This window comes from Terrapene carolina, unplaced genomic scaffold (genome assembly GCF_002925995.2).
Source record: "Terrapene carolina triunguis isolate 2854851 unplaced genomic scaffold, T_m_triunguis-2.0 Scaffold242, whole genome shotgun sequence".
NCBI lineage: Eukaryota > Metazoa > Chordata > Testudines > Emydidae > Terrapene > Terrapene triunguis.
Window position 1 is genome coordinate 8903950 of NW_020664593.1, and position 105844 is coordinate 9009793.

Sequence of the window (105844 nt, forward strand, 5' to 3'; positions counted from 1 at the left end):
ACAGAAAAATCTATCTAGAACTATACCACAGCTAACGTAAGGAATATCTAGTACTAAGGTGTTAGATCTATGACCTCAAGAGGAGAAAGCAAACAAAGATGGAAAGGAGGCAAAAAAATGAAGTGCACAATGAGAAAAGGTAAGGAATAAAGAAAATAAAAACACTCAGGAAAGAGAGACTGGAGTGAATGAAATTTTAATGGTGGAAGAGAAATGCTGTTAGAAAACTATCCTCATTTCAAACCAACACCACTTTGCATCTACAATATCTTGAGATCCTAGGATGAAAAGTGCTCTGTAAGCATTAATGAGTTCATTAATCCTCTTATTATCCACATTTTATGGACCAGGAAACTGAAGCACGTTGTGGTGCAAATTCCATCTCCATGCAGCTTTGGGGTCACAGCTTAAGAATAGGAAGGTGGTCCACTTTGTAGCAGCAAAATCCTTTTCACCCCCGACACACAGAGAAGTGAAGTGCCTTATCCAAAAGAAGACAGAGAATCAGAAGGACAGCCAGGAAAAGAACCCAGGAGTCCTGACTCCCAATCCACTACTCTGACCATTACACAGCACTTCCTATGCATCTAGTAATACAAAGATGAGAAACTCAGAGTACAGAAGGTGGATTTTTCCAAGTTTGTAGAATAGGTGATCCCACCTATTGGCTGCAGTCTCTCACCTGTGAGCATCATTCTTTAGTACAATAGTGAATCTGTTGTGTTTCATCTAATAGTGCAGTGACCAACCATTCCCAGGGAAGACTGAATAATCCACTCCAATATCAAAAATCATGTAAAATAGCTATTTCCAGGGTCCATGTTTGCCAAGACACATCCGAAGCCTGCTGCCATCCATCTCATAATTTATGGTACGACAAAGGTGGTTGAAGGTTTTACATTTACAAGTCATTTGCTATCCCAAGGCACTTTGTGTGAAGGTTGCCTATCAAAATTTTTACAATCTGGCCTGGACCCTGCCCAAGAAATGAACTCTGGACCCTAATGTCCTTGTCAAATGTCATTCAGCCTATAGCCATCCCTTTCTGAGAAAGATTGAGATGGTGCTAGCAGGCCAACCATAGCATCATCTTATAGCTTCAAAGTCTTGGAGCCCAACCAGTCAGGTTTCTTGGCACAAAAACACCCATTCATCACAGTGATTGATGATTTGCTGAGGGAAGTGAGTGAAGCCCAATCCCCTTTATGGCTACTGCTACCACAGACCTTTCAAAAAAAATCTTTGATACCATTGATCATGAGCTGCTGTTGACATGAGTGGATGCAAATTCCATCTCCACAGGGGTGGATGGAATCGTCTGACATCTCAGAGGAGTGGGGTGGGCAACTGCTTGTCCCCCTAGTGGCCTCTCTGTTGTGGAGTCCTACAGCAGCTAGTCCTTTCTTTCCTTACATCTCTGTAAAGCCAATGCAGAACACGGGCTACAACATCAGAAGGCTAATGACACCCAGCACCTTTTCTTCAGACCTAGAAGGTAGCCATCACCAGTGTCTGGCAGAGTTTGAAATCTGGATGGAAACCAGATGGCGGAAGCCACATTTAAATAAGAGAGACAATGCTAATTGACAACGAGAAGCACAATAAAGTAGACAGTCAAGTCAACAATAGCTTTCAACTAAGGGTGCATGTTTTCCCCTACTATCAAAGTGACTCTCAACCTCATGTTTTTATGTGGTTCATCATTGCTCCTGGACTCCTAGGCAGGGCCGGCTCCAGGTTTTTTGCCGCCGCCGAAGCAAAAAAACAAAAAAACAAAAAAAACGGAGTGCCGCCCCTTGAAAAGTGCTGCCCCAAGCACATGCTTGGAACGCTGGTGCCTAGAGCCGGCCCTGCTCCTAGGTATGGCATCAGTGCCCAGATACAACTTTTAAAATCTGCAGATGGCCATATTTGGTTTTGTATATTTTTAAAAGGGGCTCAGTGGAATGAAGACTATAATCCTATTATTCAAGATCTGTTTAAGACATTCACATTTTAATTTTTTTCATTTATCATTTCTACCTTTTTTGAGTCTCCATGGCTGTCAATCCAATACCTTTCACTGGCAATATTTGCAACAGTGCTGGAACAGCTAAACATAACGTTGGTCTTGTGGATAAAGCACAGGACTAGCAGTCAAGAAATCTGAAGTCAATAGGAGTTTTGCCAGGATTTCACCCATGGGCTCTATTCCCAGCAATGTCACTGACTCGTGATCTCAGAAGCCTGTCGCCTCATCTGTCTGTGTCTCAGGTTCACCATCTGTGAAATCGAGTTAAAACCCACTTAATTCACAAGGGTGGTTGTGAGGATTAATTTAGTTAATAGTTATAAAATGCTTTGAGATCCTCAGATGAAAGGCACTAGGAAGGTCACATAAGTATCCCACTAGAATATGAGAACCAGAAAGGCAAACGGGCAAGTTCTAGTTTCGTTAACAAAGTTAAGTGGAATAGAAGAAGAAAAGAAAGATCAAAAATAGCAAAAAGCAAATTACGTCTATAAAAAATTTTCAGTTGTAATAATCTACATCAAATTCTGATCTCAGCTACCCCTGGACAAATATTAAGTAATTCCACTGACTTCAATGGAGTTACTCCACATTTAGAAGTGCTGATTGGGGCAAATGAGAACAGATTTCAACCCATCATTTTGATCTGACAAACATCCCTTTTCTATATGCTAAGACTCAGTATGTAGTCAGTCTAGTCTGAATGTGTAACCCTGAGAGGTTTCACTTCAGAGCATTTTCTGCCAAGATTTTCTTCAGTTTCACTTCCAGTGGTTCATATTCCCAGAGTTTCCTGTGCTAATGAGCCCAGAACTTTGGAAGCTACCACATTTGACATACATGAGCTGTGTCATCTGCACCTGGCTTTGATGCAAACCCCCGACTCCAACTTCTGGTGAAAGGTTCTTGAACCTCCACAGACCTTATTACTAGGGTTACCATCCGTCCGTATTTCCCCGGACATGTCCGGCTTTTGCGTCACTAAATAGCCGTCTGGGAGGAATTGGTAACAAGGTTAAAATGTCCAGGGGGGTTTTCTCCCTCGCCTGCCTGCCTCCCTCCCTCCCTTCCATGCAGAGTGCAGCTGCTGATTGGGCGGCTGGGCCGATTGAACCGCTCCCATTGGCCTCCAGCAGCCAGAGCCCTCCCCTGCTCCCCCCTCCCTCTGTCTGCAGCCCTGTGTAACACACAAACCAACCCACCGGGCAGCGTGTTTTGCAAACACGTGGAGCCAGAATGGTAAGGGGAGTCGGGGGGGGGGCAGTCAGGGAGCGGGGGAGTGTTGGATGGGTCCCTGGCCTCCACCTGCCACCCCCCCTCCGCGCATCCCCCCCCTTGACCCCCCCCCGCCTGCTTGTACTGCCAGAGCCAGCAGTAACTGCTGTCTGCTGCCCCCGGGTCCTAGCGTCCCCCATCCACTAATGGGAAGACAGGCTGCCCTTACCCTGCCCTTCCACCCTAGCCCTGAGCCTCTCCAACGCCCCAAACCCCTCAGCCCCAGCCCTCATCCCACCACACCCTAATCCTCTGCTCCATCCCTGAGCCCCCTCCTGCATCATGAACCCCTCATCCTCAGACCCACAGCCCTCACCCCTGCATCCCCTCCTATCCCCAAACTCCCTCCCCCCTCCCCACACACCCCCTCCTGCCCTCAAACTCCCTCCCAAAGCCTGCACCCCCTCCCTTTGCACCACTTCCCACCCCCAAACTCCATCCCAGAGCCTGCACCCTTCACCCCCTCCTGCACACCCACCCCCTGCCCCAGCCCAGAGCCTGCACCCAGCACCCAAACTCTATCCCAGAACCTGCACCCCTCCTGCACCCTAATCCCCAGCCCAGGACCTGCACCCCAGAATTCCTCCCCCCTCCCAGAGCCTTAGGCAGGTGGGGGGGGGGGTTCTGGGCACCACCAAAATTTCTACAACCCTGCCACCCATGTGAGTGGATAAGGGTTGGGGCAGTCAGGGGACAGGTAGGGTTCTAGGGGGGCAGTTAGGATAGGGGGTTCTCAGCAGGGGGCAGTCAGGGGACAAGAAGCAGGGGGGGTTGGGGTTCTGAGGGGGGCAGTCAGGGGGTGGGAAGTGGGAGGGAGTGGATGGGGTGGGGCAGGGCTCCCCCCCCCCCCAGTGTCCTCTTTTTTGATTGTGGAAATATGGTAACCCTACTTATGACAAACTTGTAATGAGTTTTGTGTTTGCATCAAACTATGAAGCTAAATGCCCTTTTTGTGATTCTTTTGCAAAAGTTTTCTGTATTGTCAACTTCACACATTCAAAAAATCATGACTTTGGTCTCAAAATATCATGACATGGGCTTACAAATTTAGATTTATAAAAATAACTTGTAGGGTCTTTGTTTTCTAGTTTCATAGCCTTTATGGTTCAGGGTTTCAAGCTTTTCTCCACAGCCATGAGGGCTAGAAACCTAGCTTTCATTAAAACAAAAAACAAAACAAAAAAAAGTTAGATTCTCACCTAATCATGAGTACTTGTGGCACCTTAGAGACTAACAAATTGTGTCTCCAGGAGATACATGATTAGGTGAGAATCTTAGCTTTCAAGAAAAACACCAGATAGCACAATACATCACCACATTTTGCACAGCTCTGCTTCTAACCTGCTTACACATCTCTGGGAATGCTGGCATGAAACAAACAGTAACTAATGAATAACAACGAGTATTTCAGATACTGGGCAGTAGGACCATAAAGGGGAGCTGAACAGATGCTGAATGCTTCATTCACTCAAGCACATAGTTTTTGGTAATTAAAAACATTAGTAAGCAGCAGAGTGGTCTCATTTCAGAGAATTGCCTCCTCGTTTGCTTTCTGCACTTTCCACACTGCCTGTTGCCTTAGAAGCTGAGATTAATAACAGTGCCACTTACTGACTGACCTTGCATGAGTGTTCCTGAGGTGAGGAATTGTACACCTTTGATTGCCCATGGTGTGGTAGGAAGCTGCTTTCATGACACCCTCATCCTCTGCTCCAGATGTCATGCACCACTTTCTGTAGGCCCAGGAAGGCTGGATGCAGACTGGGGATAAGAGGGGGAGCACATCATTCCACACTTACCCCACAGGAAATGAGGAGGAAAATTATTACACTCAGATACTGCATTAGTTTTCCTGCAGAGCCTCTCTGCTGTGATGCATCCTCTTACAGGGAAGCAGCTGTCTATTGAGGAGTCCTTGAAGCCACACTCTCAGGAAGCTGGGGTAGGTTGGTAAGGAGCCAATGCAAATGCCTGGCTGATATCCAGGAGCCACTTGGATTCCAGGAAATCTGCAGAGTTTGGAAGCTGAACCCCCAGTTCCTCTGCAAAAGGAGGGCAAATCCAACCTCCTGAAATCAGAATTTGGATTCCTCCTTACTCCTCCCCACAGGTTTTCCCTCTGGAGGATAAAATCAGGCCCTGGCAGTAGCTCACTCTGCACCTTTGATTATACTTAGTTGATGGAAGGGATGCTTCTTTCTGGTTTCTCTCCTCCTACAAAGATCACTATGGCAGCAGGAGCTGGGAGCAAGACCTCATGCCATCCCAATAGCTGGGAAACAGAGGTGTTTGTTACAGACATAACATGCTCCTAGAGGTAACATTTTCATTTCAAAAAATGAATTTGGTTTTATTTTTTGAAAGTTCCCCTCCCTTTGCCAGCATGGAAAGAGGCATGTGTGTTAAGAAGCACGCTGTGGACAGCCTTACCTAATGGTCAGGACAGGAGGCTGGCCTAATGGCTGAACAGGGGTGATCAGGCCTAGGGGCCAGAACCCAAATGAGGAGTCAAGTTACCAAGTCCAGGGAACAAGCCAGAGCCAGGAAGCAGGGGGCAAGAGTCAGAACCAGAGTAGCAGCAAGGGCAGGAGCAGGAACCAACTACAAAGAGCAAGGAGTAGGCAAGATCAAGACCAGAAACACAGCTGCCAGCATGGAACTGTACTGAGCAGCCAGAGACCCCAGCCTGGTTCAGGTGTTAAGAAAGTGCCTGCTGGAGTTCAACCAATCAGGAGACCAGATTCATTGGCAGACTTGGGGGAGGAGGGGAGAGTGAGTAAGTGTGTGTGTGTGTGACTGAGTGAGTGAGTGAGTGAGAGAGAGAGAGATCCTGCCCCTCTGAGCCTGATATCCAGAACAGGGAGGCTAGTGCTAGGGGACTGGTACTAGCTAGGGTTGCCAGGCGTCCGGTTTTTGACTGGAACGCCCTGTCAACAAGGGACCCTGGTGGCTCCGGTCGACACCGCCAACCGGGCCATTAAAATTCCGTTCAGCAGCACAGTGGGGGCCTGGGGCTAAGGCAGGCTCCCTGCCTACCCTAGCTCCACGCGACTCCCAGAAGCAGACACTAGGTCCCTGAAGCCCCTAGACACATGGGCGGCCAGGGATGCTACATGCACTGCCCCCACCCCTACTGCCAGCTCCCATTGACCGGGAACTGTGACCAATGGGAGATGCAGGGGTGGCGCCTGAGGGTGCGAGGGCAGCGCGTGGAACTGCCCTGGCCGCCCTGAGCCTAGGGGCTTCAGGCACCTGGCAGCTGCTTCCGGGAGCTGCGGTAAGCACTGCTGGGACCCCACATCCTGAACCCTCTCCCGCATCCCAACCCCCTGCCCCAGCCCGGAGTCCCTTCCCGCACCCAAACTGGGAGCCAGCACCCCACACACCCCCAACACCCTACCTCAGCCCTGAGCCCCTTCCTGCACTCCAAACCCCTCGTCCCCAGCCCCACCCCAGAGCCCACACCTCCAGCCACAGCCCTCACACCCCCCACCCCAACCTCCTGCCCCAGCCTGGAGCCCTCTCCCACACACCAAACCCTTCACCCCCCCTCCTGCACCCCAACCCATTGCCCCAGCCGGGTGAATGTGAGTGAGGGTGGGGGAGAGTGAGCAACGGAGGGAGAGGGGATGGAGTAAGTGGGGGCTGGGCCTAGGGAAGGGGCAGGGCAGAGGTGTTCAGTTTTGTGCAATTAGAAAGTTGGCAACCCTAGTACTAGCCTCAGAGACTTTAAGTGCCAGGTTGCTGGTTTAAATGACAAATAGATAACTACTACAATGATGGGCACATCAGAAAAGCCATTAATAGATCAATAGTGTCCAAAAGACTTTAAAAATCCAATTTATATTCAGTATGCTTTTTAGTGGACAGGTGTCCACATCACAGTAACCCCTCCTTGCTGGCAGTTTCAGCACACAGGCCAAGGACTGAATGGAGACTGAACAACTTTTCAGCCCTAGAGTTTGCACCTCCAGAGTCAAAACTCATTTGTTTTCCAGTCATCTAAAAATGGTGTCGGTACAAAAATATAACCACGTCCAGATCTAACACCCTCCTGATCACACCCAGACTTAGAGTCTCCATCACCCACTCAGCTCTGCACCCTAGAAAAAGCCTGGAAGAATGGATGGGCTTTGCACTATGACCTGAAAGTCAACAATTTCAGGCTCCTGTAGAACAACACAGAAAATTACTTCTGGAGTCAAACAGTCCCCCACCCCCACCAGCCCCCTTCCTTATCAATGAGGGGACAGTAAGTCTGAGCACCTCTGCTGATCACAGCTGCCGTGGTATCACCCAGGGAGGGAGGCAGCTGCTGCAATAACCAGCACCCATCCCCTTTAGGGATTAATTGCTTAAATCTGACACATCAAACTGCCCCCAGAAATAAACTGGGAGCCAGTACAGATCACAGAGCACATGGGTAATATGGTCTCTACGAGAAGCCCCAATTCAACAAGCTGGCGGCCACATTCTGCACTTAACTGACGTACCCGAATGGTTTTCAGGTGTAGAGCACGTTGCAATGATCCCGTCTGGAGGGAACAAAGGCAGGGATCACTGTGGTGAGACCCACATCTGAAAGGAAAGGTCGCAACAGCCTGACCAAGTGCTCTTGGTCATTGCTGCTGTCACTGCATTGAGGCAGGTGAGGAGCCTATCGAAACCATGAACTGTGATCCTGAGTAAAAAAGTAGGGCAAATTCCCTCATTCGAAGCAGCTTTTTCTTCCACTATTTCTGTGGGGTGGAAAGGTTGGGGCAGCATTCCTTTCTGCTGCCCTTGATTTTCTGTGGATTAAAAACAAGCATTCTGTCTCCGTGGCTGTCACTCAAATACTTTTCACCAGCACTAGCAACAAATTTATTAGAGGTCCTGTAATGAACAGTTCATCGAGTGCTCTGAACAGCTTAATGATCCTTGGTGCTTTACAACCTAGCCAGTGGAATTCGAGCCTGGCATCAGTGTCAGAGGTGAGTCAGCAACATGAGTCTTCATTAGAAATCTAGGGGAAATGAACGGTCCAAGGAGCTATGGCCTGTTCTTCAGTAACTAATAATCTAGGAGGTGTTCACATCTGACCTTGGTGTGTTCAGAATTCCCAAAGCATCTCCTGTAGATTCAACTTCCCAACACTAGCACTTAAAGAGGACATTACAATCCTGCAACTGGGCCTCCGCACTGGTGCTTAGCTAGGCAAAACAGGCATTTACATGCCAAAGTGTTGAACTGAGCGTATGCAGAATTTGAAAGTCCTCACTAAAATCTGACAGTTGGGCTGAGCATGTGATTTATCCGTCACTAGCCACCTCCATGACATTATTCCATATATTTTACATTATATTTTAAATGTAAATGAAAGGAAACTAGAAATGGGCGCAAACCAAACCCCCAAATTTCACGACCCTGTGAATTTTGGGAAAGTTTGGATCCAGATGTAATATTCACAGTTGGCAGCTCAGGCCCTCCTTTAGAACAAGTGAAATAAGATTTCAGACAAGATTCTGGAGAAGGATCTGTGTGTCATGTGAATATGCAAAATCCCTGGGCAACAGAGTCACTTTCCCAGTTCATTGGCTCTGGAATAATTCCAGAAGCCAAGCTGGGAAACATTCTTAGCCACTCATTTTTTGTTTGTTTTGTCTGTGATTTTCCTTAAACAGAGGAACTGTGTATTACATTAGTTGTAATTCAATTTCTGTGGCAGTCTTCATGCTAAAACGTTGGGGTAGGGGCTGTTTTCTCCTAATTTTCTCACCTTCATCCCCTTGCAGCACACACAAAGCAGTGGAATGGGAATCAGGACTCCTGGGTTCTATTCTTGACCTACTACTGAGAGACTTTGGGCAAATTGCTTAAACACTACATGCCTCAGTTTCCCCCTCTGTAAAAAGGGTATAATAATGCAATATTAATGTTCATACAGTCCTTTTGATATCGTCAGATGGAAGGACCAATAGAAGTGCAATGCATTGGTATCCAGTATGAAGCAAGGCTAATATTTTGAAATTGATGCTCAGGTGACTGGAGGAGTCTGGAATTTCAGCCGTGTCTGCTGCGACATCTTTGTCACTATGGACGTGATGATGTGCACAGCCAGCATTTTAAACCTCTGTGCTATCAGCATTGACAGGTAGGAGCCAAGGAGATTAGCATGAAGCTAGGAGTAGGTCTCGGGACTGGGGATGGAAGGGATAGCAGGCTGGGCCTGCTTGCACAATGGTTGGGTACAAATACCTTGTCTAAATGCCAAAGGTAAAGCAGATATCTGTGAGAACCCAGTCTTTCTTGAAAGTCTCCAGCCACCATCATCATTGTGACTAGTATTGTTGTTGCTACAGTCGTGCCTCCCATGTGCTAGGTGCTGTACAAACACGGAAGATGGCACAGTCCCTGATGGAAAGAGCTTATGCTATAAAAAGGCAGGGAAACAGAGGGTGGGGAAAAGAAGCACATCATACAAGGAAAGTGTTCATGGGATGGTTTTCCATGCCTCGATAATAGAGGGGAAGATTTTCAAAAGTACAAAAGTGAATTAGGCATCTAACTCCCACTGATTTTCAATGGGAGTGGGCACTTAAGTGCCCTTTGCCTTTGCAAGTCTCACCTGTGAGGTTTTAATAAACACAGCTTAAAAGAGAGAGAAAAACTATCTGGATGTGCTCTCCAGCCTTGCCATAGTTTTAACGCACCCTGAAGTGGAGCAGATGACTGGTAACATTGTGGGACTGAAGGGATTAGTGTTTAAATCAATTTGCAGTGAATGTCTGTGGGTGGTGGTGATAGGGATGGTCACAAAACTCGGCACAGACCTCAGGAGGTGCAGCTTTAGGGGGCTGAATTCCCTAGGGTTTGGGAAACTGGGGGAGAAACATATCCTGCCATTCGCCTTCTGCCATGATTCAGAGGAAAGTGTGCAAAGCAAGCCTCGCAGAGGGCCTGGCCCAAAGCCCACTGAAGTTAGTGGGAGCCTTTCCACTGATTTCAATGACAGTATCAATGAGTTGGCTCATACTCTGAGTTTCCAGCCGTATCTGTCATCTTCCCCAGACCTCACGGCATCCAGAGCTGGTAGCCTCCATTCTAGCCTTCTGCCTCATCACTGGGGCAATATCAGCTGTTCATCAAAATCTTAACCTTAGGGATGATAAGTGACCATCTACTTCTCTGTTGTTCCTCTTGCTCCCTTTCCCACCCTGCTTACCACCATTGCAAATCCTTGCTCTGATTATTCAATCTCCTGGGTCTCTCCCTCTCTCTTATATCCACTACTTTCACTACCATATTCCCTGTCTCCCATTCTCTCGCTGCCTTCGCTCCTCCCTGTCAAACCTGGGCCCTTTCTCTCTCTCTCTCACTCTCTCTTTTGTTTTGATCATTGTCTCCTTTCCACGCCTTTCTTCCTCCTCCCCCTCTCTTTGGAGCTGGTTCCTTTCGCAGGTACACGGCAGTGGTGATGCCAGTTCAGTATCAGTACGGCACAGGGAAGAGCTCCTGCAGGAGGGTTTCCATTATGATCGTGATGGTCTGGATGTTGGCATTTGCTGTGTCCTGCCCCCTCCTATTTGGCTTCAATACCACAGGTAACAGCAATTTCCAGAGCAGGAGTGTCTGAGCAGGATTAGAAATGGGGGTCCCCAAAGTTGGCCCAAAGGCCAAACGTGGCCTACAAAGTCTGACAGTCAGAGGCAGCTGCTAAGAACTACAAATCCTGCATCTAAAGAGGAAAAGGGGTTCAATTCACAAGGAGGCCCTATATTTTAGGGCACTCTCCAGTCTGACATTGGACTGTGGCACCTGCTGCTGTTCTAGTGCATTGGTCTGTGCTTGATTAGCTCAGCCTAGACTTTACCCAGAAAGTGGAGGCACTCACATATACAGACAGACAGACAGATAGATAGGCCGAGATGTAACTTGGCATGCTGACCTATATCTCCAGAGCTGCACTTCTGTGACATAGTCCCTAGGCTGCATTAAACACCTTGATGTGCACCAAAACAGCCTTGTAGTTCCTGAAGTCCATAGCAGCCTAACCACTCCCCGCTCTCTTTCTCTCTCTCTCTCTCTCTCTCCAGGGGATCCTAGTGTCTGTTCTATATCGAACCCTGATTTTGTCATCTATTCCTCGGTGGTATCCTTCTACCTTCCCTTCGTGGTCACCTTGCTGTTTTATGTCCGGATTTATTTCGTGCTGAGGCAGAGACAGAGGAAACGAAGCCTCTCCAGGCAGGCCAGCCATAGCATCAGCATCAAAGCCTGTTACACACAGAAAGTAAGACCCAAGTGAACGCAGTCTGAACTGATCAGATGTCAGAGCATTCTCTGCCTCCACCCCCATCCTTTAACCTGAGCCTGGGGAGCCTATTGCTTAGCGCTTTCCATCACTACATAGGAAACCCGGGTTTGACTCTTGCTGCCCAATCTGGGAGGGGTTGGGAGTCAAGGCATTCAGTGCTAGGCGTGAAGGAAGAAAAATACCTCCTGTTGCTCAGCAGAAACACCCCTGGAATAGGGGCTCCAACTAAAGCCTTGCCCAGTCTCAAACAAGGGGATACTGTTCTGGAGCTTGTATCCATATCTCCACTCTCTAAGACCATCACAGCAGAGAAGGGCAAGGCCTAAATCAGTGTTTCTTCAGAGCTGTGACAGAATGACCCTGCAGCATTCTGGCTTTTTTTTTTCTTTTAATTTTTATGGTTATTTTAATGATCAGAGCCTCAGGGATTGCAACCTGTTAAAGCTCTCCGCACCTAGCAGACTCAAAGGGTCAAACAGCTACAGAATTCTGCTTGCTCTGCTCCATATGTGGCTCCACAATATTGCATTAACGTGTGAGGTTTCCTCACAATAATGCTACACTGGAAAATATGCATAAGGGGAGGCAGGGAATACCACTAAGCACAAATATACTCCGAAGTCGGGTGGCTGGGAAGTGGAGGGTTCATATCCAGGGCGCTTGTTCATCCAATTAAAGATAGAGCTAGGGCACAGGCCCTAATTTAGGCTCCTAAGTTCCACTGATATTAGTACAAGTTAGGAGCCTGATCACCTTTAAGGATCTGGGCCTCGGTGCAAAGTAGAGATGCAGGGTTCTAGGTCATCCCACTGTGAGATAGGGGTCAGGTGCAAAGTTCAGCTCCAGCTCCAAGAATGGATCTGGAACCTCCCCAAAGTTTGGGTGAATTTGCATCCTGGGTGTTGATTCAGGCCTACTCCTTGCTGCCAAAAGGGAACAAGAGCTCCCCTGAGTCCCGCTTTACACGTGACCTGGCAAACTGCATTGTTCACCCATAGTTCCTGACATTTCTGTGGATTCCTCCATTTCAGGAGCACAAAGAGAGGAAAACTTTGCACCATGGGCACCAAGATCCCCTCTCATCTCATCTGCAGCTAAAATCCCCAACCCAAGAGCTTTCCCCTGAAAAGAAGTTGCTGACCCCCTCTGACCTGCAGCAGTACTGCAGCTTCTGCCACCAAGCTTCCTTCCCCAGGGCCGGGACCAATGGAAATGAGCTAAAAGAGGAGAGGAGAAGCAGGGAACAGGGCTTGGAGGTGCATAAACTCAGCAATGGCAAAATCTTGACCTCTTTGAAGCTAGTGCACCAGCAGCCCCGGACAGTACAGCTGAGAGAGAGGAAGGCCACACAGATGCTGGCTATCGTTCTGGGTGAGTGAGAAGCATTCTGCTTAACCATCTCATGGGGCGGGTTTCTGTGAGGCTAAGTGTTTGGAAAGTGCTTTGAGATCTCCACATGGAAGATGCTATCGAAATGCAAAATACCAGCATAAAGTAACATAAGGGACTTTTGTAACTGAGGGCCCCAGCTGGTGTGAATTGTTGCAGTGCCACTGAATTCAGAAAGATCTCTTCTTCCGCAGAAGGAAACATTAAGGGACAAGGAAGAGAGACTTAAAAGTTCTGATAATCATCTCAACTTTTGGGTGCCTCTCTAGATAGTGAATTTTTTGATCTATCACTTATTTTAGACCACCACCACCCCAGGTGTAGGTCAATAAGAAAAGTCCCTAAGGGCTTGTCTTCACTCCGGGGTAAGTCGACCTAAGTTACACTACTCCAGCTATGTGAATAACGTAGCTGAAGTTGACGTAGCTTAGGTCAACTTACTGCGGTGTCTACACCGTGCTGAGCTGACAGAAGACACTCTCTGGTTGACGTCCCTTACTCTTCTCAGAGAGCTGGAGTACTGGGTAGGGTTGCCAACAGTCTAATCGCACAAACCCAAACACCCTTTCCCCGCCCCTGCCCCGCCCCTTTCCCGAGGCCACAGCCTTGCCCCTTCTTCCAGGCCCTGCCCCCCGCTCACTCCAATCCCCCACCCCGTAACTTGTTCTCCCCCACCCTCACTCACTTTCACCAGGCTGGGGCAGGGGGGTTGGGTGCAGGAGGGGGTGCAGGGATGCAGGAGGAGGTGCTCTGGGAGGGAGTTTGGGTGCGGGAGAGGGCTCAGGGCTGGGGAGGGGGATCGGGGTGCAGGCTCCGGCCAGGCGGCGCTTATCTTGGGTGGCTTCTGAAAGCGACTGGCACATCCCTCTGGCAGTGGTTACAAGGCAGGGAGGCCAGAGGGTCTCCGCGCGCTGCCCCCGCCTGCAGGCACCACCCCCGCAGCTCCCATTGGCTGCAGTTCCCGGCCAATGGGAGCTGTGGAGCTGGCGCTTGGGTGGGGGCAGCACACGGAGACCCCAGGGGCCGCAGGGAGATGCCGGCTGCTTCCAGGAGTGGCGCGGAGCCAGGGCAGGCAGGGAGCCTCCTTAGCCCTGCTGCGCCGCCGGAGTTTTAGCGCCTAAAATCTCCCGGTTTGGCTGCAGTAGCCTCTGGGAGATCAAGCCTGATTCTGGGAGAGTCCCGGCAAAACCGCAAGGGTTGGCAACCCTAGAACCAGGGTTGATTGCAGAGCACTCTGCCATTGATTTAGCAGGTCTTCACTAGATGCACTAAATCAATCCCTGCTGCCTCGACTGCAACAGTGTCGATCTCCCAGTAGTGGAGACTAGGATGATGCCTCTCTCTCTGTAAATAAGACCACACCTCTCTATTGGTTTCTGTAGTTTAGTGAGTTACATGTGTCTTAAAGAGCAGGAACCAGCCTGAGTTGGTGAACATGTGCATGCAGGGAACATGACTGTGGTGGGTGTTATGAACCTCACTTTACAAAAGGGGAAAATGAGGCATGGAGAGGTGAAGTGACTTGCCCAGTCACACATCTGGCAGAAGAACCCAGTCTGGCATTGGTATAAGTGGGGGCAGAGTTTAGCCCTGAGCAACAGCATTAATCCAAAATCAATATGTTCTCTCATCTCTCCTTTAAACCCTAGGGACATTCGTAGTCTGCTGGCTGCCATTCTTCATGACCCACATCCTGAACACCCACTGCCAGGCTTGTCACATCACCCGGGAGCTCTACAGTGCCACCACTTGGCTTGGTTATGTAAACAGCGCTCTCAACCCCATCATTTACACGACCTTTAACACTGAGTTCCGCAAAGCTTTCCTCAAGATCTTGTGCTGCTGACAGCGGGGGTGGAAGGACAAAGGCTTGATTTAATAGTAAACCCAGGAGGGTGTGGCAGGCAGGAGCTTACTGAGGTAGTTCCATAGTGAGAGGCCACATGGATAGACGCTCTCAGCCATCAACGGGGAGAAAGCTCAGGATCTTCTGTCCCACAAGTCCCAAACGCTTCAGCTAAAGAAGAATCTCCACTGGCTGTTGCTGTATCGGGGTTTCTATCCCCTGCAAGCTGTAGCCACTAGAGAGCAGCCTGATCCCACACACTTCAGCAGGTCAGGCGCTCTGGTCTCTGGAGTGCAGAGCACATACACTGCCCAGTGCAAAACAAATGGGAGCGGGCCAAGTTTGGCTGGCTTCATTCACTGAATCACAAAGCTCCCACTTGGATTCCCTTAAATGCTTAAGGTTTCCTCAAAAGCACAGCTAAAGGTTTTGGGGAGGTGGAGAGCCAAAGAAGCAGCACACACCTCAGTGGCTCTCTAATTCAAACACGAGCACACACTGGAACATTAATCGCAGCAGTGTATCCTCATTAAGAGTTCTCAGGCATCTCTAGCCTTTAGGAATATAGCAGCCACATGGGAGTCTTAGGATCTGTCTACACTGTGATGGGAGGTGTGATTCCAGCACATGTAAACGTACCCAACTAGCTTTAATCTAGGGCTTATCTACACACACATTTCATTTGCGGCAAGCTGGGGTGCGACTCTATCCCACACAAGCCTGCCATGGGTTAACTATACATGGGGACCCTGCTGATGAGCCGGGACTAGATCAAAGCATATTAATGAACTATTAATGCATGTCAGCAGGATCCACACAATCGGTTTGTCCATGGCAGCCTAGCGCAAGGTAGATTCACAGCCCAGCTTGCCACAAACAAAATGTTTGTGTAGATGAGCCCCTAGCTAACATGAGTACCAACAGCAGTGAAGTTGTGGCAATATGAACCTAAGTGTGCACTGGCTGCACAAGTAAATACCCAGGGTGGGCTTGTACAACCTGCACTGAAGCTGGTGTTACTGTGGCTAGTATGATGCAAGTTAGATTAAAGCTCATCTGGGTCTGTCTACATGTGCTGCACTCACACCTCTGACTGCAGTGTAGCCATATCCTTAGTCTCCGTGCATATGCTTTAAGAACTTACTCATCCTTTCGTTGCTGGTTTCTCTCACCGTGGAAAGCACATTGCTAACAGCGGGTGGTGTTTGTACTGTCTTCTTGATGAGATGTCAGGAATGTGCCCACTGGGGTGTATAAGAACAAGAGAGAAATTGCTCCCCACAAATCTACCGATGAGACTAAGTAAGTGAGATAGTAAATAATGTACAGAGGAACCAGTGTCCCCATGTTGTCTCCATCGAGGGGTTGACCTCTACAATCAGTTCAGTTTCAGTAGTTAAAAGACCACAATCCAAGCACTCAGATATTACAGAGCAGTGTAGTATGAAAACCTAGACAGAGTGGATAGAATAAGCCATTAAACCAGATCAGGGGCCAGATCCTCTGCTGGTGTAAATCAGCATAGCTCCACTGAAGTCACTAGCACTATGCCCATCTACATCAGCTGAGGATCTGGTCCTAAGATCTGCCTGTAGGTTTCAAAGCTTAGGTTGTTCTTTCACTCCTAGCAGTGATATCATTCACTTCACACAGCCTCTTTGCTGCTGGTACCTTTTTGTTGTTTGTTATATATAAACGCATGTGACTGTGCCTAAAATTACTTAATTTTAGAATCAGTTTTGATGATGCCACCATAGTCTAGCTTGCATAAGAGTCTGCTGTGTTGATACTTCAAGCAGGAGGGGTTATTGTTCCCTTGGTGAGATTTGTATTAGTAAATTAGATTGTGTCAGCAGAAGCTCACCAGGTTGCCATATGTATAATGTTGCCTTTCCTCCTAACCCAAGGATCAGCAATAAATTGGCAACTAATGATCTACTGTATATGCTGTCATCTCTTAGGACCATTAAACAAGCGATATTGATTCGGACTCCACTATAATATGGGTGACAGCCACATATTTCTGTCTTCTGCCAAGAGTGGTCTTCTTGCTGCCTAGCTGCTATACAGGAACCAATAGCTAGAAAGAGACATAGGTGGAGGGAGGTGACCACTGTTGAAGGGTTTATCCTACTAGTCCCTGACCCATTTGACTGCTCTATTCACATTGCTGTCCCTCACAAGAACACAGCTTGAGTAAGGGCTTAGCTTTGTTTTTACTGATGTTATAATATTCAAGTACACACAGCTATGGCAATTGCCCCATAGTGTCCCTCGTGGTAGGGAAGAGCGGTGACTCAATTGTAAAGACTAGAATAGAAGGATTCTTTACTGAGGCTGCTGGATGCACGCAGACCCTGTGATTCTCTCTGATTCTCTTGCTCCCAGACTGACACAGCCTGTGTTGCCTTGTGTCACCACACAGGGTCTCCCCAAGTCCTGGCCTGGAGTAAGCAATCATGGAATGAATTGTTAACTACTGTCCCTTTATGATCCCATCCCTTGTTGGCGGATATTCATCCCTCATAATTCCTGAATGCAATTGTTGCTCTGAAGCACAGTATAGGTTGATCACATCAGTCCTATGCGGCATGGGCCCCATCTCAAGAGCCAAGGCATCTAAAGCTTGTCTCCTTTCACAAGAAGCCCTTCCCCGGCTGATCTCACGACATTTCTTTTGGATTCTCTCATTGTACAATATTAAGCCTGATACATCAGTGGCTCCAGCTCAGTCTCTTGTCTTGCTCCTGAGCTCAGACTTCGATGTGTTGTTACCCACACACTTGTCGTCTGAAGCTGTCGATCTATTCACGCCCTTGCCTATGCCACAGCTCCTTTGGGAAGTGCTTCCTTTCTCTTTAGCACAAAGGCTAAACAGTCTCCTTAGCTTCTGGGCTCTATAGCTGAGATTTATTAATATCCTTTTGGATGCTAGCAATTGGCGTCCTTGGGACTGTTTGCTTGGGAAGGTGCCCTGGAAATTGTATCAATCAAATAGAATGATGCAAAGCAAGTTTGCAGCTGCTGGTTGTGGCTTGGTATAGTATTGGCACTTCTATAACACACTTCATCTGCCTTACCCAAAATGCTTTACAAACATTAAGTGATGACTGGCCTCCCAACACTCTGTGAGATTGGCATCATTACCCCCTTTTTACAAAGTGGGAACACGAGGCACAGAGAAGAAAAGATTTGCCCAGTGTCCTACAGTATATCAGTGACATAGCTGGAAATCAGTCTGTGCTCTAAACACTAGTAACATCATATAGTAATATTTGTACTTTGAAAAATGTGGCAGATGTGTTTCTGATCTGTGCTAAGACAAGCCCATGGTGTCATCCTTTCACCTGGCTCGCGTCTCAGGGCAACACAAACGGTCATACACAGTGTGTTCAATAAGTGGAACATTAGGGGGGTGGGGCAGGAATTTAGCCTCTAGCTCAGAGGTGGACAAACTACGGCCCGGGAGCCACATCTGGCCCTCCAGATGTTTTAATCCGGCCCTTGACCTGCCGCCGGGAAGTGGGGTCTGCAGCTTGCCTGCTCTGGCGCTCCAGCCAGGGAGCGGGGTCGGGGTCTTGCTCCAGTCCGCACAGCTCCCAGAAGCAGCAGCATGTTCTCTCTCTGGCATATAGGGGCAGCCAGGGGGCTCCGCATGCTGCCCCCACCCCAAGCGTTGCTCCCACAGCTCCCATTGGCCGGGAACCGCAACCAATGGGAGCTGCGGGGGCAGCGCCTGCAGACAGGGCAGCACACAGAACCGCCTGGCTGTGTCTCCACGTAGGAGCCAGAGGGGGGACATGCCACTTGGGAGCTGCTTGAGGTAAGTGCCACGTGGAGCCTGCCACCCTGACTCCCTCCTGTGCCCCAAACCCCTGCCCCAGGCCTGATCCCCCTCCTGCCCTCTGAACCCCTCTGTCCCAGCCCGGAGCACCCTCCTGCATCTCCAACCCCTCATCCCTAGCCTCACCCCAGAGCCCACACCCCCAGCCTGAGCCCTCCCGCACCCCAACCCCCAATTTTGTGAGCATTCATGGCCCACCATACAATTTTCATAGCCAGATATGGCCCTCGGGCCAAAAAGTTTGCCCACCCCTGCTCTAGCTTGTCTTGCTGCTAATGCTCTGAGCCAAGAAGTTTGCTGCCCCTCTGAAACCTATTAATATATAGAGATATACCTATCTCATAGAACTGGAAGGGACCCCAAAAGGTCATCAAGTCCAGCCCCCTGCCTTCACTAGCAGGACCAAGTACTGATTTTTGCCTCCGATCCCTAAGTGGCCCCCTTAAGGATTGAACTCACAACCCTGGGTTTAGCAAGCCAATGCTCAAACCACTGAACTATCCCTCCCCCTCTATTTATCATTTGCATTATGATAGTGCCTAGAGGCACCAACCTCAATTGTTCTGTGTTCGTATAGCACTTAGCACAATGGGGTCCTGGTTCATGACGGGCTCCTAAACTGCGATACAAATAACAACAACTATATCTCCAGAAAGTGGGAACACAGTCCCTCAGATGGCGTGTGCAGCATTGGTTCAAGATGGAACTGTTCTCTAACCTCTAAGGTCATTTCAGAATTGAGAGAGGCATGCGGAGGGCAGTGATAAAAGCCCAAGCTGTAATCAGAATGATGTGATTTTAAGGTCAGATTTCTTGGGAACCACCAGGGGTAGGACAGATCTGCTGTGTGCGGTTGCTAGCTTTCCACTGGTGTACTGTTTAGTATTAGTTTATGTCCCTGGTTGTTAATGAGCTAGGAGATATCAGATCTTAAAACAATCATTGATCTCTCCAAATACAAGCTACCTACCTGACAAGTAAAGATTTCTTTAGGCATTCCAATCACCCTGGTCCAGTCCGTCACACAGGCAGAGTTTGGCGCCAACTAATGCTTTGCATCTCTACGGTTAGTGCCTTTCCAGCAGAGTATTTCAGACAGCTCACTTTACAAGCAAATATCCTTTTGACCAGCTCTGCCAGTGTGCATCGTTGGGTGAGTCACTTCACTGGTCTGTGCCCTTGTTTTACAATGGGGATGGTAATGCTACAGTTCCTCAAAGGAATGTTGGGGAAACTGAGACACAGAAAAGCGATTTCCAAGGTCACTCAGCACATCAGTGGTCAAGCTGGGGTGAGAACCCAGGAGTCTTGCTTCATGATCCTCTGCTCTGACTAGTGGACTGTATTCCTTCCCTTGTTTCTTAATTGAAACGTTTTCTCTTAACTTCCAGTTCCTATTATTTTTGTCCTTGCTGTTTGTTTTTTCTAACATCAAATAACAGGAGGGGAGAGATGAGCAATGACTTTGTATTCTCTTCTCAGGGACACCAACCAGCCTGAGTTGTCTCGTTTTGCAGCTTGGCTGTTTTATTGATTTTCAGTAAGATACGGATAATCACATTAGGGGAGATAGAGTATACAAATACACTCATGGAGGCCAGGAGGGAGGGGGGTCAGCCTCCGGGTGCTGTGATGCAGCTCCCAGTGCCAGGGATGAGGAAGAACCTATGTTGCCATTGTGGCCGGACAAGTGGCAGGAAACAGGGAAGGTTTATGTAGCATGTGCCTGGGTTGTAATAGTACTTTCCCCTTCACCCCTTACCTGCCAGGCAGCAAGAGAGCCTTAGCTAGGCTGGGTACTGTGCATAAACAGCTGCACCGAGCACCAGCAGATGGCTCCTCTATGGCTGTTGAGAGATACCAGTCTATTTGATAACTGGGATGGTGGGTGGAGCCCACCAAAATCAGGAAAAGGCCGTCCCCCCCCCCCCCTTAGGTGTGTGTTGTGGCGGGAGATGCACCATGCACCATTTTGACAGTCCTGGAGACTGACATCCTCTCTCCATCTGCCTGAGCTGCATAAATCAGATGCAAGCACAGTGTATCTCACCCCTGACTTGGAAGGACAGTCTCTAGGGATGAGAGAGAAGTTCAGTCTCAACGCTCAGACCCATTCAGTCTTTGGCCTCTGCCAACAAGGGGGCCCTGTAGTGGCAATCGTCTTTGCTGCGGACATATTGTCTGCAGATCAGACACAGAAGGGAACCTATAACACACGCTCACAGCTGGGGGTTACGCTTGCAGGAAGGAACCACATCGTCTAGGCTGTGGTGTCTCTTTAGGTGGAAGAGAATTAAACCTAACTGTGAAGAAGCTAAAACAAGCTTTAGGAAGGGGAAGCTGCCCGCAGCCAGGGTACCGAAATAGAGCAGGAGACATGTTTCTTCAACAAGTCTGGGCCCTGTCATTCTGCTGCTGAATCTGTTTGACTGATTGACTCAATTACATCTTTGGTTTGAAGTGATTATGCACCTCTGTGTATTTACCAAACCCTGTTGCATCCAGACTTAAAATGAAGCAACTTGCTGAAATACGGAGCAGGAGCAGAAAAAAAGACACAAAACAAAGATACCATACCAGGCAGTCAATTCCCTCCTCAAAAATCCTTATGGTTTGGATCAGTTGGTCTAACAGACTGAGTTCAGTAGAATGCTGTTATAAGACCCAGTGTGTGCAATGCCCCTTCAGACAATTGCACCTAGACAATCACTACATACAGCTCCACAAGAACATACAACCTACCTGGGACAGACTCAGGGAAGAACAGTTGCCATCTTGCCTAGTGGAACTCATTCTCTGCTTGCAATTTAGTGTGGACGCAGGCCCGTGGGGTTATCAGCTCCAATCAGCTCTTCCAGTTGGAACCAGCCTTAAACACAAATCAGAGTATTTATTGACCATTAGCTGAGCAAAGTGAGGCCCAACACTCAATTATCTGTTTGTATCTAATGTGATGTGATAACTTTGGAACACGACATCTGATCACTTCCAAAACTTCAGGGAATGTTCTATGCATCAATGAGCAGAACCCAATTGATGTTGGTGAAAACCAGAAGGAGAAAGGGAGCGACGCATGAAGTCCCTGGCATCTGGTTAGCAGACCAAGTGGCTTCAACCACCTCTATAATTGTTTATAGGGCAAAGAATCCCTTGATAGCAACCATTAACACGCTAGCATAACAACACCCCCCAGCTCAGTGCTGCCCTTTCCCCCAGGGGAGCTGCAAACGCTGACACTGTGAGTAACTTTATCTCTCAGGGTATGTCTTCACTACCCGCCGGATCGGCGGGTAGTAATCGATCTAGCGGGGATCGATATATCGTGTCTCGTTAAGACGCGATATATCGATCCCCGAACACGCTCCCCGTCGACTCCGGAACTCCACCAGAGCGAGCGGCGGTAGCGCAGTCGACGGGGGAGCCGCGGCCGTCGATCCTGCGCCATGTGGACCCCAGGTAATTCGATCTAAGATACTTCGACTTCAGCTACGCTATTCACGTAGCTGAAGTTGCGTATCGATCTAAGACCCCCCAGTGTAGACCAGCCCTCAGACAAAACTGTCATGTCAGTTTTATATTACACATCATCCAGGCACTCAGTCTAGATAAATACACTGCCCTCTGGGTGAACATTTTAACTGAGCATTTTACTTCTCAAGAGTAACAGTGAATAAGTTTGGGAGCAGTTAGCCATTCTTTGATTGCTTCCCATCTGATCTTTCGCCTTAGTACCAAAGAAAGATAAAATACCATTGTTTCAAATGACTGCAAGTAGTTGGGGTTCGACACTTACCAACAGCTCGTTCTGATACTCCCATAGAGTTACTGCATGTCTCTGTGTCATCGTGCCTCAGTGAGTCACAGGTGAGGATGCCAAATTCAGGACAAACTGCTGAGAAATTGGGCAGATTCATCCCAAACTGGTGGTTATTCTCTCATTAGCTTATACCAAACCAGTAACAAAAGTAAGTTTCTGTCTCACCACACTGGTTAACAGGAAGTCAAAAATGCAGTTTCCTTAGGCATTCCAGCCCTAGTCTCACCACCCAGACACTGGACTCTATGATGAGTGATTACTGAAAAGCAATGTCATCAAACATAGGGTTCTTCTAATCCCAAGAAATCAGCCACTTAGCCAAGTCAATATATAGCTCAGATCTTACCCAATAATCACACTGATGCCAATCCTTTAGTAACTAAAAGCTAAAGGTTTAATAATAGAAGAAGAGAGTTAATAATGGTTACTAGATCATATACATACAAACAACTGCAAGTCCTTATGTCAGGTTTGTAGCAGTGATGTTACAGACTGCTAGCTTGTAAAGTCTCTGGTAATTTCCAAGAGGTTGGTAGGTCCTCAGTCCATAGTTCAAAATGCTCCTTTTAGTTGTAAAGCCACAGTCCAGAGAATCAGGGCAGGAAAGAGGCAAAATAGAGATATCTCAGGGGACTTTTATATCCTCTGCCATCTGCCTGGAAATTTACTGTCTCACAACAAAGCTCACAGCTCAGTTTGTGGAAAGTTACTGGCCCAAGATGGAGTCCAGGGTCACATGAGCATATCACATGTCCTTACATGCTTTGATACTCACAGGAACAGCCATTGCCCATATTCTTACTGAGGGATCCACAGGAAGGCTTACTGGGTGGGATGAGTTTCTTCTGTGGCCCATTGTTAGAATGAAGAGTCCTTAGTGGGCCATCAACACATAGCTATATGGCCTTGATGTAAATTTTACCTGGTGAGTGTTACCCAGGAATACAGCACATGTGTAAGCTACCAGTGCATAGTCAATATTCATAACTTCAGATACAAAGGTAATATACGCATATAAACAGGATAATCATACTTAGCAAATCATAACTTTTCCATTGACACCTTAAATGACATACTTTGTTCAAGATTTGTTCCAACTGTATAAAGTGGTAATATCAATTAAATAAATGGTCGTATTCAAACATACAGAATCACACGCTGGCAGGCTGAGGTTGGACAAATCCTAAGCATGGTATCATCTAGCTTTTGTTCAATGAGTCCTTGCACGGTCAGATGTTACTGACTCAGTCCAGCTCTGTTACTCCCAAACTAGCCATTCTCAGCCCCCTGCAGGGCAAAAGCCCTTCCAGCACTGCTTCCCTGGCCATCATCCATATCAGCCCTTCCTTGGCCCAGCACCTCTCCGACTGCCACAAATAGAACTTACAATTTCTGACTCCTAGTTCCACTCCCTGCTTTAACCACATGACAGTGCTGGGGGCAAGTGAGGAAGGCCCATGAAAGACTGTCTCATGAATTTGATCACACATGGGTGTCTTCTTGCTGCCAAGCACCAGGCAGAAACTGTATCTCTCACCTTCCTGACCCCCCAGGAATATGAGGCAGGGAAAAAACCTCACAACCAACAAGAGAATTAATGTAATTAAAAATTAATATCAGTATAATTACTTAAATATTTTTAAGAGGCAAAACCAGGCTGCTGTCTGATCAGCAACGTGGGACTGACCTTTCTGGCTCCCTGCCCCAGGGATCATTGTCAGTTTTAATAAGCTTTATCCCATAGTCACAAATGAGACTAATTGAACAGTACAGCAAAGGCTGTTTCTAATCAGGCAGGAACAGCTCACCATTTCACCCTGCCGCTTTCTCAGCAACTCCTCGCTGCCTGTGTTAGCAAGAAGGAGCCTGGATGTGACGAGGAAGTGGATACAGGTGACCCAGCACATTGTATCAGCTGTTGCATGACAGCCTTTCTATCCAGCTGCGGTGTGTGAACCGGCTGGGTAAATGCGGGTGGCTGATTGTCTTGTAGATGTCCGTGGGTTGGGAGGGGATGGCATAATGGGTCTGAGTATCAGGTGTGAAGCAAGAGCATCCAGCTTCTCTGGAAGCACAGGCTTGAAGCTCATCAGTTCCATTTCAGCCCTTTGTCCTTCTAGTCAGACATGCAGCATTGGTTTAGAATAGGGCTGTTGATTAATTGCTGTTAACTCACATGATTAACTCAAAAAAATTAATCTCAATTAAAAAAATTAATTGCTATTAATCACACTGCTAAACAATAGAATTCCAATTGAAATTTATTAAATATTTTGGGATGTTTTTCTACATTTTCAAATATATCTATTTCAATTACAACACAGAATACAAAGTGTACAGTGCTCACTTTATATTATTTTTTATTACAAATATTTGCACTGTAAAAATGATCAACAAAAGAAATAGTATTTTTCAATTCATTTCATACAAGTACTGTAGTGCAATCTCTTTATCCTGAAAGTGCAACTTACAAATGTAGTTATTTTGTTACATAACTGCACTCAAAAACAAAACAAAGTAAAACTTCAGAGCCTACAAGTCCTCTCAGTCCTACTTCTTGTTCAGCCAATCGCTAAGAGAAACAAGTTTGTTTATATTTATATGAGATAACCCTGCCCACTTAATTACAATGTCACCTGAAAGTGAGAACAGGCATTTGCATGGCACTTTCGTAGCTGGCGTCGCAAGATATTTACATGCTAGATGTGCTAAAGATTCATATGCCTCTTCATGCTTTGGCCATTGTTCCAGAGAACATGCTTCCACGCTGATGATGCTCGTTAAAAAAATAATGTGTTAATTAAATTTGTGACTGAACTCCTTGGGGGAGAATTGTATGTCTCCTGCTCTGTTTTACCTGCCTTCTTTCATATATTTCATGTTATAGCAGTCTCGGATGATGACCCAGCACATGTTCGTTTTAAGAACACTTTCACTGCAAATTTGACAAAATGCAAAGAAGGTACCAAAGTGAAATTTCTAAAGATAGCTACAGCATTCGACCCAGTGTTTAAGAATCTGAAGTGCCTTCCAAAATCTGCGAGCGATGAGGTGTGGAGCATGCTTTCAGAAGTCTTAAAAGAGCAACATTCTGATGCAGAAACTACAGAACACAAACCACCAAAAAAGAAAATCAACCTTCTGCTGGTGGTATCTGACTCAGACGATGAAAACGAACATGCGTCAGTCCACACTGCTTTGAATTGTTATCAAGCTGAACCTGTCATCAGCATGGACGCCTGGCCTCTGGAATGGTGGTTGAAGCATCAACAGACATATGACTCTTTAACGCATCTGGCATGTAAATATCTTGCTACAACAGTGCCATGCAAACACCTCTTCTCACCTTCAGGTGACATTGTAAACAAGAAGCAGGCAGCATTAACTTCTGCAAATGTAAACAAACTTGTTTGTCTGAGTGACTGGCTGAACACGAAGTAGGACTGAATGGCTTGAAGGCTCTAAACTTTTACATTATTCTATTTTTGAATGCAGGGTTGTTGTTTTTACATAATTCTACATTTGTAAATTCAACTTTCATGATAAAGAGATTGCACTACAATACTTGTATTAGGTGAATTGAAAAATACTCTCTCTGTTTTTTACAGTACAAATATTTGTAATAAAAATAAATATAAAGTGAGCACTGTAGACTTTATATTCTGTGTTGTAATTGAAATCAATATATTTGAAAATGTAGAAAACATCCAAAAATATTTAAATAAATGGTATTTATTATTGTTGAACAGCGCAATTGCAATTAATTTTTTTAATCGCTTGACAGTCCTAGTTTAGAACTTTCTCAACACCAAAAGAGTTCCTCCCCACTATTTAAAAAAAAGAGAAACTGACAAAAGAAATTAGAAACTTAGTTCCCAGTAACACCTTTACGCCAGTCTTGGCGATGCCTGTTGTGGGCACTCGGAACAGCTCCCACTCTATTCTGTGCAGGCCTTGCCAAGTCCAAACCATCTCAACCTCTGCTCCATCCCCCCAGACACCTCATCTCCATTCCCTCATCCGCTCCGTGAAAGCCATCTGTAACTCTTTCATGACACCTACTCCATCCCAATCCCTGTTCTGTTCCAACCCACCTGCTCCTCCTCTATTTTAGCATCTAACTTGGGGGGATAGCTCAGTGGTTTGAGCATTGGCCTGCTAAACCCAGGGTTGTGAGCTCAATCTTTGAGGGGGCCACTTAGGGATCTAGGGCAAAATCAGTACTTGGTCCTGCTAGTGAAGGCAGGGGGCTGGACTCAGTGACCTTTCAAGGTCCCATCCACTTCTAGGAGATAGGAAATTAAATTAAATGGAGATATCCTAAGACATAAAGAAGACACCCCTTTTACATACAGCACACAAAAGTGTTCTTACACATTGCAAAATGTCAAGTACAGTACTGTGCAGTACAACTAGAAAGGGCAATATTAAGGCACATGGTTAGGAATCAAGAATTCCTATACCCAGCTCTGCCACTGACTTGCTGTGAGACCTCAGAGAAGTCGCTTCACTTTTCCGTGCCTCAGTTTCCCCGTTTGTAAAATAGGGATAAGTCTGAGCTATATCCTGTGGGGGTACTGCAAGTCCACATAAGTACAAAGTATTATTACACAGCATCCTTCAGTCCAAGGGAGTGCTTCACAACACACAGCCCTACTGAAATGCAGCCATCACTGAGTTGGAAGGTAGCAGTCAGCGGGTGCACAGCAGAACAGAGGTAGCAGGGAAAAGTCTGGCCAAGGATCTAGGAACAAACCCCTCCCACATGAAACGTCAGTGGGATCTAATGTCTAAGCACAGCAGATCGGACCTTGGGATTTAAGTTTTTTTCTAAAGGACCCACGTGATGAAAACTGCTGTGTATCTACCTCGGAAGGATGAAGGGCTAAGATAAAACCGATGACCTTCACATCTGAGGTTCGATTAGAGCGTTTGGATGCTTCAAACTTGATACTTAGACCCCTATGCCATCCCTTTGGCTAGAATGTGTTATACATGGTGGAAAATATTAAGGCTGAGATGTTCAAAGCTGTCTAATGGATCTAGATGCTCAATTCCCATTAATTTCAATGTGAACTGACTGAGCATCCAAGTCATTTAGAAGCAGCTTTCAAAATCTCAGCCTTGAAGTTTAAATAAGCCAGGTCAACAACACAGCGAGCCCCCTCCATAGAAACTACAATCACAAAGTGCTCTGTGGAGTATTCATACGCATACAGGCATAAAAAAACTGCAGGGGTGGGGGCCTGAGCAAGGAAGAGGGGAGGGGTTTTTCTGCTGCACTTTTAATGAGATAGAGGTAGTGAGACAGAGACCTATTGAAACTGTCAGAAGCCTTAGATAATGTCAGTCTGTCTCTTGTCTCACAGCTCTCATTCCTTATCTGTTTAATTAGACTGAATGGATGTAGAAATAACAGGGCTGACAGCTTTCATCTCTCACCTCACAGCACAGAAGCCACTGCATCTCCCATCTGATATGCCCTAATGGGAAGATGGAGGTAGATGATCTTGTACCCTCTGCCCTTCATACAGTGGCAACTCCAAAGCAGAAAGAGCAGAAGCCTTTTGCTATGGTAGGATGTTAACTCTTCTTTATCCCCTTTCATGCCAGAGCCAGGTCTGTCTATAACCAAGTTATCAGAGGGTTTTAACTCCACTCCCTCTTTGTCTGATTGCTGTTACCATGCCTACGGCAGGTACAGACTGGATGGCAGCATGCGCTCTAAAGCCTTCTCCAATGTGTGCAGAGGCTAGCTGCGTTACTGATGAGAGATTAATCTACTAGTGAATTATGCGGGTCACCTCAAAGCAGCACCGATTAATCCTTTGGACTGCTCTGCACTATCATCAATTCTATGCATCCTGTCCATGTCTTAGGCTGTCTACACTGGCAATTGAACAACAAAACTTTTGTCTTTCAGAGTTGTTACCTCCCCCCCCCCCCCCCAGAGACAAAAGTTTTGCCGTGACAAGTGCCAGTGTGAAGAGCGTGTTGTCAGCAGGAGCGCTCCTGCCGACAACACAAATGCCGCTCGTTGGGGGTGGAAGTTTTTTGTTGACAGGCGAGCCGACAAACAGCAGCTACACTGCATGACTTTCAGCTGCATGGCTGTGGCAACACAGCCATGTCGCTAAAAGCTGTGTAGTGTAGACAAAACCATAGAAAAACTATTTCAGACACAACTTAGAAGGGGGTTTCATTTTTTATTGGAGATGGTTTTTATAGCCCTCTGCCTGCAAGGCCAGGTCATGACTGAAAATGAGCAGGACTCATTAAAAAAAAAAAAAAGAAAGAAAGAAAATAGCTACTATTTAAAGCACCTCTAGAATTTACCAAAAACATTGATTTTCTATCCACGAGTGTCATGATTTTAAAGCTCTCTGGACCAACCAGGTTTAGAAGGAAATTGTCCATTCAGTTGGAAAGCTGGAAACCCCCCATTTCTAGTGGGGTACAACTTCTGTTAACCTGCAGGGTCACATGATATCTGCCCTTAAACCTGCCATTGGTGCAGGAATGAATATGGCCTGTAATGGGTAGTAGGACTGGATAATTTATGGGAGGGGAGATAGAAATCACACATCTGGGGGAAAGGAGGAAAAAATTTTTGTGACAGACTGATCTGAATTTATAAAACAAGCAGATCTTTGAAACTGCTGAGAGGATGGAATGCTAAAGCTGCCCTGGGAGCAATGAAATAGTGAGCAGCGTGCAGGCAGAGTGGTCAGAGAAGCGTGGTAAATATGATTTATCACAGGGCCCTGTGAACTATCGCCACCACATGTGGTACATAGAACAACATTTTACAGCTGCTGCTCAGGGCTAAACAGGGCAGCTGAGATAATGATATTGCAGAACATTACACTTCTGTGCCTTACCCGCTCACTTCCACCCCTTGCCTCCAGTAGTTTTGCGGAGTGAGCCACCCAAGAAAGCTTCCAGAGATGGCGTTATGTACAGGGTAGCACTCCACTCCCATCCCTTCTAGTTTTTGCATCTCAGTAACAAAACAGATAGGGAGGGGAAATTGCCTTATATTGAGAAGGGTATTATAGGCCACAAATGAAACTAGGTATCTGGTTGGAAGCAGATCTGAGAAGTTGGTAGGTTATCAAGAAAAGAGCTGCTTACTCTTTTCAGAGTCACTGAACACCCTCAACTAACGCCATGTATAGCACAACCTGGTCTAGGGTCTGGGTTTTCTCAGAGGCATTTGAGATTGGCCATTGTTACAGGATGTAAGCTAGACCATTGCTCTGTTCCAGTATGATAATTCATACCAAATCAAGACATCTAAAGCCAGGTATTGGGGATGGGTGTGGAGGTACTCCACAGCAGAAGAGGTTCCCACAGGCATTCTGCATAGGGAATTTTCAGGCAGAAGAAGGCCTTTGATAGGTGGGGGTGGTGCAATTCTCACACGTTTTTTGAGATGCTGCATGCACACCCCTTTTCTGGGAGCACCAGGGGTATGAAGAGTCAGTGCTGTAACCCCCTGCCCCACACAACCCCCTTTGGGGTTTGTTTTGACCTGCACATTGTACTCAAGGAGCACAACCACCGAAATTCTGGCTCACAAGGTGTGTAGCATGTGACCTCTCTTCCACTTTGCATAGCCATGCAGAGGCATTCATAATCTAGCCCTAAACTGGCGTATGTAAACATTCATGTTAGCTTTGGTTTTGATCCTAGTTCCCAATTGGTGAAAAAGAAAAATAATCAATGAATCCATCTCTACTGCCAAATCAAAAAACTGCAACTAAACAACAATCACTATGATGGCATGTGCCAACAGCTCAAAAGAGTCAGGAAAGGAAATTAAAGACTGGCACATAACATGGTGTATAAAAGAATGTAAATCCATAATGCCCTAATAAAGTCAGGACATGGGAAGGTAGTAGTATTTGTGGGGCTGACAGAAGACAGACTTGAAAACTTCCCTGTGATACTGAGCAGCTTTTCTTAAAGAGAAACAGGTGCAGCTCCCATGTAGGTTTGAAGGCCGTAAGAATGAAGCAGGAATTAATACAGGGAAACCGTATGGCCTGTGGTCCGTTGGTCAGACTAGGAAGCAATTCAGAGAGTGTGAAAAATAGTTTTATTGATGTTTTCATAAAATGAGATAAATACATCAATGATTCCAGTATAAGGGACATAAAAAACCTAGTAAGAGGATTATAACAGAGAAAAATATTAAAAAAGGAATCATATGGTTTTAAAACAATGCCTTGTCCTGTGGGGTCTCGATCATTTATGCGGCTTCATCTCACATCAGCGTTTGTGTAATCCACTAGGATCTCAGCAGCCAAATATAGCCAACGTGACTGTAGCATGTTCAGTGCCATCCACATGCCAGTCTGGGAGTGAGATTCTAGCTCATAAAGGCAGAATGGCAGAGTCAAAAAACCCTGTAGCAGAATATATAGCCAGAAAGACTATAGATCAAATGCCCAAAGAGCCACGGATGGGGACCAGCCCTGTGGCTGATGCTCTGCAGTACCATGCAAGGCCAGACCTAGGTTGGAGGGTCCCAAGGGGGATTGGTGTGCTGGCTTATTGGCAAGTGCTCTGAATTGCGACATGGGAGATAGCTATAAGCTATATACTATCCCTCTCTCCCTGGACAGGAACTGTGAGGCAGCATGGAGGAGAGGAGGAAGAGGGGCTGGCATGGAACAGCTTCGAAAGCCTCCCATGCAGTCAACATCAGTAGGAGGAATGTTGGCTGTGGCCTTGAGAAGAGAGGTGTTAGGATGAGGCTGAACCTCATTCCAAGCAAATTCGTGAAGACTATCCCTTCCCTTGTCCCCCACAAGGATTTCTTTGAAGAGATACAAATCCTAATTAGACTGACATTCATCTGTTTCATTCACTGAGGTTGAAGCAACAGCCCAAAATGGCAGCTGTGAGTCTCCCCTAATGCATCCGTCTCCTTTTCTCCCCACCCCAAGCCTGAGAGTTCTGTTGCCCCCAGAAATGCTGTTTGATCACTGAATACAAAGGTAGTTGCACTGGTCCTGCAAGCCTCTAGAGGGTCTTTTCCAGCTAGTCTCCCTTCCAATTCCTCCACTTAACTGGTGCAAGGGGAAAAATCCTCCTTTCCTGTCATCTAGCCTCACAAATCCAGAATACACTGCAGGCACTCCAGATAATATGATCCCCTTGGGAAGTGACAAAACTTGGAGCCTTCCCCACTTCACTAGTTCTCTCTCACCTCTTCTCCCCTACACTCACTGGCCTGGCTATGCATTTCCTGGGGCTCAGAGTGCCTGCCTGAAGATGAGCTCCTTCAGCTGATCCAGCCTGTCATCTCTCAGTGCATCTCGGATGGAGTGGAAGAAGCTGAAGTAGTGCTGAAAGTTATGCATCATGAGCAGGACACCAGCCAACAGCTCATTGGTCACCAGGAGGTGATGGATGTAGGCTCGACTATGGTTCTGACAGCAGTAACAGGTACATCCATGCACCAAGGGACCAAAATCATCCTGGTACCTAAGAAGGTAGAGGGGGTAAAAAGGCAATGGGAAAAAAAATTAATCGCAAGTAGTAGGGAGCACCCATAGTTACCACGTAGCAGCTGTTTGGTGGCCTGAGTCAAAAGGTTTGTGGGTTTTAGTCCAGCTCTTTGGGGTGTGGAGTCTGATGTGGTCCCCTCTGACACTAACTGCATTGTAAAGAGCACTACATGCAGGTTCATGAACTGAGTGCAGTAAAGCATTGTTTTAATGCCAGTTGACAGGCTATGTGAGCGGTGATATTATAGCCACACATGAAATAAGTCATAACAGCTTTGCCTGCATTACTGTATGGTATTATTAAATCAACAAATTACTGCTTTTAAAGTCACACCCCACTGCATCACAACACACTAAAATGAACTGACAGACCAGGGGAACAAGGGAAATAAACACAGTTTCATTCATGGATATAATGTGAGAGCAAACATTAAGGGCCTGACCCAAAGCCCACTGACATCAGTGAGAGTCTTTCCATTGACTTCAATGGCTTTTGATTCAGGCCCTAGTCCAGTGGCTCTCAAACTTTTGTACTGGTGACTCCTTTCACATAACAAGCCTCTGAGTACAACCACCCTTATAAATTAAAAACACTTGTTTATATATTTAACACCATTATAAATGCTGGCGGCAAAGCGGGGTTTGGGGTGGAGGCTGACAGCTTGCGACCCCCGCCACCAATGTAATAACCTCATGACCCCCTGAGAGGTCCCGACCCCCAGTTTGAGAACCCCTGCACTAGCTGAGCAGAATAGTGGATGCAACTGAGTGTGTTCTGAGGGTGACACACCGGTGATATTTTAATCATTTTCCATGGGGGACCTTTATATCCACCTCTGAAACGCAGGATTCTCTGGGATGGTAGATTAGATCATCGCTACGTTCACCATTTCTGTAGTGGTAACATAGCTGATATTATGGCGGGTGGAGGGAAGGAGAGAAGGAATATAGGCCAATATGTTCAGAAGTATGGGTGCCTCCATTTTTGGTGCCCAACCTGAGACACAAAAAAGGTCCTGATTTTCAATGGGTGGGGGCTCAGCCACTAGCTGAAAATCAGCACCCTCCAATGAGTCTCAAGTTGGCCACAACATACTGTGAAAATTACCATAGGATTTTTAGTAACTAAATGGTCAGAACCTTGGTTGTAAGTCATTTGAAAGATGACACATTCAGCAGTGCATTGCCCCCCAGTATCAATCTGGGGCATTTGTCCAATACCAACTCAGAGGGAAGAGGGCCACCCATTTAGTGACCAACATTTCCTGCAACACCCTAACCATTCAGTGGATATTCCATCCAGTGACTGTCCAGGTGTGACCCTGCATGGAGGATGAAATCACAGCTCCAAGTGTGAAGGCTACAGACACTATTTAAAAGCCATCACACACAAACCCACTTACCTTTTCTCCTTCAAAAATATCTCGAACGAAGTTATTTCTGGGTCAGCTTTTGAGGTTTCATTTATGTCTTTTTCAGTGCCATTTTTTCCTGCATCCTGGATCCCATTTTGTTTAATGACTGTAACAAAACAATATCACTTCATCAATAGGCAGAAGCAGACAAGTAAAGGTGAAAAATATTCTGACAAGAGGCATCTCAGCTGCCCCTTGTTACAGACCGAACTTCCATCTCCATTATCTTCCTTTAATTATCATACAACAGTTAAGCCAAATAAATTGTAAGTGATCAAACTCAGATCTAGAAGAGTGAGGTGGGAGGGACTCAGCTAATCTGATAAAAATTCTGAACTGAAATAGCTGCACAGTTTTTTGCTGATCTGAGTTTAATTCCTTTTATTAAAGTCATTAAAAATCCTTGCAGTCTAAATTGCATTTTGTACAGTGTGTGATCACCTGGATTATTGATCTATTTAACTTAACGTAAGAACATAAGAACGGCCATACCGGGTGAGACCAATGGCCCATCTACCCCAGTATCCTGTCTTCCAACAGTGGCCGGTGCTAAATGCTTCAGAGGGAATGAACAGAACAGGGCAATTTATTGAGTGATTCCTCCCCTGTTGTCCAGTCCCTGCTTTTGGCAGTCAGAGGTTTAGAGAACATGAGGTTGTGTCCCTGAACATCTTGGCTAATACTCATTGATGGACCCGTCCGCCAGGTAATTATCTAATTCTTTTTTGAACCCAGTTATGCTTTCGGCCCTCACAACATCCCATGGTGATTAGTTCCACAGATTGACTGTGTGTAGTGTCAAGAAGTACTTCCTTTTTCTTGTTTTAAACCTGATGCCTATTAATTTCATTGGGTGACTCTTGGTTATTGTGTTATGTAAAGTGGCAAATAACACTTCCTTATTCACTTTCTCCACACCATTTATGACTTGATAGACCTCTATCATAACCCCCTCAGTTGTCTCTCTTCTAAGCTGAACAGTACCAGGCTTTTTAATTTCTCCTCATATGGAAGCTGTTACATACCCCTCATCAATTTTGTTGCCCTTCTCTGTGCTTTCTATAATTCTAATATCTTTTTTCAGATGGGATGACCAGAACTCAACACAGTATTCAAGGTGTGGGTGTACACTGGATTTATTTAGCAGCATTATGATCTTTTCTGTCCCTTTCCTAATGTTTCCTAAAATTTGGTTAGCTTTTTGGACTGCCGCTGCACACTGAATTGATATTTTCAGAGAACTATCCACAATGACTCCAAGATCTCTTCCTTGAATTGAAACAGCTAATTTAGACCCCATAATTTTGTATGTATAGTTGGGACTATGTTTTCCAACACGCATTACTTTGCACTTATCAACAATTAATTTCACCTGCCATTTTGCTGCCCAGTCACCCAGTTTTGTGAGATCACTTTGTAACTCTTTGCAGTCCACTTTTGACTTACCTATCTTGAGTAATTTTGTATCGTCTGCAAAATTTACCCCCTTTTCCAGATAATTTACTAATATGTTGAACAGCACTGGTCCCAGTACAGGTTCTTGGGGGACCCTGCTATTTATCTCTCTCCATTGTGAAAGTTGCCCATTTATTCCTGCCCTTTGTTTCCTGTTTTTTGTTCCAAGAGACACCTTCCTTCTTATCCCATGACAGCTTACTTTGCTTAGGAAATTTTGGGGAGGAACCTTGTGAAAGGCTTTCAGAATGTCCAAGTATACTATATAACTAGATCACCTTTGTCCATGTGTGTTGACCCCCTCAAAGAATTCTAATATTGGTGAGGCATGATTTCCCTTTACAAATGCAGTGTTGATTCTTCCCCAACATCTCAGACACACAGATGAGCACGATAACTCTGTTCTTTACCATAGTCTACTATAGTTTCAATCAATTTGCCTGGAACTGAAGTTAGGCTTAATTGCCAAGATCACCTCTGGAGCCTTTTTTAAAAATCAGCATTACATTAGCTATCCACCAGTCTTCTGGTACAGAGGCTGATTTAAACATTTACATACCACAGTTTAGATTTAGATTCTGCTGGAGTTGACAAGGGATTCACGCGCATCCAATCCACTTTTTTGCAGTTGCTGAGTTTGATTATTTTTTTTTTGGCTGAACAATTTAAGTCAGAAAGTCTTGACTGTTGTGGCAGCGATAATGCAGTTATGGGTGAAGGTTCCACACCTGGATTTTCAGCAGCACATAACTTTGACAAATCATTACCTTGGCATCTGAAATTTCTCAGGCTTGCTCTCAAGTCAGAGGAGATGTTTCTGGGAAATTATTACTATGATGTATTATTTGTACTGGGATCGTGCCAACGAGGCCATGTCATGGACCAGTACCCCATTGTGCTAGGCACTGAACAAACACAGAAAAAAAGAGGTTGTCCCTGCGCCCAAAGAACTTACAACCTAAGTATAAGACACGAGACACAAGGATGCAGATGGGTGGAGGAGGGAGCACAAGGAAACAATGAGACAACAAATGTGCTGAAAGTCTATTCAGCTGGTTTGAATTACCCAGGCATGAAAAACAAAACTAGATTCCAGCCATTAAGAGAACTGTTAGATACTTCTTTGTATTAAAACACTTATGTATAGGAAGGATGACAGTCTCTCTGCATTGCTCAGACATTTGGTGGGACCATGTGTAATACCAAGCCTTTACTTACTCATTTAAGCAGATACCTTGTGTTATGGGGATTTGACTAACCTGCATTATTTTGGCAGCATTTATATTAATCAAGGGAGCAAACTGGGTGAAGGCAAGGAAAAAGAACTGCCCAAGAAGACTGGCTTCCCCAACACTGCCCAGCTGGAGAGGGAGAGAAGAGCTACATTACACACTGAATTTGACACTGCCAGATGCCTTCAAATCCCATTGAAATGTATAGGCCCAAGCCTGTCCTGCTGAAAGTAAGGGCAATTCTGCCATAGACTCCAGTGGGCGCAGGCCCAAAGGGAGAACCAGGGACTCAGCACATGACAGAATCAGGCATACAAAGGCTTCTGTTCAATGAACCTCAGAGGATGTATAACCATGTTTTGGTTAACTGGATTTGGATAACCCAGGTCCTAAATTAAGGTCTCAAGTTCTCTTTGCTTAACTTCATCCCAAGTAATTTCTCCCCTGGAACGAGCAGGACTCAGCTGCTTTTCTCTGACTTCAGTGGTTACAATACTTTTTCCCGTGACAAATGAGGTACATGGAAGATGACTGTGGAGCATGAACTATGTTGGGCATGATACCACTGTTACATCATCTTACGATCACAATGGCAAGGCTATCATGAAAATTTACCTGCAGCTTCAGGGTCAGGATTGTAATTGTAGCTGAAGGATAGGGCACAGCCCCGCTCTGTCACCTGGTAGGGAAAAAAGCTCTCAAACACGTCCACTCCTCTTTCGATGCACTCGAGTACCTCGTCTGGCTTGCCAATACCATGAATGAGTCTAAGAGAGAGATAAAACAATATAGGTCTAAAGTGTACTGAATGGAACTTACTGGGTCATTGCAGTCTCTCTCCAAGGAGAGGACACAGGTACATAGGAATTGCCTTAATGGATTAGACCTGAGAGTCAACCAGTCCAGCATCCTGCCTCTCACGGTGACCAGCACCAGATGCTTCAGGAAAGGTATAAGAAACCCCAAGAGTGGAATATACTGGAATGTGTTTCAGCCAGTGACAACAGTAACATGTGAGCCCTACAGTTATTAAACAGGGTGAAAGTTGACACATGGTCTATCACCAATCATGAGACCATGCTTCTCCCACATCCCATCTGTCTGGTATACAGCAGCACATTTGAATTCCCCTTACCTCCCAGTGCCCACTGTTCTGCCTTTGTTTAGAAGGTTACACCAGCCACACATTAACTCAAGAATAACGTCAAAACATTATAAATTGTGCTTAAAGTGATTTGGCTCCATCAACACCCATGTACAATGATTCTATCTCACGATCCATCTCACGCCTTACGTTCTGGGTCAGATACTTTGTTGCACATTCTATGCCCTGGGTAGCAAATGATTACCAGGTATGGGGATTTATTTACTACATGGGACTCCTAACTAGCAAAGCACCATTCCATGTGTTGGAGGATCCTTTTGAAATCCAGCAACAAAGTCACAAATCCACCCCAAGGATAGTGGGTGGAGTTGGATTCCCAAAACCGGAACCCACAAACACATAGGTAACGTGAGTGACTTTACTTGTGTGTAGTCCTCCTTAAGTCAGTGGGACTATTCATGCAAGTAATGTTACTTGTGTTTACAGAATTGGGTCCTCAGAGCAAAGAAAGGAATTCATACTTATTTCACCCTACTGTTCCATCACGGTGCATGGGAGATAATCGACAGCTGATCCTCAGTAGAAGGTATTTGGAAGGCTATGGGAGTAGATTCCAACAGGTGCAAAGGGTATTAGCAGATGATACATCTCAGCGGGGAGGGGGGAAGGGGGTGAGGAGCACATATTTACTTTATAAAGTGTTTGGGATCTGTCTGCATGAAGAGGCACTAATGTGAAAAGTCACTGTGGGAGGGCTCAGTTTTCCTCCCCTTTCCTCCCCTCCCCATGTCCAGCTCAAATGTGCCCAGTTCACACAACGGGATTTCCTTTTAGCTGATTTTCCTAAGAGGCAATTTCCCCCCAACAGCCAGCACTATCAACTCCCCCGGGACTTGACAATCCAGCTGGGCTCTTCCTGCCTCTTACGCCATCAGTGGTAACACAGATACTGCTCCTGTCCTAATTTAGCTGGCAGCTTTGTGGAGGATGGGTGAGGCAGAAGAGAATATAATAGTCGTGCTTTCCCCCAGGTGCACTGGCTGTGCTGACAACAGTAAAAGCTAATGTACGGCCATGAACAGATCACTAGGAAAATACACAGAGATTGAGAAGTGCAGTAATAAGGTGCCATTTTTAGTCTTTTTTCTGACCATAATTATATAAGATCTGTATGAGCACAGAACCTGGATGGGAAAAGCTTACAAGATGATTTTGTTACATTCCCTGCTCCAGATAGGAAGAAAAAGCAATTTAATAGTTAAACAACGAGTACTTATTATACATGTGATCAACTCCCTGACTGCAATGTTTCTTACAGAGGGCAAGGGTATACAACCTTTCTTGCAGATGCTGAGATTTCTAAGAATGCTTTGGTTACAATGAGAAGACAAAACCTTCTAAGCAATAGGTTTAGGCAGCATCTTTCATCCTAAAAGATCCCAAAGGGCTTTAGAGACTATGTACATAGGCTATACTCCTTCACCATAGAAAAGCAGCCATCTTTGGAGTGGGACACAACACCTGTTCTTCACCAACTACACAACACATTTTTAATAGGGGCATGCGTGCATGTGTGTGTGTAAAAAATAGCTTCTACAACTAAATGAAAGAAAGTGGGATGTAAGTACCAAGTGAAATTCAAACAGGACCCCCAGGGCTAACACCTTTACTCTTATAAAGAGCGGTCATGATCACTTGTCTGAAACAGAGAAGTAAACTATTTGATAGATGAGGTGGATGTACTTGTACAGTCACTCAGGTTAGCTGGACTGATAAGACTCTACAGCTCATTGGGGAACCTATTTAAGGTAGCTTGGATGGCAGCAACATGAGCTATGAGAGCTCCAAACTCCAGGTACCTCTGAGCAAGAGATAACTGCAAGGCTAGAACCATGCTCCTGCATTTCCCTTCCCTTTGATCACCATAAACTGAGGGTTCAAGTCTTAGAAGGTGGCCAGGACAAGGGGGGTCCTGAGAGGGAAGCTCAGCTACATGAGGTAGCAGAGCGTGAATCATTCTCCTCATGAAACGTTGGAAAAGACAGCATTCATTGAGTTGATACATGAGCTCCATAAGAGCCACAGAAGAGTATAAACGAGGCATCTGTGTTTACCCCTTCCTCCCAAAAGACTCCAACTGCACCATCTTGGCACTCTTAACATGCACTGGATTGTGTTTTCTGGAGCCTCTGGCATGTTTATAAACATTTTTGGGAATCTTGAATGGGTGTCTATCATTTATAAGATTCATGGTTTTGTTGGTAATGGCTAGAGCCAGGCATAGTTCATGCAGGCAATGTACAAGTGTTCCCCATCCTCATCCACCAATGCTTCTCACTCCTGATCTGCAGCCCCCCTGATATTCCAGTCTTCTGAGAGGAGACAGCTACAGCAAACCGGGTTGGAGTTTTGGCTAGGTGGATAAACATTCACTGCAGATTGCAATGACTGAAAACTGGTTTTAGCTATGTTCCAAGTTAGTCATGATCCACGGAGGCCAAAGGTGAAGGGCTCCCACCCATGATTCTGTCTAGAAATAGGTTTGAACCCAAACTCTGAATCCTCCCCAAAGGAAGAGATCACATCCATACTGTGGGCTGTTCCATATTTCTTGCCCTGTGCCAACTATTCCTTAAAAGTAAAATTGGGGCCATCAAAGTCAGTATTTAAATAGCAAAGGACTCAGCATTTGGCTCACTCAAGAACCTTCAAGAGTATAAATGGATTATTGTGGTAATTACCTGCAGTAGAACACATGAGTTTTGATCTATCCCCCTGTAGCGGGGTGGTAACCCCGCTCCGGTCCAGAGGGGGCTGTGGCTGGAGAAAGCAGCTTTTAGGCTGAGCTGATTGGGGGAAGTGGCTGCAGCTGGGGCCATGCCCCAAACAGACTCAGCTGGCCCTATAAAGGCCAGGGCAGCCAGAAGCTCAGCAGTCTCTCTCTGAGTGCAGAGAGAGAAGGGCCTGGCTGCAGCAAGCTAGAGACCGCGTAGCTGAGTGGAGCAGGGCTGGGGAGTTCCAGCCTGGAAAGCCCCAGGCTGCGGCCTAGGAGAAGGCCAAGGAGTACTGGGGATTGCAGAGGGCAGCCCAGGGCTAGTTCAAGGCAGCAGGTCCAAACCCCCCTTGCCAGTGATGAGTGGCCTATACTGCAGTCTGCCCCAGGGAGCAGGGGCTAGTTGGTGACTGGCAGTGGCCTAGGGCTGAGGCAAGGTGAGGATAGTGGGTGGGGGTTCCCCAGGGAGGGGAGACCCAGACCTGTGGGGTACTGGCAGGGAGCAGCATCCCAGTAATAGGGGCACCGGGTCCTGGGAGGGACACGAGTGCCAGAAGGGGACAGGTGGATCACTGGCCTGCAGAGGGCACTCAAGAGGCTGGTGAGCTAGTTCCCTGGACGACCAGCAGGAGGCGCTGCAGGGGTGAGTCCGAACCTCTACACTCCCCTTAAATCTGACCTTGGTTTATCCTCTGGCAGCTCCACTGTGACAGCAGCCATCAGTTTCAGCTTGGTCTCCTTGGCCATGGCTTGTCCCTGAAAACCATCCAGCAGGAAACCACCCACAGGTCGCTTGGCAGTCTCTTTAGCCGACCTGAGTCTCTCCTCCAACACATCCCCGCCTTCGATCACTCCAACCATCACACTGCCCTGCAGCTCCTGGCCCAGGTGAAAGTTGCAAATGTAAAAGAAGTGCACTTCACCAAACAAAGCTGTTCCAGGAAAGCCCACCACCCCCCAGGAGTTGGTGCGTTGGCACAGAGTCTGGCCACTTGGCACTCTACATTTGCTTCCTGGGCACCGTTGGGTTCAGTGGTAGTTGAACCTTCCTCGGATGTATCAATTAGGACCAAGTAGGACGTAGTGTAGTCTAGGGTTTAGAACAGGGGAATATGAAGGTTCTGTTTCTGATGCTGCCAGCAACTCATTTCATCTCTGGGTCTCATTATCCCCATCTCCCATAAAGAGATAAGACTGACCCACCTTAGCAACCTGCCTTGTGTTTCTTAGGCAAAAGCACTAAAGAAATGCCAAGTATCAATGCAGAACACATTAGGGAGACCCTGCCCCAATGCCTTGCTGCTACCATGGCTGTCACCCACCACTATGCATGTCTCATGGCGTTTCAAGGGATTTCTAGCGTCAGTTCCTGGCAACCTCAGGCTAGGTCTCCTTGCTAGTCCAGGTCCAGCCATGCCCCCCAACACTAGGAACAGGGGAAGTCTCGCAAACCCACTGGAAAAATGTGGGTCCGGCTGGAGACTCTTGCCTGTATGCTCGGGGTTCTACTGATCGCCATATTTGGGGTCGGGAAGGAATTTTCCTCCAGGGTAGATTGGCAGAGGCCCTGGAGGTTTTTTGCCTTCCTCCGCAGCATAGGGCAGGGGTCGCAAGCTGGAGGATTCTCTGCGACTTGAAGTCTTTAAATCACGATCTGGAGACTTCAACAGCTGAGATAAGGGAAATTGGGTGGGTCAGCTTTTGTGGCCTGCATCATGCGGGAGGTCAGACTAGATGACCATAATGGTCCCTTCTGACCTTAAAGTCTAAGAGTCTATGGAAGGGCTAAGAAATAGTACTGACGAGTCCTATTCAGTTCCCCTCAGCTAGGCGGACTGTGGTTGCAACACAGGGCTAAAGCTGGAAAAAATAAAATGGAAAGGCAGGGTAGGTGGGATCTCTGATTTCTGAACAAGGAGAAAATCCTATGCCCTGCTCTACCCAGGAATACAATGTGACTCTAAAGGATAGGAGACCACTGTTCTGTGAAAACAGAAGGAATTAAAAGCCATGGAGGCTGAACTCCTCCTCACTCCTAGAGGTTAGTCCGTCTGGGTCAAGGGTGAGGCACAAGGACAAGGGCAGCATGAGGGAAGTTTGCTAGGCTGCTGCCCATGTTATACCTGATCTGTGGATAGCCTAAAGACTTCCATCTCCACTCCAACCCTAAAATCACGCAGGTCTAACCCCACTGTGCGCACTAGGTGTTCTTTTGCTCACACACTGGGACCTTCACAAGCCTCAGCACACACAGAAAAGCAGCTGCAGTGCTGTTGCCCCTGATACATTTGGACCTTACCGGTGATTTCTCCTGCAGCTGAAGGCACTCATCCAGGAAGGAAAGCGACCGGTCCACAGACTTCTTGGCCCGTTTTCTGGAGGTTTCACCAGAAATAGTGTCTCCGTCAGAGAGGCACTGAAGCCAATCTGGCTGGAGAGCACGCTGCATGCTCATGAACTTGGAAGCTGTCATTTCCATTCGCCCTCCGTATCCCCATACGGACACTGTCTGTCAAACGCAAGCAAAGGGAACACAGGGATGGATGTTAATTGAAAAGGTTAAGAGACCTTTCAGGGGGACAATTGGTCCTGGTAAAATGCCTGCCACTGCAATAACATTCCCTGGACAAACTCTCAAAGGGACACAGCTCAGAAAACCAACCGCCTCTAGCATAAGGCATGAAGGTCCAGTGGTTTGAGCAGGGGACTGGGAATGAGGAGTACTGGGTTCTCTTCCTGATTCTGACACTAACTCCCTGTGAGACCTTTGGCAAGTCACGTCATCTAATGCCTCAGTTTCCCCATCTTTACAATGGGGATGGCAACACTAATCTACCTCCCAGAGATGTTGGGAAACAGGCTTGAGAGCTGAAGTGACTTCCCCAGGGCCATCCAACAAATCAGTAGCACAGCAAGAAAACACCTAGATCTCCTGACTCCCAGCCTGTGCTCTACCCCATGAATAGTTGCCAACTATGGCAAAAGGAATTGCAAGTCATTTTGCAGTGCCTACACAACAGTGAACTTATACATACACACACTCCTGAGGGTAATTCCATCATTTCCCAAGTGGTCAGATGTGAGGCCTTAAATTAAGTTCTCTCACATGTTTTCCCATTCTTCCTAGTATGTCTGTGTGTGTTGGCTTTCATCTTCCATTTTCATTATTCTCATATTATCCCATATAGGCTTTTTATATTAGGAAGATAAAGCACTGGCCCAACACTGTCATTCTTGCATGCAAGCTTCTGAGCAAACAAAGGCGTTTCTCTTCAAGTGCCAGCCTTCTTCAGCGTCACGCATGGGCCTGAACGAGAGTTCAGGAAGGGTTATTGAAGCCATCACCACCATGGGCATAATGTGTTTCATCTCTATCTGTGGATAATGTAATTACACTGTCTGGGCTGCCTGGCAATTGCTCCAGCTGAGTTGTTATTGTTCTTGCTACACTTGTGATCTTAGGTTTTTAATGGACACCCAAGTAATTTAGGGCTTTACATTTAAAAAAAGAGGATTTTACAAAATCTAACATGAATACACGTGTTTTCATGATTTTGTATTACTTTTTTGGTTCACTGAACAGCTTTTCTGTATTTAAATATAAAATTCACTCTTCTGCTGCACTGGAAACCCATAATAATCAGCATTGTGTTAGTGCACAAGACCCACAAAGTGAAACTAATCAGATTTGTTTCACTTCTCAAGCTGATGTGGAAAATGTAAACACAGTTTTGGTTTTTTACCAGAATAGCTATTTTATTTAATAAAACTAAACCATGGGGAAAGAGATGGCCCAGATGACTGGTGAAGGACTACAGAGCCTCACACCAGAGGTTCAAATCCAACCCGGGACATTGATTCTGCAAAGCAGATCTTTATGACTAAAGTCGCAGTAACTTTAAAGAGACTTCATACCAGGGTGGGCATCTGCCAGTGCAGATCCAGTTACAGTATTGGGCCCTAACAGCCTGATCTTATTCCCTTTGAAGTTAAAACTTCCACTGACTTCAATCACAGCAGGATCAAGCCTTAAGTGAGTAGCGACAAGAAGTTGTTGCCATTTGATAACATTGTAGCTTGTGTGAAATGAGTAGGGTGGGATTCAGCCCAGTTCCCAGGCGTCCTCTTCACAAAAATCACCACCACAAAAAGAAAAAATAATTATCCCCTTTTGTTGACACCTTCACCAGATACTTCCAAGACTGAACAGTTCATGAAAAATAAACTCCCTCCCACAGCCCCTCAGAGGTGGCTTCCCTATGGTTGAGGCACGACAGTAAGCAGTAAGGGCAGAGCAAAGTGTGTACAAGGAGCCTGAACTACTGCTGTACATAATCTGTGAATATACACAAAACTTCCTACTCTTGGGCACTCATGTCAGCACCTTCCACTAGCACTAAGTTTCCCTTCATGTGGTCCTCCTGAATGTGTGGCTGTACAAGTGAGACTCAAAATATGATGTGGTCTCCTAGGGCTCCATGTTTATTGCCAATAAAACTGGAGAAAATTTGCTCAATTTACAAGCCACGACTTTTTTAACTGACATATAATCAACTGCACATGAATGAATCCAGTCTGCTCATCCATATTTGTGTGGCCCTACAAAGTCAGCAGACAGGACAAGACACCCAGGAGCAGGTCTGGTGCATAAAAAAGTGCCTCTATCTGACCATACCTCCACTTTAAACCCCAACGGAAGATGGTGGGGAAAATCTGGACATTGTATCCTAACATACACTGGTTCACTTTCCTATAACCTCAAAGAGGGCATTCTGTAGCTGCTAAGCAGGGCACACACGATGGCATCTAGGAGACATAAGTTTTGTGAGGTTTAAGCTGGACTCTCATAAGCTTTTAAACTCACTGTACCTTGTTGTTGTTGTAGCCAGGTGGGCAGGGGGTACCGGGGTCATGGAGAGAGCAGTACAGCACTGACTCTGGCATATCTGGAGGCACAACAGAAAAATAAATGTCAGCTGTAATCTTGTAGACCACTACGGCTATGTTGGCAACTTGCTAAGAGATGGCTATGAATTTACAAAAAGGGTAACCCAGGAATAAATGCACACACCTGACATCTTCGTCAGAGACAGACATGGCTTGTTTGATCTCCATAGCAACAACACATTCAGTTGGACAGCTCTGTCCACATTCTACTAGTTACAGGGAGGGGCGAAGAAAACCACAAGAGTAGCATTATATAACGCCACAAACTATATGTAGCCTTTGGACTGTTTACTTGATTAATGCTACTGCTGCCAAAAGTAAACCAGACGCAATGACAGCTGACTCACTTGTCCGCTGAATGAATGCTCTGGGGACATCTGACACTTGACATCGTCTAGGCTGGGTGACATAAACAGTCTCAGACCTGGAGTTTAAAGGAAGGGCAATATATACACCAAGATAGTAGAATGAGCTGTAGCAATGAGAGATTTATGAACATTTCACAAGACACAGAACAAGCTAGATGCAATGAATGCAATAAAGGTCTCTGTTTTATAGATACTGATAGAGATTTTTCAAAGCCATCTAAGGCAGTAGTTCTCAACCAGGGGTCCGGGGCCCCCTGGGGGGGCACAAGCAGGTTTCAGGTGGTCCTCCAAGCATGGTCAGGGTTAGACTTGCTGGGGCCCAGAAAGCCAAAAGCCCCACTGCATGGGGGTGAAGCCCAGGGCCCTGAGCCCCGTTGCCTGGGGCTGAAGCCAAAGCCTGAGCAATGTAGCCTCGTGGGGGGCCCTGTGGCATGGGGCCCCAGGCAATTGCCCTGCTTGCTACCCCTACCTGCCCTGGCTTTTATATGCAGAAAACCAGTTATTGTGGCGCAGATGGGCCATGGAGTTTTTATAGCATGTTGTGGGGGCCTCAGAAAGAAAAAGGTTGAGAACCCCTGATCTAGGGGATTTGATGCAAAGGCTGGGACTTCCAAAGGAGCCCAAGGAGTTAGGTACCCAAATGCCACTGAAATTCACTGGGAAGTGAATTTCACCTAATGTCCTTAGACTCCTTTGAAAATTCCAACCATAACTTCCACTACAATTAATGAAAATTGTCTAAATCCTCTAACTGGGCATTCTCTGCACTCAGAACTCCCTCCAGTAGGCGTTTTGGGTGCATAAAGAATGCAGAGTCAGGTCTTTACTCACATAAATATATTCCTAATCAACACAGGGGACATGACAAATTGGTGTATATACCATAAAAAAAACTACATCAGGAGAACTCAAAGGTTGCAGTGTTAAGAATTCTAGAACCAGGAAATGCCACAATTAAGGTTTCATGTGCAAACAACTCCTTTAAGGAGTCCTGGGGACCACAGAGGATGACACTGGTTCAGTGCTGCTAGATGACTGTGATGCAGTGGGGAAAGAGGAAGACAGGATGTGTCTGTTTGTCTAAGGTAGATAGGTGGTGCCTTGGTGAAAGGCCCTGGAGCCCTTACTTCTCTTTCCCTGGCTACCTGGGGGGTGAAGGGCACAACTGGTCTGAACTCCTGTGTGTGTTTCTTCCTGAAACAAAAGGAGCATTCCTGTAGCCAGCCAGCCACCCACCATGGAGCAAAGCAAAAAAAGACGGAGAACAAAGGGAGCAAAATAAGGAGAAGTTTGGTGGGATAGGTAAATGTGAGCTCCCCACTGGTCCGAAAGGATGGCAAGATTAGTTTGTCCACATCCTTAAGCTTGCCCTTCAGGGATTTCTGCAGGCTTGTAACATGGTTCCTTCCCCAGACAGCCACCCAAAACAGTTCCTTCAGTTAACAGAACAGATCTGCTCTAGGGGTAGGAATACCCGTCAAGAGATCCTACCACTTTTCTAAGTGAGACTGACTGTTCTGTGCTGCTCTGCACTGCCGAGGCTGAATGAGGGCTTTGTATCAAACTAAACTGATTTTGTTTTGTGGGTGAAATAACCTAGCCCAGATCAGCAGGGACCTGAAAGCTGTTACCTTCTGGGGACTGCGTGAAGAAAGTTGTTCTTTGTATTGTTTCTGGTGGGAGAGGTGTTAAAAAAAAAATCGCCAAAAAAATCATCACAAATGGCACTTATTAACACTCACAGCACAGAGGTCAAGGACTGAAAGGTCCAGGGATACTCAACTCCCTTCTTAACCCAGAGTTGGGTCCCTCCAAGTGAGTGCTGAAGTCCATTGCTGGAGCGTTGTGGGGGAAGCTGTAACTGTGAATAACTTCAGTTTCTATTGTAGTGAGTGTAATAGTTCACAACTGCATTAAATCCACTTTGAATAGAAAAAAAGAGAGCTTCTCACACAACTCACTTGCGATCCACAACAGATTTGCACTCAAGTTTCTAGGGATGGACAGTTTGTAGCAAGCAACATGGAAGTGTAGAGGATGCATTAGATGGGATCAGACTACATCTAAACACACAGACAGAATTTTACCTATAAATTTCCCAATTCCTTCTTTATATTCCTCCAAGACCTCGTGAAGTTCTACCCTGTGTCCAAACATAAAAGAATACACATTAGAAAAAAAAATAATGAGAATGAGCCTGCAGAGAGGACTGTGGATGAGCTAATTCCTCAGTATGTTAGAAGACACACTCCAATCTTTGCAAAAAGAGCCTTGAAGTTTCAGCCACAGAATGGAGTCAGAATGGAGATGGAGGAATGACATAGTCACTACACCAAATCTCACAAGATCTTGTTGCCCCTGTACCTGCAAGATGGAGCTGTCATATAGATAAGATTCAGGCTTCTTCACTAAAGTGTTGTCCAAATTTGGATTAGACTAGATAATGGAAAAGAAACCTAAACCCTGTCTACACTACAACTTCCACCATTAGTACCACAGTGGATCTGCACAAGTGAGGAGTTACAGGTCCCGTTTTTGTCAAGGTACATGCAGCCTAAGAATACAACTTTTAGAATTAGATTAGGGTGATGAGAGGTTTCTCATTAGAGAGTTTTACAAAAAGTCATAAAGAAACAGGAAAAGGCCATTTACACCATCCTGTTTACTTTTCAAAAAAGGATTCCCCTTACATACATCTGCTCTTAGCTCTCACCTACAATAAATGCGCAGCAGCCCATCCATCCTCAAGAAATCCAACCATAAGGTAAAGAGTGTGATGGTCAACATCTTGGCCAACACACCAGGGACTGAATCAGGGACTTCCACTGGTAAAAATCATGAGCGGCTACATCTTGAGCTAAAATGCCAATACTCTCTATCTGGGGCTGTAACAGTCTCACATCATGTGGTCTGAGGTGGAATAGCTGTTTCTCTATAATCTCATTGTCCCGATGAACTTTAATGAGATAAGTCTCAAACCCTTCTGGTGAAGCAAGGAAGTATTGTTTCTTGTTTCCAATGGGGAAACTGAGAACACAAAAGCGGTGTCCCAGCTAGGCTTGATACTCACAGAGTTGAAAGCGTGAGCTGTACAACAGCAGGAACCCCTTTAATTGCCTGCAGTGTATCATGGGCAAGGTGCGGTGGGGATCCTGTTTTGGTATACAGTAGGCAGCCTGGAAGCTCCATGGTTTGAACCCCATTCTTGCCAAGGTTTGTCAGTATCCCAAGACGACACCCACTGACCACTTTGGAGAGACTCAGCTTCATCCTGGTTAACTGTTAGGCAGCGTCCAGGTCCTTTAAAGAAAGAGATTATTTAGGTAGGTCTTGCTCCATCAAGATTTTGGGTTAATATTTGTATCTGTAAAAGCTTAGTAATTGACGGAAATGGAAAAGTAAATTGTTTGTTTCTAAGGCTACTGGGGATTCTAATACACCTGCAATGGATCCATTAGTAGCAGTGGGGGAAGAGGTAGCTCACAAGAGAGGTATTATGGTATGAACTTTCACTCAGGAGACAAGGGTGGATAAAAATCTATGATTTTTTTTTATCGGATTTTTTTTGATAGGTTTTTTCCTCAAAAATAATTTTATCTAAAGATAAAGATATATTATAACTCAAAGATACCTCATCATGTAATAGGGATTATGAATTCTAATTCTATAGCATGAGACAATATATTCATGTAATGTTTAAGAAAAGTGTTGTAAATGAGTTCCAATAGTTCATGGATTAGGGACCCAATCTTACAGGGTTCCAGGGGCTTCTGTATAGATTATTTAGGTTAATATTTCTACCTACCCAATGGGACTCAGTGCTAAGTCTAGAAGACACCATCAGAGATGCTTAGTTTTGCAATTCTCAAACTGTGGGTGTGTGTGTCAAGATAACATGCTTGTTAACAGCAAAAATGTTTTTAAATAAATAAATATAGAGAGGTGAGAAATAACAGACCTCAACCCTATTTGTCCCTCTGCAAATCTGCGTACACAGAGGCAATCCCTTATCTCTCTCTAAAAGGTGCAAAGTTTCAAAAAGTTCAATGAATAGAAGATTGTTGGAGGCAGAATAGATCTGGACAAGGAGAAGTCTGAAGATAAATGTGAGAAGGGAGGGACAGGGAGGAGAAACAAAAGTGAAAATGTTTGAGCAGCATATTCCAGAAGTCTTGAGTTCTTTCTGAGTGTAGCCTTCATTCATTTGAGATCTACCATACCATTCTCTCACTAGAAGGGAAAACCAATAATGGCAGCAGACCATAAAAGAGACCCAGTTTGGGTCTCATCTATCTCTGAGTTGTGAAGAATATGTATTAAGGTTATAACAACCAACAAGAATGCACTTTTATGTAGAAATCCATAATTAAATTGAGTCTTCCTGACTAGTGATTTAAACCATGATTTAAATCAAATCCACCCTGCAGGAGACCTTGATCTGTTCCTAGTTCTGTCGCTGTGTGACCTTGGGTAAGTCACTTCATTTCCCAGTGGTGCCATCTCCTCTCCCACCCTTTGCCTGTCTTGTCTATATAGATGGTAAACTCTTCTGGACAAGAACTGTCCCTCACTGTATTTGTACAGCAGTTAGTGCAATGAGACCCATGTCTTTACTGGGGCCTCTGGGTGCCAATACAAATTACTATTATTAATACTTAGATTAGTCAAGACTAAGGAAGATGATGAGGAACTTAAACCAAGATAGTACAATGGCAGATAAAATTCTGTGTCCATAAATGCAAGGTAATATACATTGGGAATAATAATCTGAACTATTCACAAACATGGTGGTGGGGAGGGGAAGATTCTAAATTAACTGTAAACACCCAGGAAAAAAAATCTGGGCAGTTCAAGGAAAACCTCTGTTCAATACATAGCTGTGGTTTAAAAAGGCAAATAAACTGACTGATAAAGGAATAGGATAACTTGGGCAGAGTTGCTGACTCGCGATTTTTAGGTATCACAATTTGACGTAAAAAGAACAGGAGTACTTGTGGCACCTTAGAGACTAACAAATTTATTTGAGCATAAGCTTTCGTGGGCTACAGCCCACTTCATCGGATGCATAGAATGGAACATATAAGAAGAGTATATATATACATACAGAGAAGATGCCATACCAGCTCTAAGAGGCTAATTAATTAAGATGACCTGTTATCAGCAGGAAAAAAACTTCTGTAGTGATAATCAAGATGGTCAATTACAGACAGTTGACAAGAGGTGTAAGGATAGTTATCATATGGAAAAAGATTCAAGTAGTGTAATGACTCAGTCATTCCCAGTCTCTATTCAAGCCAGAGTTAATGGTATCTAATTTGCAAATCAATTCAAGCTCAGCAGTTTCTCCTTGGAGTCTGTTTTTGAAGTCTTTCTGTTGCAAAATTGCCACTTTCAGGTCTGTTACTGAGTGGCCAGAGAGGCTGAAGTGTTCTTCTACTGGTTTTTGAGTGTTATGATTCCTCATGTCAGATTTGTGTCCGTTTATTCTTTTGCATAGAGACTGTCCAGTTTGGCCAATGTACATGGCAGAGGGGCATTGCTGGCACATGATGGCATATATCACATTAGTAGATGTGCAGGTGGATGAGCCCCTGATGGCATGGCTGATGTGATTAGGTCCAGTGATGTTGTCACTTGAATAGATACGTGGACATAATTGGCATTGGGATTTGCTGCAAGGATAGGTTCCTGGGTTAGTGTTTTTGTTGTGTGGTTGCTGGTGAGTATTTGCTTCAGGTTAGGGGGCTGTCTGTAAGCGAGGACTGGTCTGTCTCCCAAGATCTGTGAGAGTGAGGGATCGTCTTTCAGGATAGGTTGTAAATCTTTGATGATGTGCAATTAATTAGCCTCTTAGAGCTGGTATGGCATCTTCTCTGTATGTATATATATATATATACTCTTCTTATATGTTCCATTCTATGCATCCGATGAAGTGGGCTGTAGCCCACGAAAGCTTATGCTCAAATAAATTTGTTAGTCTCTAAGGTGCCACGAGTACTCCTGTTCTTTTTATGGATACAGACTAACACGGCTGCTACTCTGAAACAATTTGATGTGTACCCCAATATTGATAATAAAAAAACCCTGGAATTATGCAAATCCCTTAGAATCTCAACTTTCATAGAATCATAGAATATCAAGGTTGGAAGGGACCTGAGGAGGTCATCTAGTCCAACCCCCTGCTCAAAGCAAGACCAATCCCCCAGACAGATTTTTACCCCCGTTCCCTAAATGGCCCCCTTAAGGATTGAACTCACAACCCTGGGTTTAGCAGGCCAATGCTCAAACCACTGACCTATCCCTCCCTCTTTAAAACTTTCATTTTAAGAAGTCTGTTTCTAGCCGTCCAGAAAAGAGTTTGAAAATGGGAACCCTGAAGGTTCACAACTCGGAAGGCAGATGGGAACAGAACTCCAGATACATTTAGTGCTCGTGACTTTGAAGCCAGTCTCCTGATGGGGCGGGGGGGGAGACGCAGGAATGGACATTTGAACGCGTGGGGATGACAACGCTGCAGGTGGAGCAGCCCGAGTTTCCGCCAGGCCTTGCCACGCTCTTTCGCTCGCCAGGATCCGAGTCCCCCGCGGCCTTTCGCTACTTTCCTGCTATTTCATTTCACCCCCGGGGGGCGCCGGGCGGGTCTCGGGCCCTGTGCTGGAGGGGAGGGGGGAGTTGCGGAGCGAGCCCGTCCCGCGCTCACCCCACAGCGGCGGCTGCTGTTGCGCGGGCCGGGCCGGGCCCGGCTCCCTGCTTGGGGGCTGGGACCTGGCGGGGACGGGGGGGTCGCAGCCCCGCTCGGGTTAACTGGCCTCGACGGCCCCGTCGTGGTGACCGAGGGCGGCCGGGCCCAATGCGAGTGAGCGGCACCGAGACGGCGGAAGAACAGACCCAGCGCCCGAAGGGGCCGCTCCCTCCCCCCTTTACCTGGCTCGGGCCAGCCGCCTCCGTCGCATAAGCGTCTCTTCCCGGGTCCAATCCGCATCCGAAACGTCATCACTGAGGGACGTAGGAGATCCTTATCGCGAGGACTGGAGTAAAGGTGGCTGCGCCGTTGCCATAGAGAAGCGACCCTCCCGGCGCGGTGCATTCTGGGCCTTGTAGTTCGTGCTGATCCAGGTTTCCGTGCGCCCCGTCCAATGGAGAACTCCGTTTCCCACAAGGCTCCTCTCCTCCCGTGTGGCTGAGGCGGGGTGGGGGTGGGAATGCTGCTTCTGTCCGAGCCTTGGCAATGGCCTTCCCAGCGCCAAGGTCCCAGCTCTATCGCTGGCAGCGTCTCACCACCGCGGCCAGGCCCAAGGTAACGGAGGGGGCGGTGTCACCCCCCCCCCCGTGTCCCCAGCGCCCAATCCCGGAGCCTGCCCGGGGGCTCACGCGGGGGTCACCAGCAAACCCATGGGGCGCCCCCGGTCACCAGCGCCCAATCGTGTTCCACCCTGGGGTCACCAGCGCCCAATCAGGGGGCTCCCTGGGTCACTGTCAGCCCCATGCGGGGCACCCTGGCCAGCGCTGGCCAATCAGGGGGCTCCTCCCCCTGCCACCGGGGTCAGTGCTGCTCAGCAAAGGAATCTCGGGGTCAGGCAACTGGGGCCCCTTGGGGTCCCTGCCCCCGGCCTTCCTGTGGCGGGTCACGCCCCAGGGTCAGTGGAGGCCAAAGGCGGCAGGTGCCCCCTGGGCTCAGCTTTACCCAACTAGGGCATATGGTCAAGCCCAGGCCTTCAGAAATCACGAGACTGGCTTAAAAATCATGAGATTTATTTTAACAGTAACAAATGTGCGTTTATTTTTCTTTGCCGTCGGGTTTCTGAGTGTTTGGGTTCACTGCAGTCATGTTTTCAAGCTTTTCTTGGCCACCATTAGGACTGGAATCCCTCATGTTTTTGAAATGAGAGCAGAGATTCCTGTATAATCACTTGACTCCAGGAGCTGGGGCTTTAAGAAAAACATGAAATATAGTGAGGCATGTGATAACATCTCAGGAGTTGGCAACACTGTCAGCCCCAAACCAATGACATGGTGGATTTTAAAAAACAAGAAGGGCAATTTTTAACTGGCAGTATTATTACTGTTATTGATATTTGAATTATAGAGGCCCTTTCCAACCAAGATCAAAGTCTCATTGTCCTAGATGTTGCGCAGTCCCTGCTGCAAAGTGTTAACAGTGTAAATAGACAATACAGACAAAGGGTGGGATAAAAAGAAATATCTCCATTTTACAGATGGGAAACTGAGGCAAAAATTTACAAATATACTTAATTTTAAGCATGTGAGTAGTGCCAGTGAAGTCCATAGGAAATCTGTGGCAGAGCCTGGATTTGAATCCAGATCTTAAGTCCTCATCCAGTGCTTTAACCACAAGACCGTTTGATTCAGAAATGAATGAGAAACATGGGGAGTTGTTTGAGGATAGGAGTAATATTTCTGGAGAAAGAGCACAGGCTTTTTCATTGTACTCAAGTGACTAGCTCTAGGCCTGGAAACATTAAAATGAGAATTAAAAGTGAGCAAAAAAGCATTTTGAAGTTAACTTTTTGCATCTTATTTCCAGCCAAATTTTGACTCTGATAATGTGGAGCACTGGATCAAGGTAAGGTCATTTGCAAATGAACTTGTGAAACAGAAAAGTAATTGAGTCAGGGAACATGCAGGCTCAGTGGGATGGAAGTGGGACAGAAAGCCTTTCAGTCTTATGTTTACATCCAGTTCAGGTTGACTGTGACAAAAAGTTGGTACCATCTGATAATTGCTTGATGGATTCGAGGGAGTAAATTGATGGGTGTCTGGTTTCCCTATGTCTACAACATGCATCTGCCACCACAGCTGGGATCATCAACATACCAATGACTATAACTTAATTATGTATGAATCAAGTATCTTCAGACATGTCAAATGTAATAAGTCCATGAGGAATGTGAAGTTTCAAAAGAAAGCAAATTTTTGTGGCAGTCCATATTCCCTTTTGTTGTGATCCTGTTAGTACTTGGTTGAACCAGTGAGTACTTGGATAAGATGCATCCAGGAAAAATTAGCTAACTGCAGGATGTGGTTTTCATGATTCAGTAGATGGTACTGTTCATTTAGAGCCCATACTATGCCAATGCCTGGCAAGATGCACAAGGTCTTTATGCTACTGGTGGTGCCTTCTTTTGTGTGAAATGTAAATTTGAGGTCCAGACTACTAGTGATTGTTAAAAAATCCTGTGAAACCGTTTGCAAGACTGGGTGTTAAACTCAAGTATCCTGGCCAAATTCCAGTTTGGTAATTACATTCTGCTTCCCTGCATTTTCCCAGCAGTTAGGCCTGCTTACAGTATTCTGTACATCCTATCTTGCACTGTTATGAAGTGTCGCTGTGGGTTGTCAAACAGCTGCCACATTCCAGGTGACAGCAGTTGCATGCAGGTGACAGCACTTGCATGATAAGAGCTCCCCTTAACATTTTGGCATGGGCTTATAAAACACGGATCTGTCTGCCCCAGCCCTACTTATAACACATCTCTGTTCCCTGTTATCACCCTGCTATGCTAAAAGTCAGCCTGAGAATTTGGGGGAGGGATTTCATGATTGCTTAGGACATGCTTTGTTATAAAAAGCATGTGTGAGTGTGTTTAGGTCCTTCTGCTATAGAAATGACACCCCATTGTGCTTGTTTCCTCAATCCTATTGATTGATTTATGTTTTCAATGCTATCTTCACGAGGTCTAGAAATGCATTATTTTAAAAAACAAAAGCTGAAATTTTCTGCTACCGTTTTAGCTCCTCTAACACAGAAGGGCCTGCAGCCTGGGGTCAGTGGGGGCCTTTGGCCAGCTCAAACCCCAGAGAGTGAAATGTTCCTTAGATACAATCTGTAAAGCCCTTTGTCCTTTTTCAGGGTGAAAGGTGCTATACTGATTCAAGACTAACTATTCATTTTCAGTGATCTGAGCATCAGAAGATTTTATGTAATCCTTCTCCTCCCCCCCATTATTTATCTTAAAAACAACCAAATGGGATGTGCCTAAATCTATCTCTGTCCCAAACAAATCCACCACAGCCTCTGGCCTGAAAACAAACCTCAGAAATTTCCACCCAATGGGGTAACATTTTTGGAAAGTTATAAGCACCTAAGGACAGGATCTGATCACGTAAGCGCTATCTCAGCCTTATCAATAGCATCATGCCCATGAGACTGTAGTAATGCTTTGGGCTCCAGTCCTCTCTCTCTCTATATATATATATATATGGATGAATCTTATTTCATGCAGCTCCCTCTGAAGTCAGTGGTGCTCTGCACACATGCAGGGGTCCACTCCTCCAGAGTATCTTACAGGATCAGGACCTGGAATCTGTAGCGTTTGAAACTGAGTATGCGCAAGTTATAAGAAATGTTTTTCTTCCCTTATTTATTTTAAAGCGAGTGGAACAAGCCTCCGAGTTTGCAGTTTCTGAAGCTTTTTCCCTTAAAAAGTCAGCTTATCCTCAAAGACCACGTGGTCCTGTGGTGGATCTGGAAACAGTAGAGCAGCTGCAGGATCATGATGAGGCTTATGCAGAAGGTGAGTTTGAATAGCACTAGCCCAGAGCTGCTTAAAGGAACCCTATGAAATCCAACTGGGCCAATGGGTAGATTTGTGTATCACCAGTCTTTTTCAAAACCTGAGACCAAATAGAAATATTTCATAATATGGGTTAGAACTTGAGCTTGTTAATCTAGAGCAGAAAGGCCTAATGAAAATCAATGGCTGGAAGCTGAAGTCAGACAATTTCAAATTAGAAATACACATTTTTGACAGTGAGGCTGATTAACCATTGAAACAAACTACCAAGGGAAGTGGTGGATTCTCCCTGAAGTCTTCAAATCAAGACCAGATGCCTTTTTGGAAGATATGCTTTAGTCAAACACATGCTATTGAGATCCATACATGAGTAACGGGCTGAAATTTTGTGTTATACAGGAGGTGGGACTAGATGACTTAAATGGTCTCTTAAAATCTATGAATAATTTTATTTGATCTTTTTCATTCCCATTCTTTTTTTTCTCCAAATAAATAAATGTTCCTTGTGCAATGTTGCATCCCAAACCCTGCAGAACTACAAATCTGAAACTTAAATGTCTATAAGCAAAAGGGAAACTGTCTTCAATTATTTCTGCTGTCCAAAGTGAAGGAAATGCAAAAGCTAAACTGACAGTAAAAAGAGTTGGAAGCAAATTGGATTTTTATAAATATTTATTATTTTGCAGCACCTAAAAATGTGCTAGGCACAGTACTGAACAAATAGAAAGATAAGGTCTCTGAGAGTTCTCATTCTAATAAATTCAGAGTCAGTTCTTTCACTTGCAATAATATGAGGCACTATTAATAGCACAGATGAATAAATCTGTGTACACTCTGATTTCTGTATATAATGTCAAATGTCTCTCACAGATGGAGCAAACTTTCTGCAAGTGTCTAAAATATGAAAGATGCCTTCTTTTTTTCTTCCCCTGCCTTTGTGTGTTTCTTCTTTTTACATATAGTAATCTATTTATGAGTGTTCCAGAACTGCCTGTAAGCCTTTTATCTATGCACCACAATTATAATACATAAGAATATTGATTATCTGCAGTCACCCCACCATGTTAAGAAACATACTGATAAGCAAAGTGTTAAAGCTCATTTACTCCAAATATGAGGAGTCTGCACTCTCTTGTCCAAGAATGACACAGCCTCAATAAGATAAACTGACTTCTGTTTTTCTTATTGAATAAACTTTGTTGTTGTTAAACTGGCCTAATTATAGACTGAAAGTTGGGATAAAAGGACTTGAAAGGGATTAAAAAGCCTGAGTACTTGTGTCTTTTTTGTTTTTTGAACTTTTATAGAGTGTTTAAAGAAGCCTAAAAGAGGAAATTTTTGGTGGTGGTGGTCTTTGTTTTTTTAAAAGGTTGCTTATATTTTTTCTTAGAAATATGTGGAATGCTAAGTTATATCCTCCATCGTTTTTATTGTATAACTTAGTTGCAGTACCAGAGAGACTTGGAGTAAGTGCTTTCTTAGTTCTTAATTAAAGGAGTAGGGTTTTGTATTTTTTTTTAAAAAAGCTTTTCTTCCAACTGTTTGTCAGGCATTTGAGTTAACTAAGTATTAGCAAAAAAAACATGGCCTCATTCCTACTACCAGACTTACATATGGTTTTAGTTTTATGCCCATATGTAGTCCTGTTGAGGCTACATGTACATATTTGCAGGATCAGGGCCTGAGTGAAAAACTAAACGTTTTAAGGAGTCAGTTAAAAAAAAACAAAAAAACACTTGATCTATCAATCAGGTTTCACCTTATTGGTATCCATGATGTCATGATCTTAATAGTTCTCTTGTTGTCCAGAGAGTCTTGCAGGAAAAACAGACTAGACAATTTCTAATGCATATAACACAAAGAGAAATAAAAAAACCTTCCACCTTTCAAGCCTACTCACATATCAAGAATGGGAGAGGTGGGAAAGCACCCACCCAATGAGTTTTTCCTTTACAGATCACCCTTCAGTCATTTTAAACAGACTGCATAGCACATTGCATAACGATCCTAAGAGGACAGAGTTTTGCCGTCCTACACTTACTATGATATTTCTAATCCTAGTAAAACCCTTGATCCCTTTCTCACCGTAGCCCAGGAGCTGCTCAATGATTGGATGAATTCCAAACTGAGACTGGAGCTAGAAAGTGACCAAGAAGAGAATGTTGGAGATGCTGCTGCTGACTCTACCCCTGCTGAAGAGGCCCCTGCTGGCTTTCTGAAGTACGAGAGGTTTGATGGTGAGAGCACAACAAAACATTTCTTAACTTATTTTTAAAGACTGTTTGGGGATAACAGTGGTTAGTTCATAGGCTTGAAAGCCAGGAGTCATGTACATACCAAGGTAATAGTCTCCTTAGGAACAACCAGAGTCAGTAGAACCCTTGGTTTTTCCCAGCTCTGACATTAACTTGCTGTGAGACATTACAGAAATAAGCCTAAAACTCTTTGTGCTTCATTTTCTCCTTATGTAAAATGGAGATATTTCCCTAATTCAAAAGGGCTATAAGGCTTGTAAGATTTGTGCAACAGTTTGAGATCCTAAGATGCAGGGCAGTAAAGATTGGGAAAGTATTATCATCATCATCATCATCTAAACATAGTGAATTTGAGACTGCTTTAGATTCTTGAGACTAAATGGAGTGCAAGCAATATGGCTTCTTTCATCAGGATTACATTCACAAACTGGGCAGTTTTCTGTTTAATCGGTTTATGCTTGATGGCGTTAGGCTCTGGGGTTTGTTAATTACAAACTAGTGTGAGGTGATCTGGATTCTTTGTTATAGATTTGTGTGGTTATCTGGAACAAGAAATGGAAAGTACCACTGTTCAGGATTTTCTGCAGCATCTTCTGCAAAATGAAGTGGTAGATTGTGGGATATTGGAAGACCTCAGGATTGAAGAAATCAAGGAAAAGAAAAAAACAAGGGACCCACGAATTACCATGGAGCTAAGACACAAGCAGGTGAGGAAAAGGCAGTACATTGAAACTGATATGAGGAAACACTCTTTTTAATGTAACATATTAACCTGTGGAACTCATTGCCACATGATATAATTGATGCAAACAGATTAGGACAGTTCTCAAAAGATTTAGGCATTTCTGTGAATGGGGATGGCATTTGCACTAGCTCAGGGCTGTAATATCCATTTCCAACATGGATCTGTGCACTCCAGGAATTAGGGTGACCAGACAGCAAATGTGAAAAATCGGGACGGGGGTGGGGGGTAATAGGAGCCTATATAAGAAAAAGACCCCAAAATCGGGACTGTCCCTATAAAATCAGGACATCTGGTCACCCTACCAGGAATGGACAGCAAGTGACTGTTCTTTGCTAGCCTCCCTGCTCAAGTCAGGAGTAAGCAGGGTGCTAATTGCATCTCCCTATTCAGTAACCAACCTCTTAAGCATTAAGGTCTAATCCTTCTGTTAGTACTCATCTCACATACCTGGGCAAATGGGTGGGGGGAAGAAATCCTTCGCCCAGGCTGCAAAGTGGCTATGTAGCTGTTCTACTGGGCAATTTTAGCCTATTTGCTGAAGTGTCCCTCTATGCTGCCATTTACCTGGCCCTTTTATGCCAATGCACCCAGAGGACCGCACAGCGTGGGGCTCTGTTCTACATATGGGATGCTGCTTTCACATCACCCTACCTCTAATCCAGCCCTCCATTTGAACTGTGGAGCACTGATGTAGGGTCCGGGCCCTAGAAATCATATGCAACTTATACAGTTGTCCTGTAGGCTTAGTACAAGAGATTCACAGATAGCTACAGTGTCCATCATACTCTGATTTCAGTCATTTTGGGGAGGGGGGGGAATGTTCAGTCATTTCTGATGCTGTCTCAAAACCAGATGATTTTTAATGCTTCACCTTGCAATGGCATCAAAGGGAGTCTGTCCTACAGTTTTAAACCTCCTGTGCTCTGGGGCTGTGTGCCCCAGTTACTGGTCTGGTGGCCTTTGTTGTGCTTCTGCCACCATCTATTTCAAATTGTGCTTGCTCTGAAAGGCCCTCTACATTCTGCTTATGCTTTAAAAAAAAATTAAAAAATGAGAAGGTAGCACTGGTGGAAGCTACAAGACTGATAGCCCAAAATGCTGATGTCTTCATAAATCCACAGAAGAGTGTACACCACAGGCAGCAGGGCAAGCTTTCCCCACCAAAATACCTCAGCCCTGCCCTAGGAGTTCCTTAGAAGTGTTCGGCTCTCAATTTCTGGACTTAGAATCCAGAAGGAACCATTGTGATCATCTAGTCTGATCTCCTGTCTAACACAGGTCATAGGACTTCTCTGAATGAATTCCTGCTTCAAGTTCAATAGCTGTGCTTAAACTAGAGCACATCTTTTAGAAAAACATCCAGTCGTGATTTAAAAGTTTCCTGTCGTGGAGAGTTCAACACACCTCTGGAAACATGTTCCAGTGGTTAATTACCCTGACTATTAAAAATGTGTGCCTTATTTCTAGTCTGAGTTTGTGTAGCTTCAACTCAGATCGCATTAGCCCTTTGGGCCACAGCATCACCCTGAGAGCTCATGTTCCCACCATGACCCCCAAGTTATAGCAGCATCTGCGAATAAAGCTTTCTACCGTCTCTGCTGGATTAGCAAGCTCCGTTCCATGCTGGTGGATGAAGACCTGGTCTGTTATTCATGCCTCTGTCACTTCACAGCTGGATGACACTAATGCAGTATAGCTGGGCTTGAAGCCTCAGCCCTTAGGAAACTCCAACTAGTACAGAACGCTGCAGCACATCTCCTTAGCACTCAGGCTACTGCGAGCAAATCAAGCCTGTCTCCCTCCTTTCTCTACACTGACTTCCCATAGACTCTTGAATCAAGTGCAAGGACTCAGTCCTCATCTTCAAAGCACTCCATGGCCGGGGCCCAGGATATCTAAAAAATCGTCTAACACTTTGGGACGATGACCATGGTCAACAACTACACTCCTCTGGCACAATGGAACTCTCAAGACCAAAAGTAAAGTTTGTCGGCGTGGGAGACAGAACTTTCTCTGGGTCTGAGACTGTTGAATGGACTCACCCAGGAACTAAGAACTATCGCAAACTTCACCACTTTCTGCTCCAAGTGCAAGGTGTAGTTCTTTGACCTTGCCTTCTCTAATATAAACACATAGCAATGGGTACATTTAATTTAAAAAAAACATTATACCAGAACAAGACACTTCACTGCACACGGATTTTCCCCCAGGGGAGAGGATGACAGAAGTGAAGTCATGTTGCTTAATGCACAACTGGAAGGTGCTCAGATGTTATGGCAATGAATGCGGTATAAAAACCTATATAGACTAGAATAAAAGTCTTTTTCTGAGTACCTACTTACCGGGATAGAATCCCCACATCCTACAAATATGACCTCCGCTCTGTTTCTTGGTATATGACCTTACATTTGGATATATTAAAACATGTTTGCTTGTGCCCAGCTATCCAAATTGCTCTATAGCTGTGGCCCATCCTCTTCATTATTTACCATTCTCCCAGTTTGTGTATTAATCTGCAAATTTATCAGTAATGATTTTATGTTTTCTTTGAGGTCATTGATAAGAGTGTTAAATAGTGTAGGGTGAAGACCCAATTGATGCAGGACTCCACTAGAAACACCTGCTCAATGATGAACCCTGCTTACAGTTACCTTTTGAGACTTACCATTTAGGCACATTTTAATTCATTTAATGGGTGCCATATTGATTTTGCATTTTTCTATTTTCTTAATTAAAATGTCATATGGTACCAAGTAAAAAGCCTTACAGAAGTCGAAGTATATTACACTAGGGGGCTCACACTCTGTCTGTAGGTCGACCTTATTGCACATCACTGGCTCCCCTTGCATGCCTCCATTCTGTCCCACAAGCTCCCTGAGTGCCACCTTCCCATCCCCCCTCTATTTCAGGGACTCCCTGACACCCTCTACCCTTCCTTGCCCCTTTTTTGGGGCAGACAATTCCCAAAGCGGGTGGATATTCCAATACTTAGATTTACCAAACCAGCACAAAACAGCTTCTATAATACCTTACTGGTTACCCAGAAACAAACAACTCAGTTCCCTTAAAGCAACCCAGCCTCAGGCGTCCATCGAGACACCCAAGTGAAATATGATGAGGATTACTGAAAATCTTATTCATCATATAAGAAAGTTCTACCAATCCCAAAATATAGGACACGTTACCTCCCAGGTTAATTAATATTCCAGATTTTACCCAAATACACGCTTACAGCCAATTCTTATTAACTAAACTAAAATTTATTAAAAAAGAAGAGAGTATTGGTTAAAAGATCAATATACATACAGACATGAGTAAAATTCTGAGATCAGTTTCATAGTAGAGATGGTGAGCTTTGTAGTTGCAAAGAGTTCTTTCAGAATTAGTCCATAGATTATAGTCCAATGTTCATATTCAGGGTGAACCAGATTAGGACTGGAGATCTCAGCTTTTTGGCTTAAGCATCCCCTGCATGAAGCATCAAGCAGATCTGAGATAAAAAGGATCAGGACCCAAGGGATTTTTATACAGTTCCAGGCCTTCTCTTGACAGGTCGGAGTCCTTAGGCGAACAATAGGCAATCATGGAGACTTTGAAACCCATTTCCTAAGCATTGCCGGTAATTAGCTGCATGGATTAACATAAGGCAATTACTTGTTTTCCACCATTCGCAGGTGATTTGCTATACATTTCAAAGAGAGATGAATACAGCGATACCCTATGTTTTCAGTTCATTTAAATGTTAAGATTTCCTTTTGATCTCTGAATTAACAGAATACATCATAGACAGGGACTGTTTGATCACATTGTTAACCTCCAACAATATATATGTAAACACACAAAAACACAAACATTATCTACCAATATGTTCCTAAAGGTTGAACCTGGGTCAAATAGCCTGCAAGCTGCTTAACCTTTCTGGCCATGCGTCACACTTTGTATAAGATTTGTTGCAATTATATAACAGTGGTAGCAACAATGATTTGAATGGTCATGCTCTAATCAGATAACATCACAGTGTATATATACAGACATATACACACACTACTGGTTGGGATTTTACTCTGTGAACACAAGTGTAATCAAGTCATGATCACTTGCACCTAAGCAATAACTAATTTTCACTAGATCTGTTCAGAATTTGACTCCTTTGACAAGACTACCAACAAGGGAGATCGTGACACTGATTCAGATATTTGATTACATCAGTTTTATACTGGTATAACTCCACTAACTTCAGAAGCATTAATCCTGAGCCCCCGTGACAGAGGTGCCATCCCTGTAACCCTCTTATGACATGATATGGTGCTGCAGCCGCTCTGCTTCAGTTTCCCCAACAGAGTTTAGCACTCTTCAGTTAAGGATGTGGCTTAGCCCTACAACCAAGTCACTGAGGGAGTTTTAACACTTTCCAGGGTGGCAGAGTCCTCAAGTCAAAGTCCAACATAAATACAAACCAAATAAACCTTCAGCCCATTGGGCTCAGCATACAGCCCCATTGCTTTCAGGCTGACCCCAGCTGCAGCAGCTTGCCTTAATGCCCAAAGAGGATGGATCTACACTGTTCTCAGTGGTAGCAGATGACAGAATAAGGAGTAATAGTCCCAAGTTGCAGTGGGGGAGGTTTACGTTGGATATTAGGAAAAACTTTTTCACTAGCAGGGTGGTGAAGCACTGGAATGGGTTACCTAGGGAGGTGGTGGAATCTCCTTCCTTAGAGGTTTTTAAGGTCAGGCTTGATGATGATTTAGTTGGGGATTGGTCCTGCTTTGAGCAGGGGGTTGGACTAGATGACCTCTGGAGGTCCCTTCCAACCCTGATATTCTATGATTCTATGTTTAAATCACAGTCAGGATCAGGCCTATCCTCCTACAGGGAGGCTCTAGCAGACCATAGCCTCCAATCAGCTCCTGGCTACAACCAGGCTTCTCACACAATACAGAAGCTGCCATTCTGTTTCCCTCTTTTTAACTCCTCTTTCCAGGCCTGACTCAAGAACAAGTATAGCAGGGCGGGGTTCATTGTAGACACTGCAGCTTGTTAACCCCTTCCTGGCCAGTATGGGGTTCACATACCCCATCCCACTCCCCCAGTGGTGTGCCTAAGAACACAATCATATCCAGTTAATGCCAAATATAGAGATGATAGCTTCTTTATTATTACTGTATTATCATCATCACACCCCAGAAGCCCCAGCCAGGGACCAGGACCCCACTGCGCTAGGTACTGTACAAACACTGAACAAACAGACAGTCCGTGCCCCACAGAACTTACAGTCTAAGTGTAGGACAAGAGATAGGTGGAAATGGACCAATCAATGGGGGAGTACAAAGAAAGAATGAGATTTTGTGTGGTGTGGCCATCTGTGTATTGGCAACCTGACTGAGACCCACCCTCTCAGTTCAAAGAGACTCCCAGAAGCCTTTCTTCAGATGATATAACTCTTGTCACTACCGCTGCCTTGACTCATTGCTGTGCTCTTGATTCCCAGGTTAAAGAAAACTGTTTAAGGCGTCAGAAGGAGCTAGAGCTCCAGAGACGAGAAAAGACCCTGAAAAAATTAGCCCTGGCTGAGGCCAAGCAGCGAGTGCAGGAGGAGAACAAAAGGCAGGCTCTGAAGGCCAGGAAGGAGGAGGAGGAGATCCAGCGGGAGATGGTGAAGCTGCGGAAGGAGATGGCAGAGAAGAGGCACATCATGGGAGAAGCACGAAGAATGTAAGATGGGGTGGGGAGGGAGAGTGGAACTCAAGCTCCATCTAGTCATTTGGGCTACAGGGCCTATGAACCCCAAATGATAGGGAATTTCTTCAGTCATCAGCTTCTGGCTGCAGTGAGCGCTCTAAAAGTAGAAGACAGGGTAGTCTCAAAGGAAAACTGCCTCCTGGGGCCCTGACCTCTCATAACGTATATATTTTTAAATGACTAATCCTGGAGGCAGCGTCATTACTGTCTCTAGTTACATTACTGTCTCTAGTTACATCACAGAAGCTGACAGACTGAAAGAAGGAATCAAATGCCGACATCTATCAGCTTGTATACGTCAAAACTCTGGCATTTAAAATTGGAGACATCCTCTCTTTAGAGAGGGGAAAGAACGTGCCTGTCCGATGGAGCTCAAAGCTCTGCAGAGGCAGAGTCTTTGCTTCTGCTGAGCTTAGGAGCTCCATAGGGCTCATACCTTTCACAGTGCTACAGCCCCCAGGGGGCACTGCGATGGCCACTTATCTCCATAGGCATCTATGAGATCCTAGTTCGCCATATGTACTTTCTTGACATCCCAATTCCCTCTTACTGCTGTGTACTGGAACCCTTCCTGACTGTGTTGAATTTGTGTAACTCATAGGCACTGGGCACCCAAATCCCAAAGCTACCCCTGTTCTCTATAAAGGCTGGGCTTCAGTAGCTATCATCTGTCAAAGCTACAGAGGTCATTCTCACAGGATTGGTTCAGAAGGGGGTGAGACCCATACTGAAGTACTCCCTTTATTTACTGTCTATCTTTGGTTCTTGGTGTTTGTCTTACTTGCAGAGAGAGGAAGAGGCAAGAATTAGGAAACGCTCAGAAATTGGCAGCGGTGGGCCTGTCTCACACTACACCAAAGCCCCTGAAGCAGGAGAAAGAGGAGAAACAAAGGAGATTGCAAGAGCTGCTGAGCAAGATTCACAGTGAAAACCAGAGAGTGAGCATCCTCCTCCTGTATTTAGCACTCTGAGCCAAATTCTGCCCTCAGCTATGTGCTCACGCAACTCTCACTGAAGTCAAAAGCCCTGGCTGCCAGGCCTTCGGCCTCCTCCTGAGTGTCCTGTGTAGAGAAAGTAAGATAAAAGATCCATTGAGAGAGAAATTAGAGAATGGCTTGGGGAACTGTTCCCTAGTGGTTAGAACTGGGAGCAAGGGACTCCTGAATCCTAATCCTTATTCTGTTGCTGGGTGTCCACGGGGGCAAGTCACTTAATGTCTCTGTGCCTCAGTTTCTCTAGTGGGGCTTCAAAGGGAGTTGTGGGTAAAACTTCGCTGTTGGAGCAGTTGTGGGCAGAGAGCAGCCCAGTGTGATAGATCAAGCAGACACACAGAGGGTGCCTTGAAAAATTCATGTTGAGATCCTCACCCCCAGTCCAGCCCTTCAGCACCAAGTAAAAGGTCTGGAGTGGTATAAAGGGGCCCTGAAAGACCCACTTCTGCTATAAGCACTGTGGAGCCAGCCACAGGGCTGCCCTTTGAGGACTCCCTCATTCCTTGGCATAGGAAAGGGTGGGAGCAGGCTGAGGCAGGCCAGGGAGTGGGGCCACAGCATGTGGGGCTGTGGAGATTCCATGAAGCACTGTGGCCCCTTGGGGAAGCCCCAAGAGCAGTGGTGGGCAACCTGTAGCACGCGAGCCGCATGTGGCCCATCTGGGTAATCTGATTGCAGGCCACGAGACATTTTGCTGATGACCGTCTGCAGCTACGGCCCCCCGCAGCTCCCAGTAGCCCTGGTTCGCTGTTGGACATATGCCCTGAGCACTTTCTCCCACCCCTCATAATTCAGAAAAATAATCCAGGAAAGGAATGTTGACTGGCCATGAAGTTTCAGGTTTCCTGCAGTGGCACATAATAAACCTGTCTCCTCACTTCTTAATGCCAAGTTACAGTTTTAGGTGATGCAACTTAATTAAAACAGCCAATAGGAAACAATCTGTCTTACAGACTTGCATGCCGAGACCAACTACACTTTGTCTCATGAAACACAGCTGCAGGCACAGGAACTTCTATATGTTTCCCCAGACATTTCCCTTGCCGTTTCTGCTAATTGTCAAAGACAGAGTTTGCAGAGTGGAAGGGAAAGTCTCAAACAGCAAGACAAAGTCTGTGCTAAAAATTTAGGTTTATTAAACATCTGGAAATGAAAAGACCCTTTTGTATTGAACACACTATAGAGTGAGTAAACTCATTATAAGGAATAAGGTTCCTCATGTGGCAACATGAATGACCCCATAATATATTTTAATTAATATAGAAGGAATCATCACTTACATCATATATACCTGTAGCACATTTAATACAGAAGAATCCCATAGCACTCAAATTGAGAAGCCAGCTATCCCAAAGGATCACTTTGTCTATAACTCAAATGCTACTGCTGCTGGAGGGAATGTGCACAGCAACACTACACCACAATTTAAGACAGGGAGCGAAGAGTCCAAATGAAACTACAGGGGGATTTATGACTGGTATAATGTGAGCTGTACATTTTCAAGGGCAGAAACTACAGCTGAGCAGAGATAAGCAATAATGAATCCTTCATTATTAACTTAAGTAGCTAGTATGTTGACATTTTGTCCTCTTCATAATTCTCTGTTTGGATTTCCATGTCTGAGAATGTTGATGCAATTAATACAGTACATTATGACAGAAGAGGAACAGCTGAGGAATTGTTATGAGCTGACCCACTTGGAGGATCAAAATGAACAGCATCTCCAGTGACAGGGCTAAAATTAAGAGGTAGATTAGATAGCAAATTGCTCTTCTGTCCAAGGTAAATCACTCCTAGAGGTAGCCAGTATGATTATCCTTGGGAGAAAACTTTAGCTTCCCAGTGATGACAGTGAGTCTAGGTCACATTGTAAATTTTAGCACTGGGAATTGTCTTGTTTGTGCTTGGTCTTTAAAGAGCAGCTTATAGTTTATGGAGTAATTTGAAAAAGTTCTAAATAGAGGGCAGTCTTCTCTAGAATCTTATGCTTTCTAGATTTAGGGACAATCCTGATTCTAGAATTTATATTTCTCTCTCATGGTTTATTCCTTTTTACTTGTAAACTGAGCACATTTTGCTTTGGAGTCACCATGAAACAATAAACATGGAGTCCCATGATGCTATATTTACAGTCAGTTTTCACAGTAGAACTGCACAATAAGCATTGCTCTCTTCACATTAGTTCTCCACCCTCCGGAAGTGTTTGCTGGGGGTTTGAAGATATAAGGTTGTTCAAAAGGAAAGGCCAAGGGAAGGATTGTGAGGATCAGCATTTATGTGATTAAATGTTCTTGCTCACTGGCTCTATACACCTTTTCACTGCAGTGCCTACAGCAGCATTTCTCCGCTTGGTACAAATTCATTCTGGATCATAGGATTAAAATGGGGAAAGCCAGGGCGCTTGCTGACTGGAAGTGCCAGCTGAAGGCCCTGCGAGCCTGGAGGGACTATACATGGGTCCAGAAGTTGGAGCAAGAGACTGAGCAGTTGGAGACTCATCTCAGGGATCAAAACAGGTAGTGGCCCTTAGCCTATGGAATGCCTCCTTCTCACACAGAAGCTAGCAGCCTTCAAACAGAGTCCAGTGCTAAACGGAGGGTTGTGAAATGGTATGGTCTGTTTATGAGTGTGTGGAAAGCCTTGTTTCTAGTAAATCTACACGTCACCTGTAGTTGGAGACACCACGGCATAGATTGAAACGAAGCTGGATCTGAGCAGGGACTTGAACACCTTTCCAACAACCTCCAATTTCTCTGTTTGGGTGTCCTTCATGGAACCTCCCTCATTGGCTCACTCTTTCCTCCAGGACCCAAGCACGTGAAGAGCCAAATTCATCCCTGATTAATCCACTCATCGATTGGAGTTACATCAGCGATTAGTTAGGCCTGATGCCTTCAAGAAGGAGCTTGCTGGTTGGACTCCCCATAGACAGCAGCATATTCTGCAAGTGGGGCTATCCCTCACCTCCAGACAGCTGGAGAGGGCAACAGTGTATCCCTTTTACTCCTCTTATAGCACAAAGATAAGAATGGATGGGGACTGTAAAACAAGCAGGAAAATATATTTAAAGAACTATATTTAAATAGTTGATGGTTTTCAAAGTCTTCCAGAATCAAGTGATATCAAGCAGAACTCAGAAAAATATGAAATCTTATGACCTGTTCTGGATTGCTCCACGCATTTGGTAAATGCCACCACCTGGAGAGACAGCGTGGCCTAATGGATAGAGCACTGGGATGGGACTCAGGAGACCTGGGTTTTAGGCCCAGCTCTGCCACTAGCCTGCTGGGTGTCCTTGGGCAAGTCACTTCAGGTCTTGGTGTCTCCATTTCCCCATCTTTAAAATGGGGATAATGACACTCAGTTCCTTTGTAAAGCCCTTGGAAATCCACTGATGAGAAGTGCTAGATAAGAGTGGGGTATATTAATTTTAAGCAGGCTAGGAGAGAGGCCTGTTCAATGTCTGTTGTTAATGGAAGTGCTTTATTTTCCAGGAAAAAACAGTTGGCTATTGAGCATAACCGGAAACAGGTTTTACGGTGCTGCTTTATTGAGTGGCAGCTCTGGAGCCGAGCCGAGGCTGAAAAGAGAGAGCTACAATTGAGACAGGAGGAAACTAGGAAGAAGATGGCGCAGCTGCTGGAGGCAGCATCAGTGGGGAAACTTGGCACAGACAGATCATGGGATGTCGGCAGGACCAGGATGAGACAGGTGACCCAGGATCAACCTGTGAGGCAAGAGGAGGTAAAGTTCTTTCCCATATGGTTCCTCATCCCAGTCCCTCCCACAGTGATTAATCATAGCTCTAAAAGTTAACCTCTGTGGTGTTTTATGACACAGGAACGGGCACTCTCCTAGTGCAGCTTCATGTACCTGCGATGTCACGTGCACATTCCAGCAGTAGTTCAGGCACTCTAGAAACAAGTCTTTAAAGATCAGAGGTGGATGGGAAGGTAGTAGACTTTAAAAAAATAAACCCGCCTCTAGTGCTTTCAAAGTATAATCCCACCATATATCGGCTACCAAATTGAGGCATGCGCCCTCGAGATCTCTTTTGAAGGGAGATTAAAGTCACTTTTTTTTTTTAAATGACTCAATATGCCAAAAAAACATATATGTTGACTAAAACCAGGGTATTAGAAGAAAGTGCTAAATTCTGCCCTTGGTTAAACAGAGTGCAACCCTCTCGACTTTAAAGAATGCGAGAGCTGAATTTGGCCCAGGAAGTATCCAGGTAATGCACATCAAAGAAAAGAATAAGTGTGTACACAATTGGATGGTAACCTGTCGGGCAGGACCATCTTCCTTAGGTGTGTATCGTTCCTAGCATAATAGGGCCCTGATACTTGATTGGGGCCTCTAGGTGCTACTATAATATAGATAAAAAATGAATATATACTCCCGTCAGGCCAGACTTTTCCTTCACTTACACCAATGTAACTTCTGAGCTCAGTGGGGTTGGACGGGGATAAGTGAAAGCAAAATTCCCCAGTTCCATCTTTGCAACCCCCAGTGGGACACTTTCTTCACTGAGATACACCATTCTAATGGGAGCGTCATGTTTGTAATTGAGGGCAGAATTTGGCCTAGGAAGTAGATCTGAGACTCAAGTATTCCCTAATCATACAATTCTAAGAGGGAAGGCCACGTGTCTTAAAGTTTGGGCCTGGTTTGTCACTATGCTCTAATTCTATGACCGTGTAACTACTTTAATTTCAGTGCAGCTCTGTGGTGTAAAGCCAGAGTAGTATCATAGTGAATCAGTCCCTTTTACGTTTTCCTTAATTAGCCAGATAGATTGGTCCTGTAGACCACCTGTCGCAGCTGCGTTTCTTTTAATCTTAGCCTTAATACCTAATCAGAACACCTCCGTCCAAATAAGATTGCATTAACGTTGTTTGGGTTTAGACCCTCTCACTGAATTAATATCCCCCGTGTCATCAACTGCATTACAAAAATTCTGAGCCACAGGGCCTCCCCATAAGAATCCTGTCTGATGCCTCAGGGGTACATACCAGCCATAAACCAGATGGACTTGGCCAGTTCAGGAGTCTTGGATGGCGTAGAGCTACCTTGTAGCTCCTGTACCTCCTCCCACCCTGGGACAGCACTACTATTGGTAAGAATTGTATCGAGAGTACACACCTGAGATTACCCTGCCTCTCAGACTGATTTCACTGTTGCTCCATTCAGAAAAATGCTCCTAGCTCTTCAAGGGCAGCAGAGGTCTTGACTTCAGTCAGTGCAGAATCCTTCCCTTGCAGGTGACTGAAACGCCCCTTCTTCAGGAGGAGCCCATCAATCCTGTAGAACCCTGTTGTCAGGGTCAGACCCCCAGTCTTCGTTCATGCAAGAAGCCCAAGTATGCCTGGCAGGTTACCCCACAACACGCTGCTGTGAATTCACAGGATCACGCCGAATCCAGTAATCAAACAGTCAGTCCCATACAATGGTTTGGGGCACCTGGCAAAAAAGTGGCCCCTGCCTTCAGGGGCCACTTTGAGCACCGCCATGCCTTCCAGCAGCAGCTGATTGAGGAGCAGAGGAGGCAGCTTCAAGAACAGCAGGAGGTGATCCTCGAACTGCAGGAAAACCAACGGCTGAGGAGGGCTAAGCAAGAGGCGGAGCAAGCCACAGCTGTCACCATGGCACTCAACAATCCAGTCCCAAAAACTAAGGAAAAAGTGCTGAAGAGAGGGGATCCGTCAAGCCGCAAGAGTGTGTCATCTTTAAGGTACAGCCACCTTACTGAGCCATAGTGCGGGTGGACTGTACTATCCAGAGCACCTTACTCCCGCTCGCAAGCCGAACAAGGTCATTTGGGTCAGCACTTGCATGGTAGACCTCCACGTAATACCTCTGTGCAGCTGAAAGTGGTGTTAATGGTGCACTAGGTGTTGCTCTTCCTTTTGAGCCAGTGCCAAGCCTGGTGTTAGCTGGGCCAGATCCTTGATGCTGCTCTGACTGTTTTGCATTGCCCCAAAGGCATGTTAAACTTGTAAGGCACCTTGGGATGCAAAATGCTCTATTGTTGTTAAAGATAGGAGCAAAGTGGATTTATTTAGTACAACAATACTATCAGTACTTTGTGCTTCTGTAACATCCTTCAGCCAAGGATCTTAAAACACTTCACAGGCGCTAATTACTTGAGTCTCACAACCCTCTTGTGATGTAGGAATATGTCATTAACCCTGTTTTACAGATGGGGAAACTGGGACTGAGAGAGGCTGAGTGATTTCCCCAAGGTCACACAATGAGACTGCAGCAAAACAGAATAGAAGCCATGAATCCCGACTCTCACCCTTGATTATTATACACAAGGCCTCCTTGCTATGGAAGGTGATGATACTAGTTTCTTTTCTCTTTCACTTCACAGTTCACCTGTGCCTTTGGGGCCAGAGAGCACAAAGACAGTGACCCAAAGCAGGAGGAGCTCAAATCTGCTGACCTCAGCTCATCCCATACTGAAAGGTATCGTTCTGCTTGGTAGTAAAGGCCATTCCTGCCCTCTTCCCAGAGAATAGCATCTCTTTCCTGTCCACATCCCTCCTCCATATGGGTGTTCAACAGTGCATGAGCAAAACCCACTCAGTCCCCTCCCAGCAGGATCAAAGCTACTAAACAACAACAGGATGGGTTGCTTTAAGCGTGCACTGCAGCTTGTTACAGGGTCTGGCCCTTAATATCCAAGTCAGGCATTTGGAGCATATGGGTCCTTGCAAGTTCTGTGGTTTGTGGTCAGTAAACCAAAGTGAGTTGTTGTCCCCAAAGACCATGCTCGATTTTTCCACAAGAAATTATAGAGCTGGCATCTTGTTCACTTCACGCTTTATCCCTTTCACTGCAGGCTAAAGCTGTAGAGACAAAAGCTGTCTGGCTTCCCTTCCCATTTGATTTCACACCCTTCCCCCCTGCAGTCTATATCAAGTGGTGTGTAAATGTCATCAGAGATGAGGAGGTTGCATTTATTAAAGCAATATCAGGTTTCTTTAACCATTCCCAAGGCCTGTAGTGTTGTATAAACTTATGTAAGGCCTTAGCCTGCTTGAAAGGTTTCCCAAAATGTGGCCATAGTAATATTTTAAACAGACCTAGGAATAACAAAAATTCAGTAACATAGTTTTTTGGCTGTGGTGCCTGCCTGGCTGCAGCCTTTTCAGCGCCCAAGTGTGTCTTCAGCATCTTTAGTGCATGAGCCTAGATATCCTACACTTTGCTTCACTCAGACTCTCTGCTGCTCTAGGCGGGTAAGCACTTCTCCAGCATTAATGGGTGTTTCTCTACAGACATCCCAGTGACTAAATTATAATCAAGAGAACACAATGCAGGATCAGGTGCTGCTCAGACCTGTTCCATTGCAGAGTGTAAAATAGCAGATGTTCTTCAGACAACATAGAGCAATCTACGATACCTATCACAAGCGATAAAGAGTCCTGTGGCACCTTATAGACCAGGGGTTGGCAACGTTTGGCACGCGGCTCGCCAGGGTAAGCACCCTAGCGGGCCGGGCCAGTTTATTTACCTGCTGACGCGGAGGTTCAGCCGATCGCGGCCCCCACTGGCCGCGGTTCGCCGTCCCGGGCCAATGGGGGCGGTGGGAAGCCGCGACCAGCACATCCCTCGCCCGCGCCACTTCCCGCCGCCCCATTGGCCCAGGACGGCGAACTGCGGCCAGTGGGGGCCGCGATCGGCCGAACCTGCCGCGTCAGCAGGTAAATAAACTGGCCCGGCCCACTAGGGTGCTTACCCTGGCGAGCCGCGTGCCAAACGTTGCCGACCCCTGTTATAGACTAACAGACGTATTGGAGCATAAGTGAATACCCACTTCGTCAGACGTATGCTCCAATAAATCTGTTAGTCTATAAGGTGCCACAGGACTCTCTCGCTTTTTACAGATCCAGACTAACACAGCTACCCCTCTGATACTTGATACCTGTCACAGGGTTCGTTACTTACCACGGGGACATCTGGTGGCCATGTCTGGGGATTAGCTCTATTCCGGTCTGATGCCCCCACTTCCCACAGTTGCTCACACCGTGCTCCTCCTCCCATCCCAGAACTCCCTCTTCCTCTTCGTGGCTGAGCCTTCCGGTCAGGCCACTGTACAGTCCTCCCCTTCTACAGTATCAAAATATCACTGGACCAGCTGTTCTCATGCTGCTCCAGACAGTCTTCCAGTCCAGGGGCAGGTCCAGTGCTACTCTTCCAGCAGCTGGTGGGGAACCCAGACCCACCCACTACTCCAGGTTCTAGTCCAGGGACCTCATGTCTAGCAACTACAGTCTGCTTGCTCCCAGACACTGCTGCTATTTTCCTAGATGCCTTCCTACTTCCCTGCTTTAGTCTCTGGCCCCCCTTCACTGGGTTTACAGCCCTTACTCCTTCTCGCGGGGAGTAACTAGAGGCTATTTCCCCCTCTGACTTCTCGCCAGACTGTGTAGCGCCACACACACCTCCCTTCTTCCAGAGAACAACTGCAGACTGTTTCCCTGCAGCCCCCTTCTGGTCTCAGCTTGCTGGCTGTATACAAGCTCAGTGTGCCCCTGCCCAGCTGGGCTTCATCATCAATTAGTCTTTCAGTCCTGGCTGTCCCCTGGGTGCAGCCTGTCAGGTTAACTGTCCTAATAATCTGCTCTGCCTTGTGTGAGGTGGACACCCCATTGCAGTACCACCATAGGACAAAGGAAGTAACCACAGATTTTGGTAAGTACTTAGGGTTAGGGTCACAAATAAGGATCAGCTGGTGCCATCTGCTTAGCCCTGAGGAGCTCCAAGGCTGTTCTAGGCCACTTGGGACTAATGTTATTCCATCTCTAACAATACAGGCCATCTTAGTTTGTTCCTCCAGACCATCCCCTAAGATCACACCAGATGGGAAGTTACCTTCCAGACCCACTGCTCTCAGCCATGCCCCTCCTTCCCAGCTGAGTAATACCTGAACCTGCATTTGCATGTGCAGGAAATCCCCTTAGGGGAGAGGCAGCATTTATTTTGGCTAGATCCAGCTCCTGTGCTCCATAGATCTCTCAGCATCCACTTTCCAGAGTCCTGGCACCTGATTCCCTTTAACATGCATCAGTGGAAGATGGTTCTTTGTGAGGAGTGGCTGATGCTGCCCTGAGGGGCCTGGGCTGCTTTGCTTATGGGCCCCAGTCTCTTGCTGCAGCACTTTGTGCCTCTCCCTCTTTGTAGGTTGGAGATGCTTGTCATTGTGAGACCTGTGCAGAGAAGTTTAATTAGTCTAGCAAAATGGTACAGTTGGCTTGGTTTTGGCTCTGCCTCCCTATCCTCCAGCCTGACCCCAAGGGCCTGGGACATGAAAGACAGTGATAGAAATATGGTGCCATCGCCAATGTGACATCCCCATTGAGACAGCCCTTTTGAATTGCAGCTCCCCTATGGGGTTGCTGCATTTCCCCAGTCCACTATTTGTGCCTGTCTTTTCAACCACCCAACTTCCACCAGAATTGAATCCTTGTTCTTCCTTTTACAACTAGTTTTCTGGTTCCATTCAAGGCAACGGAGTCCATAAAATCATGCACAGTAGGGCCAGGAAACATCCTCGGGACAAAAAAAAAAATCAAGCTTAACCAAGATGCTTTGCAATTATTAAAAAGCGGCAAACTAATATAGAATAGAAGATCCACTAAGCCAGAAAGTTCAAGACAGGCATGAAGGGAGAGACAGATAGGAAAGGAACTGTATGAAAGAGAGAAAACTATACATGAGAAAAGGAGAGAAAAACATTGATAAAAAGTTATGGACAATAGATCGTGTCTGAAGCCTGCTTAATGACTATGGGTGGGATCTGCAAAAGTGCCCTGGGATACAAGTCCCATTGATTTTGATTATGCTCCTACCTCACTTAGGGACTATTAAAAATCCCACCCAAATGCCATTTGTGCTAAAGCCTTTCCTCAGCTGTTCATGAATCTCTGCACTGGTGGAACTGCCCCTGCTAGTTTATTCCAATAACCAATCCCTATCACTGTTAATATATTTCCCTAGTGACTCAGCTCTGTTTCCCCCTCTTTGGCTTTGGCCATTGCTACTGCTCCTACTACCATGTGAAGCCGTGAATAATTCCTGTTCGCTCTTTATTCTGTTCCCTGGCAGAAATGTATCAACACTCATCAAGTCCCCTCAGCGCATGGGTCCTTTCTGTGCTGTGTTGCATAGATTTAACACCTCGGTCATTACCCGTGTCTCTTACTTTCTCTCAAGCTGCCTCATTTCAGCCAGTATCGGGCTGTACTAACTGGGGAGGTGCCTGAACCAAATTCACAGATCAAAGGACTCCCAAGCTCTGGGGAGGTTTTGAATCTGAACCAGGATCTGGACCAGAATTTCAGAGCTGTTCACCCTCGCCCCCAATCTGGATCTGAATTTAGCACCCCAGTCCCATCTCTAGTGTTTATTATGGGTACATCAGTTAGTGAGATCTCAGGGAGACCTGTGAGCCTCTTCTTTCTCTCCCTCACTCCCTACTAACTCCTGCTAAGTACAGTCCAGTGACTCATTGCACTTACCTATTGGAAGATGAGATGCTTTTGTGATGGTTCCCACTGCCCTGCTCTGTTGTTATCACTGTATCAACTAGAGATGCAGCTGAACCAACCCCCACCCCCACCCCGCAGGTCTTTGAAGGAAGGGATCAAAATCCAGATCCATTTGACTTGGGCCCATCTCTAACAGCAAAACCGCCTGGCTGGGAAATCCCTGGCAGAACTGGGGAAGCAATTTCTTTACTGTGATAAAAAGACTGAACTGCCTTTGGTTGTTGACTGCACCTGTCACTGCCTCACTCTGACACTGAGGGGCAAAGACTAGCTCTGACAGAACATACAGGAGAGATGAGGTCATGAGCACTATGACACCTTGATGATGATTTCACCCTCTCTGCTGACCAATGAGAGTGCTGCATTTCAACTGATCTCACAAAAGCCATGTGAGAAGCAGTGGCATCTCAATAACTGTACACATACCCCAAGAGTCAGAATAACATGAAGAGCTCCATCCTGAAGTCCTTGTGAGTAAGCCAAGGAAGCTGCTTGCATGAGTAACGCCTCCAGGACTGAACCCTTGGATTTTACCTCTCTCACCAGCCAATCTGTCCAGGTCTCTTGGAGATTGCATTGCACCTCTGCACCCAAACAGAAGGATCGGGGGAAAAAATTCTCCATGGGACTGTTCTCAAAGTCTGACTGATGAGTACTGCCAGTTTTTATTGGTAAGGGAGATAACAACCCCAGCCATTGTAGGATGGAGAGGATGGCTGTTGAGGGTTGCAACAAGAGCTGCCTCCTAAGGACCCCCTTGTGGCAGCTCTGTGGCACTCTGCCTCAGTTTCCCCTCCTGGACTCTTGTCACATGTCCAATAAGAGCAGCCCTTCTTGGGGTCTGGTTTATTAACATAAAGTTCAGAATAATTCAAACCATCCTTAAGGTCTCAAAAATAATTGAAGCAGCCACTCCCAGGCTTTTCCTACCCAGGCCTCTGCCTGCCTTGTCCAATTCTCTGGCTCCAAGAGGTCATCAGGCAAACCCCTCTGCTGCTTTCCTGGTTTCTCAGGGTCCCTGCAAGAGCCTAGCTGCTCTCAGCAGCTGGGCCACTGATGAAGTTTCTCTCCCCTGCTACCTCTGGGTCACCTCTCTATCCAGGCCTCTCCCTTATTTATCCAAGAGGCCCTGATTGAATCACATGACCCACCGGTCACATGTCCCCACCTGGGGAGTACAGTTGGCCATGTCACAGCTGGGGCTGAGACCAGTGCTTAATTTATAATGAAAGATGTGCTGAGGCTCAAGCAATTTTTTTACATGTGTAACTGATGCAGCAAGCCCCGAGGTGCTGGGGCTATGAACTGGGAAGCCTAGCGGTGCTGGGGCTCAGCCCTGGCACAAATTAAGCACTGGCTGAGACCCATCTCCTTTTAAAGTGCCAGCCACGCTGTGACAAGGATGTTTTATGTGGATGGCCTGAGCATAGAAGGGTAAAACCTAGGGACCGTGCCCGATTGACTCTTCATTGTCATGCTGGCAACTCTCTCTCTGCTCCCGGCCTTGTAAGTCCGTTTTCAGTTACCACAGGGAGAGTGAATCTATTCAGTCCCATCCTTGGACACTTTGTCTTTTTGTACTTAGGACAAAACTCATCGCTTTTGAGGAGTGTAGAGCAAAGGCCTCTCCTATCATGCCCATAACCCAGCTTTCTCCACTCAATAAGAGATGCCCATCTTAAAACCTTGGGTAGGAGCTTTGCTATGATACATGCATCAGGCTGACATTTGCTGAGAGGCCTTTTTAGCTTATGCCCTCTCTCTCTTAGTTCTCGCCATTTTAACTCTAGTACATGGTAAGCTGTGACTTTGAACAGTAGAGGTCAAAAGTCAGCCCAATCACTCTGCCATGGACTAACCTCTGGTCTCAAATCAATTGTTCACTCAGATACGTGAACCCCCAGGGCTTTTTGTGATCTTTGTGATCCCGGATCTGATGGATGGAAGCTGACCATCTAGGCAGGGTTTATTTCCAATGTGAGGTGTCTCTTCTGCTGGCACATCCATTCAGTAAAAACAAAATTGCAAAGACATGAGGCCTTCTGGGGGATTGAGTGTCCTTTTGTATTAGTTACCCCAGGTGTGGGTCATTTTTGCTGACTAGCTACATGAGACTGTTGTGGATGCTGGAATAATTTATAACCACATTGAATGATTCCCCAAGCACTGCAAGGAAGCATTGCATATCTTCTCAAGCAAAATCCGTGTGAACACTCTGCTACACCTAAACTGGCCATTTCCAGGGATGGAGAAGGGCTGCTTGTAGAATGTCCTGTACCATTATATTGAACCTGCACTCTTGGACTATCTGCTCAATATCCTTAGCACAGTGGTTCTCAAACTTTTTTTCCGCAGACAACTTGAAAATTGCTGAGGGTCTTGGCAGACCACTTAATGATCTTTCCTAATGTTGTTTGTACCGTTAGCTAACTATTGTAAAACGCTTTGGATAAAAGCTCTCTATAAAAAAAACTTTAATAATAATAAACTTTTTTTGTTCTACAAATAAATGCACACAACTCATATTATAATATTAGTAGTCTTACCTTTCTAATGCGATGGATGTGCCCTCTTTCCTCCGCCGCGGCAACCCCTGAGCTGATGCTGGGAAGGAGGGGGGTCTCTCCCCGGCAGCCGCAGCCCTGGAGCTGGGGAAAGTCGCCTCTTTCTCTGGTCACTTCAGCCCTGCACGTCCCAAATTCCCCCCATCCCCTCGTCCCCCTCCCACCTACCCCCTATTTCCCCCAAGGCCACCACCTCACCTTACATGTGCATCTTCTCCAGAGTCCAGGCACCTAATTAGTGGAGCCACATCTGCACGGCTCCATTAATTAGGTGGGTGCCCCTTCATTCTGTTGTGTGCCGCCGCCCAGGCGCGCACCTTAGAGGGAACTATCCGGGAACCACCTGAATGGAGCTCGGACCACAGTTTGAGAACCTCTGCCTTAGCATATCCTGACCACATATAGAGCTTCTTACTAAGGCCATCATGTGTCTCATAGGGCTGGGAAAGAGGAAAGGAACAGATTCTCTGCATTTACCTCCTTAAAGGTTCTGTGTTACAAAAACTCTGGCCGCGGCTCCAACCAGAGCCCATCAATGTTGCTCTGAGAGGTGGCCACCAGGGGGTCAGTCATAACCAATGTCAGGCACTCCCAACTCTTCCCACAAGTCCTCCACTGCACTGCCAGACTGAAGAGCTGGCGGGACCCGAGCTCCTCAACACTGACCGTGCCAAGCCAAGCTTGAGTGTGAGTTTGGAGACAGAACTGCACATTTGTCCTGTTCCCAAACTGCTACCATGGCCTTGTAGCTTGTATATACTAATCCTCGTGTCCCCTTGGTCCTAATTCTCTAGCCATGGAAGAGAGAGCAATTCACCGAGCAGAACGGAGGAGGGAACTGGAAGAGGCCAAGAGAAAAAGAGAGGAGGAGAAATTGGTAAGTAAAGCCGAGAGTTAAAACTGAGACACCCCATCTGAGAGTGTGGCTGTGAAAGGAAGCCCCTCACAGTCAAGTGCAGGGAAAAGCACCTCCTTCATTTACATGGTGAACTTGAGCCCATTGGTAAGTGTCTGATAGACACCCCAAAAACGGATAAAAAACCCTATCACAACAGGACATCCACACCCACACAACCTGGTGAGTGATTGACCTCCCTGCTGGAGCGCTGAAGGCACTCATTTCCCCCCACTTCTGCCCCTCTTCCAAGCCCCTCCATCATGCCTACTAACCTTCCAGCCAAGGAGGATGGGGTGGGATTCTCTTCAGAGCCCATCAGTTCCATTACCAAATGGTCCGCATAGGTCATCATTGAGTGATGTGAAATACTAGACTCTCTGCTTCTCTTGCTCCTGGGATGAACATGCTGCATCTTCAGCACTCCTAGAAATAAGAAATCTCTTATGCATCCAGAGAGAGTCCCTGAAAATCCTGGGCTCATTCAAAGTGTCACCATCTCTTCACCTGCCAATCCTCTCTCCCTCCACAAGGTCCTTAAACCTAAGGAAAATGGTTGGATTTCTGATTTTTGTTATCATAGACAGGCTCAGATGGGGTTTTTTCCCCTGCTCCACCCATTTACATGCAGCCAGGTGTGTGGTTTTTTTCTACCTTCCTCTGTAACATCAGGACGACACAGAGCTTGATGGACTTTTGATCTGATCCAGTACAGCAAATCCTAGAGTTCTTTATTTAGTAGCAAATGTCTGCCAGCAAATAAGGATGATTTACCATGTATGTGTGTGTCTGTGTAATTAATGTGGTTAGCCCCACTCTACCCCGTGGAAAGTATTTTCCAGGATCTCCAACCTATGTATCCTCAGGCAGCAGTTTCAAACAAATGCCTGGAAGGTTAGAGGCAGGAAGGGAGTTGTTTAGATGTGAATTATCTTATTATAGGGGAAATAAATCCTGAAAGTCAGAAGATCAGATAATCCACATGAAATCCTGAGCCCAGCTGCTTTCAGATGAAGCAGCATCTCACCAAGGACCTGAGTTAGGTGGAATGGAAGGAGGCCAAGCCAGTCTCCATGGTTCTTCTATCACAGGTGCTCTCGTGGGTTTATAGTCTCTGCTGGAAACTGTCATAGATGTTCCTTTGACAGAGGGGCCCTCTTAAATGCAACCAACTGTTACTATAATGCTGAGGTTGTGATGTTATCTGCACTGAAATCAGGAAGTTCAGAATAAGGATCCTCCAGAAAATGATATTTTGCCTCCTGTGGGAGGGAAGTGGGTAGAAGAGGCTTAACCAAACTGTAGAGAAGGTTTTACTTGGTGGGCAGGCCAGGATCCAGATTGTTTCACTGTGTACCCAAATAGGTTTGCCCATCTGTGACTGACACGCCTTGAGGGCTTAGGCAGTGTGGTTTTTGGTTCTTTGATATGTGTGCTCAAGGTGACAGCATTGTTGAATTGAAAGTGATTATGCTACAGAAGGTGTTGGGAGATGGGAAGTTTGTTACAGGAGAGGGTGAATACTTGGAGAATGGTGCTGGGCTGGGTGTGAATGTTGCCTCAGTGAAACAACTTCCTTGATTTTTAGTGTCCGTGGCACATCAGGGAAATACAAATTGAGCCACCATAACACTAACTTCATGATGGTTTGGTGTGGGAGTAAAAGTAGAACATCCCAGATCATAGAGGCAGCCTGTGGAACTCAGGGCTGAGTGAGAAATGGGGGCTGGATAACTTTCAATAATGTGTAAAGTTATTCAGGCCCAGAGAAGGGTTGTCAAATGCAATGCTTCAGGCTGTACAGCGATCATTTGCAGGAAGCAGTGTCCTTCCCCACCCTAATGTACATCATTGCACAACAGTTGCTGGTCACTGCTAGAGGCGGGACGCTCACCTTGCTGGTCTTTGGTCTGAATGTCCTTTGTTCCTGTGAACGTTCAAATGTGGTGAATCTGGTTTTATCCCAGCCATGTCCTTCTTTCCAAGGTGCAGCTGAAGGCTGAAGAGGAAGAGCGTCAGAGGAAGGAGGCTGCTGAAAAAGAGGCCCTGCTGGAGAAGAGGCGGGAGGAGAGGAGACAACAGAAATTGGTGCGCAGAACACTGCATGCCTCTGCCCCACAACCACGACGGTAGAGAGCAAAAGCCATTACCCTCTGGCAACTGTTCAGTGGCCGGAATGAAAAGATTTGGGATCTCAGTTAGTGTACTGGTGTCCACAGAATAAAACCCATTGTCACTGTTGGATGCTCCCTTACTGGCAGTTTCAACAGAGGTCGAGGATTGAATGGGCCATGGACGCTGCACTCACTGTCCAGTTGATGGTCCCTGCAGATGCTTTGTCAGGTTTGAGGTGCATCAGTGAGGCGCTGTGGGGGAAGCCTGCACTGTGACTGGCTGTGCTGTATCCACACCTCGTTCTGGGTTGCTCTTTTCATTCATGTCCCTATACACCAGTAACAAATATGTAGCCTAAACTAAATAAGCCCTAGAAAGAGTTCTATAGTGTGGCAGCTTCCCCCCAAAGAATGGAAATATCTCCTCTGGTACACCAGCAGTTTCTGCCAGGCAGGAACTGCCATCTTAAGGCTGTTGCTTGGGAATGAGCTGTGGCAGTAGCCCAAGCAGCAAGATGTTTTTTAAATCCCAGAGATATGCTTTCTCTCTCCCATTCAGTGATCTAAACGCTGCTGTAGCACTCCAGTGTAGACACTTCCTATGCTGACGGGAGGGGTTCTTCCGTCAGTGTAGATAATTAACCCCCCCGAGAGGCTGTAGCTAGGTCAATGGAAGAATTATTCTGTTGATACAGCGGTAGCTACCCAGGGAGCTCGGTCAGTATAGGTGTGTTTCTCGGGTGTGAATTTTTCCACACCCCTGAGAGACAGAGCCATACCCATGTATACATGTGCTAGATTCTCCATTCCTTTGACATACAAGTTGGGGGTGACCTTCTCTAGTACTGTGGTCATTCTTCCATTTGGTTTCAAGCCTTCATGATATCTTAAGTGAGACTGTTCCCCTTGCTCCACACTGCCAGGGTTGGCTCATTCCAGTGGCAGCGGGTGCGTTTGTATGTGTCAGAGATGTTTGGCCACCTTGTGGTAGTAGCTAAACAAGCTGCAGATTCCTATTTCTGGCCAGGTCAGGATCCCCATCTACTCACTGTCTGTGGTTATGTGCCTTACCATCCATTTCACCCCAGATGAGTTAAACTGCTGCTCTCTGAATTGCAGAAAGAACTGGAGAAGCAGAAAAGGCTGGAGAAAGAGCAGCAGCTCCTGGCAAAAGCCAGAGACCATTACAAGAAGATCCTGCTGAGAAAGCAGGGGCTGGAGCCCTGGAAGAGGCTGAGGGACCAAGCCAAGGAAAACATGGTGGTAAAATGCCTACTGAGGACAAAACCGAGGAAGTGGGCTCTTGAGAGGGGAAGAGAAAGGGAGGAAGCAGCAGCCAAATGGGTTGTGGGGGAGAAACCAGTAATGGACTCTGAAGTCAGAAGGAGATGGAAAAAACTATTGACTGACTGAGTCCCTCCCCCTGCAAGAGCAGGGCACTGCACCCTTCCTTAGTCCCTAAGGTGCCACAAGTACTCCTGTTCTTTTTGCGGATACAGACTAACACGGCTGCTACTATGAAACCTTCCTTAACAGAGGATGTTTCCAATATTAAATTCACACAGCAGTGGATCCTCAAGGTATTTAGGTATCTAACACCAATTAATTTCAAGTACCTAAATACCTGTGAGGGTCTGGGCCTTAGTGCTTTGGAAAATTTGACTCTAGGACTATTTAATCTGAAAGGAGAAGAGCAAGAGGAGACATGGTAGTTGTATATGAAATAAAGAAGGACAGACAAAACCTCAACTGGGTGCTCCCATGTTCCTGCGTACAAGAACAAAATGCCACACAGTGAAATAAAGACAGTAAATTCAAAGCTGATGAAAGCAAATAATTTCTGATTAGCATGCAGTTACCTGCGATACTCCCATGATTTGAGGCTGATAGTGTGGTAAGGATCAGTGTGACATTCTGAGTAAGGAGGGCATCTGCAGTTATACAAAGACAAAAATGACTCGCAGTCATGAGGGGCTTTCAGTCCTCATTCGTCAGGCCACAAATTGATCAGCCACTTGGTCAGAAAGACATATGAAAGCCAGTGTAGAGCGTGGCACAGTTGGGCATGGTGCGTCATGGGACCTTTTACATTAAAGCTGCGAGGTGGTTTTGCAGTGGAGTTTCCATGGCTGTGGCCCTACAACATATTTATTTAGGTAACTGGCCCTTTTCTCTCCCTCCTAACTCTGCTCAGGTGGCACAACAGCACCGCTGCTCGGGATTGCAAAGAAAGTGCCTGCTGGCCTGGCTCCGGCACGTCCAGGAGAGCCTCGCTGAGAAGATGGCTCGGGCTGAGGAATTCTCTTCCCGCATATTACTCAGAAGGGGCTTCAGGAGCTGGCTAAAGGTGAGCCCAGACCAAAGGGGAGGGGATGTTACTAACCCAACCAACTGCTCTCACACTCCAAACCCAATTTCACGGCCTACCACATGCACCTACGGGCTCCAGGTGAGCCTTGCATCACATGAACATTGCATGCTGCCTGCTATGTCACACTGACCTCCCTTTCACATATGTCACTTGCCTCCTCAGCCCCTTTTTCTCTTTTCCCCGTCCTCATCACCCCTTACTCCGCTCTGCTCCCTTCCTCCCCTTATCACTCCCCTTTCCTATTGCTCGTCTTCTCACCCCTTCAAGCCTCCTCTTGTTCCCCTCAGTCATTACCCCTTTACTCCACTGCCTGTTGCTCCTCCCTGCCTTTCTCATTCCCATTACCTTCACTAGAAGTTTTCTTGATACTCTTCTGTGGTTGTTTAGTGAGGAGGCCAGGAGAACATGCTTACCTCTTTCCCTCTGTCCATTCTCCAGTACAAGGATTATCTCTCTGCTCTGGAAGAGAGAGCTAGCAGGCTCTATGCAGCCTCCCTCAAGAAGAAGTTGTTGTGGGCATGGTTTGACCTGCTCAACGAGGAGAAGAGTGCATTATGGGAAAAGCAGAAGATCGCAGCTGAGCACAGTGATAGGTAAACATATTCCCCTAGTGGGAGTTCTTCTTACTTGGCATGTGTCTACCCTGTGGGACATTTTTGAGTGTTTGGCCTTTCCCCTTCAACCCACTATATTTAGACAATACCCTGCTGTTCTCTTACGGGTGAAAGGCAGCTCTTGCTTGTGATGTTCTGGTCTCACGATATGCATGGAGCTGACAGTGGGTGCAGAATATCTGAGGTAAGATGGCTCCATGCAGATTGGAAAAGGAAGTTTTTGGTCCTTAATCTTTTCAGCAATTCTGAATTCCCTGGAGGAGGGGCAGGGAGAAGCTAATGAACGGTTGAGAATTTCAGAGTCAGTCAATGGATTTGGCCACACAGCTCCTGTTAAAAAGCCAGCTTAGAAAAAAATGTTAAGTACAGTGATAGTGAGTCAAGTGAGTGTATGGGAATAACATTGCAGGGTTTCCAGAGCTGTTCTTCTTGATGACCTTGCAGATTGAATGGGCTCAGTTTATGAATCCAAAACTGATTAGCTGCAAACGCCACTTGGGATCTGAGAATCCAGGTGGTTCTTCCTACCTCTTACCCAATTCTGCAGTGGGAACTCAGCTGACAGTTTTGTGGATGATGAATGAAGCTGAATAGATTCCAATGTACTCTCCCATAGCTGTGCTGTAGTGCAGGTTTAACGGGACATTTGTTATAGTCAGTACAGTGAAAAGTTAAGTCTCAAAGTCACTGCAGGAAGCAGAGAAGTCAAAGCCTATTCCCCCTTCTGACTATAATGGCATTTCAGCTGTGTAATAAACGTGGGATCGGTGCAGACGAGCTCCATCACTGGCTCATGGGAAGAGTCAATGAAATCAACGTGGTTTTTGGTTTTAGTTTGCAAGTTTAGCTCACACTCCTGCATAGTTTAATGCTGAACCTGATTGACAGGGCTAAGATCGGGATGGTGCCTGGGTATCGGTGACAGGCACAGTGAACTTGAGGAGAATCCGGAGAGACTAGAAGTGAAGTGACTAGGCCTGCAAGCCATTGAATTGCACTGAATGAGGCTGCTCTTCTCTCTCACACCTTCCATGAGGGAGCCTCCAATGAAGAAGCCACCTTCACCTCCTCTTTCTCAAGGACCCTCGTTAGCCTTTATATAACACCTTTCTCTTCAGAGTGCTCAGCAAACTCTGACTAATGAATCCTGCCAGTGAGAGGAGTGAAATCTAGAGGGAAGGCAAGAGAGAAGGGCAAAGTGTTAGTATTCTGGGTTGACTGACATCTGTAATTAAACTGCCTGCACTGGAGAGTTTTAACCTGTCACTGCCCTGACTGTAGCAATAGAGGGGATGAATCCTGGGGGGTCTCTGGCTGCTCTAGAATAGAGCGGAGGCTTTTAATGGCCGTGTGTGATGGCTCTGACCATTCATCTCTTTCCCTCTCCCTTTTTTAAAGGAGAATAACACTGACCATGTTCAGGGCCTGGAGGCAGTACCCAGCACTGATGAAGGAGGAAAGAGAGAAAGAGGCAAGGAGAGAGCAGCTACGCAAGAGAGTAGCCGAAATTCTCCCCGACTTCCGAAGATGACAGGAAGGACTCTGGGCAACGCTCCCTCCTTGATGAGCAGAGTGGACCTAAGTGGAAGGATTCAGCTAGTGATGTGAGCTCACCTCTGTGAATGACAGGAGCTCTTCCTGGTTTGGTGCAGTGGGGGCAAAGGGGGCGTTCTAGGGCCCATGGCCACTTGTGTTTCAAGTGCCACTTTTAACATTCAGTCTAACCTGAGGACGACAGTGAAAACTGGACTGTTGGCGTCACTCTCTAGCCACCAGGCTGCTTTCCCACAGTGGGAACATGCCAGAGCAACACCCCGTCAGATGGGCAGTGAGTGGGGCTAGAGCACGAGAATCAAGGCAGGATAAATTCCAGGCCAGATGCAAACTTTGCTTCCAAACCTCCCCAGGGATTTTTGCTGCCTTCAGCATAGGGCTGTCGAATTGAGACACTGAACTTCCTCCCTAAGAGACAGGAAGCGCAGAACCAAAATGTGCCTTTTTGTGCTGGAGCAGAGCCCTGGATGCCTTTCTGTTGTCAGTACTCTCACCTTGTGGTTTGACACAATGTGGCTGTATCTGCGAATAAATGAATGGAGTCCTTTTACCCTCAAAGATAGCTGCATCCTTGAACAACCCATGTCCTGCTAAGCATTACACAAAGCCCTGCCCACATGAGGAACTGTTACTAAACCATTGTGTTGGGGGAGGAGAGGGAGGCTAAACTTTAGAAGCAGGTGTTTTGCCATTGAGTTAGCTAACAGGATTTGAAACACAAACATAGCACTTTGTGTAGACACTTGAACACCATTAAAACCTTTAGTTGGTTGACGATTGACCCTAGCAGTGAGTCTAAATTATAGCACAACCAGCTAACTCAAGTGTATAGGCATGAAACTATCTACGCGTGGTGCTGAGTGGTGTTTCAAATCATGGCAACTAGGTCCATTTTTTAAAAAGCCCCATTTTTCCTAGTCTGTTCCTAGTGCCGCCAGATCCTTTGTTTGTATCCACACATAGCCCTTGTCTAGACTAGGATTTAAAGATATATTGTTAGTTAGATCAAGCTAGTTACCATGATCAGATAACTTCTAAAACTCTAGTCCAGAACAAGGCAAACTGAACTTTAGCATAAACTAAACTGGTGGTGTTGAAGCCTGGGCTCCCCCCAGGTTAATTTAATTCTACCAGTTTAGCATGTGCTGAAGTACAACTTCCCTTGTCTCGATTAGAGGTTTAGAAAGTGTTTGCTAGACACTAGCTAACATGAGCTACCATCACCCCTTTATATCCTAATCAAGATTAGGCCTTAACATGTTATAGTGTTGCAAGTGAGTTAAGAAACAGTGCTCTAGCCCAGTGGTTTTCAAACTTTTTTTCTGGGGACCCAGTTGAAGAAAATTGTTGATGCTCGCAACCCAACAGAGCTGGGGATGAGGGTTGTGGGGTGGGCTCAGGGCTGGGGCAGAGGGTTGGGGTTTGAGGTTGAGGGCTGCGGCCCGGAATGAGGGGTTCAGGGTGTGGGAGGGGGTCAGGGCTCTGGGCTGGGGGTGCAGGTTCTGGGGTCGGGTAGGGAATGAGGGGTTTGGGCTGCAGCAGGTACTCCAGGTTTGAGGGGCTTAGGGCTGGGGAGAGGTGCAGGCTCTGGGGTGAGGCTGGGGATGAGGGGTTTAGGGCACAGGAAGGGGCTCTGGGTTTGGGGGGGCTCAGGGCTGGGGTGCGGGGTTTGGATACGGGCTTACCTCGGGCGACTTCTGGTCAGCGGCGCAGCAGGGGTGCTAAAGCAGGCTTCCCGCCTCGTCCGGCTCCTAGGCGGAGGCACACAAGCGGCTTCATGCAACTCTCGCCCACAGGCACCACCCCCCACCCCACCCAGTTTCCATCGGCTGGTTCTCAGCCAATGGGAGTGCAGAGCCGGTACTTGGGGCAGGGATAGTTCACGGAGTCCTGTGGCCCCCCTGCCTAGAAGCCAGACCCGCTGCTGGCCACTTCTGGGGCACAGCGTGGTGTCGGAGCAGGTAGGCACTAGCCTGCCTTAGCTGGGCAGCACCGCCCACAGGCCTTTTAACAACCCAGTCGGTAGCGCTGACAAGAGCGACCCAGTGCCTGACATGCCATGACCCACTACTGGGTCACGACCCAAAGTTTGAAAAACGCTGCTCTAGCGTACACATGGGGATTTGGTTAGTACAGTTGTTTAAAAAAGTCTCCTGTCTATATTAGCTAGTTGTGTCTGCTGAGATCTATCTGCTGGGGCATTCTTGCTAATAGTCCTCAGCTCTGAACACCCGAGCAATGGAGACAGGCAGTTGGGAGACTGGAATTTGCTTCTCTTTCACTGGTGTAACAAAGGTGGAAACAAGGGCTCCTCTCTTCTCAGGCTTTTGCCTGCTTGGGTGCAAGGATTGGCTGGAGAGCAGGGTGAGTTACAAAGCAGACCCTCTACCATGACAGGCAGACAGGTTCTCAGTTCTATCCTAACAAGTTAAGACTATCATTCCCTAATTTTCCCTCCCACAGCCTACTTCCCAAATGCTAAGGAATGCAAGACATGCCTGTTGCCCAAATCTTGGTTCCAGACCTAACTGTTGTCAAGTCATGTGGGCACTTATCTAGCAAAGGAAAGGAGTTGGAAGTGTGTGGATGAAGGATAGGTGATTGTGGTGGGAGATCAGCTGGAAGCATTAAGGTCAGATTGTGTGAGAGAACAGCAGCTGGAAGGGGGTTGGGGCATCGCTTGTGTAGGGGGGGAGAGGGTGGGCACTGCAGAAGGGATAAGATCTCCTTTGGAGAAAGATCAGCAGATAGGGGATATGGGCAGTGGGGAAGAGCAGAGGACCAACCTAGCCAGCTTCAATTCCTCAATCCAATTTACAGACTCCCCTCCACTCATTGGTGCGTTCCTAGCTAATGTGTGATGATAGAACAGTAGCAGCAGTGTCTGCCTGTTAGTGCACACGGGCCTCGCTGAAATCTTGCCAGTGCAGTCTCTACATACTAGGATGCATTAGAGCCGGCCCTTCCGTTCTCAGGTTACCAGCCTCCTTTTTATAGGGAGAACATTTTAATCCTCTCTCATCCGGCTGTATTTGTGCACCAGTCAGGAAGTTGCCATGTGGGAACGGTATGTTCGCCTGCTCCCCCCTCTAAGGCTGGATTCTTGGTATAGGTAAAATTGCAGTTAGTGCGATGACAAAGGCGGGGTCACACTGAGTTTCTCATCAAGATAGAGCTGCAGGCAGCTGGCAACAGGACAGTTCAGGGCTTTAAAGCTTGAATTGATGCAGAATTTAATGGTAGAAACCCATGTCCTTGAGATTATGAGGAAACACTTGGGGAAGTTCAATCCTTTTCCCTCTGAGACTAGGAGTGATGGGACCAGGCAATACCAGATGTGATGATGGTGTCGTGCTATGGCTGCTTACTCACTGGCAATTAGGCCGACTCCCTCCAACATCCAAATTCATTTCACAGCCACTAGATGGTGGTAGCTTTCAGTCACTACTGACCTGGCTGGATTTGAATAGAAATGCCAGTCTCTGTAACCCAGTACAATTGGATGGAAGCATTCAGGTCATCTGCACTGTAACATAGTATAAATTAACCGAGACCACTCTATAGATAGTTTTTATTTATTTGAACTCATAACTACACCCCTCTGCAAATGCTGGGCATGTTACAAAGTGGCCACTCAATACAATCCTTTTAATAAAGCTCACACCTACAGCATTTCACATTTATTTAGGAAAAAAACATCCAAGTTAGAAACAATTCTTCTTTCAGACCCTGTATTTTTCATTTTACCATTAAAACCATTTCCCGAAAGATGTAAACTCTTGGGAAGTCAGATTCCTGATTTCAGGAAGAATCTCACACCTTGTCCCTTGCAGGGTTTTCACTTGACAAACATCCTTGTGGTGGAAGAAAGTTCTAGGGAGCAGATGCCTCCATTGAAAACATAGTAGAGAATAGCAGAGATAGGGAAAATACATCCATAATCACACACACACACACACACACACACACACACACACACACACCCTGCTCTAATGAGGCAATATGCATTTATACAGAGAAGGAAGTCATAGAGTATGCGATTATTAAGACACTAGGCAGAATTCATTTGTCTAGAGAAGAAACTTTACAGCACATGATTTTTTTAAGACACTTGAAAGCAGTCTATTTTGAAGGGGAAAGCACCATTACAGCATGGAGTCTGAAATGTAATTGCAATCTCTGGCATTTCTTGGTCAGCAGTGACTTCAGTCATTTGGGTAAAGGTGAGAGTTAGGAAATGGTCTTAAAAAAAAGTCACTCGTCTACCAGAGCATGAATGCAAAATTGACAAGTGGCAGTTGCGGCAGAGTGCCAAGTTGTCACTCATACCATGCATCTAACTGGGCAACAGCTTTCACTAAATTCACCAAAAAGCACGCTGGTATCTGCAATTCTAGTAGTATTAGGACAGTCCTACCCCTTTAAAATTCTTCCTGGTCTGTAAAGTGAATCTCACTCAATAGCACAGAAAGTCTCTAAAAAGGATGCTACCAGAGTGGGATATAGAATCAGAATATCAGGGTTGGAAGGGACCTCAGGAGGTCATCTAGTCCAACCCCCTGCTCAAAGCAGGACCAATCCCCAGACAGATTTTTACCCCAGTTCCCTAAATTGCCCCCTCAAGGACTGAACTCTCAACCCTGGGTTTAGCAGGCCAATGCTCAAACCACTGAGTTATCTCCCCCCACCCTTTTTTTTTTACATTTCAAAATGTTGAGGCAGAAAACCAGGAAAAACAATTAAAAAAATTGCTAGAGTCCTCAGTCTTTTACCAGCTCTAGACATGCCTCTTCTGCCGCTCAGGAGAGCCTTTAAAGGGCCAGAATGGTAATGATTTCTTCATTGTTATGTGTATGCATGACAATTTACAGACAAGTAAGTGGCTATTCCCTGCCCCAAGGAGCTTACATTTAAGCATCTGTTGGACCCAGCTGGGTGCCCACCCTGCAGCTCATCTGTCAAATGCAGCATGCTCCCCATCTATCATTACTCACATGACTATCCCTCACCAGCCTGCCTTGCTTTACTGCATTACTATCCCTTTTTCACAGCCCCAAGACACTCTCTTCATGTCCAGTACTGTGGTGGATTTTAACATTTTGCTGCAAGTTTGCCCACCCTTAGTCCAATGAGACAAGGTTAAAGCAAAGAATGTGAGATAATCCACGCTCAATAGAAATGAAAAAGGGGGGCACTGCTCTTCTTGGACTTTCTGTTGCACTGAGTTTACTCAAAGGAAACTCCAAACCCGAGTAAATCTGAAGCTCATGCTGTTCTGTCCTTTTCATGGTCATACTTCCCGCTATTAGTATTTATATTACTATAGTGCCTAGGAGCCCCAGTCATAGACCAGAACCCCATTGTGCTAGGCACTGTAGAAACACAGAGCAGAAAGTTAACATTGTGCTTTCCCTCTCCAAAGACATTCATGAGGTAATCCGCTCTGAGGAAGACTAGGACTGTAAACAAGAAGGTGGCCATTTAAGAGAGTGCATTTGCCACCAGAGTGCATTCTATGGCCACTTAGAACTTCCATGCAGTAGGAATAGAATTCAGATCCTCCTGCGGCAACAACACAGGCCTCTAACCACTTGAAGCTCTGTTTGGGCCCCACACGCAATTGAGCAGCTCCAATCCCACCCACTAGATGGCACTGGTAAACACACACTAGTTCAGAGTTTTATTCCCACTTCACAGAGGGAATAACTGAAGCGTGGAGAGGTTAGGTGACTTGCCCAAGGTCCTGGTTCCTAGTTCTGTGCTCTACACCACATGCCCTCTAGTGGCTTTTTTCTGCCCAGAAGGCAACATTATCTCAACCTTTCCAAATTCCCAACAGGACAGGTTTGTGAGAGATCACTGTATGACACAGAACCCCTCCATCTAGGCTCCCCACAGCCCCTCTAAATGTATTTCTGCTACAGACACATTTGCAGTTAAGTAGCATTGAGGCAAGCTCTTGATGTGAGCATAACTCCAGTCCCAAGAGAAGTCAGATCATCATGCTCATCCCCTGGCATGATTATTGTGATCCATGTGACTGCTTTCTCATTGAAATGGGGATAATAAAGGGCCAGAGGTCTCCACATCTCTTGATTTTCTTCTTTCCTTCCCTCTGACTGGAGACAGAGGTTTCTCCCTTTTAAAGTGATCACAAAAAGGGGACTGCACAAGTCAGCAGCTCTTTCCATGTCACTGGGCTCCAAGCACAGCTGTTCCTAAGGCTCATTAATTATGCTCTGGGGCACAGAAGTTGCATGTACCACTTTAGCAAGCAACAGAACAGTGCAAAGAGGGGCATATCGACTTGAACTTGGGCATTGTATCATGAGAGGGTACGGTGATGGTGTAAGATGCCAGACCAGCAGACTGGGGGCTGAATGTACAGTAAGATGGGGAGGGAAAGCTTGCCCTGCTATCTCTCCTGCTCCCCCCCCCCCCCCACACCCTTTGGTAATACACTTTATCAACCCTGCCCTAAAGAGATGACCTCTAAGCAAGGAGAGGGGAGTTCAAGTCTCCAAGCAGTCCTTGGTCCGTCTGCCACCAAGGAGGCTACTCACTGACTGTTTTTGTGGAGTGGACACACAATAATTAGAGTGAGATTCCTCCCAGCTCTGCCTGTGCATCTCAGTCCGGATCTACAATACTCCAATGCTCTCCGAGCCCAGGGCTTATCAAATTACAGTGGTGTTTACAACACGCACAAACAGGGCTTGGGATAAGATCTGCCAAATGACATCACTTGTGATTTCAGCTAAGTGGAGCCCACCTATGTGCGGTTGAGAGGCAGGTGCACTCAGTCCTCACGGGCCTCTAGCAACCCCACTGTAACCCCCGCCAACAGTTTCATTTGCGAGACACAGTGGGGGAGGTAATATTTTTCATTGGCTCAACTTCTGTTGGTGAAAGACATGGTTTTGAGCTTCCACAGAGCTCTTCTCTTTGGTGAGGGAGACAAGCTTTCAAGCTCATATGACCTGAAGATGATCCAATAAGATATTACCTAACTCACCTTGTCTCTCTAATATCCTGATTATACAACACGGCAACCAACATTTTCATTCAGCAGTCTTCTGTAAGGCCAACAAACCCTCCGCTCATCCCCAGGCCTCCGAGTTGAATCTTGCCTCTCCAGTTCCTTTGAGAAACAGGTCTATCGGGGGTAGAGCACATTCTCAATGATTGGGGGAAGAGGGATCTGGGCAGCTGTACTTCAGCTGTGAGCCATCTCCCAGGAGTACTATTATTCCTCTCTCATCACAGGGAGGGGGATCACAAGCCAGTAACAGCATCAGACAAGGGTCTATTTACTTCCCACCTGGGCCACTGCCCCAGAATGAGTAACAGCTACTTGGGGACTTACAGCTTTCTTACTTGGAAAATATTTACCAGCTGTGTGATGCTAGCAATTGCTATTGGAACAAAAATATTTCAAGGGAGTCAAGCCCTTGGATCAACTCAGAGAAGCAAAGGGAAGAAATCACTGGCACATAGAGGCAGGACCAGTCCTCCCCCTCACACACAGATGGAATAGTCCCTTTGGGGAGGGCTAAGAGAGGACAGGACCTCAAACAGCCCTATAGATGTACTGCTCACAAAGGCACTTAAGAGAAGCACTAACAGCTGATGCAGCTTTATGGATGGGATGGAATGGAAGATTGAAAAATATGCCCACAAGAGAGAAGAGAGGTCCTAATTAGTTCTTGAAGCTACCATGAGACAAAGCCCCTTTTAAACATCTTCCCCTTGGTCCATTATAATTGCGATCCTGTCTCTTGGAATAGCTTGCTCTTGGTACACATAGTTCGCCTCATCAGCACAAGGCATCACATCATTTGTGAAATGCTGCACGTGAGTAAGAGAGGGGAGTCTGTCCTGACCCCTGCAGTGTCCAGCTGAGGCCTGAAGCCTGGCATTTGATTATCTTGGCTCTGAAATCCAGATGAGGAGTACCCACATTCTCAAAGTCTTGTGCTGTTGTTAATCTTGCTGAATTCTGCATAATTTCTCTGTGTGGAGGCAGGTGGGGGAGGAGTGTGATTTCGTCTCCCAGTTGGTGCATATGGCTTAATTCATTCTGCACCCTACTTTTGACCTCTGGTGTACGAGAGCTATCTGTACTTTAATGCCTCTTAAGACACCGATGATGGGCCCAGCCTCCAAGTCAGTAGGGAATAGCAATGGGATCCCTGTGGAAGGAGCCATTCACTTCCACAGAACATCACTGCGATCAGTGGGAGAGGGGGTTCATACAATGTCTTCAGCAGAGCGCTGAGGAGTGGGTGACCCCAGGGTCAAGAACTGGCCCCAGTTGTACAGGAAGCCCCGGTTATACTTGCCCGTGTCTACCACAATCCCGCCCAGAAGCCTGCGCCCGGTGTCCTCCCGCAGAGCCAGCCGAGCTTCCCTCTCAGTCACGTTGTAGCTGATGTTCAATAGCTGGATGAGGAGGATGTAGCCCATCCCGGCTGTTACAATGGCACAGTACCACACACACGTGAATGACAGAGCAGAGCTGGCAGTGGGGAAAGAGATGGGAAGGAAGCCATTTAATGTGGGCACAGCTGCTTTAATCTGTAGCTTCAGAGATTTAGAGAGAGATTTCCCCTGGTAACAGATCTCCCTTCTGTCCCTTTCCACATCTGCTACAACAGCCCCTTTCATCAGATGATCCCAAAGGGTTTTACAGACATTAAAGCCCCACAACATCCCTAATAATGATGCTTAGCACTTACACAGCCGTATACATTTCCAATAATAATAATACCCAGCTCTTATACAGCGCTTTTCACCAATAGAATGCCATGTGTTTTACAAAAGTCAGTATCATCTTCCTTTTACAGGTGGGGAAAGTGAGGCCCAGATTGGGGACTAATCATCATCATAATAAAACTAAGCTCTCATCTAGTGCTTTTCATCAGTAGATCTCAAAGTGCTTTACATGGGAGGGCAGTATCAATATCCCCATTGTACAAATGGGGAAACTGAGGTCACCACCATAGCCAGGATTTGAACCCATTCCCCACTGAACCCAGTCCAGTGTTCCAGCCTCTAGGTCAGCACTGTATAAACATTAATGTTTTTGTCACCGTGCCTGGGAGAGAGGCAAGCACTAAGACCTTTTTATAGCTGGACAAACTCATGCACAGATGTGAAGTGACACGCTCAGAGTTACACCAGCAAATCTTTTGTGAAGCTGGATAAAGGACCCAGGAAGTCTGACTCACATTCTTCTGCCCTAACCACTAGATCACACTGTTTACAATCAAACTCTAAGGGGAGCTCAACTTATACAGTCACAGGAGGTAGCAGCTGCAGTCGGGGCCCTACCAGCCCTCATTCCCTGTCTATTCACTGGATCTAGACACTCAAATGCTCTAAACACTAACAGCCTCCACTCTCCCACACCAGTTGCATGGGAGTAGAAGGGGGTGAGCTTTCAGGGCAGCTTATAAAAAGTGCTACACTATGAAGGCCAACCTCCGCATGGCGACAACCACTTGATGTCCTGACTGATACATAACTTGGACTGGTTAGGTCTCTGCTGCAGTCACAAAGCCAACCTCTCCATTGCCCTCCCACCTCCTCTCCTACAACTCAACCTCTTTCCTTCCCTACATCACTGCCACTCCCCAGCTATACCCCACCCAGTAACCCCCCAAACTCCTGGACCTGGCATTTCATCTCCCAACCTCCCTGACCACTTCCTTGTATATTGAATTCCTTCTCCCCACCCCCGATCTTGTCTATTTAGACCAGGGGTGGGCAAACTTTTTGGCCAGAGGGCCACATCTGGGTAGGAAAATTACATGCAGGGCCATGAATATAAGGCAGGGGGTTGGGGTGCATGAGAGAGTGCGGGGTGTGGGAGGGGGTGCAGTGTGCAGGAAGGGGCTCAGGGCAAGGGGTTGGAGCACATAAGGGGTGCGAGGTGTACTAGGGGGCTCAGGGCAGGGGGTTGGGGTGCAGGAGGGGTGCAGCAGGGGGCTCAGGGCAGGGGGTTAGGGTGCAGGAGGAGTTCAGGCTCTGGCCCAGGTTACCTTGAGCAGCTCTGGGGTGGCAGCGGCGTGCAGCGGGGCTAAGGCAGGCTCCCTGCCTGCACTGGCCCCGCACCACTCCCGGAAGTGGCCGGCACCATGTCCCTGTGGCCCCGAGGGGGGGGCGCGCGGCAGAGCACTGCCCTCGCCTGCGGGTACCTCCAGCCAATGGGAGCTGCGGGGGGCAGTGCCTGCAGGCAAGGGCAGCGCACAGAGCCCTCTGCCCCCCGCTTCCCCAGGAAGGTGGTGGCAGCCGCTTCTGGGGGACGGCACGGGTCCAGGGCAGGCAGGGAGCCTGCCTTAGCCCCGCAGCACCACGGGGGTAGCAATCCCACGGGCTGGATCCAAAGCCCTGACAGGCCAGATCCGGCCCACAGGCCGTCGTTTGCCCACCCCTGACTTAGATTGTAATCTCTTCAAAGCAATGGCTGTCAGCTACTGTGTAAGCCGTACAGGATCTAGTCTAAAGGGGAGCCCATCCCAATGGGGGCTTCTAGGTGCTCCTGGATAATAAATAAATACTGGAACTATAGGACAACACAAACACAGCTGGATGGAAGGAGGGTCTACAGAGCTGGTGAAGGGGTGGTGGGATGCAGCCAGGCAACATGAGGGCTCCTGAGCACCGGAGAGGCAGCGGAAGGGAGCATGTGAGGGTCTTTGGAGGGAGCCAGAGAGTAAGAAGAGAAGTCTGGGGACACAGACAGCAGGGATTGGTGGAGGGAGTCAGATGAAGAAGCTACAGTTTGGAAGACTCATACACTGAGGATGAGGTGAAAGGACAGAGCAGGAGGGACAAGCACTGAGGGGTAGGATGGTCTTGTGTTTAAGGCAAAGGACTGGGACATAGGAGAACTGAGTTCCAGTCCTGGCTCTGCCACTCACTGGGACTTCGAGAAACTAACTCTGTGCCTCAGCATCCCTTGCTGTAGAATGGGGACAGCACTTCTCAGTCTCCCAGGAGTTGAGGATAAATTCATTGTTTGTCAGGAACAATGCAGGCCATAGGAGATGGACTGGGGCCTCCGGAACTGGAAGCAAGTAACAGGTGGGAAATGAGCTACATGATCTGACCTCCGAGGAAGGACCCATGTCCCCACCCCTTGCCCTGTCCCTGAGAAGATTTCTCACCTGTAGTCTGCATAGGTCCCTGGGCAGTAGAACAGCGCTATGAACATATTTTGGCCCCTACAGATGGTGTCCAGGGTCAGTGTAATTCCATAAACGGAGGTGAGCAGGAAGAGTGATAGCGCAAGGATAAAGGCTCGGTGATTCCGCTCCCCTACGCAGCTGTTAATCCTCCAAAGGAAAGAACATTTTATAAAACTTTTTTCTTTACTTTAAAAAAAAAAAAAAAAAAAAAGTGTTTCTCTCCCTTGACTGGCAGAGAATTTGGCTCCAAGATGGGTCTGTATTAATACACTTACCAGAGTGCACAAAATCCACTCAAGGGCACAGGCTAGTAGTTTAGGCCAATACTGAAGGAAATGTAAAAACAGCATATTCAGATGCTGCCAGTATCAATATAGCTCTGGGAGAGCCTCCCGCATCCTGTCGATTGCCTGCTGGAAGGCTCTTAGCCTTTCCTAAAAGCCTAAGAAAGGTGATGTCTCCTTGCTTGATATGGCTGCACACCACCATCTCTGGGATCTCGGGCTGCATTTACACTGGTAATTTTAGGGACTCTCCCACTGCTGCTGTAGCACCAGTGCAGCTCCAGTGGTGGAAGCAATTGCAGGAGTGCTAGTGTATCACAACATTTATACCTCCTTAGAGCACGTTTAAACATCATGGTGGTAAAAAACCTGAGCCCTTTCTTACATCACTAGCATTCCCCTCAGTGGAACTGTACTGGTTCTACAATCATAGTGGGAAATTTCCCTAAAACTGTCATTGCAGACAGACTAGGGGCGCAGAGACCAAAAACTGGTCTTGAAACATAGATCTCCTACACCAGAGTTGGCTAGTTATCAGGTCACCCTACTTAGGACAAATGACAGCTCTCTGTACCAAGAGGAAAGGCACCAAATCCTTTGACTGGTAGCATCTGGATCAAAGAGCAACAACTTCTTTAACCTTAAATAACCTCAGAAGTCTGTGGCACCTACCAGACACAGTGATGGTCCAGTCTCCTTACACATACGCCACACAACCGGCAATGTCCAGCCCGAGGTGGCCTAATCAGCTGACATTTGGCGCACCAGTCCTCCTTTGCTTTGTCTAGTCCCTCGGCCAACATTCTGGAATAGCCCTTGGCATCATCGTTCTTAGCATGACAGCTGGCAATGCCAGACACAGCCGCTCCGTGAAGCCCATTGGAGCTCCCCAGGACTTTCCTGTTTGGCAAGCCATTGCTGCCTTGGCATGGTGATTTGTCATTGCTCATTTGGCTGGCAAGGTAGCCAGGGTCTCTCTTGGCTTGAGACAAGGCCACAAGCATGAGAATTAGCCCACAGGTGAGAATAACCACCTGCGTGTACCCCACATGGCCTCGCGGAACCACTTCCCGGAGAAACACATAATACATGTACCCCAGAGAGAACAGCCCCAGGCTCAAAAAGAAGAGAGTCCGTCCCTTCCTCCTGTGTGTGAGGTAGTAGTACCACAGCACCACCACAGGAAGGGATGTCAGAATAACAAGTGCCAACAGGAAGTGCAGAGCTGCTACGTGGAGGAAGACTGGCAGCAGGACGAGTGGTGGGAGCAGGGTGATATTGATCTTTATGGCCCCCTTAAGCCAGGGAATGCGGAAGCGATCCAAAATGGTGTCTGCAATTCTCTCTAAAGTCCCCGGGGGCAAAGATTTGCACGTCAGCCACCTGTTAGGGAAAAGCATAGATTTTGCTCTCATACATGAGACACTTCTGTGCTGTTTGCTCCCCTCTTAGTTCAATCTCTCCTTACAATCCATCAGAACCCACAAGATTCAATCACTTCACATCAATCACATTGACTCTCACTCCCCATTTCCCTTCCCATTTCTTTAGCCTCTTCCTGTTCTATGCCCATGTGATGTAGCCTGTAATCTTTCTGGGACAGGAGCTGTGCCTTTTAAAGAAATCTCTAAAGTCCCATGCATGGTTATTCTATTAATAATATTAGGCCTTTACGCTCTCTAACTTCTGTGATTCCATCTACCCACTTCAACAAAATCTAGCCCTGATTCAGAAACCAGCTGAATAGCAGCTGTGAAACTGACAAGAATCAGGTCTGGGTGTCCACAGATCTCTGGCTCTGGGGCAGTCCACACTGTGGGGCTTACCCTAATGGTGCAGACCCTGGAAGTCCTGGGTCTCTAGCAGCCCTGTATGCAAGCTGGCAGGAAACCAGGCAGGCAGCAACCCTGCCTGTGGTTCAGTGAAAGTTCTTTGAACCCAGTAGGTTTCCACAAAACATTTTGGGTTTGACAAATGAGAATTTTCTGATGAAATCCTGTTTTGCCTGGAAATTCCCAGCCAGCTCTATTGCCCCAGCCTTTATCCTAACTGGGCAGAAGGCTTTTGACATTCCCGAAATGGCCAGGCACTTGTCAACTGGCACAGACAACCACTCCTATCAGACAGGGAGATGTTTAAAAGTGCCAAATGGAGCAGCTATGTGTAGACTGGGTTTCCAAAGCTGAGCCTGACCACACAGGGCCCCAGTCGAGGGGGGGGGGGGGGGGGGGGGGGGGGGGGAAGAGGGAGAGAGACACACTCAAGATACCATGGTCATGAGCGTGGTATGAGCCCCCCTATGTGAAGGCAGATTAAAGACCAGGCTCTTTACCTTTCACAGCCCTCATCGAGGTCCTCGCAGTCACAGAAACAGGCCACTAGATGGTTCTTTTCCCCCGTCCGGTCAATGTACTCGCAGCAGCACAGCGGCTCCTCCATCTCGGACCCTTCGACCTTTTCCCAGGTTTCCTGCAGCTGATTCCTCAGGCAACTGTGGCTCCCGCTTGCTCTGGCCAGCATGAGATGGAGACTCCAGCCGGGGGGGTGCAGGGGGAAGGGCACAGGGACCCGGCTATCCCGGCACTGCCGAAGTTAGGAGCCGGCTCTTTCTGACACAAAAGCAAGACGTGAGTTGAAAAGGGGCTGCGGGGCTTCAGGAGCAACTCATCTGCTCCCCGGCTTAGACCAGCAGCTCCGGGCCCCCCTGCTCTGGCTCGGGCCAGCCCGTCGGAGGGAGAACGTGGGGTCCCAGGTGCCCCCTGAGCCCACCCAGCTGCTCAGCCCGTCCTGCCCCGGCCCCGCACACCCACAGCCCTGCTCCACCCGAGCCCCCTTCTCCGGAGCCAGCGCCCCACTCGCCACTCACCCCGCACACCCCTCCCTCAGGAGAGCAGCTGTGATTGGCTACGCCCCCTGCAGGCGCTCACCTCACGTGAGCAGGGCGCGCCCCGCCGCCCCTCCCGGCTGAGGGTGGGCAGCCAGCAGCAGCGCCCAGCCGCCGCCACCACCCGCTGCTGCCTCGCCTCGACCCTACCGCTTCCGCACAGCCTCGCCTCCCATGCCGACACGGGCGGGGCGGGGCCAGCCGTGACGTCACGGCAGAGGCCCGCCTGCTTAAAGGGCGAGGAGGGTAGCGACAGGTGGGGGCGCAGCCTGCCCCAGAACGCTGTGCAGACGCTACGTCACAGAGCCGGCCGCGCGCGTGCTCCCTGCCCCGGCCGGTACCCAGACAGCGCCGCACGCGCGGCCGTAGCTTTGCCCGGCCAGGCTGGGGCGCTCCGCTCCCGCCCAGCGAGCCCGGGTCGGGCTGGAGGAGCCGCGAGTTCCTCTGCGAGCCAGCGCCGCTGCATCCGCCCCCTCCCCCAGGCCCTGAGGACCCGCCCCAGACGTTGTATCGGTTTAACTGCAACCCCCCACATAACCGGGTTGTGACCCCCCGAGGGGTTGCAACCACCAGTTTGAGAACCAATGCCCTAGATGACCCTGGTGTGCTCGGGAGGAGGGGGGCTCCTGGCCACGTGGCTCGTCCTTACCCAGCTCTCACTAAACAGGCCTGAATCCTCCCTGCCTCGGCCTGGGAAGAGGCAGGGCGATTGCCCGGGGGGCAGCTCTCTTGGGGCGCGGGGGTCTCACTCTGGACTGGATGGAGGGACGGCGGGTGTGTTCTCCACTCAGCCACTGACTGGACTCTAGTCTGAGTTCACACTCATCCTGCTGGTCCTTCCTGGCCCTGAGCTCTCTGGCCTGGGGGCACGGGCCCATCGTGACAGCAGCACTGCTGCCCCCTCCCGCCGCTTGGTGGCTGGCCGGGCCCCATTCTCCCCGAGGGCTGGGTCTGTGCCATCACACGGTGTCTTCTTCCCGGATGAGGAGAAGAGTCTGCGGCACCGCAACTCCCTGCCCCCGGAGCGAGCCCAGCCGCCTGCTCCCAGACTGGGACAGATGCAGCCTGCAGGCCCAGGGCTGGCACTAGGAGACTGCAGCCTGCATGTGGCTGGGGCACTGGAGCCCATCCTGCGCTGGAGCTTCCAGCCTGCATCTGCTGCTGGAGTCCTGAGGCCAGCCTGGTTCCACTCGGTTAATGGCCAGGGTTCTGCTGGGGTCAGCAGCCCTTCTACATCTCCCAGTGTGCAGTGGGACCTGGCCCGGGCTCACCTCAGGGTGGAGTGGCGGCCACTGGGCCCAGCACCCTCCACCAGCCAGTACTTGACCCAGGCCAGTGCTGCTGCAGGTAGGGTGACCAGACAGCAAATGTGAAAAATCGGGACAGGGGGTGGGGGGTAATAGAAACCTATATAAGAAAAAGACCCCAAAATCGGGACTGTCCCTATAAAATCGGGACATCTGGTCACCCTAGCTGCAGGTCCCGGGGCACCCACCGCTACCCACTGTATCAGCTACAGGCCACTGCTGCTCACTCCAAGGCCCTGCATTGCTCCACGGACAGCAGGGCCCAGTCCAGCTGCCTCCGCTGGTAGGGGGTGGGGATGAGGGCAGGATGCTGGGGCAGGACTACCCCAGCCCCCTCCCCGCCACACACACGAGGGCCCATGGCCCTTCCTTGCTGCTCCCTTCGCTTGCCCTCTGCCTGCCTCATGGAGGGCCATGGGGCGCAGCTGGCAGGCAGGGCCCTGCTCCCTTCCCCCATGGCCCTATGCCTGCACGCTCCTTGCTGTGTGCTAGGGCTCACCTCCTGGCCAGGTGCTGCTGCATGACCCATTCAGGTGAGGTGGGGTTCCCAAGAGGAGGTGCTTGAGGGGTGAGGTAAATGCCCCCAAGCCCTTCTAGGTCCAGCCCCAGCTTCTGCCAGCTTCTCTTCCCCTGGATCGCCACCTGGGGTCCTGAACACTGCACTGAGTCCAGAACCTGGGAGTCCTGTATCCCCCCACCCAGGCTGAGTGCTTTGGTGAAAACACTGCCTCTCCCTCCTCCCCTACATGCACTGTGTATAGGGGCAGTGCCATTTCCCTCTTGCCCTCCTCCACATTGCTGCTGTGGGACATGCCCCTCAGCATCTCTCCTGCAGCTGCTTCTCCTTCCCAGCCCCACCTGCCACCCCTAGAGAGGGCCTGGGCTTCCTGGGGCCATGAGGGGCAGGGCTGGGCCCTGCACTCAGGATCAGGGATCAGTAGGGCCTGCTATAGCCCCAGCTTGCCTGGCCTGTAGGGGAAGCCAGGGGACCCACAGCCAGGGGGTGGTGGGTGATTTAGGCCAGAGCCTCGCTCCCTGGCTGCGTGTAACTCTACCAGCTCAGGCTGCTATTCCTGGGGCAGCCCCTTTCCCCAGGGAAGCAAATCCTGGGCTCAGCAGGCATGGCCACCTCCCATCCCCCCAGCTCCTGGGCACCCCCCCATTCCTGGCTGAGCTGCTGTTTGCACTTCCCTCCAGGCACCCCATCACTGTCATAGAGCGCCCACATCCCAGCTGCGGCCAGGGTGGGAGCAATATAACCCTAGATGCCACTGACTGTTAAGTTATTGCTGAGGGTGGGAGCTGCAGTGGGGGAGGGGCTGGCACGGAGAGACCTGGGCACTGGGATTTTGTTATTTATTTTTTATTTAAAAGAAACCTGCTTGTGGCTGCCCGGCTGGGGCGGGGTCTGCCCATCCTGCCAGAATAAAAGCTTCCACTGGCCGGGCTGACAGTCACTCTTGGCCAACTCTCTGATCAGCCCCCGGGGCCCCTGGGGCAGCCCCCGGCTCAGCCTCCTCCCGGGGAGATGTTTGGGAATAACAAGAGTGGGCCTGTGGCTCCACTGGCCCCAGCTCAGCCCAGGCTGGCTCCTGCAGGAGAAAGCAAGGTGCTCAGGAGCTGCTGCCCCTGCTCTGGGCAGCCTGTGGAGCCGCTGCTGCTGGGGCAGGGGTTGGCTTGTTTTCCCTCAGACCATGAGTCGTGTCCCACCAAAGGTGGGTGCAGCCCCTGCCAAGCTGTGCGCCCACTGAGCCATGCACAGTTCCCTTCCCCTCGTGGGCTCCAGCATGTAGGAAACTGGGGTTGGGCCTGGCCCCCCAACTCACTGCAGGGGGAGGTGCCTGGTAGGTCAGAGGAGGCTCCAACTCCATCCTCTGTGCTGCACTGGGGCCTAGCTCCTGTGCTCGGCAGGCTCTGTGCCTGCTCATGCCCTTCTTCCCCCCCCCCGCCATGTGGTGCAGGATCAGCTCCCAGCAGATCCATGCTGTGTGGGACTCTTTCCCTTCTGCTGTGCCCACCTGGCTGCATCCCCCATGGGCCCTGCAGCCTGCATCCAGCAGCTGGGAAGGTGAATCTGCCCCCCTCCCAGCACTGCAACTGCTCCCAGCTGGGCAGCCCAACCCCCAGGCCTGAATTCCCAGCAAAGCCCTGGGGGCTGCTCCTGTAGGTGGCTTTGGCCCTGGTGCCAGCTCTAGCTGCAGGACGCCCTGGCCTGGGACCGGCTGCAGCTCGGGGGTGCACATCGGCCCAGGCTCTTCGATGAGATCTGCTGGCCAAGCGGTCACTGTCACTTCCCAACCCAAGGACCAGGACCCATGTGGCCCCAGCTTCTGCAATTCACCTTGGTCTTGTAGCAGCAAGGAGTTGGCCATGGCTGCTGCTTGGCCTGGCTCTCCTGTCAGCTACTCCCCAGTTACTGCCCTTGGATCACTGCACTGGTGGCCTCCCGCCTTTGCAGCAGCACCTCCCACCTGCTCGAAGGGCTTCCCTCTGGCCCGGACCACTGCACCAGTGACTCCAGCCACCCAGGAAATGCGGCCCAGTCTGGCTCCCAGCAGGGGCCAGCGGGAGTCCAGGAGCTGCCCCCCGGCTTTGCTCTAGGAAGCCTTCACTATATGGCAAAGTTCAGGCCTGCCCAGAGACCCAAACTGCAGGGCCCCCCCCTTACTGCAACCCCCAAGAGCCCCCTCCCCCAGGTACCAGCCCCCTAGCAGAGAGACACCCCTCAGCTGGGCACCCGTGATGCTTACACTAAATCCAGGGCCAAGGCACCATGCAGCATGCAGGCTCCATTACCGGGAATCGATGCTCCAGGGGTTAACGGCCAGGGTGCCGGCTGCCAGTGACCAGGCCCACAGTAGCATGCAGCAGAGCTGGTGCCCCTCAGCCTGCTGCCTAGCAGGGAGTGTTCAGGTCTAGGGAGCTGGAACTAACAGGAGCTGGGGCTCCTAGGAAAGCCAAGACCCAGTCGCTGCCCCTCTCCACCAGACCCGGGCACAGACCCCCCCTGGCCTGAAGCCGTCTCCCCTCTGCTCATTGTCGGCCCGCATTGCTGACACCAGGCTGTATCTGCCACTCAGCACTGGCTGCCTGGCCATGCTGCTGCAGCCATGTCCCACCCCACAGAGGGAAGATGAGGCGTAAAGCTGATCTGGAGCTCTGGGCCCATAAGCAAGGCCCTGAGTACCCAGGCCTGCTGCAGGCCGTTCTGCAGCAGCTTTAGACACTTCCAGGCAGAGGAAATGCAGAGCCTGCTCAGGGCCACAGCGTGCTAGTGATTTCCAGAGGCAGCTGACGATGGTGTCCTCATGCAGGCTGGTCTCGCAGCACAGCAGGATTGTGACCAGAGCCAGCCTAGCCCCGTCCCACCTGGCGGCCGGAGAAACTGGGCTGGAAGAGAGGGCACGCTTTGGGACTGCACGCTGAACAGAAACCTCCAGCTGCAGTGCTGAGAGGCTGGGAAGTGAAACAGTTACTGACAGTGCAAAGGATCGTGCCCCGCTGAGATGAGGGAGGCAGCTGGCTCCTCTCAGAGTGACTGGCGCAGACCAGGGAGGTGGCACTGCCTATGTTCACACACAATGTGGTGGCAACAAAAGCCCCCAAAGAGACATTTCTCCAAAATGGAGCCAGGATGCCGCGGCACAAATGAAGCCATAGCAACACCGGGTGCCTGTGCCCAGCTGGCATTCCCCTCCGGGGAGCTTGGTGCAGTCAGGCCATGGGGCCCAGTGCCTGCCCACTGCAGACATGACAGCGCCCCTGGGAATGTCACAGGTTTATTTTCACTTTGTAACAAAACATTTTAGAAAATTCATTAGAAGCTGCTCCCGCAGCCCAGGCCCCCATCCCTCCACCCAACCCCTCCCATTTCCCACAAGCCTGCATTGAGTACTGGCATCCCCCTGCTTCTGTTCCCCCGCCCCGCACACATCTGGGCAGCTGC

General features: G+C 47.4%; 4 protein-coding genes across 4 annotated transcripts; 2 read left to right on the top strand and 2 right to left on the bottom strand.

Annotated features, from left to right (window-relative positions):
* Positions 1 to 9312: 9312 nt before the first annotated feature.
* Positions 9313 to 14817, top strand: DRD3 (dopamine receptor D3). The gene is made up of 5 exons (XM_026657412.1): positions 9313 to 9419; positions 10727 to 10869; positions 11362 to 11558; positions 12614 to 12953; positions 14621 to 14817. The coding sequence occupies exons 1-5, from the start codon at positions 9361 to 9363 to the stop codon at positions 14815 to 14817; spliced, it is 936 nt and encodes a 311-aa protein (XP_026513197.1). The 5' UTR covers positions 9313 to 9360.
* A 15753-nt stretch (positions 14818 to 30570) lies between these two features.
* On the bottom strand, positions 30571 to 52258 carry QTRT2 (queuine tRNA-ribosyltransferase accessory subunit 2). Its single transcript, XM_026657422.1, has 9 exons — positions 52216 to 52258; positions 48362 to 48591; positions 47379 to 47434; positions 44846 to 44922; positions 42276 to 42485; positions 40656 to 40855; positions 36714 to 36865; positions 33400 to 33517; positions 30571 to 31973 (listed from the first exon to the last, which is right to left on the bottom strand). The coding sequence occupies exons 2-9, from the start codon at positions 48559 to 48561 to the stop codon at positions 31742 to 31744; spliced, it is 1245 nt and encodes a 414-aa protein (XP_026513207.1). The 5' UTR covers positions 48562 to 48591; positions 52216 to 52258; the 3' UTR covers positions 30571 to 31741.
* Positions 52259 to 52502: 244 nt separating this feature from the next.
* CCDC191 (coiled-coil domain containing 191) lies at positions 52503 to 86977 on the top strand. The gene is made up of 17 exons (XM_024218500.2): positions 52503 to 52588; positions 53837 to 53875; positions 55685 to 55826; positions 57917 to 58063; positions 58610 to 58788; positions 64318 to 64541; positions 65356 to 65506; positions 67886 to 68076; positions 69055 to 69304; positions 70825 to 71294; positions 71937 to 72031; positions 79478 to 79560; positions 81565 to 81666; positions 82812 to 82955; positions 83887 to 84039; positions 84502 to 84656; positions 86076 to 86977. The coding sequence occupies exons 1-17, from the start codon at positions 52520 to 52522 to the stop codon at positions 86206 to 86208; spliced, it is 2727 nt and encodes a 908-aa protein (XP_024074268.2). The 5' UTR covers positions 52503 to 52519; the 3' UTR covers positions 86209 to 86977.
* Positions 86978 to 92908: 5931 nt separating this feature from the next.
* ZDHHC23 (zinc finger DHHC-type containing 23) lies at positions 92909 to 100432 on the bottom strand. The gene is made up of 4 exons (XM_029912779.1): positions 100040 to 100432; positions 98380 to 99090; positions 97403 to 97570; positions 92909 to 94749 (listed from the first exon to the last, which is right to left on the bottom strand). Exons 1-4 carry the CDS (start codon positions 100225 to 100227, stop codon positions 94482 to 94484), a joined length of 1335 nt encoding a protein of 444 aa, XP_029768639.1. The 5' UTR covers positions 100228 to 100432; the 3' UTR covers positions 92909 to 94481.
* Between the last annotated feature and the right edge of the window lie 5412 nt (positions 100433 to 105844).

Coding starts and splice junctions, on each gene's coding strand:
- CCDC191 (XM_024218500.2), top strand. CDS start 52,520: ATGGCCTTCCCAGCGCCAAGGTCCCAGCTCTATCGCTGGCAGCGTCTC. Junction 55,827..57,916: donor TGATGAGGCTTATGCAGAAG/GTGAGTTTGAAT, acceptor TTCTCACCGTAG/CCCAGGAGCTGCTCAATGAT. Junction 68,077..69,054: donor CATCTCAGGGATCAAAACAG/GTAGTGGCCCTT, acceptor TTTATTTTCCAG/GAAAAAACAGTTGGCTATTG.
- QTRT2 (XM_026657422.1), bottom strand. CDS start 48,561: ATGAAGCTGAGTCTCTCCAAAGTGGTCAGTGGGTGTCGTCTTGGGATA. Junction 47,435..48,361: donor CAGCTCACGCTTTCAACTCT/GTGAGTATCAAG, acceptor GTTTGGACACAG/GGTAGAACTTCACGAGGTCT. Junction 40,856..42,275: donor AGCTGCAGGAGAAATCACCG/GTAAGGTCCAAA, acceptor CACCTGGGCCAG/GAGCTGCAGGGCAGTGTGAT.
- ZDHHC23 (XM_029912779.1), bottom strand. CDS start 100,227: ATGCTGGCCAGAGCAAGCGGGAGCCACAGTTGCCTGAGGAATCAGCTG. Junction 99,091..100,039: donor CTCGATGAGGGCTGTGAAAG/GTAAAGAGCCTG, acceptor TTTCCCTAACAG/GTGGCTGACGTGCAAATCTT. Junction 94,750..97,402: donor GGGACCTATGCAGACTACAG/GTGAGAAATCTT, acceptor CCCCACTGCCAG/CTCTGCTCTGTCATTCACGT.
- DRD3 (XM_026657412.1), top strand. CDS start 9,361: ATGGACGTGATGATGTGCACAGCCAGCATTTTAAACCTCTGTGCTATC. Junction 9,420..10,726: donor TGTGCTATCAGCATTGACAG/GTAGGAGCCAAG, acceptor TTCCTTTCGCAG/GTACACGGCAGTGGTGATGC. Junction 12,954..14,620: donor GATGCTGGCTATCGTTCTGG/GTGAGTGAGAAG, acceptor TTTAAACCCTAG/GGACATTCGTAGTCTGCTGG.